The 142,142-nt window shown below is 37.3% G+C and overlaps 8 protein-coding genes, 4 long non-coding RNA genes, 3 other non-coding genes and 2 pseudogenes across 22 annotated transcripts; 9 read left to right on the top strand and 8 right to left on the bottom strand.

Moving 5' to 3' along the window:
* Window positions 1–4,023: 4,023 nt before the first annotated feature.
* LOC147945635 (small nucleolar RNA R71) lies at window positions 4,024–4,130 on the top strand. The gene has a single exon (XR_015597812.1). It is a non-coding gene; the product is annotated as a small nucleolar RNA R71 (small nucleolar RNA).
* A 5,950-nt stretch (window positions 4,131–10,080) lies between these two features.
* Window positions 10,081–10,187, bottom strand: LOC147945636 (small nucleolar RNA R71). The gene has a single exon (XR_015598005.1). It is a non-coding gene; the product is annotated as a small nucleolar RNA R71 (small nucleolar RNA).
* A 20,334-nt stretch (window positions 10,188–30,521) lies between these two features.
* Window positions 30,522–30,628, top strand: LOC147945637 (small nucleolar RNA R71). The gene has a single exon (XR_015597877.1). It is a non-coding gene; the product is annotated as a small nucleolar RNA R71 (small nucleolar RNA).
* Window positions 30,629–31,649: 1,021 nt separating this feature from the next.
* LOC104773020 (uncharacterized) lies at window positions 31,650–33,469 on the top strand. 2 transcript variants are annotated; one of them, XR_015596669.1, is made up of 4 exons: window positions 31,650–32,015; window positions 32,483–32,736; window positions 32,823–32,873; window positions 33,008–33,469. It is a non-coding gene; the product is annotated as an uncharacterized LOC104773020 (long non-coding RNA). The 2 variants fall into 2 exon arrangements; XR_015596668.1 differs by having other exon boundaries at window positions 31,709–32,015; window positions 32,828–32,873.
* Window positions 33,470–37,649: 4,180 nt separating this feature from the next.
* On the top strand, window positions 37,650–38,192 carry LOC104773021 (protein GLUTAMINE DUMPER 6 pseudogene; annotated as a pseudogene).
* A 10,205-nt stretch (window positions 38,193–48,397) lies between these two features.
* On the top strand, window positions 48,398–52,931 carry LOC147945638 (uncharacterized protein At4g02000-like). Its single transcript, XM_087510081.1, has 2 exons — window positions 48,398–52,163; window positions 52,264–52,931. Exon 1 carries the CDS (start codon window positions 48,463–48,465, stop codon window positions 49,048–49,050), a length of 588 nt encoding a protein of 195 aa, XP_087366207.1. The 5' UTR covers window positions 48,398–48,462; the 3' UTR covers window positions 49,051–52,163; window positions 52,264–52,931.
* On the top strand, window positions 49,397–50,050 carry LOC104773033 (uncharacterized). The gene has a single exon (XM_010497577.1). It carries the CDS (start codon window positions 49,397–49,399, stop codon window positions 50,048–50,050), a length of 654 nt encoding a protein of 217 aa, XP_010495879.1.
* Window positions 52,932–52,979: 48 nt separating the features above from the next.
* LOC104773022 (proline dehydrogenase 1, mitochondrial) lies at window positions 52,980–55,754 on the bottom strand. The gene is made up of 4 exons (XM_010497569.3): window positions 54,975–55,754; window positions 53,716–54,367; window positions 53,384–53,624; window positions 52,980–53,286 (listed from the first exon to the last, which is right to left on the bottom strand). The coding sequence occupies exons 1-4, from the start codon at window positions 55,542–55,544 to the stop codon at window positions 53,247–53,249; spliced, it is 1,503 nt and encodes a 500-aa protein (XP_010495871.2). The 5' UTR covers window positions 55,545–55,754; the 3' UTR covers window positions 52,980–53,246.
* Window positions 55,755–67,313: 11,559 nt separating this feature from the next.
* Window positions 67,314–71,065, bottom strand: LOC147945639 (uncharacterized). 3 transcript variants are annotated; one of them, XM_087509062.1, is made up of 6 exons: window positions 69,161–71,065; window positions 68,992–69,055; window positions 68,341–68,872; window positions 68,154–68,253; window positions 67,688–68,077; window positions 67,314–67,604 (listed from the first exon to the last, which is right to left on the bottom strand). In XM_087509062.1, the coding sequence occupies exons 1-6, from the start codon at window positions 71,063–71,065 to the stop codon at window positions 67,314–67,316; spliced, it is 3,282 nt and encodes a 1,093-aa protein (XP_087365188.1). The 3 variants fall into 3 exon arrangements, with proteins under 3 accessions (XP_087365188.1, XP_087365187.1, XP_087365186.1); XM_087509061.1 differs by having other exon boundaries at window positions 67,314–67,393; window positions 67,478–67,604; window positions 67,688–68,063; window positions 68,134–68,253; window positions 68,992–71,065; XM_087509060.1 differs by having other exon boundaries at window positions 67,688–68,063; window positions 68,134–68,253; window positions 68,992–71,065.
* A 4,911-nt stretch (window positions 71,066–75,976) lies between these two features.
* LOC104773023 (uncharacterized) lies at window positions 75,977–78,488 on the top strand. The gene is made up of 6 exons (XM_010497571.3): window positions 75,977–76,240; window positions 76,347–76,679; window positions 76,766–76,911; window positions 76,996–77,272; window positions 77,367–77,639; window positions 77,828–78,488. Exons 2-6 carry the CDS (start codon window positions 76,368–76,370, stop codon window positions 78,305–78,307), a joined length of 1,488 nt encoding a protein of 495 aa, XP_010495873.2. The 5' UTR covers window positions 75,977–76,240; window positions 76,347–76,367; the 3' UTR covers window positions 78,308–78,488.
* Window positions 78,489–78,611: 123 nt separating this feature from the next.
* On the bottom strand, window positions 78,612–79,511 carry LOC147945640 (ABC transporter G family member 38 pseudogene; annotated as a pseudogene).
* Window positions 79,512–79,546: 35 nt separating this feature from the next.
* On the bottom strand, window positions 79,547–80,097 carry LOC147945641 (uncharacterized). Its single transcript, XR_015596670.1, has 3 exons — window positions 79,994–80,097; window positions 79,783–79,916; window positions 79,547–79,701 (listed from the first exon to the last, which is right to left on the bottom strand). It is a non-coding gene; the product is annotated as an uncharacterized LOC147945641 (long non-coding RNA).
* Window positions 80,098–83,601: 3,504 nt separating this feature from the next.
* LOC104773024 (uncharacterized) lies at window positions 83,602–85,710 on the bottom strand. 4 transcript variants are annotated; one of them, XR_002037133.2, is made up of 5 exons: window positions 85,239–85,612; window positions 84,896–84,951; window positions 84,482–84,535; window positions 84,313–84,391; window positions 83,602–83,975 (listed from the first exon to the last, which is right to left on the bottom strand). XR_002037133.2 is itself a non-coding variant. In XM_087510082.1 (5 exons), exons 4-5 carry the CDS (start codon window positions 84,364–84,366, stop codon window positions 83,736–83,738), a joined length of 312 nt encoding a protein of 103 aa, XP_087366208.1. In that variant the 5' UTR covers window positions 84,367–84,391; window positions 84,482–84,535; window positions 84,896–84,951; window positions 85,239–85,710; the 3' UTR covers window positions 83,602–83,735. The 4 variants fall into 4 exon arrangements, 3 of the variants coding, with proteins under 3 accessions (XP_087366208.1, XP_019098114.1, XP_010495874.1); XM_087510082.1 differs by having other exon boundaries at window positions 83,602–83,993; window positions 85,239–85,710; XM_019242569.2 differs by having other exon boundaries at window positions 84,313–84,404.
* Window positions 85,711–86,088: 378 nt separating this feature from the next.
* Window positions 86,089–88,529, bottom strand: LOC104773025 (ABC transporter G family member 38-like). The gene is made up of 8 exons (XM_019242568.2): window positions 88,126–88,529; window positions 87,901–88,021; window positions 87,687–87,775; window positions 87,439–87,523; window positions 87,179–87,338; window positions 87,025–87,101; window positions 86,790–86,934; window positions 86,089–86,700 (listed from the first exon to the last, which is right to left on the bottom strand). Exons 1-8 carry the CDS (start codon window positions 88,431–88,433, stop codon window positions 86,636–86,638), a joined length of 1,050 nt encoding a protein of 349 aa, XP_019098113.1. The 5' UTR covers window positions 88,434–88,529; the 3' UTR covers window positions 86,089–86,635.
* Window positions 88,530–101,903: 13,374 nt separating this feature from the next.
* LOC104773026 (uncharacterized) lies at window positions 101,904–103,833 on the top strand. Its single transcript, XR_015596671.1, has 3 exons — window positions 101,904–102,226; window positions 102,323–102,603; window positions 102,852–103,833. It is a non-coding gene; the product is annotated as an uncharacterized LOC104773026 (long non-coding RNA).
* A 618-nt stretch (window positions 103,834–104,451) lies between these two features.
* On the bottom strand, window positions 104,452–114,596 carry LOC104773035 (putative ABC transporter B family member 8). 2 transcript variants are annotated; one of them, XM_087510083.1, is made up of 10 exons: window positions 114,256–114,596; window positions 112,847–112,901; window positions 112,584–112,759; window positions 111,642–112,099; window positions 111,013–111,559; window positions 110,748–110,927; window positions 109,371–110,663; window positions 108,859–109,271; window positions 108,311–108,633; window positions 104,452–104,917 (listed from the first exon to the last, which is right to left on the bottom strand). In XM_087510083.1, exons 1-10 carry the CDS (start codon window positions 114,490–114,492, stop codon window positions 104,805–104,807), a joined length of 3,795 nt encoding a protein of 1,264 aa, XP_087366209.1. In that variant the 5' UTR covers window positions 114,493–114,596; the 3' UTR covers window positions 104,452–104,804. The 2 variants fall into 2 exon arrangements, with proteins under 2 accessions (XP_087366209.1, XP_087366210.1); XM_087510084.1 differs by lacking the exon at window positions 104,452–104,917 and having other exon boundaries at window positions 108,135–108,633.
* On the top strand, window positions 104,822–105,457 carry LOC147945642 (uncharacterized). The gene is made up of 2 exons (XR_015596672.1): window positions 104,822–104,961; window positions 105,040–105,457. It is a non-coding gene; the product is annotated as an uncharacterized LOC147945642 (long non-coding RNA).
* Window positions 114,597–142,142: the final 27,546 nt, after the last annotated feature.

Consider the following 142,142-nt stretch of genomic DNA (forward strand, 5'->3'; position numbering starts at 1 on the left):
TTGGCTCCTTCTTGAATGGTGGTGAGCTCTTGGTTAGGCAAAATCAGTTGCTTTTTCCCAAGTGTTGGAAGCTCAAAGTTGAAAATGTGATTCCCTTGATGCATCTCCTTGGCTAGGATGAGAGTAGAGGTGAGGTAGCTAGAGTCAATCCATCTTGGTGAAACCCTTTCTCCTCTAAGTGGAACCTTAGCAGCTTGTAGGATTGGAGTAATGATGCCTCCAATGGTTAGTGCTCCTCTTGATCCTTTATTCTCCAGCTTGCCTACCCAACTTCTCAATTGAATCATGTGGTCAATGAGTACCATTGCTAGGTCAGTCTCCACAGTGCTCTCAAGAATGATGGTACCATTTCTTGCTTGAAAGATGATTCCATTGAGAGCCAAATCAATCATCTTTAGCTCCCCCTCATTAATGTTCCCAGTTTCCTTCCTAGCAAAGAAGGTGTTGGCAAGAGCCTTGTGGAAGTACCTTAGGACTGGGCTCCTTATCCTTGAGCTTTTGGAATTGGAGGATGAGTAGAATTTGTTGTCCCCAATGGTTTCCCACACAGCATAGAGCTCTTCTCTTGGAATCATCAAACTCCTATTGCTCCCAACCTCAAATCCAAACACATTTGCTATCTTCTTCATTGAAAGATCATACCTCTTCCCCTTGATTGTGAAAACAATATGACCAGCTCCAAACTCATCATCCTTCCTTGCATATGTGTGCAGCTTGACTGTGGCTAGAAACTCACAACTTTCTTCTTTATACCCTTCCATGCAAAGTCCCATGAACTTGGTTAGGCTGCTCTTCTCAAAAAAGTACTCCACATCTTTATCAATGGCTAGCTTCTCCATGGTCTCCTTGTGTGGATACCTAGTTCCCAGGAACTCCATTCTCATGAAGGCTTCATAAAGTTGCCTTTTTGTCAATCCACAAGATTCTGCTTCTCCATCATCCTCTCCCTCTTCTTCTTCACCTTCTTCTTCACTCTCACTCTCAACCTCCTCTTGTTCAATCTCAACTGCTGGCCTCTTCCCTTTAACCTTGTTTCTCCTCATGAAATCACTAAGAGTTGGCTCCCTTTCTTCTTCACTTTCAGTCCTCTCAGGATCTTCCTCAACTGACTCTCTCCTTGGACACGACATCTGGCTCGACCGGCTGCTCGAACGGCCACTCGGTCGAGTGCATGATCGAGTGGGGCGTCGAGTGGCTCTTCCAGCTTCTCCTCTTGATTCAAGGCTAGCATCATGATGTTCCATGGAGTTTGCAGCGGTTTGTTGAGACTTCCTAGTGATCCTTGAAGACATTTTTCAAAAAGAACTGAAGGGAATAGACTCAAAGCTCAAAGTTAATAGGTTAGTGACCCAAAAACTTGAAAGAACTAAGCTTGAGCAAAGGATGAACTTTGAGAGAGATTTTAAAACTTGAATTTAGTTGTTTTGAGCAAATGAGAGAGTGTGAGAGGTATAATCTCGTGCAAGCTCTATATAAAGAAGCTAAGGGGACAAGGAGACAAGGGTCGAGCGTCCATACCATTCAAAATCGAATTGGGAATCTTTGACTTGCTTTTCGCTGCCACTCGACCCCACACTCGACCAGCACGTGCTCGAGCTCCCATGACCAAAGTTTGAAAATTCAAAATTTTCTTCTTGTTCTTCCCTCCACTCGATCGTTCTAAAGAATTGATGATCAAATGTGCTTTAGTTAACTTCCAACTCGGTCGAGTACCTCTCGTGGGCTGGTCGAGTGGGCTTACGAACCTCCTTCTCCAAGTACTAATCTCTCCTTACCCAACTACATTTTCACTAAAAGGTCTGTCCAAAACAAACATAAAAGAAAACACATCAAAACTACAAGGAAAATAAACTTTATTTACAAAGGATACCTTAGGGACTTCCTCCCTAGTGAGCTTGTTTAAAGTCACTAAGCTTGACTTTGGTGTCCTTTTTAGACTTGGTTTAGATACCAAGGAGGTGATGAAATCCTCCCTAGAACCTCTTGATCACTGTAAAGTTGATCCTTGATCTCCTCACCCTTAACACACAAACCATATTTCTTCTTGATTTTGAGCCTTGGTCTTGCTTTCCTTAAAGACCTCTTGTTCAGCTTAACTTGGAGACCCTCAACCATACTAGTCAACTCTTGAATTGACCTCTTAAGCTTTTCCACATAATCATCTTGAAAGGAGAGCTTAGCCTTTGGAGTTGCTTCACCACTTAAGCCTTCTTGACCTCCTTTTTCCTTGATAGTAAAAGGTGATCATTGATGGAGGGCAGATTGGTTGGGTTATAGATGTCAAATTTCATGGTTACATCTTCAGCAATGTTCAAGGTCACAAGACCCTCTTTGACATCAATAACTGCTCCAATAGTGGCTAAGAATGGCCTTCCAAGAATGATTGGATCTTCAAGTTCCTTGTCCATCTCCAACACCACAAAATCAGTGTGAACCCTTGCCTTCCCTATCTTGACTGGGACATTCTCCAACCTTCCAACTACCTCCTTGTTTGACCCATCAGCTAGGCATATATGAAGGTTGGTGGATTTGAAATCAGTTCTCCCAAGCTTTTGTGCTATGGAGTATGGCATCACACTGGTTGAGGCTCCCAAATCACAAAGGCATTGGTTGTAGTGAAGGTAACTGATTGTGCAAGGTAGATAGAATGGTCTTGGATCCTCAAGCTTGATTGGAATGATAACTCCTCCAAGGTCCACAAGATCCTTCTCATCTTGAGCTTCAGCCCTCTTCTTTGACAAATTAAGCAAAAAATCTTTGTAGAGAGGATATGGATCATACTGTTCCAAGGCAGGTCCTCTCTCTTCTTCTTGGTAAGCAATGGTGATCTCTTGTATGGCCAACACTTCCTCAACCACAGCTTCTTCCTTTAAAACCCTCTCTTCTTCTTGTTGCTTAGCCATCATCTCCTTTTTGTCAATGATTTCCCTAAGCTCCTTAATCTTTTGTGCTTTGAAACGTCTTGGGAATGGAAGAGGTGGCTTGTAAGCAGGAGGAATGTACTTAGCAGGCTTGGCAGCTTCTGAGTCTACAACTCGATCGACCACTCGAGCATGCACTCGGTCGAATGGCTATTCGAGTACTTGGTCGAGTGCAATAGCGGACTCCAGTTGCTTTGCACAAACGTCACTTGGGGCTTCAGTAACTAATGAATTCCCCCAAACTTGGACTTCACTGTCCTCAGTGACTTCCTCATCAGAGATATGAATGGCTTTTGCAGTGAACTCCCTTGGATTTTGAACAGCTTTTCCAGGGAGTTGGTTGGGTTTAGGAGCTGAAGTAGAGGCAATGTTACTCTCCATATACTTCACTCTGGAGTTGAGACCTTCAAACTTCATATTCAGATCATTATATTGGGATGTTAACCTTTGATTCAGCTCAGCAAATTGTTTGGCTTCCTCAATTTTCCCATTGGTTTGCCCAATCAACAGCTGTTGTATCATTGCTCTTAGGTCTTGTTCATGGCCTTGGTTAGTCTGAAACCCTTGTGGGGGACACAATTGGGGCTGGAACACTTGTTGCTGCTGCTTGGGTGCATAGTTGTGCTGTTGTTGAGGCTGAGGAGGTGGATAGACTTGGTCTTGAGGGTTGGCTACATTGGTGCTCCTATAAGAGAGGTTGTTCTGCTTGAAACCTCCACCTTGGCTGTAGCCTTTGTATCCTCCTCCTTGGTTCTGCATATAACACAACTCAGCAAACTCCCTATCTCCTTCCTGGACTGGAGCTTCTTCTTCACCAATGAAGTGAATGGTTTTTGACTGGCTTAGGAGAATCTTGTCAAGCTTCTCATTGACCATCTTTAAATCCTGCTTGTATTTGTCCTCCTGATCAGTGGAGGGGATCCTCATGGTTCTATCATAATCCTCATTATAATTGCCATCAGATTGAGCAAGATTCTCAACTAATTCCCATCCTTCTTCCACATTCTTGTTGAGGAAGTTTCAATTAGAGGCTGTATCAAGAAGCATCCTGATCTTGGGAATTACTCCTCTATACAAGGTGCTAAGGAGTGACTCATTGCTGAAGCCATGGTGAGGACACTGAGTCTGGAATCCTTTAAACCTCTCCCAAGCTTCACAAAAGCTTTCATTATTCCTTTGAGCAAACCCAGAAATTTCATTCCTCAACCTAGCAGTCCTTGCATTGGAGAAGAACTTGGCCAGAAAAGCTTTCTTGCATGCATCCCATGTGGTTATAGCTCCAGTAGGAAGAGTCTTCTCCCATAGATGAGCTTTGTCTCCAAGGGAAAATGGGAATAGCCTTAACTTGAAGCCATCTTCACTTACTCCATTGATCTTTGTGAGTCCACATATTCTGTCAAACTCATCAAGGTGATCTAGAGGATCCTCCATTGGCAACACATGAAATTTGTTGGCTTGTATCATGGAGATTAATCCACTCTTGATCTCAAAGTTATTGTTTGCTACTGAAGGGGGCACAATACCAGCTCTTTGGTTGTGTGTGTTAGGTGCATCCCCAGCACCAATGTGTCTAGGTCTATGATCATGGTGATCTTGCTGCTCCATGACTACTTGTTCTTCTTGTTGTTGAACTACTCTTCTTTCCTTTTGTCTCAAACCCTTTTGTAGCTTGTGGATGTTGTCAATAGGCCTTTGAAGACTGTCCTTGCCTTTTGACCTTGTGTGCATCAACAAACTCGACTACAGACTCGAACAGGTACACGGTCGAGCGCAGGCTCGAGTGGGTGGTCGAGTCGACTGGGTAGTAATGGCTATTTGGATCCAGCTTCTGACTCGATCAAGTGCTCAATCACAGCTCGGTCGAGTGGTGGTCGAGTGGGTGGTCGAGTGGGTACCTGAAACTCAAGACAGCCAAGCAAAGGAAGATTCGAGTTCAGTAACGTCACAAGTGTTTAAACGAACTTAATCTTAGACTAATAATGATCCGAAATGTCACAAAACAACATCAAATGGGCAACAGCGCCAAATTGAAACTGACTCTTTTTGTGGGTGGTGAATGAATGATGTATGGAATGATGACTTATGAATGAATGGATGTCAGGGTGTTTCAATTCCCCTTATGCAATTGTAGTATAAGAGGTGTCAATCCAATCTGAGTGTTTGTGAACAATCAAGATGTGCATATGAGTCTAAGTCAAGCCAGATGTAAAGGTTGTTTGTCACTAACAATCCTATAATGAAAATGCAAAGTGCAGAAAGCAAATTACAAGAACTAAGAACTAAATGCAAATGAAACAGAATGATTATAATAGCAAGAACAGAAATAGAAACTATGTTGATGAAGAACTAATGCAAGACAAGTAATGAACAGAAAGCTAAATGGATGCAACAGAAATAAAACAGGAATTAAACAGGACAATCACAAATCATAAACACAAGTTCTGGGACGAACTCGAGCAAGCACTCGACCGAGTGTAGGTCGAGTACAGGGTCCAGCTAGACTAAACGTGAAAACAGAGCAACACAATAAAAACAGAGCAATGCAAAAACGAATCAAATAACAAGCAAGCAATGATATTTAGACTAAGATATTAATAAACAAAGAAGGCCTTGAGGAGGGATTCATGGGCTGAACTAATCATTGTGGTTATCTAACTTGGTCAACAAATCTCAAGCAAACTTTGAGCTAATCTCTAGACATACTATTCTAAGACATGTTTAATCCACTCTCATGGCAAGAAACAATCAAACCTATGCATTTCTAGACTTGTTCTCACAAAGTAAAGAATCTACACAAGCAGGCATTAAGCAATACATCTGAAACCAAACAAGACCTCTAATCTCTTAGCAAGCCTAATAGCAAGCCTAATGGTAACATATTTTTCTATTAATTTACCTTCCTATATATAGTCTTTTTAACTTTATTACTAGTTGAAATCTATAATATATCTAATATTTTGTAAACTTATTAACGTCTAATATATGTTATATTACTTGCTAATATAAAATATACGGTAATATATGGTAACGTAAGCTTGTAATCCGAGTGGAGGCTTTAAGGGTATTGGTATCGTAAATTCGGTTCAAGTAGTCAGGTTCTGGAATTGAGTTCTCTAAAAAGGAAAAAAAAATAAATATATAGATATGTGAACGTGGTTTTAAGCATGATTATCATTATCTAAGTAAATTACAATATATTAAAACACATCATTATCTAAGTAAATTACAATATATTAAAACACATATAATAAAAGAGTTTGATCATTATCTGTTAAGTATAGGATTAGGAACTAGGCATGACGAAAATTAAACCGTAACCGTATTTCGGACTGTGTCTAAACCGTAACCAAACCGTAATTATATAAAATGGTTAAAAACTGTAATCGTGAAACATAAATATATGGTTAAATTATATTAACCATCACCGTTGGTTAAGCGTAACCGAATCAAAAGCGTTGGTTAACCGTAAGTTAAACCGTCATTTGGTAACCGTAATTGTTTTAAAAACTTAATAAAAATACTAATAATTATTAAATTTAATATGAATCATATAATAAATAGAAATATGAGTACACTAAAAAAATATATTAATTATAAATAAATAATATCAATTACATTATATCATCAAATAATATTAACCATATCATATTATCAAATAACTGTAACCGTATATAACTGTAACAGTTTCAAGCGTAACCGTATTTAACCGTAACCGTTTAACTGTTTTATAGAGTAGTATGTTTTGATAGAAGACTAAAATCTAGGGAAATATCAAAACAAAGATCTCCATATCATAGTAGTTGATATCTTGTGTTTTTGTCGGGTTTTAAACCTTGTTTTTGCATAGTTTTCCTGCATAATCTTGTCATTCTAGGTTGTTTTCGGAGCATATGCATCTAGTGTGTTATCTCTCAGGTTCTTGGAGTAATCTCTTCACATTTAGAACATTTGGACTTGTTTTGGAGCAAAGAATCTAAGAAGAGTGAAGTTGAAGACGTGACAAGAAATCAGGAGGTATGAGCGGTCAGACCAATCGGCCAAACCATGGCCGTGTGACTTCACTCGGTCTCCATCATCGGCCAAGTGACAACCGATGGAACTGGAGACGCACAAGATCAGGGACCATCAGCGGCCACCCCCATTGGCCAGAAGCTGCCCGGCTGTCCTAACCGGTCATTTTCCATCGGCCAGAAGCTGCCCGGTTCGCTCGATCAGATGAAGAAACAGGGACCATCAGCGGCCACCCCCATCGGCCAGAAGGTGACCGTTTGACACCATCGGCCATGTCAATCGGTCTAACAGTCCCCGTAGCCTCCTAAGTCCACTCTTGTTTTAGATTTGATCCGGGTTTGACCTAGTTTGTTTTGGGTTGACCATGGTTCCCTTCTATTTTCTTATAAACACTCTAACCCTATTAAGAGGAGACTTATCTTTTGTTTTATCTTTTGTTTAGCAGCTTTTTAGGGTTCTTATACTTTCTTACTCTTGGTTTGTTGAAGGATTGAGTTCTTCTGAGTTTTTAATAGCAATTTCTTCTTTATTTTCTCTTAATCTATAATCTCTTATTATGATTTCACAAAGATCAAACCCTTTCCTTTGTGTGATCATGATGATGAGTTAGTAGATCTATAGAACTTTGGGCTAGGTAGATTAGGGAGATAGATGATTGAACTTTGATGTCTAAGGCTTTATTTATGTGTTTCATATCTTGTTTAGGGTTAATAATGCTAGATAGCCTTGATCAACCTTAAATCTAGACATTATGATTTCCATGCCCAGAAGGTGTTTGATGAAATTCCTGAACCAAACTATTCTAGAGCTTTTCATTCCTAGCCAATGGAAATTGATAATTAGGGTGCTTAGTGGTGAAACAACCCGACCCATTTTTTTAATTTAATAATAAATAATAAATAATAATAATATAATAAATAACTACAACTAGTGGTCCCATATCCACTAGCCACCTAACCACAATCACAACCAAACAGCGGAATAACAAATACCAATAACCAAACAACAATAATCATAGAACCAACAACCTAACAATGTTCTAATTACCCAACTCTAGCAACCTAGCAATGCCTGACAACATCCAATCGAGTCCCTAGAACATCCTCCTCTTCATTGCCTTGATTCCACGATCACACTTTGCCTTTACCTGCACCACAAACACAAATTGCAATGCATGAGTATTTAATAAACACTCAGTAAGGCAATCCTCTCATCTACTGGGCTATACACACAAGCAATAGAGACATCTCTAACCATCAACCAACAATCAACAAACAACAAATAACAAACCAGGACTCTGCATCGACCGACACCAACATGCATTGACCGACACCACATGGGGATGCATCGACCGACACCACATCGGGATGCATCGACCGACACAAGGGATGCATCGACCGACACTCGTACTGCATCGACCGACGCATGCTCGACATAACACAAAAATTCTAAGGTTTTACGTGCCGTCTTTGCACTTGCATCGACCGACGCACAAAGTGCATCAATCGATGCAACATGCCGAGCATCGTGTTTTCCCCAAAGCTTCTCGCCGGATCTATGTTCCTGCAACCACAAAACTCGATCCCAAGCCACAAGAAAGCTTCCTAACGTCCCAAATAACCATCTAACAAGCCTATCAATACATAAACAAGCAGATCAGAGAAGCTCTAGCTTAGATAAGCCATGGTCCTGTACTTACCTTTGCCACAGAAGAATCTGAACCTCAAACAAGCAATAGAACACTCCTAGCAAGCTCCTGCAACGTTCTAAGCCTCAGATCTCACCAGGAAACGTCACAAACCCACATAAATCACCAAGAACACCAAGAACACTCTTTCTCTCCCTTGTTTCTCTCAAAAACGGCCAAAGTCGACTAATGAGACAAAAGAATCGACTTAAGGGTTTTCCTCTTCCCTTTGTCCAAAACGCAGCGTTTCACTTAAGTCAAAACACAGAAAACCGAACCTGCATCGACCGATGCACCTTCTGCATCGACCGATGCAATCCCCAAACCGGGATTTCGGGTTGCGGGTGTTACAAGTGGTATTAAAACTTGTTTATAATGCATGCTTACCTTGTGATTGCCTTTGGAAATTGTTGATCATCACTAGATTAGCATAGGGTCTCTATCATGGAAATGGATTGATTTGCATAAGTGTTCTTATCCATAGGATTATTCTTGATTGTTGAATAGACATCTAGGATTGGTTAGCTATCTCCCAAGTCAATTACCTTGCCCAAGGTTCACTTGTTTAATTTTGACTTAAAACCTGTTTTTAGTTGTGTCCTGTTTCTTTGAGTTTGCATTGCTTTGAGTTGTCTAGTTTTCTCTCTTTTGAATCAGTTTATTAGTTAAGATTGTTACAAAAGAACCTATACCTGTTTAAGTTTAGATTAAGCATTTTTGTGCATTCTTAGTGAGTTGATTAATGCAAATTGTGGATTGATAATTTAATTGAAGTAAAAGTACTACATCAATTTGGCGTTGTTCCCCGTTTGCATTATATTTGACCATTACTATTTCAACTTTTCTTAAGCCTATTCATTTACTTTACATTGTTACTTGCTTGGTTTCCTTTGGTGTTTTGAATTCTCTTTTGCAGGGTATATGAACTTGAGAAGTCAAGGCCAAGCAAACTTGATCGAGCGTGTTGACGACATCTACCGTTTTGAGCGTGCAAATCACTGATTAGCCCGCCAAGCTATGGACAACAAGGTTGAGAATGTCTATGGAAATGACCAGCCCAATGTTGAACAAGCTCATATCCACCCTCCAAGACAACCAAGAGCCATTGGAACTTTTGGTCAACCAAACATTCATGGGAACCGCATGGGAATTAGAGCACCTTCTGTTGAGAACAATAACTATGAGATCAAGTCAAGTTTTATCAACATGGTGCAAAGCTCAAAGTTTCATGGTTTGCCTATGGAAGACCTTCTTGGCCACTTGGGTCAGTTTGATATGATGTGTGGGACAGTGAAAATCAATGATGTCTCTGAAGATGCATTCAAACTCCGCCTCTTTCCGTTTTCTCTTGGAGACAGAGCTAGGACTTGGGAGAAGAACCTACCAGTGGGATCAGCTACCTCTTGGGATCAATGTAAGAGAGCTTTCCTATCCAAGTTTTTCTCTACTACAAGAACAGCAAGACTAAGGAATGAAATATCAAGTTTTGTTCAAAAAGGAAATGAGAATTTCTGTGAAGCATGGGAAAGATTCAAGGGTTATACTATGCAATGTCCTCACCATGGTTTCTCTGAGGAGTCTCTTCTCAGCATATTATACAGAGGGGTGCTACCAAAGATAAGAATGTTGCTTGACACAGCAAGTAATGGTAATTTTCTTGGGAAAGATGTTGATGCTGGTATGACTTAGGTGGAGAATCTTGCTCAAAGTGATGGAAACTATGGGGAGGATTATGATAGAACTCCAAGGGATCATTCTGATATGAATGAGCAGCACCACAAGGAGATCAAAGCATTGAATGGTAAGATGGATAAGATGATTCTTGCAAATCAAAAGCCAGTTCACTTTGTCAATGAGTGTGAACATTATCAAAGTTATCAAGAAGGTATGGAAGCTTGTGCTGAGAGACAAGAAGAGGTCAATTATGTTGGTGGCTAGGGGTATAACAAGTTCAATCCCAATTACCGCAACCATCCAAACCTCTCTTACCGCAGTACTAATGTAGAGAACCCGCAAGATCAGACTTATCCACCACAAATGCCTCCCGGTTTTCCTTCCCAACCCAATTATCAGCCTACACCTGAAGGGAACTACCAAACCAAGCCTCAAACCTATTCTCAACCACAGCCCCAACTGAATTTACCACACTGATAGCAGGATTTTCACCCAGGATATCAATTCCCTATGCAGTTGTAGTACAAAGGGTTATCAATCCAAATGGTTGTTATGCTAGCATATAAGATGCGATCAGAAACAAGCAAGTCAAGCCAAGCAATAAATGGGTTTGATCTAACAATCCTAAAATAAATAAAAGAAAGCAAATAAATAAGAACCACACGACCTAAGCACTCGAGTACAGGATCGGGTGGGGTGATCGAGTAAAGAAGAAAAGCAAGTACAGCTCGAAGATATACTCGAAGCATGTGATCGTGTACCTGTTCGGGTAAGTGATCAAGTTATGAATAAAAATGTAAACAATCTAAATACGAAAGCTCCTGAGGATGGAGTAATCGACTCCTAAGTGTTCCTGGCCAATATGGATGCCCTACATGCCTCTCTAAAATCTTGATATTTTGTGTTTTTGTTGGGTTTTAAGCCTTGTTTTTGCATAGTTTTGTTGCATAATCTTGTCATTCTAGGTTGTTTTAGGAGCATATGCATCTAGTGTGTTATCTCTCAGGTTCTTGGAGTAATCTCTTCACATCTGGAGCATTTGGACTTATTTTGGAGCAAAGAAGCTACGAAGAGTGAAGTTGAAGACGTGACAAGAAATCAGGAGGTATGAGCGGTCGGACCAATCGGCCAAACCATGGTCTCCATCATCGGCGAAGTGACAACTGATGGAACTAGAGACGCACAAGATCAGGGAATATCAGCCGCCACCCCCACCAGCCAGAAGCTGCCCGGTTGTCCCAATCGGTCATTTGCTATCGGCCAGAAGCTGCCAGGTTCGCTCGATCAGATGAAGCATCAGGGACCATCAGCGGCCACCCCCAGATGTTTGCTCTCAAAAGCAACCTGTTGAGGTGAAGGAAGCTCACAAGAGGATCGGCTGGTTGAAGAAGATGAACAAGTTTTTGGCAAGGAAGGTAAAAGACCTCACTAGCTCAGTGAAGGTAATGGGAGGCCAGATCAAGGAGCTGCAAGACAAGGCAAGCTGTGCCTCAGCCCCCACTTCGTCATATGCACCCACATGGATGGGGAGAAGCGGACCGCTAGGAGGGATCCGAGGATTGACACCTCCAGAGCCCCACAAAGCATCTTTCTACGAGCTCCAAGCAGAGGAGGATGTCCGCAGACCAGATAGACCGCGGAGAAGCCACTCGGATGCCTACCCGACGCCTAACCTGATGGGGTACACGATGCCCTATCCGATGCCCCAGCCGAACACCCAATCGGGTGACCACTCAGGTACCTTCCCTATGCCTTACCAGATGTCGTATCAGATGCCCTACTCGATGCACCCTGCAAGCGTCTACATGGGTGATCATTCCGGACCTCTCCCACCATACCCATCGTATTACCCGATGCCCTACCCGATGATCTACGCGACTACTTACCCGCTCAACCCCTCGGATGCTGGTCCAAGCAGGTCGTCTGTGCGCATAACCGAGCTCTCTGATGAGCGAATCCCGGCACCTGCTGAAGCCGGTGACGACCCTGGCTACACGTTGGCGAGTATGGAGGCTGCGAAAACCTCCTTCTTCACCAACCCGTGAGATACCACATTCATCCAACCTTTGTAAATAACATTGCATTTAGTTTTATTTCATTTTATGTGATTCTTTGATTCTTTTTCAGACTTTTATTTACACAGGAACTGTGAAATTTAAGTTTGGGGGAGGGTCCTAGAATGTATATAACATTGTGTTTTATTTTCTTATTTCAAATTTTTGCATGCTAGTTTTCTTCATTTGAGTTTGCATCTATTTGCATAAAGAACCCTAAAAATTTGAAAAAAAAGAGAGTGTTCATGTAGTTGCATTTTCATATTAGGATTGAGTCTAGATTGCTTCATATAGGATTGTTGCATATGCATTTTAGGGGACAATGATTAAAACTACCTTGTTTAAAGCCAAACCTTAGGATTGAAGCTATAGCCCTTAATCACAGTTCATTGTTGCTAGATCAATCTTTGGAAAAAAGTGAAAATTTTTTGTTTAAAACCTTGTGTCTTTTGAAACCCTCCTCCACTTGCTTAAAAATTGAACCATCTCTATATTATTGGACTTAAACTGACCTTAAATTGTCTTGCTTATGGAATTTGAATACTTGCTCATGATAACTCTAATCTCGGGTTAACACTCCATTTGTTTAACCCGATTTGTTTTTCCCTACCCTTGAACCCAAACCTTTCTTTCAAACCTTGTTGTGAATTGTTGAGTGAAGCCTTTTCATTGTGCTATAGGTTGTGAAACTTTGAGAGTATTGAGAACGACAAAGAACTGGCTCTTGATTTAGCTAAGTTAGAATCATTTGAACTAGCTATTAGGATCGGTTTTGAAAGATAGGTGGTTAGCATTATTATTTGGGGTTGGGTTGAGGAATAAAAGAGAAATTAAAGAAGAAAGTCTCTAAGGTTCGGTTTAATTAGTTCCAAGTCTCTAAGTAAAAAAAAAGAAGAGAAAGAAAAAAGATCTTGCTATAGTCTCCTAAAAGAAAAAAAAATATAGGAATATTATTAGGTGTTTAGCAAAAAAAGAAAAACAAAAGAGAAAAAGAAAAAAAAGAACTAGATGTTTAAAGTATAGACCTTAGGGATTATAAAAAAAAAACAAAAAAAAAAACAAAAGAGAGTTTGATAAAAAAGAGTGAATGAGAAAAGGGTAGATTATCAAGAGTTAAGCTTTGTATGCCCTAATTGTTCTCAATCTTAGATAGTTTTCACAACTGTCTAGCATTCCTTCTTTTGAGAGGAAACCACCCAAAGATATTGTTTGAAACTACCCTACCAAAAAGTCTTACCCTTGAAACCGATTGAGCTTGATTCACCTTCCATTTGCAAGAATTCGCCAAACACCTTAATGAATGTAAAAGAGATGTTCTTTGGAATTGCAAGTCTTTACTAAAAGTTGGAGGTTGAACTAGATCGATGCATGGTAATAAACATAGAAAAATATTTGTAAGTATGTTGATTGATCTTAGCACCATTAAACTATTTTTAAGGACTATAGCTTGAATCCTTCGCTTAGCTCAAAAGGTTATGAGTCCCATTTTTTTCTTCTTCCTCCTACTTCCTTGCTAGAGGACTAGCAAGATTTAAGTTTGGAGGTTTGAAAACTCTCTAATTTACATGTTGTTTTTAGCATCCCTTTTTGTCCATGTTTTGCATTATTTTTACCCTAACCTTAGCATTTTTAGGTCATTTACTGTAAGAATCCACATTTAGGCCATTTAGGGTGTTGCATTCTTGCATTTCCATATTTTGGATGAAAACAGGTGTTTAAGAGCCAAAAATGGGGAGAAACAAGGTCAAATCCGAGCATGTACCTGAAGGAGCTATGGAGCAGGAAGAACAGTGAAACTGACTCTTTTTGTGGGTGGTGAATGAATGATGTATGGAATGATGACTTATGAATGAATGGATGTCAGGGTGTTTCAATTTCCCTTATGCAATTGTAGTATAAGAGGTGTCAATCCAATCTGAGTGTTTGTGAACAATCAAGATGTGCATATGAGTCTAAGTCAAGCCGGATGTAAAGGTTGTTTGTCACTAACAATCCTATAATGAAAATGCAAAGTGCAGAAAGCAAACTACAAGAACTAAGAACTAAATGCAAATGAAACAGAATGATTATAATAGCAAGAACGGAAATAGAAACTATGTTAATGAAGAACTAATGCAAGACAAGTAATGAACAGAAAGCTAAATGGATGCAACAGAAATAAAACAGGAATTAAACAGGACAATCACAAATCATAAACACAAGTTCTGGGGACGAACTCGAGCAAGCACTCGACCGAGTGTAGGTCGAGTACAGGGTCGAGCTAGACTAAACGTGAAAACAGAGCAACACAATAAAAACAGAGCAATGCAAAAACGAATCAAACAACAAGCAAGCAATGATATTTAGACTAAGATATTAATAAACAAAGAAGGCCTTGAGGAGGGATTCATGGGCTGAACTAATCATTGTGGTTATCTAACTTGGTCAACAAATCTCAAGCAAACTTTGAGCTAATCTCTAGACATACTATTCTAAGACATGTTTAATCCACTATCATGGCAAGAAACAATCAAACATATGCATTTCTAGACTTGTTCTCACAAAGTAAAGAATCTACACAAGCAGGCATTAAGCAATACATCTCAAACCAAACAAGACCTCTAATCTCTTAGCAAGCCTAATGGTAAGCTCTAGATCTAGCCTTATCTATGCTCCTTAAACATTGGTGTGATGCTAAGATGCTTGAAATCAAACCCTACCTTCTCAGATATAGGATCAGCATTAAGAACATCTAGCCTAGAAGAGATCTACAACAATCAAGCTTGACCAAATCAAATAAACCACAAGATCAATCCAGCCTAACCCATCCTCAAGGTCCTAAGCAAACTACTCACAAGAACACATGGTGAAATAAGTCAAAAACCCAGAAAATATTGAAACTTGCATTATTAGAAAGATGAAACAGAGATCTACAATATTAATGAAGAAATGAAACTCGAAATCTTAATATCTTGAAAGTTATGAAACCAACAAAATACAAGAATCTAGTCTTTCTTTCTTAAACAAGTACAAAATCTAAAAATAAAAGAAAGTGCAAAAGGAATAAATCTAAAAAAGGTAAAAACTAGGTTTTAGACTCTCTAAAAAGCTGGACTCTTTGGTGGCTGCAGGTACAAAGGCCTTATATAGGAGATGAGGTGGAAGCAGTCAACGGCTCGGTCGAGTGGCTGGTCGAGCTGGCTTCTCTCGTGCATTTTCCACTCGGTCGAGTCCTTCTCAGCACACGGTCGAGTGTGCGGTCGAGTTGGACTCTGGACCTTGATTCTTCAGCCTTAACTCTCTTGTTTTCTCCTCATGATTGCTTCACTTCTCCTCAGCATTGCTTCCATGCTCCTTAAGCTCCAAAATCACCTGTTTATGCATGAAAAGATGCAAATGCAATGCAACTATACTCTAATGCATGATTAGTCCTAAAGCTACACAATAATGGCCTAAATGGATAGCAAAAGATGCAAAAGTTGTGAATAAACTAAGGGAAAACAAGGTAAAATATATGAACATCAAACAGTCCGAACACCAACCCGATCGAAGAGGATCTAAGAACAGAAACAACAACCTGAGGACTGATGTTCATATATTTTACCTTGTTTTCTCTTAGTATATTCACATCTTTTGCATGATTTTCTATCTCATTTGTCCACTATTGTATAGTTTTAGAATTGTTATGCATTAGAGTAGATTTGCATTGCATTTGCATAATTTCTTGCATAAACAAGTGATTTTGGATCCTAAAGAGCATGGAAGGAATGTTGAAGAAGATTGAAGCTATCAAGTGAAGAAAACAAGGGAGTTAGAGCTGAAAAATCAAGGTCCGGAAGTCCACTCGACCGCCCACTCGACCAGACACTCGACCATGTGCGGAGAAGGACTCGACCGAATGGAAGAAGCAGAAGAAGAGGTCACTCGATCAGGTACTCGACCAAGCACCACGTGGAGTTGACCGAGCCGCCCTTCTATTTCGTCTTTTAGCCTTTTTAGGGCTTCCCTTCCTTTTTCTATATAAAGTCTTGTACCTGCAGCCACCAAAAAGAAGATAGACCACTTTAGAGAAAAAATTCTAGACCTAGTGTTTACCCTTTAGGGTATTTTCTACTTTTTTGCTTTTCTCTTATTTTTAGATTCATTAGCCACTTTTGCATTTTTTATAAGAAATCTTTGATACTTGTTGGTTCAATAACTTTCAAAGTATTAAGAATTTGAGTTTGATTTCTTCTTCAATATTGTAGATTTTCATCTCATCTTTCTAATAATGCAAGTTTCATTGATTTCTGGGTTTATGACTTTGTTCATCTTGTTTTGTAATTGTGAGTAGTGGTTTAGGATCTTAAGGATGGATTAGGATGGATAAGGGTTATGGTTGTTCAGATTGGTCAAGATTGATTGCTTAATATCTCTTCTGGGTTAGATACACTTTATGATATTCTTATACTGAGAGTGTAAGGGTAGATCTTAAGCTTCTTAGTATCACACCAATGTCTAAGTTGTTAGATAAGTCTAATACTAGAGATTATCATGAAGCATGCTAAGAGATTAGATGTTTACTATGATTTTTGACATTGATGATCTGGTTGTTTAATGCCTGCTTTGATATGTAATAGCTAGTGAGAACTAGGTCTAAGAAGTATCTTTGCTTGATTGTTATTGTCATTAGAATGGATTAACATGTATTAGAAGATCATTGTTTAGAGATAGCTCATTGTTGATTGAGGTTTGTTGACCAATTTAGATAACCATAGCTTGAGTCCATCCCAAGAATCCATTCTTAGGACCTTTCTTTGTTAATTGATTTCCCTGCTTAATTTTTGTTAATTGCTTGCTGTTTGATTTGCTTTTATTTGCTCTGTTTTCATAATCTGCTTTGTTTCTGTTCATACGTTTGTCAACTCGACCACCCACTCGATCGCACACCCAATCGAGTGCCTGCTCGAGCTCATCCCAGAGTTCTTGTTTATGTTCGGCATCATATCTGTTTCATTTCTGGTTTCATTTCTGTTGCATCATTTCATTTCTGTTTAATCATGTTCCTTTACTTGCCCTGCATTAGTATAATTCATGTTCCTGTTTAGTTTCATGCCTGCTTTGTTTTATTGTTTACTTTGCATTTAGAATCCTGTCTTAGTAGCTTTACATTTTGCATTTCATAATCATCATTAGGTTGTTAGTAAAAATAATTCATCATATTTGGCTTGACTTAAATGAGTATTCACATCCTTATTGCTTGCATCACACTCATTATGGTTTGACATCCTTTATGCTACAACTACATAAGGGTAATTGAAACACCTTGCATCCACATATTCATTCATCATCTCTATATTCACATTCATATCATCATCCATCACCACACAAAATAACATGTTTCAAGGATGTACCCGAAGAGCAACCCGAGCTCATCCTCGTGCACCCCATCGAGCAGACCCTCGGGCAGGACTAGGAAGCTAGGGTTAATGGGTTTCCATATATAAACCCCGCCTCTTCTTCCCCTCGCCCTAGCACGCTGCATACCCTCAGAACAGAGAGCGAGAGCTTCTGGGAGAGAAACTGCGAGACTCAAACACTTTCTCTACTTTGTTAGGATTTAATTTCATTTCTTTTTGCATTTTCGATTCTATACTCTTCTACTCTACTTCTATTTTTAATACAATGCAATTTTCCTTTATCTATGTTTTTATGTTTTCTGTAATGAGATCTGAGTAGTGAAGTAAGGTTTCTAGGGATGGGATAGACAATTTTGTGTTCTTGATCAGTTAGGATGTCTTAGCTTGGTTGTTTATGTTTTATAAATTCCCTTCTAGATTGGTGTTCTTAATGCTATCAACAAACCGAGAGGGTGAGATTAGATCTAGGGTGTTTTACCATCGAGAGGTGTAGATGAAATGCTTGAATCAATCAATGCTAGAGATTTACTCTAGTAGTCTAAGAGATTAGATGAGTAAGGGGTTTATTGACAATAATGAATTGGTTTGTATTGCATGCTTGGTCATGTTTCTCCAACGAGAGTTGGATAGGTGAGTGATTAAGGTTGATTGTTTCTATCACGAGAGTGTTTTAACAAGATTTTAGAGATTCATTGTCTAGGGAATATTTGCTTGAGGCATGTAGGGCATCCATATTGGTCAGGAACACTTAGGAGTCGATTACTCCATCCTTAGGAGCTTTCGTATTTAGATTGTTTACATTTTTATTCATAACTCGATCACTTACCCGAACAGGTACACGATCACCTGCTTCGAGTATACCTTCGAGCTGTTCTTGCTTTTCTTCTTTACTCGATCACCCCACCTGATCTTGTACTCGAATGCTTGCATCGAGTGCTTAGGTCGTGTGGTTATTATTTATTTGCTTTCTTTTATTTATTTTAGGATTGTTAGATCCAACCCATTTATTGCTTGGCTTGACTTGCTTGTTTCTGATCGCATCTTATCTGCTAGCATAACAACCATTTGGATTGATAACCCTTGGTACTACAACTGCATAGGGAATTGATACCCTGGGTGAAAATCCTGCTATCAGTCTCCCAGAGAGAATGGAAACAACCTGCGCTTGAAGCCATCCTCACTAACACCATTGATCTTTGTTAGACCACAAAGTCTGTCAAACTCATCAAGATGATCTAAGGGGTCTGTCATAGGTAGACCATGAAACTTGTTAGCTTGAATCATGGTAATGAGACCACTCTTGATCTCAAAGTTGTTGTTGGCCACAGCTGGTGGAACTATCCCTGCTCTCTAATTGTGAGTGTTAGGAGCATCTCCAGCTCCTATGTTCCTTTGTCTTTGATTCTGAATGATTGGATGATACATGAGTAACTGCTCTTGTTGTTCTTGAAGTATTCTTGTCTTTTGTTGCCTCAGATCCTTTGGCAAACGGTTGATACGATCAATATACTTCTGGAGGTTGTGGTTTCCCTTGGATCTAGTTTGAATTAACCGACTCAATCAGATGCTCGATTGGACACACGGTTGAGTGCAAGAACGAGCAGGTGGTCGAGTAGTGAAACAAGAACTTTTTCAAGTTTACTTATGCAATGAATGGATGATGCAATCAAACCAACAGACATAAGTATGGATGATCAGAATGTGTGCAGGGTGTTTCAATACCCTTATGTAGTTGTAGCAAAAAGGATGTCAATCCATAAAGTGTGTGTTGCATGCAATCAAGATGTAAACAGAGACTCAAGTCAAGCCAAATATGATGATGATTTATTTCTAACAATCCTAAGACAATAATGTAAAATGCAGAATATACTAAACAAGCATTAAGTACCAGACCATTACTTGTCAAAAATCACCTTATACAACCAATCTCTTGGGATAAGCATGATAATCTCCAGTATTAGCTTTATCTAACAACCTAAACATTGGTATGATGCAAAGAAGCTTAAGATCTGTTCTTACCTTCTCAGATATAAGAACAACTTAGAGCATATCTAACCCAGAAGAGATATGTAAACAATCAAGCTTAACCAATCTAAACAACCACAGCCCTAAACCAGCCTAATCCATCTCCAGAATCCTAACTCACTTCTCAGATGAACAAAACATGATGATGATGAACATAAACCCAGAAAATGATAAAACTAACATGATAGGATAGATGAGATGATGAACAACAACTTAATATAAAGAAGCAAACTCAGATTCTCAATACCCAGAAAGTTATGAGACTTACAAGATATTAAAATCTGAGAAAAAACAGTAAATAAAAGTGGCAAATGATATTAAAAAGCTAAAAACCCTTAAGGGGTAAGAACTAAGGTTTTTTTGGTGGCTACAGGTACTTTTTTGCCTAAAGAGGTATATATATAGTGAGGGAATGAAGCCCTGATTTGGCTAGCTAACAAAATAGAAAGTCGGCTCGATGTAATCGACCACAAGCGGTCGAGTGGCCTTCGTCGAGTGGTCCATCCTTCTGCTCCCCACCGGTTAAGTCCCTGAGTAGCACATGGTCGAGTGCTTCAGTAGCACATGGTCTATTGCACGAGTAGTGGTGGTCGAATGCTTCATGCTTTGTTGGTCTTCTCCTTGATTCAACTCCTATTTGCTTCAATGGTTGCACTCCTCTCATCACAAATGCTATTTCCATGCTTCTTGAGTCCAATTCACCTGTTTAAACAAGAAACAATGCAAATGCTATGCAAACCCTACTCTAATGCACAAACAGACCTTAAACTATATGAAAGTAACAAAACAAGCTAATAAAACATGTAAAAGATGTGAATAAACTATGGTTAAACAAGGTAAAATATATACATATCAACTCCCGCAAACTTAGTCTTTGCTTGCCCTCAAGCAAATAAGACATAAGCAGGTGGAAAGGTTTGAAAGTGGGATCTGATAACCTTAAACATGTTAATAGACTAGCTAGAATCAATGTCCAAGTTACTAGTACTAAGATGCAAGGGGAATGAGCTATACTTAAAGATTTTAGACAAGCCTTTCACAACCTTAACTGATTCAAGCCTTAGACTTTCACATGCATTCAAATTAGTCATTTCCTTTAACATTCATTAAACAAGAACATGAATTAGATTATGCAATGTTTAAACTCATTCGACTTGGTAATAAGGGTTAGAGACAAAAATGGTCTCTCTTTTGAGTGGGGCTTATCAATATCTAGGTTTCTCTCACAAAAAGTGGATTGAACTTTAGAAGAAGGCTAAAGGTAAGATCACTTAGACACATACAAGAACAGAACCTTGTCTACCCAAAGGCACCCAAAGTGTTTGTTCCTAACATTCTAACCCCATAATGCCCTAGTTCTACCCTTTAACTTCATCTTTTCTCTTTTGCCCTTTTTCTCTTTTGTTTTTGAGTCCTAGGAGAGGTTTCTTACTGATTTCTCTAGTGGAATGGAGATTTCTTTCTTAAATGCTAAGGCTCTTTCTCTTACTTGTTTCCCAAGTCATAAAGCTTTTTACTAGACTTTTCTTTTTTTTCTTTCTTTTCTTTGACCAGAACCTTATTTGAAACTTTTACTACACCCCATCCTTTCACTTAGAGCTTGAATTTACTTTAAAACACTTCCCTCCTAAGGACTTTACCCTTTTCTTTTTCTTTTTCCCTCTTTTCTTTTATTTTTCAAACACAACAAGTCCCAAACCCAGAATTTAAAACCTAGTCCTATCTAGTTTGAAAAATGCAAAGTAGAACTACACAAGGCTTTATTCTTGTCAGTTCAAACCTAACACTTTCTACCAAGCTCAATCCCAAAACAGGCCTCACACACTCAAGAATAAACATGGCTTGAAAGAAAGGTTGGTTAAGGGTAGGAGAGACTTATTCAATGATGAAATCAGCTACTTGGATCAACAAGAGTGGTAAAAAAGGGAAAGATGATCCAGATACGTATAAAGTATCCATGAGTTTAAAACAATGCACAAACTGATAATTAAAAGTCAATATTAGGTTCTTATAAGTAGGAAATTACTTCAAATCACAACATGCTTCAATTTAGGCCAGAATGCAATATAGGAATTCTATACTTGGTTCAATCTTATGTTTCTAACCACTCAACTAGCATCAAAGTACTATTAACTTGGGCATTTATCCTAGTTTAGTGAATTTAAACAAGTTAACAAGGCTAAACTCATCATGATCCCTAATGCAGATTATGAGACAATCCTATATGAAACATGCTAACAAAATCCTAATATGCAATGCAAACTACATGAACACTCTGTTTTTTTTTTTTTTAAGATTTTTGTTAAAATTTTCAAATTTTTAGGGTTTTTCTGTGCCTTAGATGAAATGCAAGTACTAACATGATTATGCTAAAATTTTGAAATAAGAAAACAGAAAACAATGTCAAATGCTATCTTAAACTCTCCCCCAAACTTAAATTACATAGTCCCTTGTGTGATAAAAGTTTGAAAGAGGATTTAAGAACTTAAACAAACAAAACATGCAACTAAATGGTATAAACAATGGATAAGGTGATGATGGTACCCCATTGGTTGTGGAAGAAGTCATCAACAGCCTCACTCATGCTGTCATATGTGTAGTTTGAGCCTGAGGCTTGAATCTGGCTTGTTGATGGAGAAGGGGGGAACTCGACTATAGCTCCGGACATGCACTCTGTCGAGTGCCTGCTCAAGTTGCCAGGTCGAGTGGATTGTGGTGGGTTGAATGGTTATCCTTGCTGTCCATAGAAGGCTTGGTGCATGAAAGCAGAGTCCATGAAGTAATGAGGTGGATAACCTTGATGAGCTGGGAAACCATACTGAGGTCTGGGGAAGTGCTCGGCCGAGTGCATTGGAGGCGCTCGGTCGAGTGTCGGTTCGAGTGCATTGGTCGAGTGCCTTGGAACTTGCTGTTCTGCGCGAATTGGACCTATTCTCCTCTGTAATGGCTCAAATGACGAAGCTCTTGAAGGTTCAAAGGGGTTTTCAGCCCTAGACAATACCCTAGTTGAGCTACTCCTCCTCAAATGCTCAGTTGGTGCTGGGGATAAGTTTCCACTCTTAAGCTCAGGAATCTCTTTTTTCATTCCCTTGATATACTTGGACATCTTCACCACCTTCTTCTTCAGCTTTTCAACAGTCTTCCCATGCCACTTGTTCCACTTTTGGAGTAGTGTCACCCTCTTGCTGGTCTCTCTCACTCCTCTGCTATCTCTTGGATTTTGCTCATAGTCATCAAAGTAGATCCGCCCTTCTCCTTCAGCCATGTTAACATCACCATTTTGTTCTTCAGCATAAGGGGTTGTTCCATCAAACAATAGCTCAGCTGCTGGCCAGAAATCAATGTTGAGCCCTTCACTTATTGTTGTTGCTTCTGGGTTTGATAGAACAGACTGAGACTTCCCCACTGTTGGGTGATCAAAGTTGAACAAGTATCTCCCATGATGCTTCTCCTTGGCTAGAATGAGAGTAGAGGTGAGGTATAGAATGTCAATCCACCTTGGCTTGGTCTTCTCACCTTGAAGTGGTATCCCAGCAGCTACAAGGATTGGAGTGATGATTCCTCCAATACATAGAACTCCAGTTGAGCCCCTCTTATGCAGCTTGCTCACCCAGCTTCTATAGTAGGTCAATTGGTTAATCAGGAACATGGCAAGGTTTGTTGGCACACTACTCCCATGAATGATGGTCTCATCTCTTGATGTTGTGATGATGTTATATAGTGCTATATCTATCATCTTGAGCTCTCCTTCATTTAAATTACCAGTCTCCTTCCTAGGAAAAAGAGTGTTTGCTAAAGCCTTGTAGAGGTACCTTAGCATTGGACTTCTGATCTTGGAACTCTTGGTGCTGGAGGAGGAATATGGCTTATTTTCTCCAATATTTTGCCATACAGATTGAAGTTCTTCTTTTTGGATGACAATGTTGTGATCAGTCCCCATATCAAACCCAAAAAGCTCAGCAATCTCCATCATAGAGAGCTCATAAGTCCTGCCTTTGATGGAGAACGTGATGTATCCTGGCCCTTCCTCTTGATCCATTTGGTCTTCATAGCTATACATTTGGAGAGTGGATAGGAACTCACAGCTCATCTCTTTGTAACCCTCCATGTGCATCCCCATGGACTTGGTTATGTTGCACTTATTAAAAGGAAACTCCACATCCTCAGCTATACCAAGCTCCTCCATGGTCTCGTTGTGTGGATACCTGGTCCCTTGGAACTTTATGCTCATGAAGGCTTCATAGAGCTGTGCTGGTGACAAAACACCAGAATCTGCTTCATCTCCACTATCACTCTCTTGTTCTTGAACATCAGCTACTAGTTCAGGATCAACCTCCATCTCCTCATCACTTTCAGTTTCCTCTGAATCAACTTCAACAGGCTGTTTTCTCTTCTCCGCATGAGCATTCGACCCCCTGCTCAAACCGGCACTCGAACATTTGCCACCTCGAGTGAGTGGTCGAGTGCGCTCACTAATCTCTCTTCTTGAGCCCAACAGTGAATCACGACGATCCATGAAGTCTTCAGAAGCTTTCTTGGCCTCAGCTCGGCGGATTGCAGCTTGTTCTGGTGTTTCCTTAGCTTGTGAAGACATTGTGATGGTAAACTTGAAAGGAATAGACTCAAAACTTAAGATTAGTAGGTTAGTACCCAGAAAACAAAGAAACTTAAGCTTTGAGCAAAGCAATGAAAGCAAAGAGAGATTTTAAGCTAGAATATGGGTGTTTATGCAAATGAGAGAGTGTGAGGATTGTAGAATTGATTTAGGTGCTTATAAAGAAGTAGAAGGGAGAAAAAGACAAGGGTGGAGCGTGTGTACCATCCAAAATTTGAAATTGGAATCTTTGACTAACTTTGGCACATGCTCGACCCCACCACTCGACCCCACTTGGTCGAGTGCTTGACCAAATTCGAAATTCAAACTTCTTCTCCCACCAAATCGATCGAGCAAGCAAAGGGAGTGAATCGAGTGGGCATGGGCTTGAACGGCACTTGATCGTGTGCTTCTCGTGGGCTTAGTCGAGTGGCATTTAAAAGCCTTCTCCACAAGTCCAAACCCTCTTAAGTCCACTTGTAAACCCATGTAAAAGCCTGCCCAACACAAAGATAAAAGAAAAACATCAAAAACACAAGGAAATTAAACTTATTTACAAAGATACCTTAGGGACTTCCTCCCTAGTGAGCTTGTTTATAGTTACTAAGCTTGACTTTTTGTGCCTTCTCAGGCTTGGTTTGGAGACCAGAGAGGTGATGAGGTCCCCCTTGGTTCAAATTGATCACCATGAACCTTGTCTTGGTCAAAACAGTCTTACCACCTGAATCTTGCTTATTCTTGATCTTGAGCCTTGGCCTTGCTTTCTTAACAGACTTCATGTTGAGTTACACTTGGGGATCATTCACCAGATCATTCAACTCTTGAACTGAAGTCTTGAGGTTTTGAAAAGCTACCTCATTGGGTGAAAGACTCAACATCAGCTTAAAAGACTCAACATCAGCTTTATCTTAAAAGACTCAACATCAGCTTTATCTTAAAAGACTCAACATCAGCTTTATCTTCTATAACAAAGGGTTGGCCTCCAATGGTGGGTTGGTTTGTTGTGTTCTTAATATCAAACCTCATATTCAACCCATCAGCAATGTCCAGACTGATCATACCCTTTTTAACATCAATTACAGCTCCAGGAGTGGCCAAAAATGGTCTTCCAAGGATAATAGGATCATCAAGCTCCTGTTCCATCTCTATGATGATGAAATCAGTTGGTATACTGGCCTTACCTATCTTGACTGGAAAGTTCTCTAGCTTGCCAACCACATCTTTCCTAGACCCATCAGCAAGACTTATGTAGAGGTTGCTTGGCTTGAACTCTTCATATCCTAGCTTCTCTGCTATTGAGAAGGGCATGACACTAACAGAGGCTCCAAGGTCACAGAAACACTTGTTCAAGTGCATATAGTTCAGTGAGCATGGTAGGTTGAATGAGCCTGGATCCTCAAGCTTGGTTGGAATCGCAGCAGTTCCAATGTCTAGATCCTTCTTGGCTTGATTCTTAGCCTTCTGCTTTGATATGTTAAGCAACATGCCTTTATAGAGAGGATATGGTTCATACTGCTCCAAAGCTGATCCTATATCCTCTTTCTTCTCCTCAACAGTTACTTCATGTTGAATGGCCATCAATTCCTGCTTCTCAATCTTTTCTTTGAGCTTCCTAATCATTTGTTCCTTGAAACGTCCTGGGAATGGCAAAGGTGGTTTGTATGCTGAAGGAATGTACTTTGTGGGCTTATCATACTCAGAGGGGACCACTCGATCAGTGACTCGATCACTCACTCGATCGAGTGCACGATCGTGTGCTTGGTCGAGCACACTGTCGATTTTCTTCTCTGCTTGATCCTCTGCTTCATTCTGAGCTGAAACTTGTTGAATATCCTCCCCATCTTGAAATTCACTGTCCCCAGTGACATACTCCTCAGTAACAGAGATCTACAACCTAATACAAAGAAGCAAACTCAGATTCTCAACACATAAAAAGTTATAGGGTTTACAAACTCTGAAAATCTGGAAAAAGCAAAGACAAAAGTAGATAATGATGCAGAAAAGTAATAAATACCCAAAAGGGCAAAAACTAATTTTGAGGTGACTCTAGACATTATTTCTCACTTGTTCTGGCTTGTGGGCGGCCATAGAGTACAAGGGATATTTATAGGAAGGGAAGGAAACCCTAATTTAGCTAGCAGACAAAACACTAAGGCGGTTGGAAGTGCTCGACCATGTGCTCGGTCGAGTGCATGGTCGAGTGGCTTCTTCTTCTGTTTCTTCACTGGTCGAGTGGTCTCTGAACCTTGGTTTTCTTTTATTCCAACATTGGTCTGCTCCACTGGTTGCACTCTATTCCTCTTCAGCTCACTTACATGCTCCTTGGGGTCTAATTCACCTGTTTATGCAGGAAACAATGCAAATGCAATGCATATTGTACTCTAATGCACAAACAGAGGCTAAACTACACAATAATGACAAAACTAGCTAGTAAACTATGCAAAAGAGATGAATAAACTCTACTAAGACAAGGTAAAATATATACACATCAAAAGGTAAGGGGAATGATCTTTTCTAGAAGCTGCATTCAGTTTTATGTACACATTTTGTATCCTTTGATTGTCCTAGTGGGGATCAATTCATCCTTTTCATTTTTGATTACGGTGATTCCTCTTTTTTTTGGAACGCAATGCACTGGAGATATCTAATTATTATAAGAGATAGGATTGATAACTCCAACATCAAGCAATTTTAAGATTTCCTTCTTAACAACTTCGTTTAAATTTGGATTTTACCTTCGCTGAGGTTCAACACTAGAGTACGACTCATTTTCTAAGTTAATTCTATGAGTGCAATGATCAGGCTAGATTCCTTCAATGTCATCTAGAGTATAGCCAATTGTTTTTCTATATTTTCTTAATTCAGCACAAAGCAATTCTAGATCTTTATTCGTTAAACTAGCATTGACAATAACGAGATAAGTTGAATTGGGTCCTAGGAAAGCATACTTTAGCCCAGATGGAAGAGGTTTTAGCTCTACTTTTGGTGCTTTCAATTCGGACCAATCATCAGAGTCTGAACTAGGTGACTCGGTGGGAAGCTCGGTCATGCTACACAAGGGGGTCATCGGCCGGATGGTTAGGTTGTTTCCTGCCGCGACTAATCTCGAGCTGCTGCACGATATTACACTTGATGGGATGGTCGTGTTAGTGATTGGGCGGTTGGTTGGATTGCTAAAATTCTCCTCTTTTCGTTTCAGAATTTCCTTTACGGTCTCATTGACACTCTCACTCAATGACTGTCTTCTAAGTGTCCAACAGCTCTTTGTAGAATTATGATTCTTGATGAACAAATCTCTCTTTACTATTCATTGACAGGGTTGTCTTTAGGCAGTCCTCTTCTGCTATCTCTACAAACATTTCTTTACTCAATTTTTCCATTTCTTCAACCTAGAAGGCCTAGCAATCTATAGTTAGTTTTTCATGGCGTCTTGAATATAAAACTTCATGGTGAATTCCTTTCTGAGGTTCAGGTCTATCTTTACATTCATCACATCAATCATAGCTCGAGTTGTGGCTAAGAATGGCCTCCCTAGGATTATTGGGTCTTCAGTTCCACATCTATTTCCAGGACCACAAATGTAACATCTCGACCGCCACCTCTCAGTGGGCTCAATGTCCACTCTTATTCCATGGGCCCAGTTTCCTTAATGGGCCTCTCATCCTCTCACTAGGCCCGTGAGCTCATCCATATCCAACAGTCGGTTTGCTACATCCGGGAGCTTTTAAAGACTTGTTTATCGTCCCTACAAATCACCACATGATCTTTCCCTGTGTTTTGTCCTCACTCGCACAGTTCCAACAATCACTTCTCGGAAGGTCACGCTTCTGAGACTACTCCAGCTCAAGCACGCTTAACTCTGGAGTTCTCTCAGGACCCTTGACCGAAAAGATAAGTGCACTTTGGTGACATAGGTGGCCAAATCAATTCTTTTAAACGTCTCTGCAAGTCCTTGAAATTGGGGTGTCACAATTTGCTCATCTGTTATCCGATCGGCATGAGATTTTAGGAGAAGCGCCATGACGTCTAGAGGTAACTTTTTACTGGAGGGATTTGATAGTTAACGGTTCGTTTTTGTTTTAGGGTTGTTTCTTTAAGACTGAAGGTTTCAGTTATTTCGGTCAGTTTTGTTTCAAGGTTGTTTTGGTTATGTGATTTGTTGTAGGGTGTTATTGGGTGTTGCAGGCATGAGGAGAGTCTCTCTTGGTTGTGTTTTGTTGTTCGAATCACCTTGTTAAGGTGAGTGCGTGACCATGAGCTTATATGAGTGATTGGGTTGTATGACTTGTTTTGTGTGATGATTTGTAGGTGTGGGAAATGTGTTATTGGGTGTTCTGTTTATGGATGGTTGTCTTCTATGTTTCATTTGTGGTTGTACTCTTGATTTTCTTTTTTGTATAGCTCGTAGACGGGAGGATCGCCTCACTGGGTAATTCTGGTAATACTCACGCATCTCATTGTGTTTGTGGTGCAGGTAATGCATGTGTAGCATGGAATCATGGCTATGAGGAGAACAATGATCTATGGTCTCGGTTGTATTATTGGTTATGTTATTTTGTTGTTGGAATCTTGGTTAGGATCCTAGTTTGGTTTATATGTTTTCGTTGTGCAGGTTGATGTTTGTTTTATATTAATTTGAGTTGGTTATGTTGGTTTATGGTTTGGTTTGTAGTTAAATATTATGGAATATTTAATTATATTATTTGTATATTTTTTTTTAAAAAGAAATGGGACAGGTTGTTTCAACAAAGTCAATAGGTACCTCTACAGCTCCCACTCTAACCGGCAGTTCCTCCAACAGCCCATGTGGTAGTCTTACAGATTTGTCTGCCAAAATTAATTATATATTTAAACTTCTCAAATCCCACATGTTTGGCTACAGTTATTGGCATGAGGCTAACAGATGCTCCCAAATCGCAAAGGCATTTACAAAACGACAGAAGTCCTATTGAATACGGCAGGGTAAACGATCCAAGATCGCCAAGTTTCTTGGGAATGACTTTTCTCTAAATGATGGCACTACACTCGTGGCAAAGTAAGACCATCCCTTAGACTTGCTTGATCCTCTCCATCACTGCATCTTTTAGGAATTTCTGGTATAGAGGTATGAGGGCAAAGGCGTCCATTAGAAGCATCCAGCTCTTTCATCTGTTTGTCGAACAATTCCTTGTATTTCTCTAGAAATTCTTTGCAAAACCTCCCAAGAAATGGTTGTGGTGGCTTGTCAATCGTCTTTTCTTCTACTTTTTGCCATATGTCTTATGAGGATGACTTGGTTCTATCTGAGTATAAACCTTATCGGGTGCACGAGTAGGTTGATTGGATGCCAGATCGGATGGGGCGGCTGGTTGGCTTGGTGGATGCGCGGTAATTATTTCTTGACCAAAATTCTCCCCATTTAACTCATCACTGTCCACGGTGATGTAATGTGGTACTTCTCGGGAAGGTAAAATGCGTCCACTACGTAAGGCAATAGCATGGACAGATTAGCGTGTAGCGGAGGTAGAAGCAGTCATGTCCTCAAGCTGCTTGATTTGGGAATTTATAGCATCAAACTTAAGGTGAAGACCTTGGTTATTGGTGTCCATGCAACTATTCATATCAGCGAATCTCTTGGTTGTGTCAACTGATTGACTGATTTGAGTAAGCAAAATTTGTTTCAGCATGGTATGAAGGTCTACTTTCGGAGCTGGAGGTTGAGTAGGTGTCTGTTTGTAGCGACCGGGGAACTGCGGTCTTGGAGGGTAGTCTTGGTTGTAGGGGACAAAAGACTTTTGTATACCGGTGATATATTGATTTTAGCCCATGTTGTATCCACAGTGATTGTTGATGTAGTTTACATCTTCAATTTAGAAATTCTCCCCATTTTGATGCTAAAACTGGTCTTCTTCAAACACAAAGCTGATGTTGTGCTGCTGGCTGAGGAGTATCTTATCCAACTTGTCGTTTAGGGATTTCATGTCCCTTTTGTATTTTTCCTTACCATCTCCCGACGATCTGATGGTCCTATCAAAATCCTTATTGTAGTGACCATCATACTGAACCAAGTACTCAACAAGCGCCCAACCATCATCTACATCCTTGTTGAGGAAGTTTTCATTGCTAGTTGTGTCCAACAACATTCTGATCTTCGGGACTACGCCTCTGTAGAGGGTGCTCAGTAAGGATGCATTGTTGAATCCATGATGCGGGCACCGACTGGTGTATCCTTTGAAACGTTCCCATGCTTCGCTGAACGTTTCAATGTTCTTCTGAACAAAGCTAGAGATGTCATTCTTTAACCTCAAATTTCTCGAGTTGGAGAAGAATTTGGTAAGAAAGCCTTCTTATAGGCCTTCCATGTGGTCATGGAATTCTTAGGCAAAGCTTTTTCTATAGGTGTGCATTGTCACCAAGAGAAAAAAGAAATAGCTGCAGCTTGAAGCCATCTTCACTGACTCTATTGATTAGTTAGGGTACAGAGTCTATCAAACTCATATAGATGATTAAATGGATCTTCCATTAGCCATCCATGAAAATTATGGTGTTACAGTAATCCTCTATTATTTGTGTTTGTGGATATGATTGCTTAGAGATATGTATGTACAGAAGCACAAACTACATTTTAATTGGTCAATTATTTAAATGAGGTGCCACTCAATATTTCCATCAAAATGCTCATGCTCTAGAGAGAAACAATTTCATTGTATTGATAGCTCACAGTTCATATAAAGACGGCTACTTGTCAGTGAAACCAAAGTTCAGTGAGAAAGGAGAAACAGAGGTAGAACTAATAATAAAATATAATCAGCACACTTACTTTTAAGTTTTCGTACCTGCGTCATATGTGATGATGCAAAGATGGGTTTTGGTAGTGTTTCCATACACTCTCCCACTAACTAATCCTACTTGCAATCAGACCCAAGTGGAGGAGCTAATTTAATTTGCTCAAATAGTACAAAAGTGAACTATATTTCGGTATCACCTTTAATTGGTGCCTTGGTGGTAGACAATGTGAATCATTACTTTATATTTAATTATTTGTAAAATAGATCTTTCTTTTGTTATGCAATTTTTTTTTTTTTTGGCTAAGCTCTATTATATTTAGTAGACTGACTTACTCATACTCGACAACTTTAAGCTGATGGAAATTGACTAAGAGCAAGTCCATTGGCAGCTTTACCAAGGTTTTTAGCAAAACTCTTATTTTAACTGAGATTAAAAATAAATCAAAAATGCTAAAGCAATAAGAGTTGCCTCTTATTTACTATGTTTTAACATCAACTCTTGTCGGGAAGAACTCTTGTTGGGAAGAGTTGATGAGGTGTCTGTATGTAATTGGTCTAATTTATTATATCAAAAACAATTTATTTTTCTTTCTCTTCATTCTCTTTCTTCTCTCCATCTCTTCCCGAAACTCTCTCGAAGCGTAGAGGAACCTGAAATGGTACCTGCCATTGGCGACTCCCTCTCCAGTCCAGTCCAAATTGGGATTCACGATCGACTTCGTTTTCTTCTCTCCTATCCGTCGCGCTTCTATCGGTTCTCAGCGGACTCGTTTCCCGTACCGACTCAGCTCAGCAACCTTTCCGTCGCGAGCCGGGCCATCCTCACTGGCATCACAGCGCTTTCCTCGACGTCTGTGAGAGTGTTCGATCCGATGTCCGCCGTATGCTTCACTCCCGTGCCGAGGTAAATATCTCATCCTTTAATTTTGTTGATTTCATCATCATCACTGAGTCTGGATTTGCTAGAATAAGAAGAAGAAATCGTTGATTAATTTGGCTTTCTAGAGTCACTGAATTGCAATTGAAAGTGTCTAGCTCATGCCTATGATCATAGATTTGTTCGTGAATATGGTTATTAGATTGGCTGATTTTGGGTGACACATTGAGAATTGAAGTTCCACATTATGAAACTTGTCTTGTTTATGCTCCATTCTACTTGGTTTTAGTCGTGCTGGTAAGGCTGTGAAGTATGTCGCATTCTAGTTGATATAGATTGTAATGGTGGCTTTTAAAAAGTGAACTCGGATATAACTTATCTGTTTTTGTTTCAGTTTTGGTTATGGTCATTGTCTTGTAATCATTTATAAGTCTATAAATGTCGAGAAAGCAAGAATCTTTGGTGTTTAATTTGTTGTTTTTGTTGCTTTGCAGATCACTTGTTACTGAGTTTTACTAAAAACAAAGGATGAATCAAAGCATCCATCGGTGTTTCAGGAGCTTTATCGATTCAGCTACCTTCTCACCATTATTTTTCTGTTTTCGTTATGTGATCAGTTTTCCTTCCCATTATCTGTTTATGCCTTTCTGATTTTGTAGTGTGCATATGTTTTATGGTTAATGCTAATCACTTCTGCTGGATATGAAGTCAGTATTATGCATAGGAGTTTGGATGTTACATAGTGGAGGTTCTGATTCGTCCTGCTTGCATACACTCCCCTATATTTGTACATCATGAGTTTGTGAGGTGGTTTTCTATGTTTGTTACTTCTAGTGTAGATTTCCGAGAAAGCATAAACAGACTTTTCATCAGGGAACTCATCAGGTTACTTCTAGTGTAGTAATCTTTTTTTTTTTCATTTTTTAAACAGAGTTTAATTTTCAAGATATGAAGGCAAGGACTACAACTAGTAATCTTTGCATTGCCTAGTCTGATCTTTGTATTTTTCGTATAAACAGATGAGGAGGGTTCAAATGACACTCATGGGAGAATAACGTAGCAATGGATTTCTTAAAGTGGGTATTTGACAACACAATGGTCAAGGCCACGGAAGTGTTTGTGAAGATTACAAAGGTTGTGAGCGAGCTTTTCAATAGTTACAATGACGATGGTGTTAACAAGAAGGGGAAAGATACCAAATTCAACAATTGGCTCGAGGAAAAGCTGATGACCTCGCTCCTCCTCTCCATTGTGGTTCTACTGGTCGTTATGGTTTCTAGAGCCTGCAACAATAAGTAAAAATTATATTATACTTAAAAACATTTTTATTTTGAAATTGATATTTTTTAAAAAATAAGAACTTCAATTAGGGCATCTGCATTGGGAGAACATTTTTGGGTGTTCTTAGAGTAAAAATATTATGAAAATAATGTAAGATCATTAGTTTAGATCTTTTGTTAAGAAGTTGGTTATTGGGAGAACATGTTTAAGATCATAAGATTTAATAATATAATAATCTTAAATATATTACAATTTTAAAAACTTTAAAAAATAACATTTAAATTGCAAACTTAAAAAACTTATACTAAAATTCAAAATACAATACCAAATTTTTATGAAACAAAAAAACATTAAAGATATAAATAAAAAAAAACAAACAAAACTTTCTCCAAACAAATAAATGTTTTCTCCTTTGCAAAAAATTGTATCCATTCACGAGTTGTCACGTCACCTAAGAACTGTCCCAAAATCAGTTCTACATCAAGAACCAACAATATGTTTTTTACCCACTATTCACTATATTTTTTATTTTAAAAAGGCTTAGAACATCCAAAGTGTTCCCTCAGTGCAGATGGCCTTAGGGTCTTACCATTGGAGAGGGATATTTTTAATTAACCTTCTACAAGTTCTTATTTTTAAAAGGTATACAATTTAATCTTAAAAAATTTAAGAGTCTCAAAATAATAATTCCCTAATGGAGATGTCTTAGGGCATCTCCATTGGAGGGATTTAGGGGGATTTAAAGAGGACTCTTATGATAAAAAAGATTAAAAATAATCAAAATTAAATAAAAAAATAAGAGACAACTCTTATTTAGCACACTTACGACGCAACTCTTATTCTTATTTTATAAACAGTACATTATATATATTGTTTAAAAAATTTAAACAGTACATAAAAGACTCAAATTTAAAAGCTACCATTAAACTTGCCCTAACTACGGTGATTTACTCTTTTTGTCAATTTGGTAAATGATTTGGAGATGAAAAGTTCACTTTAATATGTTATAGTTATATGTTGTCGCCTTGGTCTTTTATATGTATATCTTTCAACATTGTTTTTTGTTAATATGTAAAACTACATCGTCACTATTATGGGCAGCTTTGAATCATACCGACTTAACAATTTTGAACAGTCTAGCCATTTTACCATCACACATATTTGATACGATTACACAATTTCATAACATTTTAAAAGACTCATAAATACTCTCTTTGTTTTACAAAAAAAAAATAAATAAATAATCAATCTAAGTTTCTCTTGTTATTTTTTTATAAAGCTATCCAGCATATTTTTTATAATATATATAATTAAATGCTCTAAAATATTTAATTAACCCAAGCTACAACCCAATAATAAACCAACATAACCAATATACACAAATAATCATAACCAATTATAGATAACAACATAATCTACCAATACTAAACCAACAATATGCACAGCGGAAATGTACAACATAACTAGCACCCTAACTAACTCATATTCAAGGTTCCAACAACATAAACACTAGGACCAATTTCACAAAACCGAGACCTTAGATCATCCTCCTCCTCATCGCTATGATTCCACGTCGCATATTACCTACACCACAAACAACATTTGAGATGCGTAAGTATTATCACAAAATAATTAATAAAACTATCCTCTCATCTACTAGACTATACACACAAGCAATTAAAATCATAAACATGAAAACAACACCAAATAGCCAAACCAGTCAGACAGGAACAAAACTGCGTCCACACACAACTTTTGTTGGTCGACACCAACATCTGGTACCGGATGACCACCTCCTAGTGTCGGTAGACACTAACATCTGGTGTCGGGCGACACTTATGGTTTCAGTTGACACCACCAACAGGTTGCACCACTTCTACAACGCGATTTTCTTTCGCGACAACAGATGGTGTCGATCGACACCCTAACTCTGCAACACCTCCTCACTCATTCAACCCTAAAACTTCACCGTATCATCTCCCACGATGACATGTCCAAGAACACCCATACAAGACCACACAAACACAACAAAATCACATAAAACAACAAGGAATCAATCATACAATCACCAAATCAAATCACACAAACTCTAATTGCTCAGATAAGCTATGGTCATGCACTCACCATAGATTTGGAAAGAATAGAATGACAAAAAAAAACAATAGGAACAACACCACAACAACCAACTCACACCCAAAAAGCTACTGATCTTCTTCTCCTCTCCTTGACAACACCAAAACAAGCCCTTATGCTCCTCTTAACTCTCCTTAACCTTCTCTTTTATCCTCTAGATCAAGCTCCCAAGCCAACTCTCGCTTTTTTCTTTTTCTCTAGAAGCGACAAAAGATAAAACTCCACCAAAGAGAGGCTTTCGTGCCTTTTTAAACGATGCTTAGGGTTTTCAACACAAACCAAACTAAACAGAAAAAAATTCAAAACAAACCGAACAACCACAACCAAACTAGATATAAATCCACACCATACACAAGATAAAATGATTATTAAATAAATTTAATTAGAAATCTATTTGTTTTTAAAAAAAATCTAGTTTTGCTTATGCATATCAACACAAATTATAATTCTTATTTTGTTCTTCAATTTTGTGATTGTGTGTGTGTATATGAACGCTCTTGAATTGTGAAAGACTTCAAAATAATGTATCTAAATAATAGTACTTTAGAAGATAAGTAAAATATATATAATTCATAAGTCTAAAATTGTGTATAACCCATATGCTTCCCTATATAGTACTAGGAAAATACATTTTGTATCTAAATTTGTTAATAATTACATCAAAATATGATTACATGTATAGGTTTCAAAGAACAAATTAATAATAGCTATTAAGGATAACAGTGTCAAATACCAATATTTTAAAAGGAAATACATTATTAGTTTCTAAAAAAATAAATTCAAAATGAACATATAAGATTTGATATATATAACTTACTACGTTTATTTGTTATTAATCATTATACTTCACTTCTGATCTTTATATGATTCTCTTTTTAAAAAATATTGTGTGTGATAAGCTTAATATAAATGTGTTTTGATCTTATTTTTGTTAGTTTATATCAGAAAACAGCTAAACACATTTATATCTTTCATTTATACTTCACCCCTGATCTTTATATAATTTAATAAATACAAACATATTTAGTTTATAAATTTAAATCATTATACTTCACATTAGATCTTTATATGATTTATAAGATTAAATAAGATATAAAAGTGTTATTTCACTTTAATAACATCATTTAACTTTAAAATACAAATTTACGATTTTCAACCTTAACATAAAAACACTTTGTGCAAATAACCATAACTATAAATAATATCACAATACATAAATTAATATATTATATCAAAAAGATGTTTTAAAATATAAATTAAATCTTTTATAATATATAGTTTAAACCATGGTATAGCCAAAATCGTGATTTAATATCATATGTAAAAGTATAATTAAACCTAAAATATATCATCGTATATTATACTTATAACATATTGATCGCCATATTTATTAATGAATCTTACATCTTCTCTTATTTCGTCAGCCTATCTTTACAGTCCGTTCGTTACGTTTGAGAGACTTTAAAGACTTGTTTATGGTTCCTACACATCACTATACGATTTATTTCCATGTTATATCCTAACTCGCACGGTTTCTGACAATCACTTTTGAGAAAATCACTTATTCTGAAACTACTACAGCTCATACATGCTTAATTAATTATGAGAGTTCTCAATTTGACTTTATATTCAATTAAATTTCTTTCAAGTTACCATCATATATCTTGAAATTGGAGTGTTACAATAATATAGTACATATTAGTATCTTTACTATAAATATAATTACTGGAATATATAATAATTATACTAACTCAAAGTTTGATAATTCGTAGCTTAATATATAAAATTATATTCGCACACTCAAAACATTCATTTTGTATAAGTAAAAACATACTTATACAAATAAAACACTTTTTTTACATCCTTATACATTTAATTTAACACAAAAACAAAAGAACATTTGCATGTATATATACCATGTACGTTACAGTGTCCATGTGTCGAATAAAAAGTAAGAAGAATTAAAGTAAATCTTTAACAAAAAAAAAAAAGAATTAAAGTAAATGTCGTCATGACATGAACAGTTAAAAAACAAATAGTTAACAAAAGAGAAGGAATATCTGAACGCACAAGGAATCTTCCTACTTAACTTTGAACTATAAATAAAGAGAAAAAGCTCTTGATAAGTAATAAATTAAATTTTAAAATTTAAAGTAATTTCATACAAGCTTTCACTATAAATTCTCTTCAATACCTAAACTACAACTTTCATAGTTGCACTTACAACACAAAGAAAAAAGAGACATAAAAAAAAACAAAATGAGAACGACACCAAAAGTAGAAATCTGGAAGTCACCAGTACCATATCTCTTTGGTGGTTTGTTTTTGCTTGTTTTGCTTATAGCTTTGGCATTACTCTCATTGGTCTGCACACACCAAAAGTCTCCTTCTTCTTCTTCTTCTTCTTCATCTTCTTCGTCTTCTTCTTCATCTTCTTCTTCATCTAGCAATAACAATCCTATCGACAAAGATGATGACGTCGGTGACAAGGAAGCTAAGACTATTACAGAAGAGTACTTACCTAAGATTGTCGTTATTTTGGCCGGAGACGATATTCCTACTTGCTTGGCCGTTCCAGTAGTGATTCCTCCACCGTCTTCCATTTGTCGTTGTAACTGTGATAATGTTACTGTTGTCTGAGCCTAACCACTGACATCTTCTTCTTTGTCTGCCAACAAAAAGAATAAAGATTTTAACTTTTGAGTAATCATCGGCAATTTTGTAACAGTCGACAATTTTTGTGGGGATGTTAATTAGTTTAGATTTCAAGTTTTGTTTTATTGTTTTAATGCTTTCCTGCATGCTCTAGTGCTTTTGTATGTTGAGTTTATTTTTGGAATTATATCTATCAAATAGTTTGACAAAAAATAAAAGAATTATATCTATCAAATATATTCTCTTTATAAATTATATTTCTCTTTTAATTAAATGATAAAACATAAAAATATTTCATTATGTATCTATATTAACATTTTTGAAGTACATTTTATGTTCTAACCTTTTATTTGTAAAATTTACATAATTAATCTTTTGCCATTTGAATAAATATTAAAACTTGGATGAAATATTTGTAATAAACTCATCAACTTAATCAAGAATATCAATCACAATATCTTACATTCTTTAACTATATTTTTTTTAATGAAAATATCTATACAAAATCACAATTCAATAACATAACTTTTTTTGCCAATACACTTAAATATATATAACAAATGCATCATCTATATTAAAAATAAAATAAAAACTTAATCAATTATAATATAAAATCATAAAAAATGTATATATAAATTAAAAAAATTGTCAATACCACGAGTTAAATCCTAATATAATACATATACGATTCTTCAAAACTCGTTTTAAGATCTTTGCTTAAATGCTTACAAAGTAGATGATCATATTTTGGGTTCGGAAACTACACATTATTTTTCTTATTCTTATAATTAATTCGCCGTCAATCATTTTTTTTTGTCACTAACTGTCAATCATCTATGATGTTCTTTTTTTGGAACGACGTCCTATTTCTCCCTCGGAACTATCATATCGTACCAGATTCACTTCGATCTTTGACATCGATCTATATCTCCTACGAACTTAATTGCTCTACCTATCTCTCCCCGAATTTATAGTTCTATTGCTATTTCCCCAATTTTTTTGGTTTAAACGGTTTATTAACCAAACCCAATAAAACCGACTCAAATCCGGTATGAAACCAATTTTTTAAAACCAGACAAACATTAAAACCTTGACCCGACCCGTAAACAATCTGATCCAAGATCTTCTTCTTCACCCGATTCTTCAACCTAAAAAAAATATCCAGCACTAAAAAATTCTTATATGACTCATCAACGGACTCAAATCAAAGCCTCATAACCCCAAACAAACATCACTCAAAATCATATGCATAAAAAGATGAGAACCCAAAAGTTTCGATTTCACATCAAATAGTACTGAGCTGATTGAAACATGTGAGGGACAATCAAATACAATGAACAGAGCTGATTGAATCGAAACCTAATTCATACCAAATTCAAACTAAAAACCAAATCCTCAAATATTTTTACCTTCAGCAGCGGTAGTAGTGGAGTCGTGGAGGATACAACGGTCGGCGTTCTCCGATCGATGTACTTGCGACGCCGGCATTCTTCGATCGGGTTCTATTCAAAGTGGAACGTCGTATAAAAAAAGAGAATTACAGTAAATTACAAAACCTAATATTAAAATTTCTGAGATTTGATCATATGGGTCACCTAAAAATCTCCTTCACGTTCTCTAAGATAACACGTGAGACTGTGTTCTTCCTCATGAGTCGTGGCCATATCTGAAGTTTATGGTCTTCTTGTTGCAATTTGACTTCTCTGATTTTGCTTAGAAGATGAAAATATATAATATCAACCTTTGGTCAAATCTTCATGCGTAATTATCTAAGTTTATGTAATTGATTATCTGTCTTATTATGATTGTTTCCAGGGTTGTGAATTCTACTTCTAATGAAAAGAAGAAAACGAGAAGAAGAGAGAAGAAAAATCGATTTGGGAATTTTTGTTTTTCAAGTATTCTTGGTTTAGTTTTGTAATTGGGTTAAATTTTGGTAAAATCCGGTTAAATGAGTTCATTAGTTGGTTAATCAAATAGTAAACCAATAGCAAACTGAATAAACCGAGATTCATGGAGCAATAGATGATATTTGATATTCCGAAGGGAAAATAGCAATAGAAGTATGGATTCGGGTAGAAGTAGGTGGAGTACTTAAGTTCATAGGATATATAGATCGAGGTCAAAGATCGAAGTGAATCTGGTAAGATATAATAGTTCCGAGGGGTAAATAGGACGTCGTTCCTCTTTTTTTAGTTTGTTTTTGAAGACATCGTACAGTGATTCTACCAAAACAACTTCAATAACACTATCAAGGAATAAAAGCACCAATTAAAAAAGTTATTAACAAAGTGGGGTTTTCTAATTCAAAATTTATAAGAACTATAAAATGATGCATTTGATAACTTTCACATTGATTGGCGGCTATTGGTGGACGCCGCGGCCTGAAAATGTGTTTTTTTTTTGTAAATGATTTTACCTTTCCACAAGCACATATTCGATCTTTTATATCTACTTTGTTGTTTTGTTTGTGATTTGATCTTCCCACAACCCCCCCCCCCCCCAACAACAATATAGTCACTCACACAGAGGTTAGTCTCTCATTTCTCTACTTCTCTTTGTGTTTGCTCACTCTCATCAGATTTGTGTAAGTGAAGAACAAGAAGCTTAGAGAGATAAACTATAATCTTCTACATTTTATAAATCGGATCCACATATGGTTTCTTACATCATCTCACACACACACACTTATACTAGTTACTTCTACTTACTACACACACTTGCACCATGATTCTACTTAGACCTAGACCTTAGTTTTAGACATTATTACCTTAAGACAATACTGATATGCTCAAATTTAACACCCTAGAGTTACTTTCTCAGTTTAAGAGATCATTGTAGTACTTAGGGGTCGAATTCCACAAGGACTATAGATCACACAATAAATTATAGAGTTTTGTTATTACGCTAAACAAGTTGATTTAAATTAAGAAAAGCAATGCAAAATATTAAATAAAAACTGTGAAAATTCAAGGGATTGAAAAGCTAGGTTTAGTTTTGTTATTACGCTAAACAAGTTGATTTAAATTAAGAAAAGCAATGCAAAATATTAAATAAAAGCTGTGAAAATTCAAGGGATTGAAAAGCTAGGTTTAGAGAATTTCTGAGGAAATTACAGAATATTAAATCATATAAATTAATAGGGTTCAAGCAATTAAAAATCAGATCTAGAACTCTAAACTCTTTTGTAAAATAAACCAGTTATCACTGCAAATATTATCTAAATTTAAAACCAGAAAATCTAAATCTCTCTGTAAAATTCTAGGTTAAAAAACAGCTTTAAAAACAAGTTTAGATTTGTTCACAAAATTACTAAATCAAATCTTTTTGCAAGAAGTAATTTTGCTCATCAAAGGTTTTATCAGAAAAATCAATTATATTCTCATATCAATTTATATTCCTAGGTTATTAATTCTAGATGGTCAATCAAGGATTATTATAAAGAACAACCAAAGATGAAGATCTTAGAAGATAATGAACCCTAAAAATAATTAGATCTAATAATCCATAAAAAAACCATGTGAAAAAACTCTAAACCTAACAAGCAAACTACTCAGACATATTCAATGAAGAACAAAACATCATTCTGAATAATAAGCAATAGATATTAGAAAAGTAAGAAAAGGGTTTAGGAATTCTTCTCTCTACAAAAGAGTTCAGATCTCTCTCTCCCAAAAGCTCTCAATATCTATCTCTCAAGAAGCTGCTAGAATAAAACTTAAAGGTTTCTAAGACCTAAAAATACTATTTATATATATATATATATATATATGTTCTAGAACACGTTAGGGACTAGTCTTGTAATTATGGAAAACTTCAGGTAACTTTTCAAAAGTGTAGGCGAATAGTGGGGTCATCGGTAATTTACCTACCCCTCGCTTCCAATCTTTGTGTGATCATTTGACTCAAGAGTAGAATAATGGGGTCACAGGTAATTTACCTACCCCTCTAAACTGATCAAAATCATCTCATCTTTTATTCTTTTTTTTTAACAAAGCTCTCAGGAATAATCTTTTAAACTTGAATAAGGGAGAAGAGTAATTTTGAAATCTTACTCGTCAGGTATGAACAAGGATTCAAGCTCTAAGAACGTCAATCTCCTTGATGAGATAAAAAGAAAAGTCGCAGAAAATACCTCAGGCTTTTGTGGATTCTGTTGGAAATTTGGATGTCTCTGGTTCACTGGTCAGCCTTTGGATTTTTCATTAGTCGGATTATGGACTCAATCTGCAACGTTAATCAACTAAGGCAGTACACTAAAAAGAAAAATCATAGTTCCCAACAAAAATTTTGATTCAATAAAAACAAAAATACGGTTTTGACAGAATAAAAGCAAAAACTAAGTTAGTGGTTAGTACACACCTCCCCCAGACTTAAAAAAACACTTTTCCCAGTGTTATCAAGCAAGGGAAAAGCAAAAAGGAAACAAATTTTTTTAAAAAATTGTAATAAAAAGATGAATTGATGCTCAAGTTACCCATCGGTGTCGACCGACACCATTTCAGTGTCGATCGACACTCTCAATGAATAGTGATTTTTGGCCGAAACTCCTTGTTAGATGGAGTTAGTTGTGTCGATGTTGTGCTGGATCAATCCTTGGATGTTTATTTTGTTAAGAAGCACTCAAACACAAGTTAAAAGTAACATGATAGAGAGATAGTACATAATTTCAAACAAAATTCAAACAAAAACTGACTCAATGCAAGAAGAAAAATGACATAAAATGAAAAAAGAAAAACCTATGAATGGGTTGCCTCCCACTAAGCGCTTGTTTTCAGTCATTAGCTTGACTGTGTCGGAGTTCAGGCATCCGGTGAATCGGAATGTGGCAATATATGCCTCCGAGAAAATGTCCTCTTCATCCAAGGTGGTGTATAAGCAGTAGATGAATGAGGTCTACCAAGGACATGAGGAACAGGACCAGGGCTAGACTTGGATATGGTTGCTCTTATCTTATTTCCTTTGATGGTCTTATTGATGATAGGAGGACACTTGGGTAAAGAAAATGTATACCTTGACCTTACCTGAGGACTCTGGAGTGTGGAGTGGGGAGTTTTCTGTTTGGAAACAGCTTTATGACTTGGAGCATCAGTTTTGGACAAGTTCATGTTCGGATGTGGATTGGTGTCGACCGACATAGAGGTTGTGTCGATCAACATTGTGCCTGATGCTCGTGTATTTGCTTCTTTGCAGCCTATCTCAGCAATCTTCACAACAAAAAAATGTTTGTCCATCAAAAGTAGGAGCCCTCCTCAGTTTATCCATCTCAAAGTTCATACTCAAATCTTCCACATTCAGTGTTATGTGTACCTTCTTCATATCTATGATTGCACCAGCTGTAGCCAAGAATGAACGTCCTAAGATGAGAGGATCACTAGGCTCTTCGTCATATTTCAGCACCACAAAGTCAGTGGAAATCATGAAGTTTCCAACCTTAATCGGAATATCCTCTAAAACACCTTCAGAAATTCTTCGGGATCGATCAGCTAAGATAAGAGAAATCTGAGTTGGCTTGAATTTTGTCATCCCAAGTCTCACAGCAACAAAATGTGGCATCTGGTTAATACTAGAGCCAAGATCGCAAAGTGAGTGAGGAAATCGTCCTGCTAAGATAGATCAATCAAGTATAAAGCTTCCAGGATTTGGTAACTTCTCAGCAGTTCTACACTAAAGTATTGCACTCAATTTCTTAGAGACAACCACCTCTTGCTTCTTCTCTTTCTTTTTCTGTGAGGGCTGGTTCAATAGAATTGCGCTGACATCCTTGGTAAGTAGTGCTCCTTTCTCAAGGCTCAAACCATTTGTGACCATCCTCTTCACATATCGCTTAAGTGGCGGTGAAAGCTTTACTGCATCTAATAAAGGTAACTCAATCATTACCTTATCCACCATTGCTTTGCATCTATCTTCCCCCATCTCCTGCTTGGAACTTCTTGGCTTAGGAAAAGGGACCTTAGGCTTGGACACCCTCTCAGCAGCTGGAACCTGAGATTTTGCAACTTCGGGTTCTATCTGAGATGAGTTTCATCCTCCAACGGATTTCGTGTATGCCAATGTGGATCATTTTCTGGGTTCTTCCAACCCGGGTTCTCAGGTGGCGGTTTTTCCTTAGATCATGTGGTATATATGGAAGGCAAGAAATGCTCGAGTTTTTGAGAATCAAATGGAAAGGCTGGAGGAGGTTGTAAAAGTAGCGGTAGGGAGGCGTCTACATGGTTGCAAGCACAGGCTGAGGATGAGGAATCATCCACATTCCCCAACGCTTCTAGTCCTCGGGTAAGGGGGCCTACAAGCCACCTTCCTACTCTCTTTTCAGGTTATCGGTGTTTTGTAGATGGATCGTGGAAAGCAGGTGATGCTTTCGCGGGTGAAGGATGGGTGTGTTCATCCTTTCACGATACGTTGATGTCGAGAGGAGCTGCCAATTTTCGCCAAAGTCTTTCCCCATTACATGCTGAAGTAGAAGATTTTGTTTGGGCTATGCGGTGCATGATTGGACATGACTATCGAGATGTGGCTTTTTATACAGATTGCTCAGACTTGGTGAAGATGGTGTCTTCTCCTCAAGACTGGCCGGCTTTTAAAACCTACCTCGAAGATATCAAGATTGACAGGGAGAAGTTTTCTTCTTTCTCTTTATCTCTATTTTCACGAAATGCGAATGTAAGTGCGGATTCTTTGGCACGCCAAGCGCGTAGATTTCTGCATCCTGTTTTGTTTGTAAACAACTTTCTTTCCAATATTTTTGTTGTAAATAATAATAATAATAATAATAATAATAATAATAATAATAATAACAAAATCTACGATACAATGTTTTCACGACCGGACCGGAAGGCACTGCCTTCTGGATCACTGGGTCGTCGCGTCAACCGGGTTCGACCGCGGGTCAATTGGTTATGATTTGTATACTATATCTATAGAAATTATATATTTTTATAAAATACTAAAATAAAAATAATCATACAATAATTAACAAATTATGAAATCTAAAAATAAAAATAAAATGAATGAACCTTTAGAATAAAATAAAAAACACTAAGTAAAATATCATCAGTGAAATATACTCCCTCCATTTCATAATATAGGATGTTTTAGAGGTTTTTGCTTGTTTCATAATATAAGATGTTTTCAATTTTTGAGCCAACTTTTAGACTAATTTTATATTTTTTATTTTTTTATTTTATGCAGTTTTGTTTCTTATTGGTTAAACTTTTTAAAAGTAAACATTTCTTATTATGCGTGTTTTTGCTAAAACATCTTATATATTAAAATAGAAGGAGTATTAAAGAACATCATGAATTCACAACGACCGATCTTGGTTGTCTCTATCACCATTCTCTTCGTATTCTTAAGGCGGCATAGTGAAATCTTCATCAAAATCTGAAACATCTAAAAATCACATAGTTGAATAAATATATTATAGAAAACATGTATAACTTGTTAACTAAACTAAAAAGACAAATTGTATTTAATGATACTATGATACTCACCTTTGTTGCAAACGTAAATTGTAGTGAACAAAGACGAGATCATTAAATTATTGATGCTCTAATGTATTCCTCTTTTTGGTATGAATCCGCTCAAACACAGTCTAATTGCGCTCACATCCAGATGAAGAAGCAGTTTGACTAAGAATTCTTATTGCTAATTTTTGCAAATTAGGAGCATCATAAACAAAAGATCTCCACCATTCATCTAAAATATCAATTAAATTATATCCGACTACTTTATATCTATATATATATATATATATATATAATGCAAGTCAAATCCATGTTTACTAACTTACCCGGCTAAGATGTTTTCCTGCAAGTAAGAGCCATATTAGGAGAAAAGCTGCTTTCACGTTCTCTATAAAACCTAAGCTCTTGAACGAGCTTCTCTCTTTACTTTGCATACAAGCTTTTATAGTAGGTTGGGTCGGATACTCGGATTATGCACACCTCTTTTAAAGTATTCATGTAGATCAATACCTTTTTTCTTCCACTTTTGACTTAGACGAACATCACCTTCGATATCATCTCCATCACCATCTTGAACTTCAGGACCGTCGTTCATATCATCCAAAACAATCTGCTTCTTCTTGTTGTTCTCAATTTCTTTTAATGCGTTCAATATCTTGAATCGCACATCTCCTGGAATATGTGAACACACATCTGTATTCCCTTTCACGCCAGCAAGATGTTGTTTCATCCTATTAATTTCGCCTCCTAATTTTTTTTTGTGACAAAATGAGCATTCCAAAACCGTTTTCCCTCTTAAATCAGTTGATTTGATCCCATAGGACCAAGCTATATCACTTTTTTCTCGGACTGAATGGTTTGCGGCTGCTATTTCTTCATAGTTTTCTTTTGTTTCCATTACCTGTAAATACACGACAGAAGAAGAAAAAAATAGAGTTCAGACATAAAAGATGCACATCACATGAGGATATAAAAGATGAGGATCCGTTATTTATAATACCAATATACGACGTAATCGATTGCTAAATACGCAAACATGATGATGAATTGATGATTAATTAATACAGAGCTACGTTCGTGAAAAAAGTATTATCATATTATGCTAGTGTCCAAAATCAAGTAATGATGCAGATCACAGACAAAAAACTCAAAATAACAGAGAGATTGAAAATCAGCTGTTTGTTGTGAGAGGAGATGAAGCGACCAGAGGTTTGTAAACTGAAAGTCTGAAACTCTATATTTAGTCTCCAAATCGAATAGATATTATTGATCCGTAGCTCAACCGATCCGGTTCGGGTTACCGGGTCGCGGGTTTATAGCGGTTTTTGTGAGTTTTCCGGTTTTATGATTCTCGGTTATTAGCAATAGACCCAAATCAGAGAACTGTCTGGGTCGCGGGTCAAACAGCAAATCAATACAAATATGGAGCTGACTCGTTTAAAATTTTTAACCAATCAAATTAAAAGAATTAATTTTGAATCGAGAGAGTCATCCTATGTATAGTAGACCCATTCCTAAGCGTCACACGTATTACCATGAAGATGTAGATGAACAATACAAAGATGAAGTCAATAGAGACGATGAGGAGCCACAAGGAGGTTAGGAAAGAGAGGTTTCAAAAGAGGCAGAAACCAAACAAAGATGTGGTTTCTTGGTACGATTTTGCTAGACTAAAGCGATGGGAAAGTTGGGTTTGATCCAATACCAAGAAGCATTTGGACCTGCTTAGAAAGCTTAAATGTTCACCGTTGAGACAGTTGCTGTGAAAATTCTAGCCACTGATTCTTGAGAGGGCTAAAAAGAGTTTCAGACAGAGGTAAGAGCTATCTATACAATGTAAATGATGATTTTGTATGCTAGATAGAATTATGCACAGACATGATTTCCAAAATCTCTATTACTCAATCAATCCATAAGTTGTCATCTACTACAAAATATGCACTTCCTTACATTAATCTATATCTCTTATCGTCTGCTTCACTTAATTGCTCAACTCATTCACTCGCCTATTTTTTTCAGGCTATGTTATTGGGAAGGTTGCATTACCGTAATTTAGTGAACCTGAACAGTACATGCTTATATATGTTTACATGAGTAAAGAAAGCTCTCACTTTACAGTAAGCAACTATTTATTTCTACATACTATAATAATTTGTTAGGCAATAAATAAATTGATAACCAAATTGAAAGAACACTGATAACCGAACCAGCCGAACCAAAGTTTTTTTCCGTTAGTTTCGAAAGCTTTTCGTGTTGTAGAAACGGAAAAAATTGATCTGAAAAACTCAAGAAATTGAAAAAAAATAAACAAAAAATGTCCAAGACAACTCGATTATATGCAACTTAGGGTAATTTAATGTTCGCCAATTTAAGCAAAAGTAATAAAATATTGATAATGATATGTAGATAAGAAATTATATTTTAATTTTGAAATACTGAAACAAAAATCTAAAAATAAATCCTGAAATATTCAAAACATTCATAATTTTTTGTGTGTTTACACTGTTTTTAATACACATAAAATGAAATCAATTATTTATTAAAGTAAGACATAAAGTCTATATATCTCAAGATTTCTAAATTTGGGAATATATTTGGAAGTAAAAATATTATAAAATAAACATTTATTAAGAAAAAACTGTCCCAGCAGCACAACCCGCGAAAAACTATCACGGCAAAAAAAAATATAACTTCAAAACTGAAAAAAAAAATGAGAGAAAAGAAAGCGATTTTTAGACGAACACCTCTTTGGCTTGCGTCTTCGTGTCTCTTAGACAAGAGGAGCAGTTGTCGTCGGTTTCCGACGGTTTTTTCAGGCCTCAATAACGGTAAAACGGTTACCCACTCGATAACTGTCAATACCCCAAACCTATTTATACCCTGTGTGTGTCTCTGTAAACGATGGGTTGAGCAGAGTGAGAGAAAAGTTCATACTGATCATGTCGGACAATATCCGAAGACAGATGCAAGAGATAGATTTAGGGATTGAAGATTCTGTAATCAATCTCCCAGCGGATCTATGTACGGAGGCTTTGGGTGAGACTAGGTTTAGTCTAATTGCTAAACCAATAAATCCCCGGAAGCAGAATCTACGGGCTATACTCAATGCTCTACCAAGGCTATTGGGAGTGGGGAAGGATGTTACAGGACGTATCCTGGAGAACAAAAGAATTCAATTCCTCTTCCAATCTAATGAAGCGATGAATGTGGTACTCCATCGCGGTCCTTGGTCTTTCAACGACTGGATGTGCATTCTTCAAAAATGGAACCCGACTACTCCGTATTCCGAAATTAAGAGTATCCCATTATGGTTCCAGATCCGGGGAATCCCTCTCCATTTCCTCACTCGACGTATGGTTACGTTTATCGGTGAAAATATGGTGAACTTCCTTGAAACCGATTTTGGAGGTGAAGGTGCTGTACTGGTGGAATATGTCCGCGTTCGCCTCTCATGCGAGATAGATACCCCTCTGCGCTTCCAACGATCTTTCAAATTTGGGGAAATCAGTGAATGTAACCTTCTATGAACTTGATGCACGTCTCATTGATTGTAAGATATCTAATAAAGATGTGTTTTTCTATTTCTCCTGCGTTTATGGTCATCCTATCCGGAAACTAAGACACATACTCTGGGAACGTCTCCAACGCATTGCCATTAAACGAAATGGTCCATGGCTAATGTGTGGAGATTTCAATGAAATCTTACATGCAAATGAGAAACGTGGTGGAAAACCGAGAGATCCTTGGAGGTTTACTGATTTTCGAAACATGGTTCATGTTTGTAAAGTACAAGATCTTCCATTCAAGGGTAACAACATGACTTGGCTTGGAAAACGACGTACACATAACGTTTAAAGCTGGCTGGATCGAGCAATGGCTAATGATGAGTGGCGAGCTCACTATCCTGCATCTGAGGTTGAATATCTGGAAATGATCGAATCTGATCATCGACCCTCAATCATCAAAATTAGACGCACAACCGACAGAGGAATCAGGCCTTTCCAGTTTGATACTAGACTTTGCCAAAGACCGGAGTTGTCAGCGGTGATCGAATCATCTTGGAATAGCAACAGATTAGGCCATCGACTAACCATATTGGATAGGATAAAGAATTGTCGTAGCAACATTTCAGCCTGGAAGCGACAAAACAACACCAATTCTGCTCTACGGATCAAGGAATTGATAAAGATTATTGATCGAGCTCACAGTGATGGAAACACAACAACTGAACACATACATGAGCTGCAACAAGATCTTCTCCAGGCGTATAGAGATGAGGAAAAATATTGGCAACTCAAAAGTAGATGTCAATGGATGAACGAGGGTGACCGCAACACTAAGTTCTTCAACGCCTTTGTGAAAAATAGAATTGCCAGGAATAGACTGAAATCGATAAAGGACCACCAAGGAGCTGATTTATATGGGAATAAAGAGATAGCAGTTGAAGCAGAGCGATTTTTTGGTGAGCTATTCTCCAAACCAGGACAATCTGATCTCAACGAGCTCTACGCAACATTAAGCCAGTAGTTACAAGCGACATGAATGCATCTTTAACTAGCGAAGTTACTATTGAGGAGATCAAGACTGCACTTTTCAATATTGGTACTACTCGTGCCCCAGGACCGGATGGGTTTAATGCTGCTTTCTACCAACATTATTGGAACATTGTTGGACCTGCAATTGTCACAGCCATTACTGAGTTTTTCGAAACAGGTGTCTTACAACAAGATTGGAACCATACAAACTTATGTCTTATCCCCAAAGGCACCAACCCGCAAACACTGAAAGAATTTCGACCAATAAGCCTTTGTAACAGCCTATACAAGGTTATATCCAAGATACTAGTCATGCGTCTAAAAAAGATACTTAACCTTGTGGTTTCAGAACATCAAGCGGCTTTTATACCAGGCAGATCAATCACTGATAATGTTTTGATTGCTCACGAGGTGATGCACTCATTACGAGTAAGAAAACGGTGTGCCAACTCTTACATGGCTGTGAAAACATATATCAGCAAAGCATATGACCGCATCAGTTGGGAATTTCTAGAAGCAGTTTTAAAGAAAAAGGGGTTTGCTGCTACATGGATCAAGTGGATAATGGCATGCGTTAGCTCTGTTTCTTTCTCTTTACTTATCAATGGTATTCCATATGGACGTTTCTCGGCTTCACGAGGATTAAGACAAGGTGACCCACTATCTCCTTACCTCTTTATTTTGTGTGCTGACGTACTGAGCTCCCTCATCACGGAAGCGATTCGCGATAACAAGATTCAAGGCATACGTATTAGTACTCCGGGTCCAGTTGTCTCTCACCTCCTCTTTGCTGATGACTCGCTTTTCTTTCTCAAAGCAAATTACAAGAACAGCTCCAACCTCCTAAAGATCTTCAAGGAATATGAGGCTGCATCATGTCAGATGATTAACCTTGACAAATCGTCAATTACCTTTGGTGCTCGAGTCTTCCAAAGAAATAGAGACACAGTTCAACACACACTAAGGATCCCTACTATTGGCGGCGGTGGGAAATATCTTGGATTACCGGAACAATTTAATGGTAAAAAAACAGAGATGTTCCAATATATCCTAGACAATGTCTAACAAAAAAAAGAGGGTTGGCAAACAAGATTCTTATCAGCGGAGGGAAAAGAAACTTTGATCAAAGCAGTGGCATATGCGATGCCAGTTTTCTCTATGAATTGTTTCCAACTCCCTACGGAACTCTGTTCTGAATTGGATAGTATGATGGCACGTTTTTGGTGGGGTACAACCAAAACAAAACGCAAGGTGTCCTGAGTGGCATGGAAGAAGATGGCTGTTTTAAAAAAAGAAGGAGGAATCGGATTTCGTTATCTACATCTGTTCAACCAAGCGCTGTTAGCCAATCAACTATGGAAATTGATCCAATGGCCTCACTGTCTTCTTTTCCGGCTTTTAAAGCACGGTACTTTAGAGATGAAAGTGTTCTCACAGCAAAAAAGAGGAATAAAGCATCATATGGCTGGAGTTCTTTGTTGTTTGGACGTGAGCTATTACAGAAAGGTCTCCAAATTCATATTGGAGATGGTCGTTGCACTGTACTTGATACAGATCCGTGGTTACCAACTTCGCCACCTCGTGCCCCCCGATTGCTACCAACGTCGGATACTAATCTATTAGTAGAAGATATTATAGATCCGATAACACTCCAATAGAGAGAAGATAAAATATTTGAAACAGTGATCCCTGAAGATCGTTACTTGATACACAAGGTCTTTCTCCCTGCACTGCCAGTTCCGGACACCTACTTATGGAGTTTTACAAAAGATGGAAAATACACAGTTAAATCTGGTTATTGGACGGCATTGCACAGTCTTAGCAACGAACCAGGTCCAAAACCTACATTAGCAACAACACTTGCGCTTGCAGCTGGCATCTGGCAACTACCAATAACTCCAAAGATCAAGCATTTCCTATGGCGGTGTCATCAAAGGCCATTGGTGTGGGCGAAAACTTGCTTAGAAGAAATATTAAAGTAAATCCATATTGTGCAAGATGCTGCTCAACAATAAAAACAACCGATCACATGCTGTTTTCCTGCCCTTATGCGGCTATGGTGTGGAGAAAGGCGGGCTTTCTAACAGCTAGTCTCTGTGACGCAAGTAATACTCTTGAAGCCAAATTATTGGAATTGATTGCACTATTTAAAGATACAACTGTTGAACCTCGTTTCCGCTGCTTACCTTTTTGGCTACTATGTAGAATTTGGAAGGGAAGAAATGATCTTGTTTGCAATAAAAAGAATACTGCGAACACAATCACCAATCAAGCTACAACAGATGCTGTGGAATGGCTAACACATTCATCAATGCCTGAAGCTCAACCACACCAAGGCAACACTATTAGAAAAAATTCACGATGGACCAAACCACATGCGGGGCTAGTTAAATGCAATTATGATGCCTCACACCACGACGGAGACAGGTTTTTCAGGGCTTGGATAGATACTCAGGAACTCAAAAGGTCAGGTACTACATTGTGGTATGGGAAAATTTCAAGGCCGCCCTACTCCGGAAGAATCTGAATGCTCAGGTCTCTTATAGGCCATACAATGCAGTTGGGGTCTAGGCTACCGGTCGGTGATTTTTAAAGGTGATAATCTAAACATAATCCGATTACTCAACCGAGGGGGACATAATCTGAGGCTTCAACACTACATTGAGTCGATCAACCTCTGGCGCCACAGATTTACGTCAATGTCGTTCCTCTTTCGCCATAGGGAACAGAACACTTGTGCAGATACCTTAGCAAAAACTATTGTTGTACACCCTACTCCATGGGAGATGTTTAATTTCTGTCCAAACTTCTTACAACAATATGTAAACAATGATCTCATCTCTGATCGTTAATAAAATTTTTGGAAGGAAAAATATATATATATATATATATATATATATATATATATAACTAGAGTTAAGTAAAATAAAAAGGTACTTTCATTATTATTGATCAGGGAGGATGAATATACATTGGTGAATAAAATATCGATACAAAGATGTAGTCCATTGTGATAAAGCCACATGAAATGTTCTTTCCTACCTCCATTTCTTATATTATAATTTTTTTTTTTAATGTTTTTCCAATTTCTTAATCTACATAGAAGAAATTTATTCATCTACATTTCCGAATTTCATTTTAATGGATCCATACATAATCCATACATAATAACAGTTAAACACTTGTCTTTATGCAATCCCGGCGATTAACCTCCTCTTGAGTTCCATCCTGCAATGACCAACACCAGCATTGGTTAAATAAATCCAAAATAACCAGACTATATATGTTTATGTTTAAAGAAGTTAAACAGGAGGGTTAAAAATACCTCATGAGTTGGCGGTCATGCGCTCCGGTTGCCATCATTCCCCGGTTCTCATAAGCACGTCGGAGAAGATACGGTATAGCGGTTTCGACTGGTCCAAACGGCATGTACTTGCTCACATTGAACCCAGCTCTCTTTAGACCGAAGGACAATGCATCTGACATTCCGTATAGCTGTGCAAACTCTATCTTGCCGTTCTGTTTATCGATACCGAGGTCACTCGCTTTCCTAGACGCAAGTCTCCCTGAAATTGATAACATTTCTACAAAATTAGTAATCCGTTTTGACTCGTAACTGAAGCGATGGATTTAATGATCAAATGGAAATGGCTTTACCCGAATCAGCGTTATGTGTTGCAAGAACGACCCCGAAACCTGATCCGTTCGAGGCTTTCTCCATCAGGAAGGTCATACAGTCGTTGTAACAAGAGTGCGTGTCCTGGATTGTGTCGTGGACCGGCGACTTGCAACCCAAGGAATCTGCCAAACTAGCTTCGCTAGACATGTAAGCGCCTCTTACCAACTTGAACCCCATAGGAACATTCTCTTTCTCGGCATTTTGTACAGCCAAATGCAATCTTTCACCGGCGTCTCTCAAGTACGCCTGAATCGTGTTGTAAACAATCGGTCGGTCTTTGTCCGCGTTGAACAGGACCGCCGATGAGTAAGCCATGTAGTCGATCGCGGGTTGGAGGATTGTGTCTTCCGCATCGATCAGCAATGGTACATTGGACTCTTGGCATTTCCTACAGATTTCTTGGATCCTTGTGTGGGCTGCTGCGAGCTCCAATTCTTCTTCCGCGGTTAAGGGTTCCGGTTCTGAGTTTGTGTGGTAGAGAGGACTCGAATCGGAGAAAACCGGAAACGATTTGAGCTTCCACGAGAGTTTGAAACCTGGACTCTTGTATTCCCATCGAAGCAGATCGCTCACTCGTTTCAGAAGACTAATTGGACAAATCGCGGTTATCTTCACCACCACTGAGCTAAACTGTTAGGACATAAAGAAACAAATATCCTGTTATTAAATACCCATAGATAAACCGTAATAAACCGGGATTTCACAACAATAAACCGGAGAGAATATTTCTAAAGTGTTTTTCTTCAAAAAGTTCTAGTCCACCTTTAAGGTCAGCTAATATCTCCAACTAGGAGGACCTCGTGCGTATAAATCTACTCCGATAATGACGCATTGCCTTTGATTTTATCACCGCATTGATAAAATTCAAACATCGAATTTAAAAGGTAATTAAAGTAAGACGCCAAGTCATTTTCATAAGAGAAAATGCAACTTGGGTATCTATGTACTTGTTCCTTGTTAAAAACGCGTAAGAGTAAATTTAACAAATTAATTGTTCATATGAAAAATAGATAGATGTAAATGTACATATATATATATATGCAAGTGTACTTTGTCAGAGTACCGAGATTTGGCTGTCGAACACCAAACAAGTTGCCCATATTTGATTACCATCAACAAATTATTTCATTTTAAGAAAATGTTTAATAATATAATTAAATCTCAGATTTATAAAATGTAAAAAAGAAAAAAAAAATAAAAAAACAGAGGAAAGAAGAGAAACAGAGGAATGGCTTACGTGGGATGTAGGTAAAGATTTGGCAGCTTCAATGGTTCGAATGAATTGTTGCATGTTATCATCACAAGATGCAGCGTCATCGGCGTGTTCGACGCCATAGACGAGCATCCCTTTAAGACCAGTAGCCTCATAAACGCTTCTCACGCGCTCAGCGGCTGCGTCGGCATTTTCACCGGCGCAAAAATGGTCATAAAACGTACCTTTCACGAGCCCTAGGACCATGCCACGCGTCACGGCAGCGTCCATAAGTTTAGAGCTCATGACCCACGTTCCTAGATCCACCATAGGACCTATTGCCGCCGCATGCAGCACGGCGGTGGAACGGAGAAGATCAGAGGTAGGGATAGAGGAGAAGAGACGGGCTTGGTCGGAGAGATCGAGATCATCGTGAGATTGTTGCTCGGTGGGTTTTGGGTGGTGGAGAGGTGGCTCCGGTGCTTGTTGTCCAAAGGAGAGGATCTCCGGGACGACTGCGGTGGAAGCAGTCACGGTGGGAGGACCCACCGGGCTAAAAGTGGGTAAACGGTAAGATCGCCGGATAAAGTTTGTTCGGAGGAGACGGGTTGCCATAAAATTCAAAGATTTTGGTTTTGAAAACGAAAACAAAAATTTATATTCTCTTCTCTTTTTTTTTTTTTTGATGTTTCCTAAGCTTTTGTTTTTTTTTTTTCTCTCTTCTCTTGTTTTTTCTCTCAACGCTTTTGGTTGTGTGATTTTTTCCTCCTCCAATGTTACTACAACATATATTTATAGAAGAACGTAAAACCTTATTATGCATATACATACACGTTTTACCTGGTCGATATATATAGATGCCCATGTGTACAATTCTTTAATCGGATTGATTCATATAAAATAATCTAAAAAAATAGTGAAAAAACTATATTCTAAAATTACAAGGGAATCTGTGTAAAGAATGTTAAAACTAATCTTGTAAGTTTTATTCTTCCTACTAATTTGAATTCGATGATTTACATCCATTTCAATTCAAAAGGGAATCTTAAAATACCATAATCTTAAAATACCCCTCTATGGTATAGTTATTTTCTAAACCATTATGGTATGGTATCGTATAATGGGTAAATCTTAAAAATAAAAAAAATTGGGGATTTTCTTAATTTAATTAATTATTGCAACTCTAGTAATGAAGGCAAAGTTCTCTCTACTCACGTCTTATTGAGTCTTGTTTGATTTGCACCTACAAAGATCGATGTTTTGTAAACTTCAAAAATTAATTATTGAAAATATTTAAATTTTTTAAATTATTATTAGTTTATATTTTCTTTCTCTATCAAAAAGTAATTATAAATTAATTTATAAATAAAAACTAAAATTTTTTTTAATATGTATAAAAGTATCAAAACATTAATGTTTGTGAGACAGAGAGAATACTAATTAGTACTAGTATAAAGGGTACGGAATTCAAAATATAAGAATATACAGTTATAAAAATCTAGATGCTACGTTATGTATTTTAGGTCCACAAATATTAGCTGTTTTTCTGAAAAGGGTAATCAAGAAGATTGTGCCGTAATTTTCTGAGAGAAACAAAATTCAAAAAATAATAAATACTGAAGGACGTCAGAGACAGCAAGGTCCTGACCGCAGGATGAGTCATCGGATAACTATTTAATTGATATATTTATTAATTAAAGAACTTTTTTTTTTTTGGGCGGAGACGGTGGAGGGAAGATATGAAGGATGAGTGGATGATGAATCGGATTCAACATGTGGACCTGGACTTGTTCTTTGAATCTTTGACTTTTCTAAATTGGAATCTCCGGAATCTTAATGACTATTAGTTTGAATTAATCAACCAAAGATTCCTACCTTAGAAAAAAAGGTAAATAGATGTTTAAAAATAGATTTTGAAGTAAAACGTTTAAAACAAAAAATGTTTTCAATTTAGATCCACCTATGTTTTTCTTCTATTTATAAGAGATAGTGAAATTCAATATCAGATTAATTTTTTTTATTGATCTCTTACTTTATTAATTTAATTAAGAGTCATGTATTAGATTGTTTTTGTTTAAAAAATAACACAATAATGAAATTGTAAAGATGTTGACAAAAAAAAAAATTGTAAAGATGTATTCCCCTATTTTACAAAGAATGACATTTTAGAGATTTTTCTTTGTTTCATAAATAGTGTCATTCTATAATTTTAATATATTTTTTATGTTTTGTGTCATTTTATAATTTTAATATATAAAAAGTATTTCTGACAAATTCTCTTAATAAAAATACATATAAAATATAGAAATGTTTTTTAAATAATTTATTTCCTAATACAGAATGGAGAGACTATTATTTACATGTAAAAAAATGTAGATTAATTAAACATAATGCAAATCTGATTTAGACATCAGTTTAGGTTTCTTTAAAATATATGTAAATCAATGTCAGTTACATTTTTTTTTAAAATGTCAGTTACATTTGGAGTTTCAAATTTCAATAAATAATAAATGGCAAAAATACAATCAAAATAAAATTTTAATATCTTGAATAATAACAAAAATGAATATTCAAGCGTTACTTGACAAAAGAAAAAATGAATATTGCATGCGAGGTTGGGTTGGACCAATAAAATGGCGGCTACAGCTGCAAACTGTCGTGTCATATATATATGTACACCTACCCTCTTGACTTCCTCACGTGACCTCTTCACCCTCTCACTCCCTCAATTTAACGGCTGAAATCAAATCACATCAAATATATAATTTAATTAAATACATACCTTTTATTTTATTTTCAAAAATTGGTAGCATTACCTTTTTGAGGGTACGAATGGGTCCCAGTCGTATATTGTACATTTGTTGTTGTTGTAAAGATCTGCTTTTTTCAAAGATTCTCTATTGTGTGTAATTTTTCGAAAAGGTCTATTAAAGTATATTTTGTAACTTAAAATTTTTTTCTTTTTCTGACATCATTTTGTAACTTATCTTTTAGTTTTGGTTGGTTTGTCTTTACTCTTCACTCACAACTCACAAGTGGGTATGGGTCGGAAAAGATGACATAATTTACTAATAAATATGACAAAAAATGGGTTAAACGATGATTAATGTAATTTTAAGAATACACAGTTTCTATAAATGTTTTAAGAATATACTCTTTCTTTAAACATAAATTAAAAAATAACTAAATTTTCTGTTTCATATTTTACTAATATAATACATTTTCTAATTTTTATTAGATTAATATAATTAGATAATAGAAATAAAACTTAAAAAAAAAAATATATACAATGCAAACCTAAAACAGACACTTATTCTAAAAAAAAAATAAGTCTTAAAGCAATACTTAAATTGAACTGAACTAGAGGGAGTAATATTTTCAATGATATAGTAACTTATACTCCATTAAACTTAGAATATGGTTAAAACATGGAAAACAAATCGAGTATTCATTTTTAAAAATTGTAACCTGAAAATACAAGAAGATGAAAAATATGAAAAAACAGATTATATGATAATCATATATATTATACAACAAATTGTTGTTTAACATTGAAACTAAAAGAAAAAATTGTAACCCAAAAAAATATAACAATTACGAATAATAGTATTTATAACCTTCAACTATGTTATTTATATAAAAGAATACAAAAAAAAACATGAAGAATTTATTAATATCTAATAAATAATAAAATCATCGTTAACAAAAAAAAACTCTAAACAACATAATTTTATTTATTTATTTTTATTTTTTGTTAACCAGAAGGTTCAAGGCCGAGGTTCCTAATTCTCTTAGGGTCCAGGAAAGACCGATTGAAAGTCCCTGCCCAAATGGAATTGTCTAGCATTTTGGTATTTGAGAGGAATTGATCTTTGGCCTGAACCAAGAGGACAATTCCTCAAATGGAAACCACTAGACCAAGACCACAAATCCCGTTAAGTTGGGGGAAAACAAAATAACATTTATTGTTTCTTTAGTAGTTTTCATTTTAAAAATTCATTTTTCAACCATTTTGTAGGAAACTATTCACTACCACGCCACATATAAAACAAACTAGATGATAGAATAGATCTCCCATGACTGATTAAAGTAATACTACCGCGTTACTCTTGCCACTTATGCTAAAAATCAGACTCAAAACATCAAAATCAAACTATAAAATATAAGCGTGTATTTAAAATGGAGCATTACTTATATAAAATGCAACTCGTACATCACTTATAGTATAATAGTGTCCTTTAAAATTATTATACTACAACTCGTATATTTTTCTGTTTTTATATATAAAATGCTGATAATGTAATCTATAATGATCATAGACTAATACAGTTTTTCGTCCTAGTTGAGTTAATTGTGTTTCGAGTAGCTAAATGAACAAATATACCGAGCGTTTGTAATTATATATCGTCGACCTTTCGTACTATTATTGTTCGTTTTGTGTCGTATTCACCTAATCATTATGTTTTTCCTTTAGCTTCACCTCTCGTCCGTCAATCGAGAGTTAAAAACGGAACTAAAAACAAATTGTACACATCTATAACAAATATGCCATATGCATATAAATAGAAAGACACAAATCTAGAAATTTACCACACAAAACTGATAGCATATAGCAGTACATATTAATTAACATGTAGGTTTATTCATGTTTTCATTGCCAACCATTTCGAACTAATTTGTAATTATATCTTGTTATGTAATATTTTCGTGGGGCCTTGGATGAATTTATATAGGTACTTAATATAGAATACTGATTAGTGAATGCAACAAGTTGAGGCATTTTTTGACAAAAAAGCAAGTTGAGTCCTTTCAAAACCCACATGCCAAAGGTTTTAGTAAAGTGAAAAAGACAGCCCCATGAGCTGCCAAATTAATTTCATCGTGATGAGTCAACAATGAGTCGATGCCAACAATGTAGGAAACTTCGCAAATTATAAAGCTAATATATATATATATATATATATATATGTGTATATAAGCATTTCACATATCAATTTAATTATTTAAAAATATTTTTAAAAATATTTTTAAAACTCACAAATTTTCGTCATCGTCTTTTTTTTATCAAGGCTTTTATATATACGTCTTTTTGGACTTAATAAACATACTTCTGTGTATGATATTCTATATAAGGAAAATTATTAGTTAGACGCCGTGAAATAGCATGAATATGATATTTAGTCTACTACCAATACTTTAGTTATAAGCGCAATACAGTTTAAAGTCAAACAGATGACTACATGAATGAATATGATACAAGAATATTTAGTTTGACAAAGCAATATATGTGTTTTTAATCAAATATATGATTTTAAAAGAGTGGCTAGAATTTTCAACAGAGACGCTAATTTTTTTTTTTTTTTGGAATTTAATATTAAATTATATTCAAAAAAAATAAACGTTTTATACCAGTGATATAAAAAATTGCTCAAACACTGTTTTATGCTAAAACACATAAAACAAAGATTGACATTTAGTAAAATCTTGTTGCAAATCAAACCTGAATGAGAGTGTCATCGGCATCAAGCATTGTACTTAGTCTGTTGCGGACATTTTCGCTTCAAACGTGAAAGTCCCTTTCGTCAAACCCGCCCAGGGACATCCAAATAACCTACTGGTGTTTAATCCCTCACTGTGGACATCCAAATCTACCAGTAGGTTATTGGTGCGCCAGACGTTCCTCAAACCCTGGTCTCCACCCTTTAACAACCTTCCCACAGGACAAGCTGTCACCAATTGATCTGCAGTGAGAGGTTAAATACCTAATTGATCCTCGAATCCTGGTCCCCACCCTTTAACAACCTTCCCACAGGACAAGCTGTCACCAATTGACCTGCAGATCGATTGGTGGCAACTTGTCCTGTGGGAAAGTTGATAAAAGGTGAGGATCAGGGTTGGAGGAACGCCTCGCGCACCAATAACCTGCTGGTGGATTGGAATATTCACAGTAATGGATTATGATCGATGCCCTGCAAAGCCAGCTTGAGGTCGATTGAGATGATTTTAGTTTGATAAAGTTTATATTTATACCTAATATAGTACTAGCTTGTAGTTGGAAGAGACAACAAAACCTATCTCTCTCTTATTTTATTTTATTTTTCTCTTAAGAAATTAGAACACCAATCCATAAAATATTCCTCGGTATGCAATTAGTTGTAGATTAGTTATAAAAATTGAAATCCAACTCACTTATTGGAGTTATATATACAATATAGTGAGGTAATAAACAAGAGTATGGCTCTATTCGTTTTCAAGTATCTGAATGAGCGACTGCGACAGAAAAATAGGCAAAAACAGCTTATACTAATGTGAAGAGGAGTTGCTGCTGGTGTGAAGAAGAGTCGCTGCACTGTTCAGATGAGCTGTCGCAAGAATCGCTAGAAAATCCGGCGACTTCTCTCTCCCTCCTTTGACACTTTTTCTCACTTAACAGACACGTCCGCGTTTTCCTCTTACTTTTTCCGTTATCGTTTTGTTTTTTAATTACCGTTATCATTGCCGCTTTAAGCTGTCACCGTCGCTCATTCAGCGACTTGAAAACGAACAGAGCCTATATTTCTATAAAAAAATCCATGATTACTAATTCCTTACAAAGTCATGTTGTTCGTAGAATATCTCGAGAAATATTTTCATCATTAAAGACTGTCAAAATTCAAATAGTAAACTCCATGAAATCTAAGATATTCACATGTGCGTGAACAGATTATATATATATGAATATATCACTATATCTATATTTATAATACACTACCATTATATACTTAACTTGAATTCTCCAACCAACACAGCAACACTGCTCAATATATAATATAAAGTTTTATAATTTTTTGTGAAAACAATTTTTTTTTTTTGAATAAAATGTAAAATTTATTCGAAAAAACTTTGTTACATCAAGTGCAGCGTTTGTTGAAGTAAATGAATTACATATTACATACTAAAGATATTAGCTTAGGGAAAAGGGTATCTTGAGGCAAGCCATGTCACCAGGCAGTCCCGAAATAGCCCATCTCCTTGTTCTTGGATAGAAAGTAACCGATCTCTGATTTGGAGATCAAGTCTTCGAGCAAGTTGAGCAGAAGGAATGGCGGGTGTCCCATTTCGTCGATTGTTGCGTTCTAGCCACACTAAGTGGGCTGTAAGCTGAAAGCTGTATCGAAGTAGAAAAAGTTTGTCCTTACCAAGTGATGTATCCGTGAGCAGCGGGATGAGATGAGTCCAGGAGTTTGTGTAGCGCGTGAGAAGCAACTTTGAGCTGAGACCCGACCAGACCTCCCTCCAGTAATGACAGGTAAAGAACAAATGGTCCCTAGTTTCCATGGCGTGATTGCAGAAGATGCACTGTGTTTGAGCTCCCACATTCCATTTCTTCATTCGGTCATCTGTTGAAAGGCGATTCTTAAGAGCACGCCAAATCAGGAACGAGTATTTAGGTGTAGCATGCTGAAGTATTTTCACATGAGCAGGCTGAAGTATTTTTTATTTTTAACAAAGGATATGAGCAGGCTGAAGTATTTTCACATGTACTTTGCATTGTGATAGTTAACATTGACAATGCACATTTGACCGACCAAAATAGAAACGAATTAAGGCATCGCAGAAGGCAGAATCAATATCTAATAGCATTAATTAACAAGCAATACAGAAAAAGAAAACAAATTATCGCCGACTAACCGAAGATAAAATAAAAAAGCCGACAAATTGTTCAGAAAGATATTAAAGTGTTTGTTTAGGTCATAGGTCAACTAATGTTTAGTGGAGAATGAGAGGTGCAACTTGATCACTTCGTAATCATATGTACCCAAATGCAAGTTTTCTCTTTCAACGAGAATATTATTATATTACAAGCAAAGCGAGATTCTCATGAATCTAGTCATAATCTATTGGTCGCTCTCTATAGATATAAATAATATAATACTTCATTTCTCTGTGTGGTGAAATTTTCGAATTCTTTTTCTCTAGCGTGGAGTCAAGATTAATGGATACAAACTGAAAAAAACACACACACCAAATAGGCAAATATAACAGAACTACGTAATACAAGTATCTTTTATCCTCCACTACGTAATCTTGATTAAAGTGAGTTAAACTCATGCAAGATCCGCAGAAGTTTTGTTGTTTCCATGACTTTTTTTTTTTCTAAATTAGAACGCTTAAATCTCAGTATCTCAATAATAAATTAAAAAATGTTTTATGACATTTTCATTATAAAAAAAAGAATTAAGTAATGTTTTAATGTTGAATTTACTAGAACCTGGATTGCTCTACATATTAAATACATATTATCTAAACATGTTCCGTTAACGTCAAACTCAATAAAACTGAATTGATCTACATTTTTTTCTACCTTTACATGATATAGAGTTAAAAGAATAAAAGTACATTTTATATATATATATATATATATATATATAACATGTATCTTTGGTTCATTGGTGCATTAAAAATTTTGAGAAACATTATTTCATAACGTTAGTTTTCTTCGACATGGCCAACATGCCGTTTTCTGCATGATTTTCTGGTATATATAATTACTACCGAATCATTAACTTCTACAACTTAATGATGAGGATATTGCCATACCAGTTGACATTACAAGAAAACAGCTTAAAACTGACGAGCATAACTGTCAGTAAGCCGTCGGAAACACCTATTACCGACAAATTACTGACAGATGGCGTCTGTCGATTCTAGATGGTCGGAAAAATAAATATGTCAGAAATCCGTCAGTAATTACCGACGGAATTCCGACAAGCATTTACCGACAGATTACCGACAGTAATATTAATGGTAAACTGTCGGTAAATCCGTCAGTAAAAGCCTGTCGGACAGCCGTCGGAGACGTGTTTGTCGGTAATCCCGTTGGTAATTTGCTGTCAGACATCCGTCAGAAATATATTTCCGACGAAATTACCGACAGAACAACATCGGAAAATATCCGTCGAACCGACGGAAAACCGACGATTTAACGATGGAATTTCGAGAAAGTCCGTCGTTTCCGACAGATTACCGACGGTTTGTTTTCGAGAAAGTCTGTCGTTTCCGACAGAATTCCGACGGTTTGTTATCGAGAAACTCCGTCATTTCTGACAGATTTCCGACGGAAATATATATATATATATATTTATAAATAACATTATTATACAGATTTTATTATGAAAATATTCATTAAAACTGAAATGCTTATATATTTAAATTCAGAAAGTTAAAAGTTTGAGAGAAAATATGTTTTAAGTGAAAAATATTATAATAACCGAAAACAAATAATTGTTCCAAAAAGAAAGCAAAGATTCAACAAAACCTAAGTGGAATGTCTTGCCCGCATCTCACTCATGAAGGCTGCTAGCTCCATGTCCCTCTTCTTGTACTCCTCGTCCCTTCTTTTGTTCTCTGCTTTTTGTTCTTCCATTTCCGCTTTTTGTTCTTCCATTTCCTTTTCTAAAGTTGCAATCCGAGTATCCTTCTCTTGCATAGCTTGTTGGAACTCTTGGGTGGGAGCAAATGAGAACCCCGATGAACGAGAAACCGAACTTCTTTCGGAAAGATTTCCTAGTCCAAAAACCCGTCCCTTGGTTTTAATAGTTTCCTACACATGCATTTTAAAATTATATAAATATTTTAAAACAAAAAAAAGTAAAACAAAATTTTTTAAAATAAATGTTACCTCGAAAAAAATTTCGTTTAATTTCTCTCTTCTAAATTCAACCGTAGACTCCGATCCATCAAGAGATTGTATCATCTCCTCCTCCCGCTTCCTCGAACTCTCAACAAGTAGCTTAGCTCTACCATCTTGTAATTGGCCGGTCTTTTTGTTGGTGTGCATATCCTCCATCAAAGTAACATAGTCTGGTACCACACCATCCCTAGCAGTCTAAAAGAAACATTTAAATTATGTAAAGATTGTCTAATTAATGATAAAGAAAATAATTATAGAAAGTCTTAAAACTTACAAGTTGCTTTTGTCGGGTATAGGCACTTATTGGACCATTGTTGTGGGTAGCCATACCCAACCCCCCACGTTCGCTTCTTCTATTCTGAGAATGTTGGGAGGATGTTGCTTCTGTAGCTGGTTCCCCCCAATATTGAATGAAACCTTTAAAGAGATCCTCGTTCACATTTTTTGGCACCTTTCCTCTCTTCCACAATTGCTTCGACTCATGCAACTGTTTAGAATATCGTATTGCGGCATACTTCTTGAAAGCTGTTCGAACTTGGCTTGTTACATCTGGTTTCCAATTGAAATCTTGCTAAAAATATAAAGAAAATGCATTAGCAAAAAATATATAAAACAATGTTATAAAATTAAGTTGTTAAAGTTGAAAACTTTACCGCAAATTGCCGAAACCAAATGTCTTGTTCTTTTGTATGCATAACTGAAAACTTTGCATATGGTGTTTTGAGGATTCCATACATCATATGCAAAATGGATTTTGTGATGCCATTATGAGAATCACAAAACCATGTTGTCCCTGGAGCACCATACGGATCTAAGCGGGGGATAAGTGATCGGCCAGGTTGAGAAACGAATTCTTCAATGCTCATCTCCACTGGAACATTTTCTGAACCTTGAGAATCTGGGACAGCGCTACTAGGTGACTGTGAAGCACTAGCTTCTCCATTAGCTTGGTTCATAGAAGTGTTTGCAACATAAGAACCATAGTTCCTTCAACAAAAAAACAACAAAATTTAGAAAAAATCTTCAAGCATTATTAAATTAACAAAAATCAATCAATAACAAAATTCAATTCATCAAACCCAATTAACAATTTATATTCCACCATTTACTAATTCATCAAAATTTAATTAATTCTATCCAAGTAACAATTCAAATCCTCAAATCAATAACCATTGAAGCTAATTCTCAAAATCTATATAGTTGTCTCAAAACCAAAATCAACAAAAACCCAATTCAATCCCTTAAAAACAAACCAATCAAACACTTACAATTCTTAAAAATCTCAATTCTCAAAGAAAAATGAAGAACTCAATTCACTAATAAAGAGCTTGGCGTCCTCCTAGAAAAGATCTAATAAGTCCCAAACAGAGCCAATTAATCAAATCTAATAACTCTACCATATTCCTAAGAAATCTAACAAACCTAAGAAATTCAATAGAAAAGAGAGAACTTACGCCATAAGAAGTCGCCGGATCGGAGGGAGACAATCGCCGGAGTTTCGCCGGTTTGGAGAGAGTTTCGCCGGTTTGGAGGGAGTTTCGCCGGATTGGAGGGAGACAATCGCCGGTTTAATGTTTTTTTTTGTCTGAGATAAAATAAAACACTCGGGGGAGAAGAAGATAAAACAACTTTGTTATTATCGATATTACCGACGGAAAACCGACAGTAAACCCGTCGGTTTAGACTGAAATATTTAATTGCCCGCGGTAATGAAAATTTCATTTTATTTCATTCCCGGGGAAAATTATGGGATCCGTCGGAAATCTGTCAGTAATTCCAAACTATTTCCGACGGACTTCCGACGGATTATTTTAAAATTTCGCAAACCGTCGGTAATCCGTCAGTATCTCCAACTATTACCGACGGATTTCCGACGGCTTAGAGGTTAAACCCCTTTTTTCATAATTTCTCTTCACAAATATGCATATATTATGTGTTTAGATTGACCATGTAAGTAATGTTCAAAATAAGCATCTATATGATTAAGTTATAGAAAAAAAAAATCAATGATAAGTAACAAATACTTGAACCATAACTAGTAATACCACATTACAACTACTTTACCCAAACAATTTAACTTATTTTTTCAAAAACAAATTTTGAAGATTGTTGTTTAAAAAAAGATTATTAAGCCATTAAAACATCCATCTCTATACGTTTCTTATAAAATAAGTGCGTTACAGAGCCAAAACTAGAGGTTTTACACTAGTCCGTCAGTAAACCGTCAATATCTGTCGGTTATTACCGACGGTTTACCGACAGAATCGAAAGAACGGACATAAAATTAAAAAAACGACGAAAATTTTATTTCCGTCGGAAAGTTGTCAGAAAATACCGACGGATTACTAACAGTTTACTAATTTCCGACGTATTTTCCGACGGGTATTGTTTATTTATAAGAGTTATTTTATTCTTTTATTTATTTGTAAGTTGTATTTTATTTGAAAGTATTTAAATTTATTTCTTTATTTCTTAATTTATAAGAGATATTTAATTATTTTATTTATTTATTTTTCTAATAGATATTTTTTTTTATTTATAAGAGACATTTAATTTTTTATAAGAGATATTTAAAAGTATCAAAATTTATATACTTTTTTGTAAGAGATATTATTTTTTTACTAAAATTTTGGAAATAAAATAATAAACTGGAATTAAAATTGAAAATTAAATATCTACTTTAAATATACAATAAGTTTAATAAAAACAAACTATTCTGAATCAGAAGAGTAATCAGAAGAAACTGAGTCTGAATCATCTCCGTCAAATTCTCCAATTTCATCCTCTGACTCTAAGTCGACTCTGTCATCAGTGAATTGGGAGAAGTCAACCACGAGGTCAACATCAAAAGAATGCTCAACTGGGGCCATGTAGCCAACTTCGCTAGGTTGCAAAGGGTCATGATCGGCAACTCCGTATATTCTCCCTCTTGGGTTTATTTGTGTAACTGTTACCCAACGATCTCGAGTATTAGAAACGCGAGGGTAGCGAATGTAGCAAACCTGTTACAAATAAAGTTATTTTACTAATTACGTAAATAAATTCTTTAAATAATTATTCAATAAACCGATAATGTAATCTTTACTTGGTCTGCTTGTGACGCCAGGATGAACAGATCATATTTCAACAACCTACGTCTTATGTTAACGGATGTAACACCAAATTGGTCAACTCTGACACCACGATCGATGTAAGGATCATACCAATCACAAAGGAAAACAACGCATCTCAAGTTTAACATCCCCGGATAGCGTACTTCTAAAATCTCTCTAAGGACACCATAGTACACAACATCACTTGTATGAGATGATATACCCGAATCGGTTGTTCTCCGCCTACTTCCTTCCTCGTGAATCCGAAATGCATATCCCCTCGTGCAATACCCCGGACAAGACGTTGCAATATAGTTGGGACCGTTTAATAATTCTACTAACCATGTTGGAAATGTTTGTCCTTTTTCGCTTTCATCGTTAACCTTAAAAAATATGTTTAAAAAAATTAATGATATTTAATATTAAATTTTTATTAAACCAAGCTATTAAAACACTTACATAATATTTCAACCAAGGCGCAAAATCCCTTTGCTTATGCTCATCAAGCTGCTCCTCGGTATATGTCGGGTAGTAAGAGCGTATTAACGCCATGTAAATCCTATTACAAAACCAAAAAAAAAACCGAATTTTAGAAGATATGAAATTATAAATTTAAGTTTTAATTCATATTAATTTTAAAATGTACCTCTCATATTCCATAATATCCTCACAATTTGTGAGAATATACATATGTAAGTGCGTATACTCTTGCTGCGACAGTTGGCGATTCTTTCTTGTCCCGCTGAGTCTTCCTACTTGTGTAAACAAAAAAGGTACGTATACCAAATAACTAGCCACTTCGCCTCCATCATCATGACGAGTAGGACGTCGTCTTTTTGTACGAACTTGGGCAGGAAAGTAAAATTCGGCAAAATTTGAGGCTTCTTCGTTTATACTTTGTGCCACAATAGAGCCTTCAACTTTGCTTAAATTTTTGACCTTCTTCTTCAGATGAAACATATACCGCTCAAAAGGATACATCCACCGATACTGAACAGGACCACCAAGTTTAGCTTCTCGCGGAAGGTGTATTGGGAGATGCTCCATAACATCAAAAAAAGATGGGGGAAATATCTTCTCGAGATTGCATAGGATCATTGGTATGTTTTCTTCCAAGTTACGAATACCGTCAACTGTAAGTGTTCTAGAGCATAAATCCCAAAAAAATGCACCTACCCCTGTAAGTAAAAAGAAGATCGGATTAATACTGTAAAACCTCTATGAATTAATTCTTTGCTGTATATATAAATAAATATTTATATAATTCTTTAAAAAATGGCGATATTTAGAAATGTACCTGCAATTGCTTGGTGGACATTACTTGGTAAAAGATGCTCAAATGCAAATGGAAGAAGTCGCTGCATCACAACATGACAATCATGGCTCTTCATTCCAGTAAACTTTCCTTCAGCCATATCAACACAATTACGTAAATTAGATGCGTATCCGTCAGGAAATTTAATATTGTGGGTAATCCAGTGGAAGAACGCTTCCTTCTTGCGCGTGTCTAACCGAAATGCCGGGACTGGACATCTCCCATTTTCTAGTACATGAAGCGGATCGCGATCACAAATATCTGGCAAATCTAATCTAGACTTCAAATTATCTTTTGTCTTTCCCGGGACATTTAGAACAGTGTTCATGAGGTTGTCGAAGACATTCTTCTCGACGTGCATGACATCTAGATTATGTTTCAACAAAAGATCTTTCCAATAAGGCAACACCCAAAAAATGCTATGTTTATACCAATTGTGATTGATGCCAGCACCGTAAACAACAACATGTCCATTACCACCACAATCTGTAGTCCTCTCTGCTCCAAAGTCTCTTAACTGTTCCAGTAAAATATTTTCGTCGACTTCAGGAGGTGGTGCATCAACCACTTGCTTATTCTTCCTAAACAATGTCCTCGAACGCCGATAAAGGTGACGAGCTGGTAGAAATCTTCTATGACAATCAAACCAACTCGTTTTACGTCCGTGCCTCAACTGGAACGCATCTGTGTTATCTTGACAGTACGGACATGCTAACCTTCCATGAGTTGACCATCCAGATAGCATCCCATAAGCTGGAAAGTCACTAATCGTCCACATAAGTGCTGCACGCATCTGGAAATTCTGCTTGGTTGAAACGTCATATGCTCTAGCACCATGATCCCATAACATTTTCAGCTCATATATCAACGGTTGCAGAAACACATCAAGAGATCTCTTCGGATGATCTGGACCGGGAACCAAAATCAAAAGGAAAAGAAACTCTCGACGCATGCACAAAGATGGCGGTAAGTTATAATGTGTTACGATTACTGGCCACAATGAATATTGCCTTCCATGCTTTCCAAATGGGTTGAAACCATCTGTAGATAATCCTAGGTACACGTTTCTTGGCTCATACGCAAAATCTGGATACACAGATTGGAAATGCCTCCATGCTTCTGCATCTGAAGGATGTGTAATCTCTCCGTTTGATCTATGTTCTGCGTGCCATCTCATTGGACCAGCCGTACGCTCAGATTGATATAATCGCTTCAGCCTTTCTGTGATCGGTAAATACCACATCCGCTTATATGGAACTGGAACCCTACCGCTTGTTTCCTGATATCTTGGTTTTTGACAAAATCGACACCTTGTCCTATCTTCGTCTTCTCTCCAATATATCATGCAATTATCTTCGCATACATCTATCATTTGATACGGCAAACCAAGACCGGTGACCAATTTCTGAATCTCGTAATATGTACCTGGAAAATGATTATCTTCAGGCAAAATATCTTTCACAAAATCTGTTATCGCATCCACACATTCCTCAGCCAAATTGTAGTCCGTCTTTATGGTCATTAATCTGTTTGCAGATGATAAAGCCGAATGACCTTCCCTACAACATTCATATAACGGCTGCTTAGCTGCGTCCAACATAGAAAAAAACTTGCATGCCTCTGCATTAGGTTCCTCTAACCTATCAACATTTTGACCCATCGATTGCATATTTTCCCTATATGCATCATTCACCATCTCAACAATACCCACACCATAATCTACTTCTGTTCTAGGTTCCTCTACGCTATCAACAAAATATGGTTCGCTAGAACTAATATACTCTGGTCTTTCACCATGGAGAAACCAAATTTTGTAACCCGGCATAAAACCATTCGAATAAAGATGACCCCATACTAAATCAATCCTAATATTGTGAGAATTCCGGCAAATCGAACATGGACATTTCAACTTACGGGTTTGAAGAACGATCGGTTGTTGGCATGCCAACTCCATAAACTCGCCTACACCACGAGCATACTCATCATTCAATAAATTTGATTCTGGATCGAGCATCGGTCCGTCCATCCAAGATCGAAAATAAGAAGAAGAAGACATTTTTTTTTTCTAAAAAAATGAGTGAGAGTATGAGAAGGAGTGGTTCGTTTTTATAGAGAAAGTAAATTTTGTATTCGTCCGTACTCTGTCAGTAATCCGTCAGTAATTTTTGAAATTTTCAACGGCTATACAACGGCTACATTAACGGATATATTTACCGACGAATATCCGACGGATAATTATTTAAACGGCTATAATAAGTTTACGGACGGATTTCCGACGGCTGTAAATTAATACCCGTCGGAAATCTGTCGGTAATTGAATAATATACAAACGACAACAACAACGGATATATTTACCGACGAAATTCCGATGAAAAATACTGACAGTTGTATCTGGTCAGTAATCCGTCAGAAATGTTGATTTACCAATGAAATTCCGACGGAAAATACTGACGGTATTATCTGGTCGGTAATCCGTCGGAAATTTTGACAGATTACTGACGGCAACTGTCTGTCGGTAAATTTCCGACGGAAAACTGACAAACTTTTATTGTGTCAGAAATCGGTCAGTATACCGTTGGTAATTACCGACAGATAGTTGCCCGTTAGAAGTGCCATCAGTTATGACCTTGTTTTCTTGTAGTGTGAGCTTGTTCAAAGTAGTTGTGTCACTCAACTTCTTACACATATCACCGTGGTTGGATTGGTAGTAATTGCAACGATTTATTTATAAAATACTCGCAGAGTTTAAGATAATGATTTTAGTCAAAAAAATCCTTCATATCATCATTGTTATAATTTTATTCTCGAATATAGTTTTTATGCGTATTTGAAAAATAAGTTTTATCATGAAATATAATAATTTTACACAACCTCTCATCGACTTTGAATCAGCCATCGTTGTTGATGGTCGTGGTGAACCCACTAATTTCTCTTTCGACGCATCGGGTTTTGATAATGGAGAGTCTATTGCTATTTCTCTCTCACTGGAGAAGATGACCCAGAAAAACAAAAAAGATTTACTTTATGTTATGTGATTAGAGAGAAGAAAGAGTAATAGTCGAGCACCTAATCAAAGCCCTAATCGAAATCCCTTTTTGTCGGATCAATTCCCAGTCTCTCCTAGACGTCTAGCCGTCGTTCCCTCCGACCCAGTCACAGTCCACACCAGATCTCTCTCTGTCAATTGCTGGCGAATCTTTCTACAATTTAGAAAGAACTCTTTGTCTCTTTCGTAACGTAACACTGAATTTCTTTGGCATGTAAGAGAGAGACATAGGGTAAGCAACTGTTAATCATGCAACAAGGATAGTGATATGTATATATTTTATCTTGTTTAACCATAGTTTACTCACATCTTTTACATATTTTATTAGCTTGTTTTGTTACTTTTTTGTAGTTTAAGGTCTGTTTGTGCATTAGAGTAGGATTTGCATTGCATTTGCATTGTTTCTTGTTTAAACAGGTGAATTGGACTCAAGAAGCATGAAAATAGCATATGGGATGAGAGGAGTGCAACCATTGAAACAGATAGGAGTTGAATCAAGGAGAAGACCAACAAAGCATGAAGAACTCGACCACCACTACTCGTGACTCGACCGAGTGCTACTCAGGGACTTAACCAGTGGGGAGCAGAAGGATGGACCACTCGACCAAGGCCACTCGACCGCTTGTGGTCGAGTACATCGAGCCGACTTTCTATTTTGTGAGCTAGTCAAATCAGCGCTTCCTTCCCTCACTATATATACCCCTTGTACCCCATGGCCGCCAAAAGACCCTCTTTAGGCAAAAGACCCTCTTTAGACCACAAGAACCTTAGTTCTTACCCCTTAAGGGTTTTTAGCTTTTTCATATCATTTGCCACTTTTATTTACTGTTTTTTCTCAGATTTTAATATCTTGTAAGTCTCATAACTTTTTGGGTATTAAAGATCTGAGTTTGCTTCTTTATATTAAGTTGTTGTTCATCATCTCATTTATCTTATCATGCTAGTTTTATCATTTTCTGGGTTTATGTTCATCTGAGTAGTGAGTTAGGATTCTAGAGATGGATTAGGCTGGTTTATGGCTGTGGTTGTTTAGATTGGTTAAGCTTGTGTGATAATATATCTCTTCTGGGTTAGATGTGCTCTAAGTTGTTCTTATATCTGAGAGGGTAAGAATAGATCTTAAGCTTCCTTGCATCATACCAATGTTTAGGTTGTTAGATAAAGCTAATACTGGAGATTATCATGCTTATCCCAAGAGATTGGTTGTATAAGGTGATTTTTGAAAAGTAATGGTATGGTCCTTAATGCCTATTTAGTATTGTTTCACCAATGAGAGTTGGGTTAGGATGTTACTTAAACTTGATCACTTTTGTCATGAGAGTGGATTAATGAGTCATTCAGATCATTGTTTAGAGATAGCTCATGTTTGGTTAAGGTTTGTTAACCAGTTTAGATAGTCACAGCTTGAACACCAGCCCATGAATCCATCTCTGGAAGCCTACTTTGTTATCTGATTGTTTATTACCGCATCTTATCTTGTTTCATTGCATTCTGTTCTGTTTAAGGTTGTCAAGATTGCATCTTTTATTCGTACAGTTCAACTCGACCAGACCACTCGACCAGGCAAACGGTTGAGTGCTTGATCGAGCACCTTCAGGTTCTTTTATTTACTTTCTGTTTCATTTAGTTTAATTTCTGCATCTTTATAGTTTTGTTTAGTTCTTGCTCTTGTTTAATTTACATTCAGCATTATTTTACTCTCTGCATTTACATTTATGTCATTAGGATTGTTAGTATCAAAACCATTTTCATATTTGGCTTGACTTGAGTCTCTATTTACATCTTGATTGCATGCAACACACACTTTATGGATTAACATCTTTTATGCCACAACTACATAAGAGTATTGAAACACCCTGCATACATTCTGATCATCCATACTTATGTCTATTTGATTGATTGCATCATCCATTCATTGCATAAGCTAAACCTGAGAAACCAGTGTTTCATATAGTAATGTAAATATTACATAAAATACAATGAATATAAGTTTTTGATGGTTATAATAGTTAGCAGCTTAACTGTAATTGTTTTTTGTTTCTGCCAATTTCCGTTTAATTTATATATATTTTTATATATTATTAAAGGCGAATTTTCCGAATAACAAAAAAAAGACAAAAAATATGAAAATAGCAATTATCATGTTTTACAGTGAGAAATTAAGTAAATTGCCATGACTCACAGTGAAATTACCAAAAGGACAAATGTGGCATGTGCGCTGCGCTATGGGGGAGATGACTTGCTGAGTTATAAAAAAAAAATAAAAAAAAAATAAGAAGGATAAAGAAGAAAAATTGGAAGAGGAAAGAATATGTGTGTGCATATATATAGAGGGGGAGAGAGTGCACGTGAGAGAAAGTGTATGTAGTGCTATTGATTATGTACATGGGGTAAAATTGTTAATATTATAAAAAATATATAGTATAATAAAACTTCTATAAATTAATAATGTTGGGAATATGAAATTTTATTAATTTATATAGGTTTTAGTTTTTTAATAAATTAATAATTATTAATTTATTAAGAGATTTTTCTAATTTGGTAAAAAAATTTTAATAATAAGATTTAATCGTTATAATTAATATTTTTATAAAACCAATTAAAATGAAAATAACAATTATCGTGTTTTGAAGGTAGTACTCAAAGATTTTTATATAGTAAAAATATTAAAAATGAACTCTAATAAAAATTAATGTGTATATATATACATATATTTAGATAATTTTATATAATTATTAATTTATATTATTGATGAGACCATATATTTACAAAGGGTTTCAAAAAATATATTATTGCATTATGTCCAAAATTATACTAGTCCCAATTTAGAACCGAATAAATTTATTAATTTATAAAGATTATTAATTTATCAAATATTAATTTATAGAGGTTTTATGCAAGGTAATTGTTAGAAATGGTTAGTGAAAGAATGCACGTTAGAGAGAGTGTATGTATTGCTATTAATGATTAGTCATTTAATTAAACATTTTTTTAGTTATTTCTACCAATTTCTCAATTATTAATTTAATATTTTTTTTTGACTAGGCGGTAGGCCTATTCCGAACGTCTCACTAGTTGTAGCGATTTTTAAACGAGACCCAAAAATATAGTTATGGACCTCGGATAAGTATATTAAAAATAAGCTACTTAGACTTAGAGCATCTCCAATGGTCCTCTATTTTTTCCTCTATAATAGAGATTCTCTATAATAGAGGTGAATTTTGCTTCAATCTACCTCTATTTTCACTTCTAAAATAGAGATTGCTATTTTTTCCTCTATTTATAGAAGATTTCTTTTTTTTTACAAAGGGTTTCTCTATAAATAGAGGAATACTATTTTAGAGGTGATAATAGAAGTGGGTTGGAGTAAAACTCATCTCTAGTATAAGGGGGAGGTATTGGTTTAGGATTTAGAAAAATTTTTAATGACTTTAAAAATTAGGTAAAATATGTTGTTATTCAATCAAGACTTTTACAAACTCTTTAAAAATTTGGTGTTATTGGTTGTGGATTTGTAAAAAGTTATCTAAAATCTTGATAAATCTAGTGTTATTGGATTAAGAGTTTTATAAAGTCATTAAAAGTTTTATGTTATTCAAGTAAAACAAAAGAATCTTGGATTGTTAATGAATTCAAATTTTATGTTATTGGTTTAGGATTTTATATCATTTCCTTCATAACAAAAGTCATGAAAACTCTTTCATCAAATAGAAAGATTTTACAAGATTAGAAAAAACAAATCATCAAGATTTTAAAAAACTTCCTAAACAATCTCTTAGAATCCTTCATTTTTAACTTTTAATTTTCTATGATTCTAACAATCAGCAAGAACATAAAGTCATTAAAATTCTTTCTAAATCCTAAACCAATACCTCCCCCTAAAGATCTCTATTATAGAGAAAAAAAATAGGAAAAACCGTTAGAGATGGTCTTACTAAATGGCCCGTCCCGTCGATATAATAATCAAAACTTCTAGTAGACCCATTCGAAGGCTGGTTTAAACTTAACCGGTCAACTTTTGTTGGTTCGATTCGGTTGGGTTTAAAAATCTCTAAATCCTTTATTCGTCTTTCCTTAAAGATACTTTTAAAACAAATAAACAAAGAGAAAGCCAAAAAACCAATCTGTCATTGATGCTCGAGAATTACATTCTCTGAATTGAAAGATCAGTTCTCTGTTTCTCAGGTAAACAAGTTCGAAACTTTGATTTATGTCCGATCAGATTATATCGTTTTTGTTCTGATGTTGAATTCTTAAAACCATTTCTCTTTTTTTTTTTGTCGTTTTCAAGATTACCCATTTGAACAAAACAATGGAACAAGGTCACGGAGAAGTGAAAAAGAGAGTAGCTTTTGTCCTAATCGATGGTTTAGGAGATGTATCAATACCAAAATTAGGTTACAAAACTCCATTACAGGCAGCAAATATACCTAATCTAGATGCAATTGCATCAGCTGGGATCAATGGTTTGATGGATCCAGTTGAAGTTGGATTAGGATGTGGTAGTGACACAGCTCATCTCTCTCTCATGGGTTATGACCCAAGGGTTTATTACAGAGGTCGTGGTGCGTTTGAGTCTATGGGTGCTGGATTAGCAATGTCACCAGGTGATATAGCTTTCAAGGTTTGTGGTGCTTTTTTTTTTTAATCTTCTTGTTTTGTAACATTGTTATGTCATTTATAGGTTCTGATTAGTTTTTGTTATTGCAGTCTAATTTTGCAACTTTGGATGAGACATCTGGGATTGTTGTTAGTAGGAGAGCTGATCGACATTTCGAAGAAGAAGGTCCTATACTTTGTGCAGCTCTTGATGGCATGAAACTTCCATCTTTCCCTGAGTATGAAGTGAGAGTCAGGTTGCAAAATGTTTTCCTGAGGCTTTGTTGATTTTGGGTGGCTTGTGTTTTTTTGGCTTAAGGTTGGCTTTTTTGTTCCTATAGATATGCAACGGAACATAGATGTGGTGTGGTTGTAAAAGGGCCAAGACTTAGTGGGAATATATCTGGAACAGACCCACTGAAAGATAACCGTTTGCTTCTTCAGGCTAAACCTTTGGATGAATCAGAAGAAGCCAATCACACTGCTAAAGTAGTTAACGAGTTATCCAGGGAGATATCACGCATTCTTGTATCCCACCCGATTAATGCAGAGAGAGCTGCACAAGGCAAGAATATTGCCAATCTCGTCCTTTTACGAGGCTGTGGTATTCGAATCGAGGTCTGTGTTTCAGAATCTTGTTGCCTCGTAATAGAAATGCTTATAAGTGCTTTCATGTATCATCATCTCTGTTTACGGGTTTTGTATATTTTAGGTACCTCCTTTCCAAGAGAAGCACGGCTTGTGGCCGTGTATGGTAGCACCAACAAAGATTATAGCAGGACTTGGTATGTCTCTTGGTATTGACATTCTAGAAGCTCCAGGAGCCACTGGAGATTACCGGACACTTCTGACATCGAAAGCAACTGCTATAGCCAATGCGCTCTCAGCTCCAATGAATCCCTGCCCTAATGTCTTTGTACCGGGAGAGGACGTGCACAAACCAGGAAGGTCAGATGGTTATGATTTCGGGTTCCTTCACATAAAGGTAACGACCTTTTTCTCTGTCTTTTATCCCAAAAGATCAAAGTTTCTATTAGTAATGGGACTAACTCACTTTCAAAAGCTAGCTCAAGAGAGGATTGCCTCATACCATATATATTGCCCAAGGAATTATGTTTCTTCCGATGTGGGATATATTCTAACAGTTTCCTGTCTGATTTTATATTCTTGCAGGCTATAGACGATGCTGGCCACGACAAGGCGACAATGTTCAAAGTTCGAGGTTTAGAAGCTGTGGATAAGGCGATACGTCAGCTTGCTAAGCTTCTATGGCAAGCTGAGTCTTGTACAAATTACCAGTATTTCTTATGTGTCACTGGTGATCATTCTACTCCTGTTGAGTATGGAGACCACAGCTTTGAGCCTGTCCCATTCACAATGTGCCGATTAAGAGACTTTGTGAACGCAGTTGGAGGAGAATCAGTTCTATTAGAGACGTCTTTGGACCCTTTTCCACTTCCAACGGTTGTGGAATCAGGTGAAGTTGTCACCGGAAAAGAAGAAGACAGTGGGAGTAGGGAAGCTCTTCCAGCAATTGGTGGAGATTCAGTTGCAGAGCTGAATGAGACTGCAGCTGCAAGAGGATGTCTTGGCCGTTTCCATGGCGGTGAAATGATGGGAGTCATCACTAAGTTTCTTAAACTAGAGGTATGAATTTATCTTGGCATTTTACTTTGAGAATATTGCAAGTGTAATAAAATCAAACTCTTGACAATATAGGTTTAGTTATTGTCGTTCCAAGTTGAAACATGTCTAATCCGGTTCTTTTGGTTTTATTTTCACCACTTTTTTCATATAAGGATTTGATTGGTAAGATGGTTCCAACGAGGACAAAGAGTTTGTTAAGCTTCCAGTGATACATTCAAAAACTAAACTACCAAAAGATATCATCCGATAACAAAAACCTAATTTCATAACAAACAAGTAGATAATGAGGTATTGGTGTTCACAAATTTTCTCATCTCTTCTGGAAATTGAGAGTCTTAACAGAGAAAGCATAAATAATTACAAAAAACAAAGAGAAAGCAATGAGGGCAAGTGAAACAACCCACAAGAAGCTGTATTCATAACCATAATAATTTTTCATGAACTCAACAACCTTCTCACCCGTATCCAGCTGCGTCTCTACATCCCCGTATTGAGCTATTGTCGCTCCGTACAATCCCCACCACCCTGGACACACGTACGTGAACCATCTTAACCATACCGGCATTTTCTGCAAAATATTTCAATATCCATTTAATTGTGAATATTTTTGTTAAAACATTTTTAAAAAGAGGCTCGATAACTAAGGGTTGGTTATTTACTGGGCGAGGAATGGCAAATCCTGAAAAGACGTTCCATGATGTGGATATGATACCATTGAGTATCGAAGCGATTTCTTGATTAGGACTTACGGCCATGACCATAAAACCAGTGTATATAGAGTACAAGACGCTGATGAAGGTAAAGAATATGTTCAACAAAAATTTGGAAGCTGTCCATTCATATCCTATCATCCCGTAGACGATAGATCCATAGATACAAGCTTGAGCCATTGTATATGAAATCTCGATTATCACCTTCAAAATGGTTTTCATGTTTTCAAGATTAGAAACCAAAACATGCATATGATAGGATTATTAATTGGTACATAGAAATGAAGTACCTGTGAAAATGCATAGGGTAGAGCCGAGTACATTCCAGCACCGGCTTCTCGATAAAAAACAGTACGTTCAGCCATAGCGACAGGACGCACAGTTGCCGCACTTTGTGAGCTTAAGAAGCCAATAGTAGTGGACATTGCACCTACACTGTTGAAGATATCTTGTCTTGTTCCTTTTCTTTTGCCGAGGCTCCAAAAGATGATTCCATACATGATCCCAACAGCAGCTCCGAAACTAAGACGCACTGCGTTATAAGGAACATTTCTCCAATATGACTTGTGCTGTTTCCACAAGCAAGCTTGGAACTGAGTGAAATAGGATGTTGAATATTTTGTTGAGAAATGAATGTCTTGTGCATGAGGAGGAACCACGTTCAATTCCTTAATTAAATCTTTGTTTCTCCTGGCATCCATAGACAAACAAATATTTATGAGATTGATCAAGACTCAAGTAATGTTTTTTTATGAATGCAACTCCACTTACATGTAAAGGTTTGAGTCTTTGTATATTTGAGCAAATCTGACACCAAGAACATCTTCTTTTGCCTTTGTTGTAACTTCAAGGGCCCATGTTGCTGGATTGTAACCTTCCTTTATTTTTCCTACTCCTCTTATTCCCTAAAATTTTTCTTGTTCAGTTATTATGAGGAATGAGATGGTGTTAATCGAATAACTTCACTTATTCTCTCTTTTACCTCAAAATATTCAATTAGTTGAGAGGAATGGTGGCCAATTGGACCAACATAGATCTCTTCTCCTCCTCTTGTCAACAAGAAAAGCTAAACAAATGAAAGTTAGGTGCATAGCTAAAGGTACAAGTAATAAAAACACAAAGAATAATGAATTCTTCGATACTCGGCTGATGAATGGTACATACAACAGTTCTTCCAGTGTCAACAGTGTTTCTAACAGTCCTCATGACAATTGCGGCCGCTCTTGCATCCAATCCGGATGTTGGCTCATCCATGAAAAGAATAGAAGGATTTGCTACAAGCTCTACTGCGATTGTCATTCTTTTTCTTTGCTCGGTCGAAAGCCCACTAACTCCCACATGTCCAACCAACATCTCCCTCAATGCTTTTAACTCTATCAATTCCATCACCTCTTCAATAAAGAGCTAAAACGTTTCTTCTATTAGTTATATGGTTTCTTGAATCTTATAACGGTCATCTTTTGATTATACTATTATTATATAACTAAATAAAACACTTACCTCTCGAGTATGTGTGTCGATATTAGGGGGCAACCTTAACCACGCAGAATAAAGAAGAGACTCATAGACTGTTAAGAGAGGGGAGTGGATGTCAGATTGTTCACAATAACCCGAAACACGGGCAAAGCTATCCTGTTTTTTAGGAAATCCAGAAACATGTATATCTCCGTGAATGTATCCTGTGTTCTTACGCCCGGCTAAAACATCCATCAAAGTAGTTTTGCCTGCGCCACTCACGCCCATAAGTGCAGTAAGAACACCCGGCCTAAAAGCACCGCTTAATCCATTCAATAGTACCAGTTTATCCTCTGCTATGCCCTTTTCTTTCATCTCCTACAAAATCCTCTTTATAAAAATTATATACTTGAGTCTTTGAATAATCTCTTACGCTTATTGAAAATGTTATTCACATACCTTTGGAGTATCAACAGAATATGTGATGTTCTCAAACGTCATGTATAGAGGCTTGAAAGGTATAAGAACTTTTCTGTCGTTGCAAGTTCTCGATGTTGCCACTCCTATATATTTTTAACCATTTTTGTGATCATGAATTTTTTAAAGGAGATGAAAAGAGAGAATGATTGCGTTGTTCTTGAATAGTTTTTACCCATTATAATATCGTTGCTATCAGTCTCTCCACATTCATCTGGTATAACGGCATACTTGGATACTCCATATTCTACAAAAGTAAAAAAATAACGTTTAAAAGTATTGATCTTATACATAGATGTAGGAAGAGTAAGTGAGGACACTCACGTTTAAGATAAGCCAGACTCAAAGATGTAATAATGTTGGACATGATTGTAGATACGATCAATGCTAAAAGTCCAATCCAATACCAGTAAGTTTCTACAAATAATCCTCGCGATTTTAAGACCGCAACTCCTAGACCCTGCAAATAATAGTACATAGTAAAGTTTGGATTCCAAAAAATGTGTTGACAACTTAAGAAACGGTTTCCAGAAAATTACATCTTTCCAGGACTTGCTACGGAATTCGTTAACCGAAACAGCTGTCTGTATATACATCATTGGTGATGTCCAATACGCCCATGTTAACCATTTGTGCACTTGATCTGCGCATCACAATGCATCACTAATTATAGCTTATGGATCATACACTTAGAGAATGAATATGGAAAACAACAACCTCCTTAAAACTTACTTCGCGACAACACATAGCCGCTGAATGTCATTAGCCACATCACAGCAAGACATCCCATTGTGTTTGCTATGAAATGGCACACCACCGTCCGTACGACCGTACGGCCGTCCGTACAATCAACCTAGTGGGCCGTCCGTACACTCGCAAGGCTTACCAAGCTTGGTCCATCAAGAAGAGCCTGAAGAGCCTCCAACGATCTCATGCCTTCGAGATCCTTCCCTTTAGAGCCGTTGGACAAGTTGTGCAAGTGGGAAGTCAAAGGGAAGTCACATGTGTGATTAAGGAGATGTCACTATCTCTATGTATATTTGTGCATAGCATCCTAGGGAGAATATCCTCTTTGTATCTCTCTATATATGGATTGTAAGTATGATCTAAATACAGTAAGAAAGGAGTTTAACTCTTTCTCCAACCTATTCTCTTTCTCTCGCTTACTCTCTTTCACACTCCTATACTCAATCCGATTCTTCCCTTCTAATCTCTCAACTCAAATCAAATCTGCCTCTCTTAATTCTTACATTTGCAACCACATGATTTCGAGTCACTGCACCGATACACCGAAATAGTCCATACGACATTTGTCCGCACAATGCTAGAACTAAGTAATGTTTAAAGATCCTATAGTAACAAAAACAAAAAGAAAAAAAAGCGCTTAGTAGTAAATATATAGAGCAAAGAAAAACTTATGGTTTTGTTAAGACAAGCTTACGATGTGATGGTAAAATCATATCCAATGAAGTAATAAGTAAAGAAGACCACAATGAAGACTTCAACGAAGGATAAAGGGAAGGTTATGATTGAGGTTGGTAATGAGAAGGTCCATGATGGGTAAAAGCTGAATTGGCGTTGCTTGTAGAACACTGGAAGCTTATCAATAGTCATGGGAAGTTCGAAAAAAACAGAGAATACAATCATTTGCACTTCCAAATAGATAGCTCCCATGTATATGATTCCATCCTCTACCGTACTGTGATGTTCCTTTTGTTGTGAAAACACAACTGTGATTATAACTGCATTGATAAAGAGCTGAAGTGACTTCAAGAGAAAAGTGCGTAAGTTCCTCTTCATGAAGATTCTTTCTCGTTCTAAGCATGCCTTTAGTAGCTCTAACTTGCTAGCTCCATATTTCGTCCTTGTCAGGGCTGCTCTGTGATTATCCCATCGATCAAAAGGCGTTGCAAGCTGGGACTGCATTGTGCTCCCGAAATGGTGCATTTTGAAGCCTTCCTTGAATTGTTGTGCTGATACATAACGATATGGCAGCTCTGGATTAGCCCAATACTGTTCTTGATCTTTCCTGGATAAAATCTAAAAATGAAAAAGTGTAATCTCTCGATTAGTATATAGCGCAAAGTAGAAAAACAAAAAATATGTTTCACTAAAAACAAGAATGTTGTCAGAGAACTCACTTCCTGCAAGTAATCAGCTATCCCTTTTCACTACAAGAAAACAGCCGCAAACCGACGACCATATCTGTCGACAACCCGTCGGAAACGACCATAATCAACAGAATACAGACAGCATCAGTCTGTCGGTTCTAGAGCGTCGGTAATTTTAAATCTGTCGGGAATCCGTCAGAAACCTCCAACAGATTACCGACGGAATATTATTCTGACGGATTACCAACGACTTTTGTTCCCGATTAAATGGCGACAAATACTAAGCAACAACTATTAATGACTTCCCGACAGATAAATTCCCGACGGATTTCCCAACGGCTAAATTCCCGACGGATTCTCAACAACTCTATCGACGGTTTCCCGACAATTAAAACGATTAATTTCTCTGTTTTCCTCTGTTTTTCTAACGGAATCTCGACAGATGGTTAATGTTTTATTAAAAATATGTTTTAAATATTCAATTTACTTTTAAAATAAATCTAATTAATATATTACTTATTCTTTTTCTTTTCACAACAATTACTAATTAGGTAATAATATTTAAATTCATAAATTTAGAAATCCAAAATACAAAATACACAAATCATCCTAAAAAGAAAATGCAATATACACAAATCAAAAAGAAATAGAAAATGAAACTTAAATATTGTGAAAATAAGTCTAAGAACTTGAATTCACGGGGAACTTTGATCGCATCTCTGCCATGAACGACGCAAGCTCCTCATCTCTCAGCTTGTTCCTCTCATTCTCTTTCTCTATCATCTTCTCAAGAGCTTCGATACGGTCATCTTTCTCTTGGAGGGCTCGAACAAGTTCAGGATCACGATCATATATTGGTGATGAAGATGATAAACAAGCACAAAGTCTTTTTGCAACTTTTCCTAATCCAAAGATTCGACCCTTGGTTTGTGGGGTTTCCTGAAATTTAGAACAATTAGAACAAAATGTATAAAAAGAATCATAAGCAAAAATTGTTAAGAACAAGCAAAATGTATAAAAAGAATCATAAGCAAAATGTTCCAGATGAATGGTACTAAGCATAAAGCATGGATATGCTTAAGTAACACTAAACATCAAAGAGATGAATGGTACTAAGCATAAAGCATGGGTATGCTTAAATGAGAACTGAGTAAGACTATTGCACCATAAAGCACAATATCAACTAAAAACACAAGTCTTCGTTATTGATAACATCTATCTTACGGCAATGAGATAGTGTAGATTTAAGATCCCATACCTGTAAATCCTTTTGTGATAGCGTTAGTAACCCAAACAGTTTTTTCCTCAGCATTACCTTTATCTTTTCCTCGATATACCTGTGTAAAAAAACTGAAAAAGTAAGTAGGTTTGCTTTATCTAGGAGACTAGAACCCACAAAGATATTAGCGTCAATCTCAAGTACTCACAAGAACAGACAGATTTTGATGAGGTTGTATGGCAGACAAAAAAATACTCATCGCCTGAAATATACAAACGCATCAGAGTGGGAAGCAGGACAATCTAAGCTGGTATTGTTCATGGCAACACATGTAACAAAAGCATGATTCAAAGAAAGAAACAGAAACTTGACCGAAGATGGATGAAATACAAAACCAAAGAAAATAAGAACCTCAATGGCTGTATTACTGATTATAGCAAAAGAATCGTAATGACAACATCTCCATCAACAAGAGATGGTACAATACCCAATGGATTGATCTTCTTGAAATCTTGAGGATCATAATTATCTCAAAATCAAAGAACCCTAATTTTCCCAAATCAAAGAACACTAATTTCTAAATCCTTAAACAAAAATTGATTCAAAAATATGATCAAACTACCATGGGAAAGAGATTGGGTGGAGCGGTTTTTTCCAGAACGATATGCTTCGTAGTCCCTGTGAAAAAAAAGAAATATTACAGTTATACAAAAATACAAAAACTCAATAAAACATCAACTGAATACCCATATAAATCGTAACAAATAGATCTAAACCCAATTCTTAAAAATTGAAAAAGCAAAATCATAGTATTACAGATTACAACCCCTTAATCTGACATAAAGACCACCTAATCTAACATAATTGAACCCACGATCTTTACTTTTTGAATCAGCCACCGATGCTGAAACCAAATTGCAGATCCCAAATTTAACATATTTGAGAGAAAAGGCTAAAAATCTTACATAGTTTAGTGGTTGTGGTTGATATGAGGAACAAAATCTTTGATTTAGAAGAGAGAAAGAGGGAGAAACGGGATAAAGAAGAAGTGAATCGGTGAGGAAGAAGAAGTGAGTCGGCTAGGGTGAGAAGAGAAGGGGAAATTTTTTTTTGTGGTTAAGGTGAAAAGATTTTGTGGTTTTAACCCAAATTAATTAAATAATCCTTCCCACAATATCCAAAACATTTGAGGAAAATATTTCCCGGGATAAATTTTGCGTTTATCCAACGGAATCCTGACGGAAACTTTTTATTTTTTCATTATCACTGACAGTTTCCCGACGGATCTATGAAAAAAGTTTGAAAAACATCATATATAGGGTGAAAAACTATCTTTCCTACTCAATTACCATTACAACAAGTATACTACATAGCTTGCAAATCTGTTTTATTAAAAAAAACTATAAAAAAAAAGAATTTTAAAATTTAGTCATTCACAATATTCAAACTCTTAAGTAACATTCTAAGTGTATATATAGAAACACTTATGATGAAATCATGTTAAATTTTGAAAATTTAATCTTATAGTAGCATAATAGACCAAAACTGATTGTAAGTGTTTTAAGACTTAAGAAACAGTATTTGTGAATGTGTTAAGTTATAAAGTTTCATATTTCAATATCCTATACCCTAAACCCATCAAAAATCTGTCGTAATCTGTGGAAATGCACCCGATGGCTTTCCAACAGAGTCTAAAACACGTGTTAAATGCAGTAAAATTCATAAATCCGAGAAAACACGTAAGGCCATTGGGAATCCATCGTGATTTCCCGACATATTATCAACGGATTTATAATTTTTTTCAGGTTTTATATATTTAGATTTTTATAATTTATTTTTTAAATTATTGTCAACGGAAGACCGATGGATCACTGACAATTTTCAAAAGACTTTAATAACGGTAAAATATGACCGGCGAAATAACGACGGTGTTCCGACGAAACTTTCTAACGGACGTTGTTAGGATTCTGTCGGGATATGGTCCAGAATTCCCAACAGACTAAATCCCGTTAGTATTATCGGATGGATTACCAACAGATTACGACGGTTTAAATCTCGTTGTATATCAGTCGAAAATTCGTCAGAAATAGCTGACGGGATTCCGTCCATCGGAAATTCCGTCGGATATCGCCTTATTTTCTTGTAGTGATTTCTTTCAGGACACTTAAACCCCATAGAGTCACAAAATTCGAGGACGTTTTCCCGAGGGCCTTGGTAAACGATGTGGCCTTCTCCAAGAATAATGACATCATCGAAGAGCTCAAATGTCTCTGGAGGAGGTTGAAGAAGAGATATAAGAGCGGTTTTATCGAAAACATTGATCATTTGCTTGATGCTCTTGACGATCTGAAACGTCGTCGAGCTATCTAAACCATCTGAAAATGTTGTCCATGAAGAAAGCTCCCACTGGTCCGACCAACATCTCACCTAGACACACACAAACCAAAAACCTTAAGAACACATTTCAATACCGTCGAAACACTATTAATAAGAACTCCTCATCGATCGATCGATACCAGTGGTTACGCGTTTCTTTTGCCCACCAGAGATTCCTCTTTTCATATGATTCCCAACTATCGTATCAGCACACATCTCAAGTCCTAAGACTTTTAAAACGTAATCTGTGACTACATACTCCTTGTGACCTTTCATAACCGATGCCTGTAAATAATATCATAACATTATAAAGATAAAAAAAAAAAAAATTATATTTTAACTTCTCTCAACCTACCTAATAATTTCTCTTTGTACCTTCATTAACGCATCGAGGTAAGGCTCTGGCTTGATATTTAAGTCTTTCTCCCGTCTCAGTAACTCCGCAAGCATATCTGTTCTCAAGCATCCATGTCAATAATCAGTTTGGAGAGATCTTTACAGAATAAAGAGGATCATGTTTTTTTTATACCGTAGCCTGTTCCCAATCCTTGGCATCTTGCAGAAAATTTTAATGTTTCTCGAACTGTTAAGTCCGGCAAGTGAACATCGTATTGGTCAATGTAGCCGGCAGTTCTTTCTGGCACGAACTCATGCAATTCATGCCCATTGTATGTCACTTTCCCAGTAGACTAACCATTCAACAAGTACACTATCATATCACTGCTTCATACCAATAAAAAAAAGCATTTTTTTGGATATCTTTCAAAGATTGAAGTAGTGTCTATTTACTTTTAGTCCAGTTTCTGTCTTTCCAGACAATGCTTTTAGTAAGGTAGACTTTCCAGAGCCCGGTGGTCCCAAAAGTAGAGTCAGTCTGTGTAGTAAAAAGAAACAAAATGAGAAATTGATTCATTTTTTTGTAAATTATTTGGTGCAAAACACACAAATATCTCGAACAATATCAAAATATTATAAACGGATTTAGAATCAAAACAAAATGAAAATACAAATAGCTGAGCTAAGGATGGTTGATGAACCTGCCGGGTTTGATGATCCCGCTCACATCCTTAAGAATGGAGATTCTCTTTTTCTGAATCCGAAGAACTCCGATTTTCGTCCCAATACCCTTTTTTTTTTTTAATAGAAAACTAGACGATTAGGCGAGATCAGAGAGATGCCAAAAAAGATGGCTTTTCAAATTGATTTCTTGCTGTACAAGAAACGTAATGACAAAATGGAATGAGATGTTACTTTTACAACGTTAACGAACGAGTTCATGACTGTGGGAACAGCTTTTCTTCCTGCATAGGCTTCTGTGGTCAGGTTTAAATCCTCAAATCGGACTTCTATCGTTGGTAGATTCAAAGAGACTCTGTTTTTTTTTTGTGACATAGTAACAAAAAAAAATTAAGTTTATTATCTAACAGATTAAACAATCTTACACATAAGAAGTTTAATATTTTAAAGTAGATTTACCTATCGAAACGACTCTTAAGCCTCCGTAGATACTCTCCATGCCAATCCTCGTCATCCATCGGCATCACTCTATCGAATAACTCTCTTCTCTCCGTGAAGCCAAGATCTTTCATGTCAATCTCCTTGAAACCTCCTGTGATCCCTCTAAGAACAGCCTTCCTTGCCCGGTCGTACGTCGGAAGACGCTGCAACTTCTCCATAGCCGCTACTTTCATGGCTTCCTCTTCGTCTTTTTCTTCGATTTTTCGGCGACTACTGGCCCTGTTCATCATGTTCTCTTCCTCTGAGCTCGCTCTGTAGTGTGCCATCGCTTCTTTTCTCTCTCAGTCTCTTTCTCTCACAACTCTTTTCTTACATGTGATTAGAAGCTAACAGGACAATTGAATTTCATAGACCCCTGATTATATTATGATACACTGAATCACATGTACAATTTTGAAATAATTAAGAAGGTGTGGATTCTGGTGACTAGTGTAATCTAGATCTATTTATGACTGTATCTATGTATCATTGATTCAAATATTTTGACTATATCTAATTAATGAATTGACCAAATCTTAAACAGATTCTATACCTCACCGAAATAAAACAAGTGTCTGCATTCATACAACATGAATTACTTACTACTAATAAAAAGGAGTGTTTGAAGCTCCTCAAGCCATCCACATTAGCTTTTACTAAATCACTCTCAAGATGCCACATCATCAAAAGGAAAAAATAACCAAAATAAGAGAAAATATGAAACGTTTCATATCCACTTCAGCTAAAGAAACCGCTTTTATTCTTTGCAAATTTTTATATAATAGCAATCCAAATAAATGGCACTAAAAGTTGTGTTTTCTCAATTGTACGTTTTGGATAATTTTCTAAAAAAATCTGTAGAAAATTTTAATTGTGTGTTTTACAAAAAATTGCGATTATTCATTGTAACGGTTTTTTTTCTTTCGTAAAGTTACAACTATTCATTGTAAAATTGTGTCTATTCAAATATTTATCTTTTGAGATCTATATATATTTTTCTGTTTGAACTGTTTTCATTTTTGGGCATGACACAAAATAATATAAAATTTCAATCTCAACAGTTTTTACAGCTTTCCAATTATTCTCTAGCATTCATTCTTTTAAAGTAAAGAAATTCCTCCAATTCTTGATTTAAAAAAAGATTTTTGGAATGATGAATCTAATTTACAACTTTTAGTTAGTTTTATATGAGTTTGCAGGTATAATCAAGTGCAAACACAACAGTTGCAATTTTTCGTAGTACATATCCGTAAAAAAATTGTTTTTATTTGTTTTTTTTTTAAATTCAAACGGTTGTATCTGTTAACTGTAGAGTTGTGTCTTTTAACTATATTTTATTTATATTTTTTCATCACAACTTTTCGTTCTAATAGGTGTGTCTATTTAAATAGTCATGCCTTTTAAACTATCTTTATATTTGTCTCTTCATCACTAATTAACAAGTTCGTTAAAACAAATTTTCTAATTTATGTTAAATCTTCTAGTTTATGTTAAATCTTCTATTTTATGTTAAATCTTCTATTTTATGTTAAATCTAAATAATTGAATACTAATATCTAATATTCAACGTTATTCTATAATCTAACTAAAATTTTAGAAATGATTATATCAATAGAAAAATTTAATACAACTTAATATAGAATTTACAGTTGCATCTATTTATCATAAATTTTCGTTAAAAAACATATTTTAATACTTTAAAAATAAAAATAACAATCTGAATAAATGTGAACAAGAGTTGCGACTTTTCGTAGTACTTTTTGTAAAAAAAAAAATAGTTTTTTTTTTAAAACTCAAACATTTGTATTTGTTCATTGTAGAGTTGTGTCTTTTCACTATATTTTATTCATATCTTTTTATCACAACTTTTCCTTATAATATGTGTGTCTATTTAAATAGCCATATCTTTTTAACTTTCTATATATTTGTCTCTTCATTAATAACTAACAAATCAGTGTTTGTTGTAACACCCGCAAACCAAAATTGTGCGTTTTGGGGGAGGGTGTCGATCGACACCAGTTGGGGTGTCGGTCGACACCATTGTTTTTCTGGTTTGATCAGTTCGATTTAATTATCGATTTGGGACCGTTTTGGTTTAAGGAAACCATTGAACTGAGGTTTAAAAGGGAGAAAACGACCTAGGGTCGTGTGATGTTTTTGCCTCATGCGGCTTTGAGAGAAAACAAAGAGATAGTGTGTTCTTGATCTTTTTGGTGATTTCTGGGTGATTGGTTGGCTTTTCTTGGGAGATTTGAAACTAGGAAGAAGATAGAAGGTTGATGGGAATGTGGGATTCGTCATTGTTTGTCAGAATCTTCCTGCAGAGAGGTGAGTTCATGACCATGTCTTATCTAAGCTAATATCTCTAGCTTTTTGTGATTTTGTGCTTATGTGATTGTTTCTGTTGAGTTTCCTTTGGTTTTTTCGTGACTGTTGTGGCTGGGTTTTGCTTCTGGGAATGCTTGGAGCGGATTGGAGGAGCTTGGAGGCGATATTCAGAGTTTATGATCGAAGGAAATCGATGCTCGGCATCGGTGTCGATCAATACCAGTGGGGGTGTCGGTCGACACCAACGTGAGGACGGCTCGACAACTTTAGCGAGTGTCGATCGACACCATGTGGAGGTGTCGGTCGACACCACTAGGGTTTCGGGTTTTGTCGAGCACGTGTCAGTGTCGGTCGACACTACTTGGAGTCGATCGACACCCTTCCTCAGTTACGACGATGACGTGATTGCTTTGCATATTGCCTGGTTTGTTTGTATTGTTTGTTGTATGTGGCATGTAGAGATCTTATTGCTTGTGTGTATAGCCCAGTAGATGGGAGGATTGCCTCACTGAGTGTTTATCAAATACTCATGCATCTTAATTTGTGTTTGTGGTGCATGTAAAGGCAAAGTGTGATCGTGGAATCAAGGCAATGAAGAGGAGGATGTTCTAGGGACTCGATTGGATGTTGTCTGGCAATGTTAGGTTGCTGGTTTCATGTTTCCTGTTGTTTGGTATTTGGATATTGCTTATGTTATAATATTAGTTTATTATTGGATATTTATTGGTTATTGGTAATTGTTATTCCGCTATTGGAGTGGGTATGAGACCACTAGTTGTAGTTTATTTATTTATTATTACTATTATTATTATTAAAAAAAACGGGTTGGGTCGTTTCATTTGTTAAAAGAAATTTTTCGTTTTCTGTTGAATTTAAATAATTAGAATTTTAATATCTAATATGAATTCCCGGTTAGATCACTTTGTCATAATGATTTTTTTAATTGTAGCTCTTTACCATAATTTTTCATTAAAATATCTTATATTTATAATAATTTAAACAATATGTTTTGCCTCTATTGTACATAACTAGAATTAATAAACAATCTCATATTGTATGTGACAATCTAACTATAATCCACATAGCAACTTCGTTTGGTAATTTATCTTTATGAGAAGACAAACTTTATTAATCTAATTAGTTTAGAGCTAGCTAATAAATCTATTTTTTACCATCATATTAGCTGATATTTTTGTCAAATTTAATTTCTATCTCAAACATGGAATTTTCATTCAACTTCACATATGAAACTTTGAAGATATCGAATCCAAATAAAGACCTAACGACTTACCAAAAATCTAAAGGAAAGACATCAGTACAAATGATGGCTCACAAACTTTGAAAATATGAATATTTCGCTCACACCTAGCTTTTAACAGTATATGTTTTTCTTTAGACATAAACACAAGTAGTTTATAAATTGCGAAAGCATATATGTATATATATACAAGTCTTTAAAGTCTGCCGGACGTAGCAAACCGACCGTCGGATATGGATGGGCTCACGGGCCTAGTGAGAGGATGTGAGGTCCATTAAGCAAGGTGGACCAATGAACTAGGAGTGGACATGGAGCACACAAAGAGGTGGCGGTCAGGGCGTTATAAATTTAGCGGGTTTATATACTTTGATTCCATTTCATTGCATTTGATAGATTCCACTGAAGAATCCGCACGAATAAAAAACCCACAATAGAGCAGCAAAATTATATCAGAAAAAATAATCAAAGATTAAAACTTTTGATATAAACATGTAGATTTAATGTAGATATAATGTCATTTTCTTAATTAGATGTTCCTATTATGTTTCAAAAATAATAATTCTTTTGACATAACTTATATTATTCTTTTTAATTTTGTTATTCACTATTTCTTGATTAATAATAATATACATGCTTAATAAATTATTTTTTGTTTATACATGTCAAAATCTAATTGAGAAAACACATATAACATAATTAGCATACAATAGAAAATATATTAGTTTTCTCAATTTTCCTTTTTGATTTAGCAAATTTTTTTAAAATATAATGATGTAAATTTTATGTAGATTTAATATTATTATCTTAATTAACTGTTTTGAAAAATAATAATTTTTAATGTTATTATCTTAATTAGCTGTTTTAAAAAATAATAATTTTTTGACACATGTCAACATCTTATCAATATACTTAACACGTGTCATGATCCAGTTAATGACTAACTTTTAAAACCCACCTTTATTTAATAAGATACTTTTTTGTTATAAGTTTTTATTTTGATGGTTGTATTTTTAATAACAATTTATGTTTAATGTTTATGTATTCAAACTATTTTATTACATTTAAATAATTTTATAATGTATAACTTAAAATTTAAAATTTAATTTATTTTTATACTAAAATACTTTCTCGTGACATCAGGGGAGTCTGAGTTATAAATAAAAGAGGAAAGAAATAAAAAAATTCTTCCTCATTGTAACCTAACCTCTTCCTTTTTCTCCTTCTCTCTCTTATCAAATCAGTTTTGACGGTCGCAACCATCTTTTATGGTCGAACTCAAGCCTCTCCATCTCGTGTGTTTTTCCACTCTTTTTATTTGATTGCTTACATGAGACTTTTACCAATTTTGTCTGATTTAGTTACAATTGAACTCTTAAATTTAGTTAGAGTTGTCAATCCACCAACATTCCAGTTCCAGATTGTGGAAATAGTTTAAGAGAACATCAATGGACGTGATGGGATTGACACCGTTCAGTCGGAAGACGATTCCATCTCGCATCGTTTAGTATGTCGATTATATACAAAGGAAAAACTCACCATCTGCACAATTTTTTTTTTGTTGAGGTTCATTATGGAAGAGGATATTTCAGTTTGCTACCTATCCATTCAAATCGGGTCAATCTTTGTTAGAGGGTGTATTAAACTTGTATTTTAAAAGATTTTAGAGTATTCTTAAAATCACTTGTTTAATAATCTTCTAAAATCCTATGTTATTCAACTTAGAATCTATGTAAAATCATTTAAAATTATTTACAATTTTGTTATTCAATCAATGATTTACAAAACTTATTTAAAATCTACTGTTATTCAAAATATCACAATTTTTTTAAGAAATGCTGCTTTGAATGATTCTACAAGACTTTTGTTTATTTTTTGGTTGAAAATATAAGTATCAAAATCATACGTTATGAGGTGGAATTTCTGATGATTTCTTAAAAAAGAAAAAAAAGCAGTTAACACAACCCAACCGACAACTCTAATCCAAGGTGAACCTGAAGCATCGTCTCTTTCTCTCTCTCAAAATCATAACTTCTCCTCCTGTAATCGATCGAATCCAATGGCCAATAGTAATCTTCCTTGAAGAATCATCAAGGTTTGTTTTCCCCATCCTCTGTACAATCCTCTGAATCCTCCCTCTCTAGATTAATAAATCCTCGTTGGATCACTTAGTTCAATTGTGGCTGGTGAGTTCGGTGTTAGGTGAATGAAGACGCTCTGTTTCTTCCTCTTCTACTTCTTAAAGGTTGTTTTGTTCATTTTGTGCTTGAAGCAATCAAATTAGGGATAACATGCAATGTCGTCTTCTACTTCTTTCTCCTTCGAAAAACCTCGAGTCATAACCTGTAAAGGTAAACAAAAAAGGGTTTTTGTTTTTTGTCCTTGTTTATGAAAGATTAGATTTTTTGATTGAGTAATTCTTGTAGCGGAGGTGGCATGGCGTGCTGGTGAGCCATTGGTTATGGAGGAAGTTGAAGTGAATCGACCTCAACCTCTTGAGATCAGAATTAAAGTTGTTTGTACATCTCTCTATCGTAGTGATCACTAAGACTAGGAATCTCAGGTTTATCTAATCTCTCTTTTTTCAATAAACCTTGTGTTGAATTTGGCTTGTACGAGTCTCTGATGGAGTCCAACTGTTAGAACTGGTTACACAACTAATAAAAATCCCCTCTCTTTATGTAAACATCAAAATACTAGATTATCAACTGTAGAGAGAAGAACAATTGAATAATTTCCAGCTTATGTTACATGTTTATTCTTTGTCTGGACTTACACAAATTATAAGCATGTACTTGTTAAAATCTTCAAAAGCTAAGTTAATGTGTAGAAGACAGGAATCTATGGCGTAAAGATGCTCTCTATCTCGGAATTATGCTACTGTAAGTCTTCTCCTTCGTTATGTTTTTCTCTACCTTCAATGGACATGGTTGCGATTTGCTTCTCTGCTTTTCCTCGTTCATGTAGCTCTACTGGCCGTGTCTTCTCCAGTTCTTCAATTATTTCTGAGATTTTTCTATTAACTCGTTTAACCCTACTGATGTATCTCTCTCCAGGCTTTGTTCTACAATTGCCATTTTCCAGAGCCTGCAAATTTTGGTAACGGTAGGAGCTTTGGCTATGGGATTCCAGCTCGAGTTTTTTTGTTGTGGATGCTCTCTAAGGATGCAAGGATGCAAGGATGCTCTCTATCTCGGAATTATGTTACTATAAGTCTTCTCCTTAGTTACTCTTTTTATGTAGCTTCAGTGGAAACAATATGTCCATTAGGGGTTTTCTAAGTATTAGTGAACAACTGGGCTTATTTGATGTTCTGCTCATTGGTCAAGTGTATGCTATGGTGTGGTTATTTGTAAATTGAGTTAAGAAATTGTAACAACCCATCCCGTGGACCCCGCTAGACCCCGCTAGCTGCTCCAATGGACCGTCCGTGGACCCTGCTAGCCCCCCGCTAGCCGTCCCAACGGACCCCAAGCTGGCCCTGCAGGGCATCGATCCTAAACCATCACTGTGGATATCCAAATCCACCAGTAGGTTATTGGTGCGCCAGACGTTCCTCGAACCCTGGTCCCCACCCTTTAACAACCTTCCCACAGGAAAATCTGTCACCAATTGCAGACTTCAACAGAGCTGACCTGGTTTATCAGAACCGATATGCAATTTTTCCTCCTCCATTTCAAAGGAATGACTTTAAGCTGAAGCCTGCTTACTTCTACCTGGGCAGAGACCCTTCTCAAACCTGTCCCATGAGAAGCTTCTGGACCATATTGAGCACTTTGAGGATCTTGTGACTAGCATCAAAGCCAGTGGTGTGACTGAAGATTACATCTACTGCAAGCTCTTCCCATATTCACTTGCAGGAGAAGCATCTCAATGGTTAAAACAGTTGCCAGCTGGATCTTTGACATCTTGGCAACAAATTAAGGTGGCTTTCCTTAATTATTTTTATGATGATGCTATGTCTGATGAGCTGAGAGTGAAGCTGTCCTCTTTCAAGCAAAGACCAGATGAAGCTTTCAAGGCAGCTTCGGTGAGATTCAAAGCTTATCAAAGGGACTGTCCACACCATGGTTTCTCAAGGGTGCAACTGCTGAGTATCTTTTTCAGAGGAATTGACTGGGAATATAAGTTAGCTTTGGATGCTGCCAGCCATGGGAACTTCAAGACGAGATATCCTAGAGAAGCTAAGAATTTGATTGAGAATGTAGCCTCCAGTAACAGTACTAAGAGAGCTGATGCTGAAAGGAAGAGATTACATGGAGGATTTGATGCAAACTAGCTCGCTTCTGTTAATGCTAAGCTGGATTCAGTGCACAATCTCTTTGTGAGTAAGAAATCTGTTCATTTTGCTGCTGAAGTTGAGACATATGAGCCAGAACCTGCTCAAGGAAACCAAGAGGAAGAGGATATGAACTATGTCTATGGCAATCAAGGTCGGCGGTTTGGAAATCAGCAAGGCAACAGACCTTACAGTGGGAACTCTTCAGGGTACACTCCTAACCCAGATTATCAGAAGCAGAACAACAGCTATACAAGAACCTATGGGAACTCATCCTATCAGTCTCCACCTCCTAAGACTTCTTCGGAGAGTAGAATGAAAGCCATGCTTGAGCAGCTTCTTTAGGGTCAAGAACAGTTAACAGTGACATTCAATGGGAAGATGATAATGTCTACAATGAGATTACTAGGAGAATTGATGCATTGAATATTCATGTTAAGAAGCTGGAGAATCAGGTTGCGCAGACTGCTAGGTCTGTGAAGAGGCAAGAGGGTTTTCTTCTTGGACGAACTGAGTCAAACCCCAAGCATGCTTGCAATGCCATATCAGTGAGAGATGAAGATGATGGTGAAATTGTTTCTGCAGAAACGGAAGAGAAATCGACATATCTGTCGACTCCAGATGATGGTGTCGATCGACACCAACTGGGTGTCGGTCGACACTCATCTCAGACATATGCAGAAGTTACAAAATCTCAGGTTCCAGCAGTTGTTGAGAGGGTGTACAAGCCTAAGGTCCCTTTTCCTAAGCCAAGAAGGTCCAAGCAGGAGATTGAAGATGCTAGATGCAAGGCAATGATGGACATGGTGATGATTGAGATGCCTTTGATTGATGCAGTAAAGCTTTCACCACCACTTAAGCACTATGTTAAAAGAGTGGCATCAAATGGTTTGAGCCCTGAGGAAGGAACTTTGCTAACTAAGGATGTCAATGCGATTCTGCTGAACCAGCCCTCACAGAAAAAGAAAGAGAAGAAGCAAGAGGTGGTTGTCTCTGAGAAAGTGAGTGCAATGATCCAGAGTAGGACTGCTAAGAAGTTACTAGATCCTGGAAGTTTTGTGTTAGATTGCTCTATCTCCACAGGAATATTTTCTCACTAACTCTGTGATCTAGGTTCTAGTATCAACTTGATGCCACATTCTGTTGCTGTGAAACTTAGGATGACAGAATTCAAATCAATCAAGATATCTCTGATCTTAGCTGATAGATCACAGAGAATTCCTGAAGGTGTCTTAGAGGATGTTCCAATTAAGATTAGAGATTTCATGATTCCCACTGACTTTGTGGTGTTAAAGGATGATAAAGAGCCTAAAGATCCACTCATCTTAGGAAGATCTTTCTTGGCTATAGCTGGTGCCATCATAGATGTGAAGAAGGGACGCATAACACTGAATGTGGAAGATTTGAGTATGAACTTTGAGATGGATGAACTGAGGAGGGCTCATACTATTGATGGACAGACTTTTTCTGTTGAAGAAAGTTTCTGATATTCGAGCATCAGGCTCAGTATCGATCGACACCAACTGGGTGTCAGTCGACACCCCTCTTCCGAGCCAAACCTTGTCCAACACTGATGCTCCAAGTCATGAACCTGTTTCCAAACATAAGACTTCCCCTCCACACTCCAGAGTCCTCAGGTAAAACCAAGGTATACATCTTCTTTATCCAAACCTCCTCTTATCACCAATAAGACCATCAAAGGAAATAAAAAAAGAGCAACCATACCCAAGTCTCGCCCTGGTCCTGTTCCTCATGTCCTTGGTAGACCTCATTCATCTACTGCTTATACACCACCTTGGATGATGAGACATTCCTCTCGACAGCATTCAATGCCACGTTCTGCTCCACCGGACGTCTGAGCTTCAACACAGTCAAGCTAATGACTGAAAACAAGCGCTTAGTGGGAGGCAACCCACTCATAGGTTTTTCTAGACCACTTTGGGTCATTTTAATTCTTGCTTTGAGTGAGTTTGAATTTGTATTGAATTATGAACTTCTATCTATCATGTTGCGTTTAATCTTGTGTTTGAGTGATTCTTAGCAGTGCTAACATCCAAGGAACAAAAAAAAACACAAATTAATCGCAGCTAACTCAGGAGTAATGTTCGAACTCTCTGCATCTGCAGAGTGCATCGACCGACACACCATCAGCATCGGTCGACACAGAATATTCGGTTTGGTAACACGATTTTGTTCACAATTTCAATACATATTCGTTTTTTTTTTTATTTTTCTTCGCCAATCTCTTATTTGATAAGACTCGGGACAGTGTTGTTTAAGTCTGGGGGAGGCAGTTACTAACTACGTTTTTGTTTTTGAGCGCCAGTCAAAAAAAAAAAAATTGTTTTATTGAGTCAAAATTTTTGTTGGGAACTATGATTTTTCTTTTTAGTGTACTGCCTTGGTTGATTAATGCTGCAGATTGAATCCACAAATCTGACTAATGAAAAATCCAATGGCTGACCAGTAAACCAGAGACATCTAAATTTCCAACAGAATCCATAAAAGCCTGAGGTAATTTATGTACTTTTCTTTTTAACTCATCAAGGAGATTGATGTTCATAGAGCTTGACTCCTTGTTCATACCTGACAAGTAAGATTTCAGAAAAAAAAATTGGTATTCCTCTCCCTTATTCAAGTTAAAAAAAATCCTGAGAGCTTTGTTAAAAAAAAAAAAGAGTGAATAAAAGATGAGATGATTTTGATCAGTTTAGAGAGGTAGGTAAATTACCTGTGACCTCATTATTCTACTCTTGAGTCAAATGATCACACAAAGCTTGGAAGCGAGGGGTAGGTAAATTACCGATTACCCCATTATTCGCCCACAACTTTGATAAAAAAAGAATAGCAAAAAAAAAAACAACAAAGCAAAGCTCAAAGGAAGATAAAAATAGAATAAGTCTGGGAGAGAGAAAGAGTACCACATGTGGTAAAAGTTATATCTTGCTTGTTATGGTATTGTACGAGAATGAGTCTAGAAGGTTCTTGACATTGATCAAATTGATAAGACCCACCGATGGAGGCTTAATGGAGGAAGTAGTGGAATTTGGTTTGAATTTGGGATGCTATGAATGTCAACGGAGAAGTACATGGTAGTTCGATTTGGATTTATCTGCTAAGCATATGGATTATGGTTTGGATGATCATGACATTACTTTAAAAAGAAATGAGTTCCTGCGTTTTCAAACCTCTTTCACAGGGCTAAGTTTATGTTTTGCTTGAGGGCAAGCAAATGCTAAGTCTGGGGGAGTTGATATATCATGGTTTTTAGGTGTTTTTAGCCATGATATAAGTCTTATTTATAGAGTCTTTTTGGTATTTTTAGAGTCTTTTGAGTCTTTATATGATTTAGCATGGAAGGGAACATAATGGAGCTAAATAGGAAGATTTGGAGCTTAATCAAGCATTGAGGCTAAGCTGTTAAGTTGGGAGATAAGTTCAGAGATATGCATCGGTCGACGCAAGTTATAGTGTCGATCGATGGATCATCCAACAGAAGAATCAGAAGTTTACTCACAAGTTTTGAAGATTTACAAAGTTACCCCAAAGTTTTACATATTTGCATCATTAGTCCCTGGACGTATTTTAGGAATATAAATAGGATTTTTGGGTCATTGTTTAGACCTAAGTTATTTTCTGCAACTTTTTTGAGAGAAGAAATATTGAGAGCTTTTGGGAGAGAGATCTGAACTCATTCGAGAGAAGAATTCCTGAACTCCTTTCTTACTTCTTAATTTCAATTGCTTATTATTCAGAAAAAATGTTTTGTTCTTCATTGAATATGTCTGAGTAGTTTGCTTGTTAGGTTCAGAGTTTTTCATAGGGTTTTTATGGTTGATTAGATCTATTATTTTTAGGATTCCTTATCTTCTGTGATCTTCATCTTAGGTTGTTCTTCATATTAATTCTTGATTGATCACCTAGAATTAATACCTAGGAAAATAAATAGATATGAGAGTATAATTGATTTTCCTGATAAAACCTTTTGATGAGCAAAATTATTTCCGGCAAAGAGATTTGATTTAATAATTTTGTGAAAACAATCTAAACTTGTTTTTAAAGCTGATTTTTAACCTTGAATTTTACAAAGAGATTTGGATTTTCTGGTTTTAAATTTAGATAATATTTGCAGTGAGAACTGATTTATTTTACAGAAGAGTTTAGAGTTCTAGATCTGATCTTAATTGCTTGAATCCTATTGATTTATTGATTTAATATTTTGTAATTTCCTGAGAAATTCCCTGGGCCTAGCTCTTTGATCCTTTGAATTTACAACACTTTTTAATTCTGTTTCTGCATTGCTTTTAATTTAATATTTTGATTTAGCATAATTTCAAGATTAATAAGTCTATTGTCTGATCTAGAGTCTCTGTGGATTCGACCCCTAGAGTATTACAACTACAAGGTTGTTAGTATTATTAGGGTATTACAATTTGACCATATCAGAGAGCATCCACAGCAAAAAAACTCGAGCTGGAATCCCATAGCCAAAGCTCCTACCGTTACCAAAATTTGCAGGCTCTGGAAATTGTATAACAAAGCCTGGAGAGAGATACATCAGTAGGGTTAAACGAGTTAATAGAAAAATCTCAGAAATAATTGAAGAACTGGAGAAGACACGACTAGTAGAGCTACATGAACGAGGAAAAGCAGAGAAGCAAATCGCAACCATGTCCATTGAAGGTAGAGAAAAACATAATGAAGGAGAAGACTTACAGTAGCATAATTCCGATATAGAGAGCATCCTTATGGCATAGATTCCTGTCTTCGACACATTAACTTAGCTTTTGAAGATTTTAACAAGTACATGCTTATTATTTGTGTAAGTCCAGACAAAGAATAAACACGTAACGTAAGCTGGAAATTATTCAATTGTTCTTCTCTCTACAGTTGATAATCTAGTATTTTGACGTTTACATAAAGAGAGGGGATTTTTATTAGTTGTGTAACCAGTTCTAACAGTTGGACTCCATCAGAGACTCGTACAAGCCAAATTCAACACAAGGTTTATTGAAAAAAGAGAGATTAAATAAACCTGAGATTCCTAAGCATAGAGATCACTACGATAGAGAGATGTACAAACAACTTTAATTCTGATCTCAAGAGGTTGAGGTGGATTCACTTCAACTTCCTCCATAACCAATGGCTCACCAGCACGCCATGCCACTACCGCTACAAGAATTACTCAATCAAAAAATATAATCTTTCATAAACGAGGACAAAAAACAAAAACCCTTTTTTGTTTACCTTTACAGGTTATGACTCAGAAAGAAGTAGAAGACGACATTGTTATCCCTAATTTGATTGCTTCAAGCACAAAATGAACAAAACAACCTTGAAGAAGTAGAAGAGGAAGAAATAGAGCTTCTTCATTCACCTAACACCGAACTCACCAGCCACCATTGAACTAAGTGATCCAACGAGGATTTATTAATCTAGAGAGGGAGGATTCGGAGGATTGTATAGAGGATCGGGAAAACAAACCTTGATGATTCTTCAAGGAAGATTACTATTGACCATTGGATTCGATCGATTGCAGGAGGAGAAGTTACGATATTGAGAGAGAGAAAGAGACGATGCTTCAGGTTCACCAGGGATTAGAGTTGTCGATTGGGTTGTGTTGACTGCTTTTTTTTTCTGTTTTAAGAAATCTTCAGAAATTCCACCTCATAACGTATGATTTTGGTACTCATATTTTTCAACTAAAAAACAAATAAAAGTCTGGTAAAATCATTCAAAGTAGCATTTCTTAAAAAAAATTATGATATTTTGAATAACGATAGATCATTACAATAAAAGAAAAAGGTATTTCTCTCCAGAGCATGACACCTCAGCTTCAACTCTGAAGCATATGTTAACACCTTACTAAAAATTTATATCCTATCAAATTATAACATTAATTCATCTCACATAATTTTACTCTACGTGGACTAAACAAAAGGAAAACGATAGTGTTTAATCAATGGCTCGATTTCTTCTTCGTCGTCGTGATACCGTGGATCGCTGTTGAATGCCTTCAGCGCCGTTTATATCAGGGTCCGACTCTGTTGCTGATCCTAGCCATGGCTCTCTCTACCAATCTGAGCAGATCCGATGATGATGTTAGCCCCATCGATGGTCGATCGGTTGTGGTGGAATTCTTCTTCTTCGATCCACCAGAATATGTTCATCAGATCCGACGATGATGGGTTTTTTCTTCTTCTACGTTTCGTTCCCACGTAACATAATTTTATTCTTTATGTCTCTTAATTTTGGGGAGTAAGGAAGATTTTTAGGCTGTGAATTTGAGATTGTATTGATGTGTTTGAATCTAGAAATTGGAGGAGATCCGAGGGAGAAAAAGATGAGTGCTCCAGTGAAAGAGGAGAGCTATTTTTGTGTGGTAGAAAGCTGTGTAACATTTGTAATTCTATAGATGATAAGGTAATATGTAGAGAACATAATTTGTATTCGATTTTGTGTGTCACATTTTGTTTTCAAGGAACTGAGTGTATTTTAACCGAGTTTTATCGGCTAAGATGACATCAAAATTAGACCAGTGGCCGAATTTCAAGTCCTACATCTTAGGAGACGCAACACAGAATATGTTACTTATGTAAGTTTTCTTCTCACAATGGTTCCATATCTAGGTTTATTATGATTTTCAAATTAGTATTTGTTGGTGAAGTTACTTTCGTGTTGTGGACAAGTCAGGCTAGGCCTGTAGCTGTTCATCATTTTTTGAAGTTTCTGATCGTTAGATAGTTTTAGCCAGAGTTTTGTATTAGACGTTATGTTGATGCAGTTAGTATCTTATAATGTATATTGTGCTCCTAAATATTTTTGTAATCATGAACTGGCCAGGAGAAGTTGTTTTCTCCAGTAATTAAGTATTGCATATGAACTTGCAAACCGATTATGTCACATGTCTAAAGCAAGCTACGACTGCGAGTCTCCCAGACTCTACATTCTGTTTCGGATCATAACCTCTCTTTGAACCTGTAAGGAGTCTCAGTTGATCGAAGGTGTTAAGGTAGAGAGATATATAAGCGCTTGCTAAACCATAAGCTGAGCTTAAGAGTTCATCTTAGATCTGTTTATTGCTAATTGTTGCACGGATATTTAAGTATCTTCCTAATCTCTTTGTTGCACTAAACCTGCTCTTGAGGTGACCAATCTCCGTAAATTCCAACTAAAGTCGCAGTAGAAGAACAGGTGGTTATGAGAGGCTCATTAAAATCCAAGATTTGTGTGTGCTTATAAAATTCTACATGAGAAACATTCGCAAGTTCTGTAAACACAATGAACATTTAAAAATTGTTTTATTGATTTTTCATTCTCTTTAACATTATTATCTTCAGGTTTGAGTTTTTTTTCCTTGGAATATTCTTTGTCTTTTGCTGCTGTTTGCACGGTCTATTCTCACAAACTTATTGTCATCAAGGTCAGAGACCTTTGTCTTTTCTGAAATACTATTGACAGCATGAGGCCATCGTGTTGAGACCTGGCTATTGTGGTGACAGTGAAGTTGATTAGAAATGGTTTCACCTGAGTGTTTCTGGGTTTGTATAATGCATGTAAAGTGGAGACTGTGGCTTGTGTCGGATCTCTGCAAAGTATGCCGAAGAGGAAGATCTGTTGGTGAGATAAAGGATGAGGAAAAACACAGTAGTCTAGAAGCGGGTCCCGATCAGAATTAACCAACACAGCTGATGAACGTTAATAGCAAATTTAGAAGCATATAGGAGAAGCAAATGTGAGCTTGCAACTGATGTCCACTTAAATAATATCTTCTACTTGGTTGAGTTTTATATACATATGATATTTGTTTATAGTTTGAATTCAAGTTTGGATCGCTTAGCAAAGGAACCGATTATTATGCTTCATACAAACTTTGTATCTTATTTCTATGTCCTGCCTGTAAACATTCTCCTTACATTGATTGTAAGAAATTAAAAAATAAAGATGTGCAAGATAACTTTCATTTTGTAAGCTAAGAAATAAAGTTTCATTGTGGAATTAAAAATGCAATTTTAATTTCAATGGAAGATACTTTAATTTTTCAAATATATATCTAATTTTTTGGTTTAATGAAAACCAAACATTTTGGATTAACTATATATTAACATCCAAAATATTCAGTATTGTTTTAGTAAGAGAAGAATATAATTTTCAAGTCAAAGAAACAAAAACTTATTTCTTAACATAATAAAATTTAAAATATATGTAAAAACTAAATTTATGAAATAAAAAACTCAAGTATCATATGAAAATAAAAATAATACTAAAAATAAAAAATAACCATTGAATAATCAAAAACTTATGAAGTTTGATATCAAAGAACATATATATTACATCTTGAAATCAGAAAAAAATAATAAACCAATCCCGCGGCGTAGCGCGGGTTTAACCTAGTTTTAAATAAGTTTTGTAAATCATTGATTGAATAACAAGAGATTGTAAATTATTTTAAATGATTTTACATAGATTCCAAATTGAATAACATAGGATTTTAGAAGATTATTAAAAATCATCAATTGAATAACAAGTGATTTTAAGAATACTCTAAAATCTTCCAAAATACAAGTTTAATACCCCCTCTAAGTGTGAACACACATAATTGTATAGGTGACAATAAAACTCTATTTTTTTTCACAAAATAATCTAGTATTTCCTTCTTCGTTTCATTTTTCATCCACTCATTCTCTCTCCTCAATTTTAAGATTCGCTCTCTCTCTCTCATCTCATTCTCGATCTCGATCTCTAATTTCTCTTCTCAAACCATGGAGAATTGGAGGCAGATCCATACTATGCATATCAGAAGAGGGAGCAGAAGTTAGACGAGTGGAGAACATCCATAGCCGATGGTGATTTGGGCATGCCTCTACTATGCCTATGTGGTGAACAAATTGTTGAAGAGATCCCTCCAACTGATACAGAGAAAAAGAGATGGTTTACTTGCGTTAAGTATGAGGTAAGTCAAATAAGATTAATGCGTGTTCATATTAAACAAGTTAATGATTGAATGTGTGTTCGTTGATATATTTTGCAGGATGATGGCTTGTACAAGCGAAAAATTTGGGTTGATGCCATTAAAGAAGAGACCAACAGCTTAAGGAAGGATGTTGATAAGCATTGGGAGAGATTGAGCGAATTTGAACTCCATTATAATCAAATCTATTAATTGAAGTTGCAGCTTAAGGACAAGACAAACGAAATTGCCAAACTGAAGGAGGTGGGGGTGTGTCTTCATAACCGAGTCGATGTCCTTGAAAATTATGTTTTGATCGAGTTTCTTTGTCATGAGACCTCTATTTGCGTTGGTTGTTTTGAAATTGTTTCTTAAGACTCACCTTATCTATCTGTTGTAGACTCCCCTATATTCCTTTGGTTGTAGACAAGACTATTTTCCTTTCTTTTCTGTGAATTCTCTGTGTTAAACATATTTTTAATATGAGTTCAGTTTGATTCAGATAACCGAATGGATATCGGTTTGGTTCGGTTAATAACCGATATCCATGGATAGTTGAAACACTATCCAGTCAGTTATTTCCCACTAACCGAACTTGAACCGAAACCGAGATTTTGGTTCGGTTTATTTGCCCAAGACTACGTAAAACTTTATTGAGAAATCAAAATTTCAAGGGTTAGATGCATTAAAATATGATCAACTTATTGACATGTGTCGCAATTATGTTAGTTTTTCATTTTAAAACATCAAACTTTATATAACACTAGATGAGGCCCGAGTTATTACGCGGGTAAAAATTTGAAAAAAATATTAAGAATAATTAAGTAGTAATGTACATGTTTTTAGATTTTATCTTGTAACATTTTAATATTGAATATGAACCTCTCATATTTCATTTTAATACTCTCTCAGTTCCATTATATAAGAATTTTAAGGCTTTTTTGACTCTATTTTATAATATTTTCTCAAATTTCTGTGTATAATTTTTATTAATATAACAATTTATGACTATTTAAACTATGCAGTATATTTTTCTGTTGGTTGAAGTTTTATAAATGACATAATATTTATTGTTTATTAATGTTTGTGCTTTTTTTACCCAAAAACTCTTATAGGAAAAAGAGTACTATTTAAAAATCTATACCATCATAATAAACCATATTTTAATTTTAATTACACATTTCATCTTAATGCATGAAATAAATATTTTATATCAAACGTAATTAATACATCATATCAAATATATATCTTAGTAAGAATGGAAAATACAAATAAAAATTAACAAAATGTAATTCGCAAAAAAACTGAATCAACATTTTTTAAGATATATTTGTTATGTTGTTATCTCATAAGTACTACTTTTACCTCATGTCTTAATCAATTTTACATGAGTGAAATTTATAAAATAAAAACATATTATAAAGATATAAAGACATTCTCATCAAATAACTGAAGATTCATTCCTATAAATTATAATTTATTTTGAATTATCTTATGTTTTGACATGTGCATTACAAAAATACATGTGTTGAAATTATAAAATTAAACATTAAAAATTACTAATATGTATATTGGTTAGTATTTTAAATTTAACAATAAAAATAATCAAAAAATCATTTAACATCCACAAAATTTTTGGAATCCAAAAATATCCTAAATATTATTGTTCTATATGTCATAATTTCATAAGTAATATTTTGTCAATTTTCATCAATTAAACAAAAATTCATACCTACAAACTCATTTTTTCTATTTTCTTTTCAGGTTTCTCATATTACTACATGCATTAAAATATTTAAAGTAAAACATGTAAAACTATACTAATACACATCATCTATTGAATTTTTTTTTAAGTTCATTATTCTTTCAAGGTTTTGTGTACTTACTTACAATAAAAATTTACATATTATCTCATAAGATTTATATTATCTCATACAATAAAAAAATATATTACAACGATAAATACAATTTATATTTGACTAAAATTATGTTAAAATAACTTATGTTATTCTTTTAACTTTGTTATTTATTATTTATTAATTAATATACATGTTTAATAAATTAAGTTTTTGCTTACACATGATAAATTTTATTAAGAACACACATATAATATAATTAGCATACAATGAAAAATATATTGATTTTGTTAGTTTTCCTTTTTGATTTAGAAAAATAAAAATTTTAAAATATAAACATGTAAAATTCTGTAAATCTAATTTTTTGAAAATTTTGACACGTGTCAACATCTAATCAATATATGTGACACGTGTCACGATCTTGTTAATGAGTAATTCTGTAAATCTAATTTTTTGAAAAATTTGACACGTGTCAATATCTAATCAATATATTTGACACGTGTAATGATTTTGTTAATGAGTAACTTTGACATCAAGCTTTTGAAAAATTTGACACATGTCGACATCTAATCAATATATTTGACACGTGTCATGATCTTGTTAATGAGTAACTTTGACATCAAGCTTTATATAATAAGATTTTTTCTTTTGTATATGTTTTAATCAGTTTTTTTTTGGTATAATTTCCGTTTTAATATATAGTTACAAAAGGTAATAATTGCAATTATTTTCTTATCAGAATTAGTAATTTACTCTATTATTTTCTGTTTCATATATTTTCAAAAATAGTAATAGTAATCCTTATATTATTAAGACGTTTAGTCTGTTGTATAGTTAGTTTCTTTTCATAATTTCATTTACACATATCAAAATATTGAATAATGATAGACTTAAAACATGTTGTGATCATATATGTTACTAACTTATGATTTTTAATTTGTTGTATATATCTTTTTATAATTGATTTTTACACGTCTCAAAATCTTATCGATAAATTTGAAATATCACGATCATATGAGTTACTAACTTAGAATTTTTAATTTGCTGTATATTTTCATTTTAGTTTTGTTAAAATTTTATAAAAGGACTTGACACATGTCAAGATCATATGAGTTACTAATTTTGAAAATTAAGCTTTATTTAATAAAGTGGAAAAGCTCTATAACTCTTATTTTTTGAAGGCAATGTAAATAATATTTTATTTGTTTTTGGAAAAACCAATAACATATTGTATTTTTATAATGCCCAATAAAACATAAGTTTTTCTCTTCCGATATATTTGATCACTAAAACTCAGTTATATTATTTAGTGCAATTTAAATTTAAAGGGTAAATTTTTATATATGGTTTTGGATATTGTGACACATTTAAAGGTATCTAATTTTCATATTAAATTTTTTAATATAACTTTATACAGTTAGTAGTAATTACTTAATTTTTTAGAGAAAATCTTCAAGATATAAGATCATGAGCATGTACAAGTTTAGAGAACTGGCCTCCAATATTTTTCAAGAGGTCGTAACTTCCTGTCTCCACTACAGTTCCATCTGCGATCACCGTGATACAATCCAAGTTTTTCAGTGTGTTGAGGCGGTGGGCCACTACTACAGTAGTCATCTTCCGGCTAGCCATGATCCTAGCTAGAGCGTCCTGAACTTCATGCTCTGAGTTAGAATCTAAGGAGCTCGTAACCTCATCAAGTAGGAGTATTATAGGATTTCTCAAAAAGGCTCTAGCAATAGCTATTCTCTGTTTTTGACCACCAGAAAGTTGTATTCCTCTTTCTCCACATTCGGTTTCATATCCTTTCTCCATTGCCCTTTAGTAGAAGAAAACAAAAAGCATAAAGAGAATTGAAAAAAAAAAAGTGAAAGATAATATAACTAAAAATATGGAAAAATATTATTGTTAAATCTTTCAATTACGATCATTAGTTTTGAACTCTAATAGACTTTAAAGAAACCTATAAATCAAACTACTAGCCAAACCGTTAGGAGGATTCAAATAATACTGTTTTTACTAGTAAAAATAGAATCATACTTACGAGATAAAATCGTGAGCATTGGCGGCTTGAGCAGCGCCTACAACCTCATCCTCGGTCGCTTCCGGTCGTCCGAGTATAATATTTTCTCGGATACTTCCAGAGTAAATAACTGGCTCTTGGCTAACTAAAGCAGTATGTTTTCTATACCATTTTATATCTATATCTTTCAAATCCACACTGTCTATTTTCACACAACCTATTTCCACATCATAGAAGCGTTGAATCAAAGCTACCACTGTTGATTTACCGCATCCTGATGTACCAACCAATCCAATGCTTGTCCCAGGCTTGATGTCCAAGGAAAAATTTCGAAGCACCGTAATACTAGGCCGGTTAGGGTACGCGAAATCAATATTTTTCATTTCTATTCCCCCTAGTATTGTCTCAATTTTTGCTCCATGGTTTATGTTTTCCTTCATGTAGCATTAATTAATCAATAATATACGACGAATATATAGTTCCTAGAAACTATGTTCAACATTACAAGATGAAAAAAGATGTTTGTAACTTACTTGAGATGAAGGACGATCAAGGATACGGAAAACAGAAGAAATGGCGGCAGAGCCCTTGGCAAGGTCAGAAGTCATGCTTCCTGCTTCCGCAATAACTTTACCGGTGCTTACTAAAACAAAGAACGTTTTGAATACATCCCCAGCTGAGATTTCCCCCTTTTGAACCAACACTCCTCCATACCAAAAGTCTAATGCCCATGTGAAGAAGGTTAGGCATTGTGCTGACCCCATCCCAAAGCCTGCGAGCCATGTTGCCTTCTTACCCTTTCTTTTCGCATCATATTGAGCCTTATCAAATATTTCAATGATCTTCTTCGTGGACCCTAAGGATGTAACAATTTTGTGGTTGTAAATAGCTTCTGATGCAATCTGTGAGCTACGGTTTTGTGCATAGTCATAATTGAAGGAAATGTTGGAGAGCAAAACTTTTCTGGTGTAGAAGCAGAGGATAGAGAGAGGCTGAACAGCGATCATGACCAACGCGAGTTTCCAGGAAAGTAGAAGACCTATGATCATCGCAATTGTCACACCTGAAACGGTCTGGACAAGCAAGGATATTCTGTCGGCTACTAAGGACTTGACAATGGACGCTTCATTACTAAGCCTTGAAGAAAGCTCACCACTAAAGTTCTCTTCCATATCAAACCAGGCAGGTTCAAAGGTAAAGATTTTTTCGAGCATTTTCAAGCGAAGCCTTTGCATTAGCCTTTCACCCATTTTGGCAAAACTATAATGCTGAAGGAGATTAAGGGAGATGGAGAGAAAGGTGAGGGAAGTGAAGATTATGGAGTAAATGCGTATCTTATCCTCCATTTCTTGTGAGTTTTTTGCAAAAAATGCAGAGATCATACCGCCAATGGTTAAGGCGTAAACCGGTTGGATTGCACCAAATGTTGCAGCTGATATGCAACCGACAAGAGAAGACTTCCACTCAGGAGAAACCATTGGAATAAGTCTAGTGAATGAAGCAGAAGGGATATTATCATCGACTTTGATTGTGTGAATGCTCTCCAATGATAGAGGAGAAACAATGAGATCAGGAGATGACCATATGCTTAGCCTACTAATACTTTTCTTAGTAGGCCAATGTTGTCCTATCTCTGGATTTTTATTACCATCGCTAAGATCTTGTCGTTGTTCATGGGTCAATTGCCTTTGAAGTTTTACGAGTTTTGCATAATGGTTGTTCTTCATCATCAAATCTTCATGCGAACCTACTTCTTTAACAGAACCATTTTCTAACATGGCAATGATATTCGCTCCTCTAATTGTTGAAAGCTTATGCGCTACCACCTGTTACACGATAGAAGCATACTATTACAAAAATAATTAAATAGATACACATACATATATGAGCTTGAGAAAAGTTTGATTTACCAGTGTGGTTCGTCCCATGGCTACTTGATCAAGTGCGTTTTGAATCAATGTCTCAGATTCACCATCTAATGCACTTGTTGCTTCATCTAGAAGTAAAATCACTGGGTTTCTAATAATTGCCCGTGCAATTGCAATTCGTTGTTTCTGACCTCCTGATAAAAGTGCCCCGCGATCACCCACCTGTTTTCATGTCGACGTTATAACCAACCAAATACACAAATTTATAATAATCTTGTAAAAGAAATCCACACTCTCAAATACATACATGGGTATCATAACCATTCGGTAACTGTGTAATAAACCCATGAGCATTTGCTGTCTTTGCAGCTGAAATAACTTCATCCATTGATGCATTATCTTTCCCAAACATTATATTTTCCCTTATGGACGTTCCAAATAAAGCATGATCTTGACTCACGACACCAATGTGTCCTCTCAACCATTTTAACTGAAGAGTCTTTATGTCAAACCCATCGATCCTCACAAACCCCTCACATGGATCATAAAACCTTTGCAGCAATGCAATCACTGTCGATTTACCACTTCCACTAGCTCCCATCAGAGCTACGCTTTCTCCAACATCAGCTGTGATAGTGAAGTTCTTGAGAACTACGGATTTTGGACGAGAAGGATATATGAAGGTTACATGCTCAAACTCAAGTCTGCCCTTCATTTTCACCTCTGGTATGAATCCTTTTGCTGTATCCTCACCATCTATCTCTGAAATTCTATCAATCCTTGAACATATTCTAGCTGCGGCAACTGATGCCTCCGAAACATATCTTATTTCAGTTAGTGCCGTCCCCAGAGAGCTACACCATTTATACATTTACAAACATTATTTATTATTTCATGCAATGTAGAGACTATGCAAGGATTTACTTAATTACTTACATGCCACTCAAGACAAAGGAGATTCCAGCTGCATAAATGCGGCCACCGGTTTCTTGTTTGTGGATCACTAATCTGCTTCCGTACCAAGCAAGAAAAGCCCAAATGGTGAATGAAATCCCTGAGCTTCCCACTGCCAAACCTTTGGCAAGACCTTGCTTTAACCCAAGCTTCTTGTGCCTTTCCAAGACCTTTGAATATTTCTTGATGATTTGAGTCTCGGCCGTGAACGAAAGAATGGTCTTGATGGAGCTTAGAGCCTGTTCCATAATGGAGTTTGCTTTCGTGTGTTCTTTGAAAGATTTCTTTGATAAATTAACAAGATATTTTCCATAGATCAACCCTGGGATTAGAAGAAGAGCAAGTGTTGGGATGGCCACGATGGTCAATCTCCACGAAAAGTATGCCGAAAACACAAGGCCAGTGATGAAAACTGATGTGTGCATCAAGAATATGGGCACCTGAGATGGCAATAAAATGATAATTGTAATGGCGTGAATACATTTTTTTTTCCTAGAATTAAGACAACTAATGCTAAGGAAAACCCTTTAATTTTTGTTTCATATCCTTTTTTTATGGGTTAAACTAGATAATTAGACCCTCTTCACTTTTTTTTTTTTTTAAATAAAATTTCTGATTTTATTCTTCCGACTAGCCCCTCTTAACTTCATCCACACACAATATCTATGCATCTGTGGCTGTCAGAAAGATTAAGTTTCATAAGTAAACCCTTTATATATTATAAGATTCGTCGTGTTTTGGAACTTTTACTACACAAATTGTATATCATAACATATATATATATATATGTGTGTGTGTGTTTTAATGGTATTTTAAGATTTTATAACCAACCAGAATCACAAACTTGATAAGTTTTTTTTTTTTTTTTTTTGTTTTCTATACCCGCTCATACAGCAGATCAAAATATTTGGTCAAAATGTGAACCTTTTCACTAAGAAGTTGTTGGATGAGAGAAGTATCAGTTGAAATGGTGTGTATTATTTCAGAAGTGGAAGCATCTGAATCGAAGAACGAAATTTCTTGTCGGAGAACAGCTTCAAGATATGTTCGACGAATCTTTACAACTTGTCTCTCGCTTGTTTTGCTCCAACAGTACCCCTCTGCAGCAATAAAAACCCTCCATACATTTAAGATCATTTTAATGCATATTTCACTTGTAAAAATATTAGAAAACTATATGACATTACCCATAAATGCCACTCCCAAGATTGCCAATCCCAAATATACGAAGTATAAACTGCACTGTATAGAAAAACTTTGTTAATGCTTTGATCGAGTGTTTTAAGAACTCCGGTCGCACAAGAATACATTTTTATTGTCAACATATATTACTATATTAAAATAGCGGGTTTGCTAACTAAACTAATAGAAAAGAGTATACATAAATAAAATAAGAAAAATAATTTTACAACTATATATGATCGAAACAACTAACTTTTACTTTCATAAAACTTGGCCAAAGCTACAAAAGTTCTACAAGTACCATTAAAAATACATCATAACACTAATTAAATACTATAAAAGGTTATTCAATAACATTTTCTTAGCGCTATAATAGGTCTATATACCATAGCACTGAAAAAATGTTATACTATATAGTGGACTATAGTAGCTAGGGATACAGGGGTGGATCCTGTATTGGGGTCAGCTGACCCCACTTAATTTTCTTTGTTAGTGTATTATTAGTAATAAATTTTAATATGTTCCCTCTAAATTTTGTAATTGGACCCCTACAAATTTTACATTTTGATTTTGTCCTCTACAAATTTTACATTTTTACCACATTTTAGACTAAATTTCTATTTTGAGTCTCCAAAAATTGCATTTTTACTCTTATTTTTCTTTAAAAAATCATTTTAATCCTCTAAAATTTTACATTTTTATTCCTTTAAAAAAAAAATTATTTAGACCCCTCTGAAAATTTTTTTGGCTCCGCCACTACTGTAGGGACTAGGGATATCATATCATTTATAAAAATGTTATCAAAATGATATAATAGCATTTTTAGTGAGTTATGAATGGCCAAATTTCTTGTACTGATACCAGATAATTACTACTTTTTTATATATAACAAATAGTTAATCAGAAAGACCTGTTTCCTACGATTTTTGAGTTGTAGGAAAGCAAGGATTTTCATATAATATATAAACAAACATAGGAAAGTACTACAGTTTATATGTTTCTTTAACATTAAAATGGGAGATAAAATGGGTATGTATTTTGTTTCATTGTGTTATCATTCTTTTTTTTGTGCCAATCCATTGTGTCATCATTCATCAAGAACAATTGATGTATATCACTTGATCAAGGATACATGATTACACAAAACTTCTTACAATAAAAACAATATATATATATAAGATTAAAATAATTATTTTTTATTCATTTAAATTCCTTATTTTTATTTTAATAAATTAGTTCTAGAATAAATATAAGAAATATTAACATTAAAAATATAACTTTATAAGAAATATAATGCTTCGAGTAGAGTCAATTCAACCCGTTTGTCCTTCTTCGTTGCGATATGGACTCTCCATCAATGTTTATGTTAGATGTGTGATAGTTGTAAAGGAAACCGAATGAAAAGATGTCTAACCTTTTGAATCTCATCCTTGAAAGTTGTGGAATTAGGATGGTGTTGACCATAACCCAAGGTATTCATGATCCTGCTTGCAAATACTAATGACACGTTCGTGGACATTCCATCTCCAACGGCTCCCACAGTACCAAGTACCATAAGAACTATATCTATCCAATCTGCAAACAGAAACATTACATGTGTGGTACTACTGGATTTAGATGATATTGATTCGGTTTTCTCACGAGATCTCATTTTATTTCTTATTTTGTCTTTTTTTTTTTCTTGATATTTGTTTTAACCTTCGATGAGAAGAGTATTCATAGACTTATAAGAAGAGTGAGGCCAGTGATGGTTGAAGTGTTATGCATCCAAAATGGAAGGGTTGGAGGAGCTTTTTGCTTTTGTATGCTTTTAACAATTTAATATTATGCCTTTGGCTTATGGTTGTTGAAAATTCTATTTCATCACATGTGGATTTCATTTTGGTGACCGACTGACCGCATAATCCTCCCTCTTTTTGTTTACTTTATTATATGGCCAATCAACAACCATGCCAAAAGAGAGACTGATAATTTTATATTTGTAGTAATACATACCACTTACTTCGACAATCATCTATATTATTTTGAAAAACACGTGATTAACAATATTTTCATTTATACTATTAAAGTAGAAGTATTCATAAATTTTTATATTTTTTTCAAATAAAAACTAAAAAGTAATATCAAATGTTATTTGTTTTATACTATCTTAAAACTTTTTCATTAAAGGATGTAATTTAAAATTTAAACTAATTAAAGATTTTCAGTAATTATTAGTGTCCAAAAAAACTCACTTTCTCTCTCTAATTAATTATGGATGAAAATCAGTAACTAATTTTATAAAGATTGTTAACAAATTAAAACTTAAAAGACTAGGATTTAATATCTAACTATACCATATTATTTGTCTTTAATTTTTATAATTGGGATAAAAATTAAACATTTAAAGTTATTATTTGAATTAATTGAATTATCATATACTGCGTTGTGATTGGAAAATACTTAGGAAACCCAAACAAAAGGGTTCACCCCTCATTTATCAACCAATCCGATTATGTCATGTACTAATATAAATAAAACAAAATTTTAATATTTTTTACATTTTTAAAAACTAAAAATAATATATTATGAAGCTTTGTTGATTTACAAGGTTATATGTCAGTTTAAGTTACAAATAGAGTTTATATTTTACAATTAAATGATATAATATATGAGTTTGGATTTATAAAGAAAAATTATGGTTTAGTTTTGGGTTTATAAATTAAAGGGAGAGGGAGTTAGAGTTTACATTTTATAATTAAACAAAACTATATGGCGGTTTGGGTTGACAAATGAGAATTAAAGTTTAGATTTTACAATTAAGAAAGATTATTACATGTTTCAAATTTTATAACTAAATGAAGTTATATATTAGTTTAAGTTTATAGAAGAGAATTAAAGTTTAGATTTTATAACTAAACGAGACGATGTGTCGGTTTGAATTTACTTAAATTAATATGTTTTAATTTTTTGTTAATGATATTTTAAAATATTTATTAATATATATATATATATATATATATATATATATATATATATATATATATATATTATTTTTATGACATGACGTTATTTGAGTGGTTTAAATAAGAGGGGTGAACCCAAATATCGTTCGTTGTGATTCGAATTTTATTAAACGAAGATACTCAAACAATCTTCACGATATAAGGTAAGGTTTTTGGAGTAGAGAACTAAAAAACTTAAGCAAGATCTCATGGTTTTATATAAAGGAAGGTTGCTTGGCGTGCAAGCTAAGGTATGGGTAAAGGTTATCCCTATCTAATCCACACTTCAGCTTATCATTGCCAAATCAATGTTTATACTTGTCCACAAAAGCAGCCCATGTGGCTTAAACTTTGTAACATCCCGAACCCAAAATACGTTTGGGTGTCGATCGACGAAAAGGAGGATGTCGATCGACACCACTATTTTGGTGTTTGTTCAGTATAATTTAAATTTAATTTGACCAGTTTAAAACTTAGACCTAGTCACTCTGATTTTCCCTAATGTATTTTTGTCACTTTCAGAGAAAATAAAAGAGAAAGGGAGTTGGCTTGTTGTTGTTCCAGAAGGCTAAGGAGAGGCTTGAGGAGAAAGAGGGTTGGGTTTTTGGTATTTTTAAGGAAAGGAGAGGAGATCAGTAGCTCTTGGGGGCGAGAAGGAGTCACTATTTTTGTGGAATTACTTGTTCTTTGCCATAAATCAATCCAAATCAGAGGTAAGTGCATGAAAATGACTTATCTGAGCTTGATAAAATGTTTTGATTCTTTGCTTGAATGTGTAGGTTGTTTTGGGGATTGGATCAGATGTTCTCTGTGTGTTTTCCTTGCTGTTGTGTGCTTGTTGGTGCCTCAATTTGTAGGTTATCAAGTTCGTGCAAAGAGGGATCAATGCCAGAAGAGGAGATGCTCAATGTCAATCAAAACTAAGAGGATGTCGGTCGACACCAGCAGTATTGAGCTGACTATCAACACCACGTGCGCATGGGAGCTGTTTGCTTCTTGTTTTGCCTGGTTTGATTGTTGTTTGGTTTTATTGAGTGTCTTAAAAACCAAATAAGCCAAACCAATTAAACCAGAAAAACCGAATGCTCATGTAACATCCGCGAACCGGAATCCCGGTTTAAGGGATGCATCGATCGATGCACTATGTGCATCAGTCGATGCAAGGTTGGTTCTATGCGGTTTGACTTAAGTGAAACGCTGCGTTTCGGGTTAGGAAAACCCTTAAGTCGAGTTGTTGTCGTCATTAGTGGTACTTGGGCGCTTTTGAGTAAAAGAAAGAGAGAATAGAAGTTCTCAAGAGTTCTTCAACGTTTTGATGAGATTCTTGGATTTTGATTGGTGTCGGTCGATGCATAGGTGGTGTTGGTGTCGGTCGGTCGATGCATAGGTGGTGTTGGTCGATGTAAAGTCCTGGTTTGTCATTGTTGGTTATTGATTATTGGTTGATGGTTAGAGATGTCTCTATTGCTTGTGTGTATTGCATCTCAATTTGTGTTTGTGGTGCAGGTAAAGGCAAAGTGTGATCGTGGAATCAAGACGATGAAGGGGAGGATGTTCTAGGGACTCGATTGGTTGTTGTCTAGCATTGCTAGGTTGCTAGAGTTGAGTCTTTAGAATGTGATTAGGATGCTGGTTCTATGTTTTCATGTTGATTGGATTGTTGGTTAATTGTTATGCTTTAATATTGGTTATTTATTATTGGATATTTATTGGATATTGGTATTGTTTATTTCCGCTGTTTGGTTTGGTTGTAGTTAGGTGGCTAGTGAGTATGGGACCACTAGTTTAGAGTATTTATTCTTATTATTATTATCATCTATTTATTATTTATTATTTTTTAAAAATTGGGTCGGTCGTTTCAGATTGGTATCAGAGCCGTTACGGTTCTAGGTTTGGGTTCACTAGGCTTTGTGCTGTAGATGTTTGGGATTTGCAGATTGATTATGTGAGTTAGTCAATTGTGTGTGGCATGGAGTCCTAGAACATCCTCTTCGAGCCCACTGTGTGATTCCACGGTGAGTTTATGTTTCTGTGTTCTGTTTAAATTGCTTGCTTAGCCTTTTGTTCATGGTAGTGCAGATGGTTAGAGAGGATGGTGTTGCTGGTCGTGGTCGTGGACGCTGACATGGTCATGGTAGGGGCAGAGGCCCAGCAGTTAGTGATACTGTGGACCAGAGTGTGACAGCTGAGGGTGTTGGCGAGTCGCAGGGTGTCCAGGAGGATTCCATGAGTGTGGCCGGAGGGGGCGGTGTTGGCTCTCGAGAGGTCGGTGATGCTAGGGTTTCGGGTGTGGGAGTTCCAGCAGGTGGAGTCCCTGGAGTTGACTTTGCTGACTTGTTAGCGCGGGTATTGGAGAAGTTGCCGACCGTGGTACTGACTCAAGCTCAGGTAGTGCCACCAGTGGTGGTAGAGGAGCGACAGCCAGTGGCTGCAGATGAGGGAGCTCATTCCCGTTATGTGTCTATGCTGAGGGAGATGCGTAACATTGATAATGCACGGTTTTCGGGTGGTACGGATCCTACTGCGGCAGATACATGGAGGACGAGTGTGGAACATATCTTTCAGACTCTAGATGTCCTGAGGAGTTTAGGGTGGACATAGGGGTCCAGAACCTGATTGGTGATGCTCATGTGTGGTGGAGATCAGTGACTGCTAGGAGAGTGCAGAGGGAGATGACTTGGGGCGACTTCATGGAGGAGTTCAACCGCAAGTACTTTCCGAGAGAGGCATTAGACCGGTTGGAGGTGCAGTTCCTACAGTTATCTCAGGGGACACAGTCAGTGCGGGAGCTGGAGTTGGAGTTCAATCGACTTCTGTTTTATGGGGGTCGGGCTATGGAGTCTGAGGAGGCTGAGATCAGGAGGTTTATGAGGGCTCTTCGTGATGACTTGAAGGTCCATTGTAGAGGGCGGAGTTATGCTATGCGTGTAGAGCTGGTTGAGACTGCAGCAGAGATTGAGGAGGATATTCGGGCACAGGCAGTGACGGTTAGTCCAGCGGTGCAGCCTAGGAAGGCTCATAATCACGGTGGTTCTAGCAAGAGCGGCAAGCCTGCGCAGGGAACCAAGAAGAAGTGGGAGGCTACGCAGAGACCGAGTGGTGCAGGGTGCTTCGGGTGTAGAAGCATGGATCACAAGGTAGCTAGCTGTCCCCAAAAGAGTGCTCTGATGGCAGCGGTTCGTGTATGCTATCATTGTAGGGAGCCTGGGCACACCAAGCCCAAGTGTCCCAAGTTGCAGTAGATAGAAGTGGCAACGGTGCAGTATGTGGTGCAGCCTGGAGTGCAGCAGGTGGCACGGATTGAGCAGGCACTATGGGTTTACACGACGGTCGAGACTTGTGGAACCTTTTCCGGAGCGATCACATGTATAATTTCTGGTACTTAAACTTTGTGAATTTCAGTAGGTCAAGATTTTATGTTTTTCCTATGTTAAAGTGTTAGGCTATCAACACATGAAGTTTGTGTAGGGACCTTGTTGGTGGGCGGGCTTAAGTCCCATGTTATGCTTGATTCTGGAGCTACTCACAGCTTCATTACTCCGGAGTACGCAGAGAGTGCTGATATCAGAGGAGAGCTCGGGGAGCGAGCAGGAGTTGTCAGAGTTGCTGGAGGCAAGTTCCTGAGGGTCATTGGACGAGCGAGGGGTATTGATATTCAGATCGCAGGGGAGTCGTGGCCAGCGGATTTACTTATCAATCCAGTAGAGCTGTATGATGGTATCTTGGGGATGGATTGGTTACATCAGCATAAGGTTCATCTTGATTGTTATTGGGGTAGAGTAGAGTTTGAGCGCCCAGGAGGGAAGTTGGTTTTTGAGGGAGTTAGACTGACTTCGGAGAGTCTCGTGATCTCGGTCGTGCAGGCTGGGAAGATGATCGAGAAGGGCCGAGAGGCTTATTTGGTTACTATATCGATGCTAGAGTCAGTAGGGCAGTCTACAATTAGCGGTATTCAGGTTGTTGAGGAGTTTGAGGATGTGTTCCTGTCGTTGCAGGGGTTACCACCATCTCGGTCTGATCCTTTCACGATTGAACTCGAATTAGGTACGACACCGTTATCCAAGGCTCCTTACAGGATAGCTCCAGCAGAGATGACAGAGTTGAAGAAGCAGTTGGAGGATCTTCTGAGCAAAGGATTCATCCGTCTTAGTGTATCACTGTGGGGAGCGCCGGTGTTATTTGTTAAGAAGAAGGATGGGAGTTTTCGCTTATGTATTGATTACAGGGGTTTGAACCGGGTCACTGTGAAGAACAAATACCGTCTTCCCAGGATCGATGAGTTGTTGGATCAGTTGAGAGGTGCTACTTGGTTCTCCATGATAGATCTGGCGTCGGATTATCATCAGATTCAAATAGATAAGGCAGATGTGAGGAAGACTGCATTCAGGACGAGGTATGGGCATTATGAGTTTGTGGTGATGCCTTTTGGGTTGACTAACGCGCCAACAGCTTTTATGAGATTGATGAACAACATGTTTTAGGAGTTTCTGGACGTGTCTGTTATCATTTTCATCGACGACATCCTGGTATATTCTAAGAGTCTTGAGGAGCATGCAGTGCATCTGAGGGCAGTTCTAGAGAAGCTACGGGAGCAGAAGTTGTTTACTATGTTGAGCAAGTGCAGTTTTTGGCAGCGTGAGATGGGTTTTCTGGATCACATTGTTTCTGCAGGGGGGGGGGGTTTCTATAGATTCGGAGAAGATTAAGGCTATCAAGGATTGGCCTAGACCGCAGAATGCCACATAGATCAGGAGTTTATTTGGTTTGGCAGGTTACCACAGGAGATTTGTGCAGGGCTTTACAAGTAAGGTATGTCCGATGACTAAGTTGACAGGGAAGGATGTTCCTTTTGTTTGGTCACAGGAGTGCGAGGAGGGCTTTGCAAGCCTGAAGGAGATGTTGACTACTAGCCAGTGTTGGCTTTGCCTGAGCAGGGGGAACCCTATGTGGTTTATACTGATGCATCCAGAGTTGGTTTGGGTTGTGTGTTGATGCAGCATGGGAAGGTGATTGCCTATGCTTTACGGCAGTTGCGGAAGCATGAGGGCAACTATCCTACTCATGATTTGGATATTGCTGCTGTAGTTTTTGCCCTGAAGATTTGGAGATCTTATCTTTACGGTGCAAAGGTACATGTGTTTACAGATCATAAGAGCCTGAAGTATATATTCACTCAGCCCGAGCTGAACTTGAGGCAGAGGCGCTGGATGGAGCTGGTGGAAGATTATGATTTGGAGATACCCTACCACCCGAGAAAGGCTAACTCGGTTGCAGATGCTATGAGTCGGAAGAGGGCAGCTTCAGCTCAAGAGCAGGACATTGAGTCTCTGGTAGGGGAGATTAATGCATTGAGGTTTTGTGCTGTTTCTCAGGAGCCGTTGGGTTTAGAGGCGGCTGATAGAGCAGATCTTCTGAGGAGGGTGCGGTTGTCTCAAGAGAAGGATTTGGGGCTGGTGAATGCCTCAAAGGATGTTGATTCAGAGTATCAGGTCTCAGCTAATGGTACTATTCTGGTGCACGTGCGGATTTGTGTGCCCAAGGATGAGGAGTTGGGGCAGGAGATCCTGAGGGAGTCTCATGCGAGAAAGTTCTCTATTCATCCAAGAGCGACTAAGATGTACCGTGATCTCAAGAGGTACTATCATTGGGTCGGGATGAAGAAGGATGTGGCTAGTTGGGTCGTGAGGTGTGATGTGTGTCAGCTAGTGAAGGCTGAGCATCAGGTTCCGGGCGGGGTACTTAAGAGTCTTCCCATTCTGGAGTGGAAGTGGGATATGATCACGATGGACTTCGTGGTGGGATTGCCAGTGTCTCGGACTTTTGATGTTATTTGGGTCATTGTGGACCGGTTGACTAAGTCGACCCATTTTCTGGCCTTTACGAAGACTGATGGAGCAGCGGTCTTGGCTAAGAAATATGTGAAGGAGATATTCAAGTTGCATGGGGTGCCAGCAAGTATTGTGTCTGATAGGGATTCTAAGTTCACTTGGTGTTCTGGAGGGCATTTCAGGCAGAGATGGGCACTAAAGTGCATATGAGTACAGCTTATCATCCCCAGACAGATGGGCAGTCAGAAAGGACGATTTAGACGTTGGAGGATTTGCTGAGGATGTGTGTTTTGGATTGGGGTGGCCATTGGGTGGATCACCTAAACTTGGTAAAGTTTGCTTACAACAACAATTACCAGGCGAGTATTAGGATGGCTCTTTATGACCTTTGTATGGGAGGCCATGTCGTACACCGTTATCCTAGACTCAGGTGGGGGAGAGGAGCATGTATGGTGCTAGTTTTGTTCTGGAGACCTCAGAGATGATTCGGATTCTCAAGCTGAACATGAAGGAAGCTCAGGATCAGCGGAGGAGTTATGCCGATAGGAGGAGGAGAGATCTTGAGTTTCAGGTGGGAGACAGAGTATACCTCAAGATTGCCATGTTGCGGGGTCCAAACAGGTCATTGACAGAGACTAAGTTGAGTCCGAGGTATATGGGACCGTTCAAAGTGGTTGAACGGGTGGGACCGGTAGCATACATGCTGGAGTTGCTTGAGGTTATGCGTGCATTCCACAAAGTTTTTCATGTGTCGATGTTGCGGAAGTGCTTCCGCGAGGATGATCGGTTGTTGTCTAAGATTCCTGAGGATCTTCAGCCTAACATGACTTTGGAGGGGAGACCAGTGAGGGTTCTTGAGAGGAGGGTCAAGGAACTTCAGAAGAAGAAGATTCCTTTGATGAGAGTCCTTTGGGACTGTGATGGTGTTGAGGAGCAGACTTGGGAACCAGAGGCGAAGATGAAGGCAAGGTTCAAGAAGTGGTTTGAGAAGCAGGTCGCAACTTGAACTTGTCTAGCCTGGTCCCAGTTGTAGTTCGTGGTTGGAGCGGGAATGAAGTTTTCCAACCCATCTCTCTTGTTACTTGGTCGCTTAGGGGTGGTTGGTTGTGAGACTAAGTAACAAGATGAGGTGGTGTTCGGGGTACGAAATTTCCGTGAGGCGGAGGTTTGAGGGAAATTTTCCTGAAATAGAAGTTTCCAAAAGTGGAAAGTTTCCAAAAGTTGAAAGTTTCCAAAAGTGGAAAGTTCTAAAAATGGAAAGTTTTATTGGGGTTAGAATTTGTCCATTTTTAGTGATTGTGAGCCTTGGAGGGGCTTGATTGGCCTTCGTGGTGGATTTTTGAGTCATTGTGCCAGTGTGTGGCGGTCTTTTGAGACATTGTGTGGCCTTTGTGGTGGGCTGTTTAGCCAATTGTGTGGCCGTTGTGGCGGGCTGTTTAGCCAATGTGCCTGTATAGGCGGTCCTTTGGGATGTGAGGTCTTCATGACGGTCCTTCGGGACGTGTGGCCTGTTGAGGCAATCCTTCGGGATGAGTGGTCTTCGTGACGGTCCTTCGGGACAAGTGGTCTTTGTGACGGTCTTGTTGAGGACATTTGTTTGGCCTTTGTGGCAGTCCTGTTGAGGACATTTGTTTGGCCTTTGTGACGGTCCTGTTTAGGATATTTGTTTGGCCTTGGTGGCCTTCCTGTTTAAAATATTTATTGGCCTTTGTGGCGGCCCTTGTGGCATGTAGGTGATCCGTGTGTGGTCATGAGGTATTCCAGTGAGGGGATATGTGGTTGGTAAGACATTGTGTTTTCTTACGCGAGCCACGGGAAGGAAACCTCATTAGGGATATGACTCAGACGTGTTCAGAATTGTTTGCTCGCGACTCTTGGGGGACTTTAGTTCTCCTAGTACTGCCATATTTTGAGACTTTTTTGCTTGAGAGTATGGTTGGTATATCGTCTTCGGATGACGATCCGGGGGCACACTGTAGGGTGGCAACCCTAAAGAAGAATATTGGACTTCCTTATATATTATGGCATGCGGGCTTAGGCCCGATGAGGAGCCAACATTATGGCATGCAGGCTTAGGCCTGATGAGGAGCAAATAAAAACTCAAGGTTTAGGCCTATGAGTAAAGGAAAGTCCAGAAGTCGAGAGAAAATAATGCCTGGAACGTGAGTCTATCCCCTAGAGGTGACCTTCGTAAATCGATCAGAGGAAGTGCGGGCCGTGGAGACAGTTGCATGGGAGTCCTTGGCTGATGGTTGTTTGAGATTCGAGGACGAATTTATGTTGGTGGGGGAGAATTGTAACATCTGCGAACCGGAATCCCAGTTTAAGGGATGCATCGTTCGATGCACTATGTGCATCGGTCGATGTAAGGTTGGTTCTGTACGGTTTGACTTAAGTGAAACGCTGCATTTCGGGTTAGGAAAACCCTTTAGTCGATTTGTTGTCGTCATTAGTGGTTTTTGGCCGCTTTTGAGTAAAAGAAAGAGAGAATAGAAGTTCTCAAGAGTTCTTCAGCGTTTTGGTGACATTCTTGTATTTTGGTGGTTGTTCTTGGGAGATCTGAGGCTTAGAACGTTGTAGGAGTTTCCTAGGAGTGTAGATCTTGCGTTTTGGAATCAGAATCGTCATTGGTAAAGGTAAGTGCATGAGCATGGCTTATCTAAGCTGGAGATTTCTCTGATCTGCTTGTTTATGTGTTGTTTGACTTGTTAGAATGTTATTTGGGACTTTGTGAAACTTTTTTTGTGGATTGGGATCGACTTTGATGGTTGTAGGAACGAAGATCTGGCGAGAAGCTCCGGGGAAAAACAATGCTCGACATGTGCATCGGTCGATGCAAATGCGAGGACGGCGCGTTTGACCTAGGAGCATCGGTCGATGCGATTAGGGTTTTCGTGTTATGTCGAGCATGTGTCAGTCGATGCAACCCCAGTTGGTGTCGGTCGATGCATAGGTGGTGTTGGTCGATGCAAAGTCCTGGTTTGTCATTGTTGGTTATTGATTGTTGGTTGATGGTTAGAGATGTCTTTATTGCTTGTGTGTATAGCCCAGTAGATGGGAGGATTGCCTTACTGAGTGTTTATTAAATACTCATCCATCTCAATTTGTGTTTGTGGTGCATGTAAAGGCAAAGTGTGATCGTGAGATCAAGGCTATGAAGAGGAGGATGTTCTAGGGAGTCGATTGGTTGTTGTCTGGCATTGCTAGGTTGCTAGAGTTGAGCCTTTAGAATGTGATTAGGATGCTGGTTCTATGTTTTCATGTTGATTGGATTATTGGTTAATTGTTATGCTTTAATATTGGTTATTTATTATTAGATATTTATTGGATATTGGTATTGTTTATTTTCCGCTGTTTGGTTTGGTTGTGGTTAGGTGGCTAGTGGATATAAGACCACTAGTTTAGTGTATTATTATTATTATTATTATTATTATTATTATTATTATTATTATTATTATTATTATTATTATTATTATTATTACTATTATTATTATTATTATTATTTTTAAACAATCGGGTCGGGTCGTTTCAACTCATGACTAATCACATGGACTCATGGGTTTTTTTACAAAAATATATTAGCACCAATCGGTGTCAGTATTACACCAATCAGTTTCAACCTAAAAACTAAATGATCACAATATAAAAAAATATCAAAAATATAAAATCAAATCATGCAAATAGGTAAAAAATAATAATATAATACTTTGTTATTTTAGCTTTCAAATCTATAGTATAACACGTGGCAAAATATAATTTTGTCAAAAAAACTAAAATTTTTGAAGAGCCGCTCCATCTTCTTCTGTGTTAAAGGGTGTGTAGGAAGGTGATTTACCACCACCTGGTTAGCCCAAAGTAAACGACCATATATCGGATAAGTAAAACTAAGCAAGGCCCCTCCCATCAAGATCTTCAGTTTGGAAGAATGGTGTGAAAGGAAGTCTTCATGACGACTGGCCGAGCTATATGTAAACTTGGAGGGCAAGGTGAGATTCGAAGAAGAATATATAAGGGATATTCGAGGAAGAATATACAAGGGATATTCATCGCTTGATGAGAGAAGGCAGCTTTCCTTAGCCGAATAAGGAAACTACACATATTTGGGGGAGAATTCCTGAAATATAAAGACGACAAAGGAAGTCTCCGAGACGACGACTCTTTATTGGCACTCAAGAACCCTAGACTTGGCAACAACTAGAAAATCCTAGCTTTTCCCTTACGAAATTTAGCAATTCTTGTATACAAACTGTCAGATCTAACTCTTGAATCTATTAAAATCTCTTTTCACTTATTGAACTTGTGTTAACCGCTTGGTTTACAGTTTGTACGTGTTAACCTCGTACAATTGACGCCGCCTGTGAAGACTCTTACTGATATGATCATGATACTATCCCAAAAAATCCTTGAGTCTTGTTCAACACGGACGAAGTCAAATATCAATTCTTTCAGCCAAACGACTATTTGGGATACATTCTTACCTCATATCTCGAGGTGGAATCAGTCCAATAAGAGTTCAGATGAAGGAGTTATTCATTTTACAAATCAGGTGAACTCATGGCTACTCGATTTGGACTTACGAGCATTCACAGGAGTATTCTGACCAAGTCAAAAGGATTCAAGCTATGAACCAAACTGTTATGGAATCATGATCCATTCCAGAACCTCGGAGAATTGGAATCACATTAAAATCGGTTCATATGTGAAAGATATGAATAGTTCAAGTCAGTGGATCTATCCTGGGCTCAGTTTCACTTATGAGCCAAAGTTCATGTAACACAGACCAACTCAGCATCAATTTCAACACAAAATAAGTTGGAGGATGTCAATGGATCTCTTATGTTTCAAAAAATCCCAAGAACACAAGATTGGTCCACAGAATACAAGGATACGATCTATTTACCAAAGGAGGTCGATCTAGTTGTTCAATTGAAGAGTTTTAGGTCCAATTGGTTTAGAATCTTTTAGAATTATGTTTGGCAACCAGGAGTTGTTTCTACTAATCCCAAGGTGAAGACATGATACAACCCATGTTGTTTCTCATCAGCAAATTGGATCACGGAGTCAAAGAAATAAAAGATCAATGAGGCACTTAATGGTCTATTAAAAGATTGGCCAAAAAGAGCATGAAAAATTATATTGGGGATGATGTCTATCAATTCCAGCCCACTTTGAGCCGTGTTCAAGTCTAAGAAAGCACAAAATAATAACTTTATTTTGTGGTGAAAGAGGAGTGACGAAAATAGAGTTCAAGAGTCACATTGGAAAGGAAAACTACAAGAGTTGAGTCTTCATTCAATCTACTATCTTTATTGTGTTCTAGTTTCAAGAATAATTAATACTTGGCTTTGTTACCAAGTTTATTTTCCTATATAAACTCATGTAAGAGCAATGAAATAAACAACCAACTTTTTATAAAACCTTTTCTCTCTTTGAGAGTGATTCTTTTCTATTCTTTGTGAAGAAAACCGATTGCTTGGTGTGATTCCAACAATAAAAACAGACTTTTGGTGTGATTCCAACAGTCAAAACCTGATCTCCTTGGTGCGATGCTGAGAGATCCTATCTTTTTGGTGCGAGGCTGAGAGATCTAACCAGTATATCAAGAGTCTTTCCGCAACTCTTGTCCGACAATTCGTTCCACCATCCTTATTCTTGAGGCTTCATCATCTTTAGAATCAAGGTGTCTCTATCTACCAATTCAAAGGTGTCGATTCTTTGGGAGAATCATATCACTTACACAAGAGTTCTACGATATTTCACTCTACTACTAAAGAAAAGACATAGGACGAATCAAAATGGCTGGACTCTGCCTGAAAAAACAACAGCCCTAAACCTCCCAAGGGAGACAGACGACACCATCCTCCGAGTCGCCAAACGCTGGTGAAGTGCGAAATAGCGTACCAGAGAGGAGCTCGGAGCCTGACGAGCAACGCTAGACCAGATCTTGAAACACGGAGACCCGCATCAACCCGAAAGCAGGTCCGTAGGGAACAACTGACGAAAGACCATTAAGGACTCCACCCTTTGGGGTCACAGAGGTCTCGAATCGTGAGTTGATGCGAGTCAAGCTCGAAAGCTTTACCACGCCTGGAGAAAACATTGTTTCCAATCAAAAAAGGATAGAGGAGATCGCCAGAAGTCCTCCGTATGTAACTCAGAGGCAATCTATCACGAGCGTAGACTCTTATTCAAACATAGTACGAAACTTGGATACCAACTTTCAGGAAACTATGCACCCCAAATCTCGTCTGGTGGAAGGCATGGAGTGTGGGTAGGATGTACGAAAAATGTGCATGTCAGACATATAAAGAGTGGAGTATTGCGTGCCTTCACCACTGACGAGCTGGCCAGAGCATTGAACAAGAAAAACATCAAGATCCAAGCCATGATGACCAGGCTCTGTAGCGTCGAGCCCCAAATCCACAAGGCGGCCAGATCAACCCCTACGATCTCCCGTGTACCGAAAGAAACCTTGAGAACCCCATTTACCGACGCGATCACTAATGTGCGCCTGCCTCACACCAAGATGAAACCGGAGAATTACGTTGAAGGAAGGGGTCTCGTCCAGTTCTTAACAAAGTTCCTGCACAAAATTAAGCGAGCTCACTTTACCAACGACGAGCTTGACGTATGGCGATGTCAGCTTTTTGTTGATGCACTCTCCCGAAAATTTTTGACTTGGTTTGCAAAGATGGAAAAACAGTCCGTTAACAATTTCTCACAACTCTGAACGACCTTCATCTTGGAGAACTCAACGTCCATCAAAACCAGATCTTCGACTGCAACCATATGGAAAGCGCCGCGCCCAAAAGTTGGAACAAGTGGCACGAGAACGACTCTTCCCTAGATCCGAACCTTACTGATAACAGGATTTTCACCCAGGGTATCAATTGCCTATGCAGTTGTAGTACAAAGGGTTATCAATCCAAATGGTTGTGATGTTAGCAGATAAGATATGATCAGGACAATGCAAGTCAAGCCGAGCAATAGTGTGGGTTTTGGACTATCAACCTAAGGTAAAAAAAGGGAAATAAAAACAAGAACCACACGACCTAAGTACACGATACAAGCAATCGAGTACCGGATCGAGTGGGTGGTCAGGTAACAGAAGAATTAAGAACACAAAGATGAACAACTCGAGGGCGTACACGAGGGTGGTGAGTACCAGTTCGAGTAATGGGTCGAGTTATGGATAAAAGCTTAAACAATCAAATACGAAAGCTCCTAAAGATGGATTAATCGTTTCCTAAATATTCCTAATCGATTTAAAACATGTAACAAGCCTCAAGCAATCTATTCCCTAGACAATGAATTTCTAACCCTTGCTAATCCACTCTCGCGGTAGAAACAATCAGACTTAACTACTTCCTTACCCAACTCTCGTTGGAGAAACATAATCAAGTAGGCATTAAAATCCAATTCACTATTGTCAATAAAGTCTTTACTCATATAATCTCTTAGCCTAAGTGAGTAAATCTCTAACATAAGTTGATTCATGCATTTCAACAAACATCTCTTGATGGCAAAATACCCTAGATCTGGCCTCAACCTCTCGGTCTGAAACTAGCATTAAGATCACTTATCTAGAAGAAAATTTTAAACAAGAACAATTAACCCTAAAACACTCTAATCGATTAAGAACACATACTCGCCTACCCCATCCATAGAAACCTTGATTCACTACTCAGATCTCGTGATAAGCAACATAAAAACACAAGCAAATGAGAATTGCACTGAATTGAAAAAACTAAAAAGGTAGCAGAATACATAATTGAAATTGAAAGAGTAGTTGAAAAAAAAGTAAAAATCAAATCCTAACAAAGTATAAAAGTATAAATCGCTCTCTCAGTAGCTCTTGCTTTCTGGGGTCGTGAGTGTCTTATCTCTTAGGGCGAGAAGAAGGAAGGGGGTTTATATATGGAAACCCTTTTGACATAGCCACTCAGTTCTGCCCGAAGGTTTGCTCGAGGCTATGCACGAGGTTCGAGTCGTGTGGATGCTCGGGTTGGGTTTGACATTGTTCTTTTGGTGCTCGGATCCTCTTCGTTCAGATCAAGGTTCAGACTGTTCTTCTCGCACGATAACTCCATCGGGTACATGTTCGAGTTTTACCTCATTCTTGCCCCTTTTTGGGTTTCAAAGCACCTGTTTTCATCCAAAATACACAAATGCAACAATGCAGCACCCTAAACGGCCTAAATATAAATTCCTAAGGTTCAGGACCTAAAAATGATAAGGTTAGGGTGATTATAATGCAAAAGATGGATGAAAAAGGGTGTCTAAAACATGTAAATTAGAGAGTTATCAACACCCTCAAACTTATCTCTTGCTAGTACTCTAGCAAGGAAGTAAGAGGATGAGGTTTTAAAGTGGGGACTCATACCCTCAAAGTACTAAGCGAAGGATTCAAGGTATAGTCCTTAAAGATAGTTTAATTGTGCTAGGATCAATCAACATACTTACAAATATTTTTCTATGCTTATCACCATGCATCGATCTAGTTCATCTTCCAACTAACAGTAAAGACTTGCAATCCCAAAGAACATCTCTTTCAAGTTCGTTAAAGTGTTTGGCAAATTCTTGCAAATAGAAAGTGAATCAAGCTCACTCGTTTTTAAGGGTAAGGCTTTTTGGTAGGTAGATTCTAAATAATATCCTTAGGTGGCTTACTCTCAAAAGAAGGAATGCTAGACAGTTGTGAAAACTATCTAAGATTGAGAACAATTCAGGGATACAAAGTTTAGCTCTTGATGATCTACCCTTTTCTCATTCACTTTCTTTTTATCTACCACCCTAGAACAAAACCGCCCTTTTTTTACAATCCTTAAGGTTTTAGCTTTGAACACCTAGCTCTCTAACTCTCTCTTTTTTTTTTCTCTTTTTTTTTTAGGGGAATGTTGCAAGACTTTTTTTTTTTACTTCGAGACTTAGAGCTAAATAAACTGAACCTTAGGCACTCTCTTCGTTTAGTTCTCTTTTGATCTTCAACCCAACCCCAAACAAACTTGCTAACCACCTATCTTTCAAAACCGATCCTATTAGCTAGTTCAAGTGGTTCTAAACTTAGCTAAAACAAGAGTCAGTTCTTTGTTGTTCTCAATACTCTCAAGGTTTCACAACCTATAGCACTATCAAATGTGAAAAGCCCTCACTCAACAATTCACAACAAGGATTGAAAGAAAAGGTTTGGGTTCAAGGGTAGGGGAAAACAATTTTGGGTTAAGCGAAAAGATTGGCAAAAAAGGAGTGATTACCCGAAATTTAAAGTTACCATGAGCAAGCATCCAAGTTCCATAAGCAAAATAATTTAAGTTCAGGTTAAATCCAAAAATATAGAGATGATAAAATTTTCAAGCAAGTTTCACACAAGTGGAAGAAGCTTTCAAAAGACACAAGGTTTTAAGCAAAGATTCTTCATTTTTTTTTCAGGGATTGATCAAGCAACAATGAACTGTGATTAAGGGCTATAATTTCAATCCTAAGGTCGGACTTTGAACAAGGTAGTTTTAATCATTGTCCCCTAAAATGCATATGCAACAATTCTATATGAAGCAGTCTAGACTCTATCCTAATATTTAAATGCATGAACACTCTTTTTTCTTTTTTTTTTAAAAAACAATTTTCAAAACTTTTTGGATTTTTTTATTGCAAATAGATGAAGACTCAAATGAATAAAAACTAAATGAGAAAATAAGAAAATAAAAACTAATGTTAAGTACATTCTAGGACCCTCCTCCAAACTTAAATTACACAGTCTCTCTGTAAATAAAAGTTGGAAAAAGAAACCAAAAATCACAAAATGAAAGAAAATAAATGCAATGTTATTTACAAATGTTTGGATGAATGTGGTACTTCATGGGGTGGTGAAGAAGGAAGTTGTGGCAGCCACCATGCTCGCCAAAGTGTACCCAGGGTCGTCGTCGGCTTCAACAGGTGCCGGGGTAGCTCGTCGAAGAGCTCGGTAATATGCACAGACGACTTGCTCGGACCAGCATCCGAGGGATTGATCGGGTAAGGAATCGCGTAGCTGACCGGATAGAGAATCAGGTAGTATGATGGATATGGTGGGAAAGGCCCAGAATCATCACCCATGTAGCTGCTTGTAGGATGCATCTGATAAGGCATTGGGTACGACATCTGGTAAAGCTGAGGGAAGGTACCCGAGTGGTCACCCAAATGGGTGCTCGATGGTGACATATAGGGCATCATGTATCCCGTCGGGTGAGGTTTCAGATAAGCATCTGAGTGGCTTCTCCGTGATCTATCAGATCTGGTGCCATCCTCCTCTGCACGTGGTTCGTACATTGAGGCCCTATAAGGTTCTGCTGGTGCTAACTCCCTGATTCCTCCTAGTGGTCGGCTCCTCCCCATCCATGTGGGTGCACATGCTGGAGTGGGAGCTGAGGCACAGCTTGCCTTGTCTTGTAGCTCCCTGATCTGACCTCCCATTACCTTGACTGTGCCGGTAAGATCCTTCACTTTCATTGCTAGGAACTTGTTTATCCTCTTCAACCACCCGATCTTCTTGTGTGCCTCTCTCACTCCTCTTGGCTGCTTCTGAGAGCAAATGTATTCCTCAAATTCGTAGCCTTCTGAATCTTCTCCCTGTCCTTGCCTTCTTGGTTCTCCCTCTTCAACTTCAGATTCCCCCTCAGGGTTATACAACGCCTCTAGTGGATGAATGAAGTATATGTTTGCTCCTAGACGAATTTTTGTGGTTGCGACATTAGGCAAAATCATCTGAGTAGCTCCAACTGCTGGGTGAACGAACTTGAAGAGCAACATTTCATTTGGCTTCTCATAAGCCAAGAATCTCGCCAATGTGAGGTATATAACATCCAGCCATCTCGGCTCGTGTACCACTCCCTTCAGAGGCACGTCGTAAGCCACTAATAATTGCGTAACTAACCTTCCTATGGAGATTTCTCCAGATCCTTCTAGCCTCTCGGTTTTCATGGCCCAAGACTTCAAATACAGGAACTGATCGAGGAAGACAAAAACCATGCTAGTGTTCGCTATATCCCCTACTAGTTGTCTACCATCTCTAGCATTATCCAGGATTCCACACAAGGCTATGTCGAGAAGCTGAAGCTCATGATAATTCACATTCCCTGTTTCTTTCCTAGCAAATAGAGTGCAGCCTAAAGACTTGTGGAAATACCTTAGGACAGGGCTCCTAATTTGCACATTTGGAGCTTGTTGACTTGTAAGAATGCTTGTCCCCTATAGTCAGCCATCAGGACTTCATCTCTTCCTTGTCTACTTCCATAGTTTCCCCATGACCAGCCTTTAAACCATACTGTTGAAACAACCCATCCCGTTTTTTTTTTAGTGGTCCCATACCCACTAGCAACCTAGCAACAATCATCAACAGCGAATAACCAAAAAATTCCAATAACCAAATAAAATCCAACAATGTAATAATCCAATAACCAATCAAGCAAATAACAATTCAAACATCCTACAATGTTCCATCAACTCAATCTAGCAACCTAACATTAGCTAGACACAATCAATCAAGCCTCTAGAACATCCTCTTCCTCATCGCCTTGATTCCATGATCACACTTTGCCTTTACCTACACCGCAAACACAAATTGAGATGCATGAGTATTTTATAAACACTCACTAAGGCAATCCTCCCATCTACTGTGCTATACACACAAGCAATAGAGACATCTCTAACCATCAACCAATAATCAATGATCAAACAACAACAAACCAGGACTCTGCATCGACTGACACCAACCCTTGCATCGACCGACACTAACTGATGTTGCATCGACAGACAGAAGCATGCATCGACTGACGCAAGGTTCACTTGTATCGATCCACGCGTACACTGTATCGACTGACGCGTGCTCGATAATGCACGAAAACCCTAATTGCATTGACCGACGCCTCCACATGGCATCGACCAATGCTCCTCGGTCAATCCGCGCCGTTCTCGCATTGCATCGACCGACATAAAGTGCATCGACCGACGCACATGTCGAACACCGTTTTTCCTCAAAGTTCCACGCCGGATCTCCGTCCCTAAACCACCAATTCACACAAACAAAGCCACAAAAAACTTCCCAAAGCCTCTAGCGACTCAACAACGCTATAACAAGCCAATATACACATAAAACAACCATGATGTAGTACTTTTAGGTCATTTTAAGGAAAGTAACACGTATCAGGATGTGGCGGCTTCTTCGGGAATCCTTTTGAGAATCACGTTTGTAGTTGTTTACACCAAGCTAATGGATTAGTTCACTTTGTTGAGCTCCGGGTTGCACCTTTCCTCAGTGAACTTGGGGAGACTCATTGTAGGAGGGTGATTTAGCACCACCAGGTTAGTCCGGAGTAAACCACCACATACTGGATTAGTAAAACTAAGCAAAGCCCGACCCATGAAGTCGTGCGGGTTACCCTCAAACATAGGGTTAAAGCGTTATAGCTATCAGTTATAAAAATATATGGATCAGGTTGTATCGAATAAATTACCTAAATTTTTGATGGACAATTACCACTCCTTTAGAAACGATTCTACTTACAAAAAAAAAACACCCTCTACAAAGCCTCTTCTTTCTCACAATAATCATCGATTGTTATGAAATTGATAGGTTGTTCAATGGTTGGAAACCCCAAACCCAATTTTGCCAATAATGCATAAGACATCGAGCACTTTAGTGAGCAAAGGGTCCTAAGACTCTAAATTTGTCACTTCTTTTAGATATATAAACCTTTTTGCTTTATTTGAGATCATTCCACATCTGCCTAACGTTCTTAGTTTTGTTATTGTGGCGCCTCGATGGTGCAATAAGGGCATCTCCAACTCCACACTATTGTAGAGTCAAAACTCTATTACAGAGCAACATTTGCTCCAGATTGCTCTATATATAGAGCAATCTATTCTCACCTCTATTTTTTTACACTAACTCAATGTTTTATTTTAGAGTTACTCTATTTTAGAGAATAAAATAGAAATGTACATTGGAGATAATTTTTTTTTTGTCAAACTGATGGTTTCATTCACTTCAAGAACCAACAATACAAAGATAGGAGGTCAAAGCCTCAAGGTTTAAAAGGGTTTCAAAGAGATTACATAGAGAGGCTTTCCCCAAAGCAAAAAATAGAGAGTAATAAAACATCAAACAATGGTCCATGAGAGCTTTGATGCAAGTGCTTGGAAGCTGCTTGGAACATGTGAGGTCACGGTTTCTTGATAGAACTTCCACGAGGGACTCATCAGTCATAAGACATTTGGCGTTTAAAAGAGAATCAGAACCAAGAGTCTCAGCGGAGCGAGAAGCATTAGCACTAGCGATGCATTGGCATAGATTCGAAGGGCTATAGCAGGAAGTTTGAAACGACTCGACCCTTTTTTTTAAATTAATAATAAATAATAGATAATATTTTTTTTTTCAACAACAAAATTAGCTCAAACGAGCCAATTTGGTGGGAAATTGTTTACATACAAAACATGATGCGGGGAGGTACGCGCTTGGCGTGCCAGAGAGTCCACACTTACATTTGCGTTTCTAGAGATAAGAGATAAAGAGAAAGACAAAAATTCTGCCTTGTCCACCTTTACGTCGTCTAGGTATGCCGAGAACTAGAAGTCCCATACCCACTAGCCAACTAACCACAATCACAACCAACAGCAGAAAAAAGACCAATACCAATATCCAATAATTATAACATAAACAATATCCAAAAAACATGAATCATAGAACCAACAACCTAAACCACATTCTAACGACTCAACTCTAGCAACCTAGCAAGCCAGACAAAATCCAATCGAGTCCCTAGAACATCCTGCTCTTCATTGCCTTGATTCCACGATCACACTTTGCCTTTACCTGCACCACAAACACAAATTACAATGCATGAGTATTTTATAAACACTCAGTAAGGCAATCCTCCCATCTACTGGGCTATACACACAAGCAATAGAGACAACTCTAACCATCAACCAACAATCAACAATCAACAATAATAAAACAGGATCCTGCATCGACCGACACCAAACATGCATCGACCGACACCAGTTAGGGTTGCGTCGATAGACGCATGAAATGCATCGACCGATGCAAGGTTCACTTGCATCGACCGATACTCCCATTGCATCGACCGACGCATGCTCGACATAGCACGAAAACCCTATGATTTTATGCGCCGTCCTCGCACTTGCATCGACCGAACCACAAAGTGCATCGACCGATGCACATGCCGTGCATCGTTTTCCTCGAAGCTTCTCGCCGGATCTTCGTTCCTACAAACGCAAAACTCGATCCCGAGCCACAAGAAAGCTTCTCAACGTCCCAAATAACATACTAACAAGCCTAACAACACATAACAAGCAGATCAGAGAAATCTCCAGCTTAGAAAAGCCATAGTCATGCACTTACCTTTGCCAAGAAGTTTCTGAACCTTAAACAAGCAAGAACACGCTCCTAGGAAGCTCCTACAACGATCTCAGCTACAGATCTCTACAGGAAACGCCTCCAATCACCAGAAATCACCAAGAACACTTAGGGAACTTTTTCTCTCTTTTCTTTTCTCTCAAAAACGGCCAAACTCGCCGAGTGAGACAAAACTCGAGTTTAAGGATTTTCCTAACCCAAAACACAGCATTTAACGTAAACTCGTCCGCAGAAAACCAACCTTGCATCGATCAATGCAACCCCTAAACCGGGATTTTTGTTCGCGGATGTTACAATTCTCCCCTACCAACATAGATTCATCCTCGAATCTCGAACATCCATCAGCCAAGGACTCCTGTGCGACCGTCTCCACGGCCCGCACTCCTCCGACCGATCTACGGAAGGTCACCACTAGGCGATAGACTCACGCTCCAGGCATTATTTGCTCTCGACTGTTGGACTTTCCTTTACTCATAGGCCCAAACCTTGAGTTTTTATTGGCTCCTCATCAGACCTAAGTCTGTATGCCATAATATTGGCTCCTCATCGGACCTAATCCCGCATGCGTATATATAAAAGGAAGTCCAATATTCGTCTCTCGGGTTGCCACCCTACAGCGCGCCCCCGGATCGTCATTCGAAGTCGATATACCAACCATATTCCCAAGCCACAAAGTCTCCGAATATAGTAGTACTAGGAGAACTAAAGTCCCCCAAGAGTCGCGAGCAAACAATTATGAATACGTCTGAGTCCTTTCCCTATCCAGGTATCCTTCCCGTGGCTCGCGTAAAACATCACAATGTCCTACCAACCACATATCCCCTCACTGGAATACCTCATGACCGCAGAAGGGTCATATACATGCCACAAGGGCTAAACAAATGTCCTAAACGGGACCGCCACCAAGGCCAAACAAACTGTCCTAAACAGGACTACCACAATGGCCAAAACAAATGTCCTCAACAGGACCGCCACCAAGACCAAACAAATGTCCTAAACAGAACTGCCACCAAGGCCACTCGTCCCGAAGGACCATCACAAAGACCACTTGGCCCGAAGGACCACCTAAACAGGCAACATTGGTTAAACAGCCCGCCACAAAGGCCACACATCTGGCTAAACAGCCCTCCACAAAGGCCACACATCTGGCTAAACAGCCCGCCACAAAGGCCACACAACGGGCTAAACAGCCCGCCACAAAGGCCCCACAATGACTCAAAAGTCTGCCAAACACGGGCACAATGGCTCAAAAATCTGCCACTAAGGCCACACAAGCCCCTCCAAGGCTCTCCACCACTAAAATGGACAAATTCTAACTCACATAAAACTTTTCATTTTTAGCACTTTCCACTTCTGGAAACTTTCCACTTGTAGAAACTTCTATTTCAGGAAACTTTCCCTCAACCCTATACTTCACGGAAATTTCGTACCCCGAACACCACCTCATCTTGTTACTTAGTCGCACAACCAACCATCCCTAAGCGACCAAGTAAACAAGAGAGATGGGCTTGAATACTCCATTCCCGCTCCACCCACGGACTACAACTGGGACCCGGCTAGACAAGTTCAAGTCGCGACCTGCTTCTCGAACCACTTCTTGAACCTTGCCTTCATCCTCGCCTCTGGCTCCCAAGTCTGCTTCTCAACACCATGACAGTTCCAAAGGACTCTCATTAAAGGAATCTTCTTCTTCCGAAGTTCCTTGATCGTCCTCTCGAGCACCCTAACTGTTCTCGCGCTCCAAAGTCATGTTAGGCTGAAGATCCTCAGAAATCTTAGCCAACAACTGATCATCCTCACGGAGACACTTCCGCAATATAGACACATGGAAAAACTTATGAAATGCACGCATAACCTCAGGTAACTCCAGTCTATATGCCACTGGTCCAACCCGCTCAATCACTCTGAACGGACCCATATACCTCAGACTCAACTTAGTCTAAGACAATGACCTGTTCGGACCCCGTAACGTAGCCATCTTAAGGTACACTCTATTTCCTACCTGAAACTCAAGATCTCTCGTCCTCCTATCGGCATAACTCCTATGCCGATCCTGAGCTTCCTTCATGTTCAGCTTGAGAACCCGAATCTTCTATGAGGTCTCCTGAACAAAATCTGCCCCGTAAATGCTCCTCTCCCCCACCTAAGTCCAGCATAACGGTGTACGATATGACCTCCCATACGATGTCTCATAAGGAGCCATCCTAATACTCGCCTGGTAACTATAGTTGTAAGCAAACTCTACCAGGCTCAAGTGATCTGCCCAATGGCCCTAAAAATCCAACACACACATCCTCAGCAAATCCTCCAGCGTCTGGATCGTCCTCTCCGACGGTCATCTGTCTGGGGATGATAAGCTGTACTCATATGCACCTTAGTCCCCATCTCTGCCTAAAACGCTCTCCAGAACACCGAAGTGAACTTAGAATCCCTATCAGACACAATGTTCGCTGACACCCCATGCAACCTGACTATCTCCTTCACATACTTCTTAGCCAAGACCGCTGCTCCATCAGTCTTCTTAATGGCCAGAAAATGTGTCGACTTAGTCAACCGGTCCACAATGACCCAAATAGCATCAAACGTCCTGGACACTGGCACACCCACCATGAAGTCCATAGTAATCATATCCCACTTCCACTCTGGAATGGGAAGACTCTTCAGCATACCACCCGGTACCTGATGCTCAGCCTTCACTAGCTGACACACATAACACCTCGCAACCCAACTAGCTACATCCTTCTTCATCCTGACCCAGTGATATTACCTCTTGAGATCACGGTACATCTTAGTCGCTCCTGGATGAATAGAAAACTTACTCGCATGAGCCTCTTTCAGGATCTCCTGCCTCAACTCCTCATCCTTGGGCACACAAATCCGACCGTGCACCTAGATAGTACCATTATCTGAGATCTGATACTTTGAATCCACCTCCTTTGAGGCATTCACCAGCCCCAAACCATTCTCCTGAGCCAACTGCACCCTGCTCAGAAGATCTGCTCTATCAACCGCCTCCAAACCCAACGGTTCATGAGAAACAGCACACAAACTCAAAGCACCGATCTCTCCTACCAGAGACTCCATCTCCTACTCCTGAGACAAAGCTACCCTCTTCCGGCTCAGAGCATCTGCAACCGAGTTAGCCTTACTCGGGTGGTAGGCTATCTCCAAATCATAATCCGCCACCAGCTCCATCCACTGCCTCTGCCTCAAGTTCAGCTCGGGCTGAGTAAATATATACTTCAGGCTCTTATGATCTGTAAGCACCTGTACCTTTGCACCATAAAGATAAGATCTTCAAATCTTCAGGGCAAAAACTACAGCACCCATTTCCAAATCATGAGTAGGATAGTTTCCCTCATGCTTCCGCAACTGCCGCGAAGCGTAGGCAATCATCTTCCCATGTTGCATCAACACACATCTCAAACCAACTCTAGATGCATCTGTATAAACCACATAGGGTTCTCCCCGCTCGGGCAAAGCCAACACTGGCGCAGTAGTCAACATCTCCTTAAGGCTTGCAAAACCCTCCTCACACTCCTGTCACCAAACAAAAGGAACGTCCTTCCCTGTCAACTTAGTCATAGGATGTGCTCTGCTCGCAAAACCCTGCACAAATCCCCTGTAGTAACCTGCCAACCAAAGAAAACTCCTAATCTCCGTGGCATTCTGCAGTCTAGGCCAATCTCTGATAGCCTGGATCTTCTCCGGATCTACAGAAACCCCATCTGCAGACACAATCTGACCCAGAAAACCCATCTCCCGGTGCCAGAAACTACACTTGCTCAGCTTAGCAAACAACTTCTACTCACGCAGCTTCTCCAGAACTGCTCTCAAATGCACTGCATGCTCCTTAAGACTCTTAGAGTAAACCAGGATATTGTCGATGAAAATGATGACAGACACGTCCAGAAACTCCTGAAACACGCTGTTCATCAATCTCATAAACTCTGCTGGTGCGTTAGTCAACCCGAAAGGCATCACCACGAACTTATAATGCCCATACCTCGTCCTGAATGCAGTCTTTCTCACATCTGCCTCATCTATCAGGATCTGATGATAACCCGACGCCAGATCTTTCTTGGAGAACCAAGTAGCACCTCTCAACTGATCCAACAACTCATCGATCATAGGAAGAGGGTACTTGTTCTTCACAGTGACCCGGTTCATACCCCGTTAATCAATACACAACCGGAAACTCCCATCCTTCTTCTTGACAAACAACACTGGCGCTCCCCACGGTGATACACTAGGACGGATGAATCCCTTACTCAACAAATCCTCTAACTGCTTCTTCAGCTCTGCCATCTCTGCTCGAGCCATTCTGTAAGGAGCCTTGAATAACGGCGTCGTCCCCGGTTCCAGTTCAATCGTGAAAGGATCAGACCGAGATGGTGGTAATCCCTACAATGACTGAAGCATGTCCTCAAATTCCTCAACAACCTGAATACCGCTAATCCGCTGGCCACGACTCTCCTGCAATTTGAATATCAATAACCCTCGCCTGTCTAATAACTCTCAGGAACTTGCCTCCTGCAACTCTGACAACTCCTGTACGCTCCCCAGGATCCCCGCTGATTCTCGCGCTCTCTGCACACTCCAGAGTAATGAAGCTATGAGAAGCTCCATAATCAACCATAACGTGGGACTTAAACCCACTCACCAACAAGGTCCCTACACAAACCCCATGTGTTAAGAACCTAACACTTTATCACAGGAAAAACATAAAATTTGAACCTACTGAAATTCACAAAGTTTAAGTACCAGAAATTATACCTGTGATTGCCCCGGCACTGGTTCCACCAGTCTCTGAAGTCGTGTAAACCTGTGGTGCCTGCTCAATTCGTGCCACCGACTGCCCTCCTAGCTTCACCTGCTGCAACGCTGCCACTGCCACCGGCGGCAACTTGGGACACAAGGGCCTGATGTGCCCTGGCTCCCTACAATGATAGCATACACAAGCCGCTTCCGTCGGAGCACTCCTCTTGGGACAGCTAGCAACCTTGTGATCCTTGCTCCCACAACCGAAGCAACTCGCACCACTCGGCCTCTGCATAGCCTCCCACATCCTCTTGGTTCCCAGCGCAGGCTTGCCGCCCTTGCTAGAACCTCCATCATGCTGAGCCTTACTTGCTGAACTGTTGGACTAACCGTCACTGGCTGTGCCCGGATATCCTCCTCGATCTCTGCTGCAGTCTCAACCAGCTCTGCACGTGTAGCGTAGCTCCGCCCTCTACACTGAACCCTCAAATCGTCACGTAGGGCCCTCAAAAACCCCATGATCTGAGCCTCCTCAGACTCCATAGCCCGATCCCCATAAGATAGAAGTCGACTGAACTCCAAGTGCAGCTCTCGCACTGACCACGTCACCTGAGATAACTGAAGGAATTGCACCTCCAACCGGTCCAATGCCTCTCTCGGAAAATACTTGCGGTTGAACTCCCCCAAGAAGTCAGCCCAAGTCATCTCCCTCTACACTCTCCTAGAAGCTACTGATCTCCACCACACCTGAGCATCACCCAACAAGTGGTGGACCCCTATGTCCACTCAAAACTCCTGAGGACATCTCAGAGTCTGGAAGTTACGTTCCACACTCATCCTCCACGTATCTGCCGCAGTAGGATCCGTACCACCCGAAAACCATGCATTATCAATGTTACGCATCTCCCTCAGCATAGACACATAACGGGAATGAGCTCCCTCATCTGCAGCCACTGGCTGTCGCTCCTCTACCACCACTGGTGGCACTACCTGAGCCTGAGTCGGTGCCACCGCTGGTATCCGCTCTAACAATTATGCTAACAAGCCCGTAGGATCAACACCAGGGACTCCACCCGCTGGGACTCCCACACCCGGGACCCTAGCATCACCGACTACTGGAACTTCAACACCGCCCCCTCCAGCCACACTCATGGAATCCCCCTGGACACCCTGCGACTCGCCAACACCCTCAGCTGTCACACTCTGCTCCGCAGTCTCACTAACCGCTGGGATTCTGCCCCTACCACGACCACTTCCATGTCCATGACTACGTCCGCGTCCTCGACCCCGACCAGCAACAGCACCCCCTCTAACCATC

The sequence above is a fragment of the Camelina sativa genome, chromosome 4 (assembly GCF_030686135.1).
Source record: "Camelina sativa cultivar CO46 ecotype springtype chromosome 4, ASM3068613v1".
NCBI lineage: Eukaryota > Viridiplantae > Streptophyta > Magnoliopsida > Brassicales > Brassicaceae > Camelina > Camelina sativa.

Bases quoted from the DNA above. Each gene is read 5' to 3' on its own strand.
- LOC104773035 (XM_087510083.1), bottom strand. From the start codon at position 114,492: ATGAGATCTCGTGAGAAAACCGAATCAATATCATCTAAATCCAGTAGT. The intron at 112,100-112,583 runs GTTCACATTTTG...TTGCCATCTCAG, and splicing joins AACAACTTCTTAGTGAAAAG to GTGCCCATATTCTTGATGCA. The intron at 110,928-111,012 runs GTATGTATTTGA...ACATGAAAACAG, and splicing joins CGAATGGTTATGATACCCAT to GTGGGTGATCGCGGGGCACT.
- LOC104773023 (XM_010497571.3), top strand. From the start codon at position 76,368: ATGGAACAAGGTCACGGAGAAGTGAAAAAGAGAGTAGCTTTTGTCCTA. The intron at 76,680-76,765 runs GTTTGTGGTGCT...TTGTTATTGCAG, and splicing joins CAGGTGATATAGCTTTCAAG to TCTAATTTTGCAACTTTGGA. The intron at 77,640-77,827 runs GTAACGACCTTT...ATATTCTTGCAG, and splicing joins TCGGGTTCCTTCACATAAAG to GCTATAGACGATGCTGGCCA.
- LOC104773024 (XM_010497572.3), bottom strand. The intron at 84,536-84,895 runs GTAGTTTGATCA...TGTATATTTCAG, and splicing joins CACCCAATCTCTTTCCCATG to GCGATGAGTATTTTTTTGTC. The intron at 83,994-84,312 runs GTATGGGATCTT...TCTAAATTTCAG, and splicing joins TATCACAAAAGGATTTACAG to GAAACCCCACAAACCAAGGG.
- LOC104773025 (XM_019242568.2), bottom strand. From the start codon at position 88,433: ATGGCACACTACAGAGCGAGCTCAGAGGAAGAGAACATGATGAACAGG. The intron at 87,102-87,178 runs GTATAAAAAAAA...GCTTGAGAACAG, and splicing joins AGGATTGGGAACAGGCTACG to ATATGCTTGCGGAGTTACTG. The intron at 86,935-87,024 runs GTACAAAGAGAA...TATTATTTACAG, and splicing joins ACCTCGATGCGTTAATGAAG to GCATCGGTTATGAAAGGTCA.
- LOC147945638 (XM_087510081.1), top strand. From the start codon at position 48,463: ATGTCGGACAATATCCGAAGACAGATGCAAGAGATAGATTTAGGGATT.
- LOC104773033 (XM_010497577.1), top strand. From the start codon at position 49,397: ATGGCTAATGATGAGTGGCGAGCTCACTATCCTGCATCTGAGGTTGAA.
- LOC104773022 (XM_010497569.3), bottom strand. From the start codon at position 55,544: ATGGCAACCCGTCTCCTCCGAACAAACTTTATCCGGCGATCTTACCGT. The intron at 54,368-54,974 runs GTAAGCCATTCC...ATGTCCTAACAG, and splicing joins AATCTTTACCTACATCCCAC to TTTAGCTCAGTGGTGGTGAA. The intron at 53,287-53,383 runs GTATTTTTAACC...TGGTCATTGCAG, and splicing joins CATGACCGCCAACTCATGAG to GATGGAACTCAAGAGGAGGT.
- LOC147945639 (XM_087509060.1), bottom strand. From the start codon at position 71,065: ATGTCTTCTTCTTCTTATTTTCGATCTTGGATGGACGGACCGATGCTC. The intron at 68,873-68,991 runs GTACATTTCTAA...TTTTACTTACAG, and splicing joins TGTCCACCAAGCAATTGCAG to GGGTAGGTGCATTTTTTTGG. The intron at 68,254-68,340 runs GTACATTTTAAA...GTTTTGTAATAG, and splicing joins GATATTATGGAATATGAGAG to GATTTACATGGCGTTAATAC.